Here is a 122094-nt window from a genome sequence, read left to right on the forward strand (position 1 = left end):
CCATGTCCACACCCGGGATCCAAACCGGTGAACTCTGGGCCACCGAAGCAGAACGTGTGAACTTAACCTCTGCACCACCAGGCTGGCCCCTGAGCATCATTTCTTTATGATCTCCAGTACGTATGCATTAAGCTGGGTTTTTCTCCTGTTAATCTGGTCTTGTAACAATTTTATTATTAGTCCAACCATCAGAACACAAGAAGGAAGGAAAGAGGATTTTCCCGACCCTCACAGATTCATTCATTTGAAGTTCTTAGTATAGCATCTGGCACACATTAAATTCTAAATAAATGAAAGCTACCTTTACTAACAGGGCTGTTATTATCACCGAAACCTGAGACAATCCTATTACTCAGTGGGTTAAGGGTGATAGAAAAAGCAATGCATTTGGATTTTGAAGATCCTGCTCCAGCCTCTGTGACCTTGGACAAGTCTTATCCTCATTCTGATGAACCTCATTTTCCTCACCTGTAAATCCCTCCCTTGTGAATTTCACAGCATTGCCCAAGAGATTTCATGAGCATTGACTATGTACACGGTAATCACAGTCCCAATGCTAAAACCAAAGAATGCGCGTTGCTATACCCTTCCTTAAATACACAATTGATTGGCAGTTCAGAGCCAGTGAGTAGCAGAGCCGGGATTCCACTCAGCTCTCTGACCTCCATGCCTGTCCTTTCCTTTCAGTCACAGTGTTCACAAGAGCAAATGAGAGCTAGAGGTGAAAATGCGCTGGAGAGCCCTAGAAAGCTAGAGTATTATCATCAGCATCATTACATTCCTTCCACAGAAAACGTCATTGAGAGGAGAGCAGGAGACTTTGGGTACTTTTTTTTTCTTTTAAATCCTCAAGATAATTGGTGAGAGTCTTAGGTTGATGTTATTGACCAAGAGATCTCCTACACTTCAAACAATAATGGGGTGAAGGTTGTAGAGACCCAGCCAACCCAGAACCAAACATCTGAACTGAAGAAGCTGATTAGAAAAGCTCTTTGAAGCTGTAGTTCATTTAGGGCACTATTTCTAAGAAGAAGAAGAAGAAGAAAAAAAAATCCCCAAACCTAGGAACTTAAGTGAGTATCAGACCTCTAGTCAATTCACCTGAGAGCTGGAAAGTTAGGAGAGAAAGTGCTCCAAATTTTTTTTTTTTTGAGGAAGATTAGCTCTGAGCTAACTATTGCCAATCCTCCTCTTTTTGCCGAGGAAGGCTGGCCCTGAGCTAACATCCATGCCCATCTTCCTCTACTTTCTATGTGGGACACCTACCACAGCATGGCTTGCCAAGCAGTGCCATGTCCGCACCTGGGATCTGAACCAGCGAACCCCGAGCCACCAAAGGGGAACGTGTGCACTTAACCGCTGCGCCACTGGGCTGGCCCCAAGTGCTCCAAATTTTTGACAGAGTGATCAGAAAGGTTGGCAAATGTTGTGTTAACTCTGGGTGACCATGCACCTAGCTATAAATTCTACTACTTTAGGTAAGAAAGACCACAGGAAGACTATTAGCAGTGCCTACCCGACTTTTGTGTCCTGGAAAGAGAGAGCCACAGGGAAACAGGACCATGTATGGGATCCTGCCTCAGCATGAATCACTTCTGGAGGTAACTCCCAGTGGATACTGTGAGCCTCTACAAGGCCAGCCTCCCACTCTATAAGGCCAGCTGCTCCTCCATCAGGGGGCACCCATTAGGTGGAGAGTGAATCCTGCGGGCATTAGGCCATTGCCACTTCTGCTGTGAAGTGAGTTCCTTAATAAGAGGCTATGCTGTGTGACATACCAAGACTGGGTGAAAAGCTTTCCATACGCCCATGGACTGGGGTGCTGGGAATTTTATTATTAGCTCCCAAAACTAATAAGGGCAGGAAAAGCAAACCCAAATAAAAAAATAAATGTAAAACACTTATGTGAGAAAAATCTACTTGCTGCGGATGGAGTTCATTACCCGCTGAGCAACAGGCAGGGGTTGGGCATGAGGGAAAGTGTTAGCTTCCTTCTCTAGGAGATGGAGTTGCATAGAAAGAGTGTTGACAAGACAATTATTGGGTTTCTTCAAGTCCTCTGAAACCTCCAGATAACTCCATCTTCTCGTTAAAAAAAACCTGGCGAAATTATGTAGTCAGTTGACATTGAAATTCAGCAACTCCCCAAATCTGAGTTTGGCTTCCAGCCATCTAAACCCATGGCCTCAATGAAAGATTTTTCACTTGGCTACAGAAAAGCCCTGAATTTCAATCTGTGCCTTGTAGCAAACATCTCAAGACTTGAGCTTGTCGTTCTCCCAATTTAAGACACCCAACGCCTCAGCAGCAGCCACCCTACTGGTTTCAATAGCTCTCCTCTCCCTTTTAGGTTGCCAAGAGTTTTGGCTTCAGCCCGTAAAATGTCCCAAGAGACCAAAAGGGATTATTTACTCAGCCACTGGTTTCCATGGGCTGCTAGTTCCCTTTCTGGAATGGGATCAGGATTCTCAGTGCCTTGTTCCTCCTCTCGGCTCAGTAACCATGGATCAGTTAGAGGAAAAGCTAAGCTCTCGATAAAAAGACAAACTACAGTGGCCTCTTTCCCACTGAAGTGAGGGGGCCAGGGGAGCAGGGCAGCTTTGCTCTTTTGTCATTCACTCCTCCGTGTCGTTGGCAGGGTTTTCATCTGCATAGATGGAGCTGGGCTGCCCTTGCCTCTGGGTACCAGTTGGTGAGAAAGGAGAAGAAAGTAGAGGAGGCTTGCTGTGTATCTTAGAACTCAGATCCAGAAATGGCATGCTTACATTCCACAGGGGAGAATTCAGACACACGGCCACCCTAACCACAAGGGAGGTTAGTAAAGATGGTCTGGGGGCAGTCATGCGCCTGGCAACGAGTCTACTTGTAAGCAAAAAGGAGGAGAAGGGTTTTGGTGAACAGCTAACAATCTCTGCCATACATCATTCCAAATAGCCCATATTTTTTGAGGGTTTGTATTAGTTTCCTAGAGCTGCCATGACAAAGTACCACAACTTGATGACTTAACAGAACAGAAATTTATTGTCTTAACAACAGAAATTTGTCGTCTCACATTCTGGAGAACTCTGAAATCAAGGTGTTGGCAGGGCCACTTCCAGGAGTTTCTTGGCTTGTAGATGCGTCACTCCAGTTCTCTGTCTTGATATGGCCTTCTCCCCATGTGTTTCCACATTGTCTTCCCTTTCTATGTGTCTGTCATATTGGATTAGGGCCCACCCTAATGACCTCATTTGAACTTGATTACCTCTGTTAAGACCCTATGTCCAAATAAGGACACATGTGGAGGTACTAGAGGTTAGGACTGAAACATATCTTTTTGGGGGGTAGGGGAGACAATTGTGGGGGACTGGAAATGTCCACCCCAAGATATGTCTCTTTGGCATGAGGATTATTTGGGGCTGGTTACTTTTAAAAACTGCAGACAGGAAAGAAACTCTGTAAAGTAGAAGTTACTTACCCTTTGTTAAGAGACATTTACATTTGTAAAGGAAATCTCCATCTGTAAAGGTGTCTCTCTCTCTCTGTACTAGGAAGAAGGGGGGATGACCTTATCTCTAGAAACTCTTAATCAATACCAAAGGCAAGGACTTAAATCTGCATAGTAACCTTGTTTACTGTGCTTTTTTGGTAACCTCCCATGATCTACTCCCCCCATCCCCAACATCCTCTTTTTGTCTTTAGCTGAGGGTAGTATTTAAGGGGGGAGCTTCCGCCATTTTGGCGAGTTGCTCAGTTTGCCTGAGCCTCTCCCATGTATACATGTTATAAAGCTTTGTTTAATTTTCTCCTGTTATTCTGTCTCATGGGAATTTAGTTCATCTTCCAGCCAGAAGGACCCAGAGCAGGTAGAGGAAATGTCTTCCTCCCCTACACAATTCAACCCATAACAGGGTCTATTGTCGGCAACCAACTCTTGGGCACCAATATCTACATTATTTGTAACAGAAACAAACAAAGAAATTGCAATGGAAGAATATTGGGTAGCTTCTGGAGTCAAAGGAGAACTTGAACAGTCAGGCTTTGGGAAAGATATAAATCAGGGCAGCCCCAGGCAAAAACTCATGGACATCTCCTTCAGGCCTTCTAGATGACTCAGCTCCATTGCCCTTCTGGTCAAATGTCCCTTCTCTCAAGACACAAATTCTTGGAAGAGTCAGTTGGGTCAGCGTGTGGCAGATTCAGGGCCGGTTTAGGGGCATGTGAGTGAGACCAGTGATGGACAGTCTTGCCAGGACCTCATGGGCTGTGGGAAGGGCAGTTCCTCAAAAGAAAGAGAGAGGCTGCTACCAAAAGATACGAGGAGGAATGTGTTGCAGAGACAAAACCACAGCTGTTTGCTACATATTGTAATTCATTTGAGAAAGATTTTCAGCTCAGGCAGTTATATTTCTAAATATTTTGGCACTTAAAAGAGCCATTTAGTCATCTGGAAAATGCAGAATCGTGGAAAAATTCAGTGTCATGTGGTGAAAAGAGCACTCAGAGGAAATCAAAAGAACAGGTTTTGTTTTTTTAAAAATATTTGCGGATGGTATAATTTTATCCTGAAAACTGAAGAGAGTTAACTGAAATGCTCTTGAAAACAACAGGAATTTCAACCAAGTGTCAAGTTACTCACTGGAAATAATAATAGTGTAATATAAATCAATTAGAGAAAAAGTGTAACAGAACCAAAAATGTTATTCGAATTAGCTACCAAGGCAATTTGTAAAGGAAAAACTCGGCAAAATGCAAAGGGTCTCTATTAAGAAAAAACATCAGATTCTCCTTGGAGGCATAAAAAATGAAGGATGGGAAAATTTGAGATTATAAAGATGTCATTTCTCACTAAGTTGATTTATTCAGTGCAAAAATCTCAGCCAAAAAAAAAATCACCTCAGCCAATCAAAATCTTAAGTTTTTTAAACTTGAAAGTATCAGTCTAAAATTCATAGGAAAAGTCCCTGTCCTTGTAAAGAAATGGAAAGATATTTCACGTAAATGGATTGGAAGAATAAACATAGTTAAAATGTCCATACTACCTGAAGCAATCTACAGATTCAAGGCAATCCCAATGACATTCTTCATGGAAATAGAACAAAGAATCCTAAAATCCACATGGGGCAACAAAAGACCCCAAATAGCTAAAGCAATCCTGAGAAAGAAGAACAAAGCTGGAGGCATCACAATCCCTGACTTCAAAACATCTACAAAGCTATAGTAATGAAAACAGCATGGTACTGGTACAAAAACAGCCACACAGATCAATGGAACAGAATTCAAAGCCCAGAAATAAAACCACACATCTATAGACAGCTGATCTTCAACAAAGGAGCTAAGAACACACAATGAAGAAAGGAAAGTCTCTTCAATAAATGGTGTTGGGAAAACAGGATAGCCACGTGCAAAAGAATGAAAGTAGACCAATACTTTTTCCCATACACAAAAATGGATTAAAGACTTGAAGGTAAGACACGACACCATAAAACTCCCAGAAGAAAACATAGGGAGTACACTCTTTGACACTGGTCTCAGAAGGATCTTTTTGACTGCCATGTCTACTTGGCCAAGGGAAATAAAAGAAAAAATTAAAAAATGGGACTTCGGGGCCGGCCCCATAGCTGAGTGGTTAAGTTTGCGCCCTCCACTGCAGCAGCCCAGGGTTTCGCCGGTTCGGATCCTGGGCACGAACACGGCACCGCTCATCAGGCCATGCTGAGGTGGCATCCTGCATGCTACAACTAGAAGGACCCACAACTAAAAAAAATGTATACAACTATGTACTGGGGAGGTTTGGGGAGAAAAAGCAGAAAGAAAAAAAAAGAAGAAGATTGGCAATGGTTGTTAGCTCAGGCGCAAATCTTTAAAAAAAAAAAAAGGGACTTCATATCTGACAAGGGGTTAATCTCCATAACATATGAAGAACTCATACAACTCAACAACGAAAAACCAAACAACCCAATCAAAAAATGGGCAGAGGATATGAACAGACATTTTTCCAAAGAAAATATACAGATGGCCAATAGGCACATGAAAAGATGTCCAACATCATTAGTCATTAGGGAAATGCAAACCAAAACTACAATGAGATATCACCTTATACCTGTTGGAATGGCTATAATTATCAAGATAAAAAAACAACAAATGTCAGAGAGGATGTGGAGAAAAGGAAACGTTCATTCACTGCTGGTGGGAATGCAAACTGGTACAGCCACTGTGGAAAACAGTATGGAGATTTGTCAAAAAATTAAAAATAGAAATACATTCAACCCAGCTATCCCCCTAATGGGTATTTATCCAAAGAACTTGAAATCAACAATTCAAAGGGACTTTTGCACCCCTACGTTCATTGCAGCGTTATTCACAATAGCCAAGATGTGGAAGCAACCCAAGCACCCACCTACTGATGAATAGATAAAGAAGATGTGGTGTTTACATATACGATGGAATACTACTCAGCCAGAAAAAAGACAAAATTGTCCCATTTGCAACAACATGGATGGACCTTGAAGATACTATGTTAAGCAAAATAAGCCAGACAGAGAAAGATAAACACTGTATGATTTCACTCATATGTGGAAGATAGACAAACACATGGACAAAGAGAACAGATTAGTGGTTACCAGAGGGGAAGGGGGTTTGGGGGTGAGTATAGGGGGTAAAGAGGAACATAAAAATGGTGACTGACAAATAATAATGTACAACTGAAATTTCACAATGTTATGAACTCTTATGACCTCAATAAAAAATAAAATAAAGACTGTCCTGTCCTTGGATGTCAGGACTTCATAGCCAACAAACATCCTCCCAAGGGGACAGGGCCCAGGTTTTGATTCTGCCTCTGCCACTTAATCATCAGTGGGACCTTGGGCACATAATGTAACCTTTTTGGGCCTTAGTTTCCTCATCTGTGAAGTGGGATCATGATACCTTCCTGCTTCAAGAACTGTAGTAAGGATCACGTGAAAGAAAGTATTTGAAAGTGTTTTATAAACTGTATGGCACTCTTCGTGTTATAGCTAAGTTTTTTTTAATCCCCCAGTGTTGCCAGGTAATTGCGACAATCACAATGAGAAAGGCTCGTTGCTCTTATTTTGCAAAAAGGCAAATATCTTTTCTCTTATTAAGCTCAGTTATATGATGATTCGTAAATACTTGATTCGGGTGGAGGAGAGAGAAAAGCTAACGTGAACTGCTTGCTGCACTCGCGGGGGCAGTCGTTCACTGGGCCACTCACCTGTCATGTGTCCCAGCAAGATGCCTATGCCTCCCAAGCCCCCCTCTACTCCACCTCTCCACTCCGAGTTCTCATTGCCACCCTGAGTTCTCATTGCCCATGGATAGAACGAGAGGTTTTGGTCTTCACGGAGTTTGAGAGCAAAAGCTTTGGAGCCTTTACAGATCTCAGTTGGAACCCTGTTGCCAGCATTTACGTTGGATCACTCATCCTTGCTTTTCCTGGGCTTCAAAATCTGATGAGGATGATAGTATCTACCTCATCAAGAAGATTCAAGGATTAAATGTGGTAATAAATACAAAGTGCCTGGAGCGTAGTAAACACTCAGTAAATAGCTGTTATATTTACCATAATAATAATTGTTATGACTAATAATTATTAATATATGAATTAATATATTACTATCGTTAATGTTATTATTATTACTTCCAAGGGCCTTTGTAGCTCTGCAATTCTAAGATAACATGTCAGAGAAAAGCTAAACCAGGGAGAAAACAGAAAAGATTCCCTTAATAGGACTTGAGTCAGTATTGCAAGTGGGACATTTTTCTGGAGATGGCCCGTGTGTTCACAGGGCGTTATTTAACCTTGGTGACTCACAACCGTAGCTCAGCTGGGCCCTGCCTCTTCTGGAAAATGGGGGAGAGAGGAGGGCAGAGCTGGATGGTGCTGGACGGGGGAAAGCCCTGGCCTGGGAGGCTGCCGCTGACGGCCTCACAGAGTCTAGTCCAAGGGTTTTTAACTCTTATAAAATATATATCGAACTGAGGGGTTTTCTTTTTCTGCAAATAATTTTCGAGGTAGGCACCACTAGTGATCAATCCAAAGCTATGCCTCTCTCCTTCCTTGAGGGCAGAATCCTGATACGGTTCAGGACCAGGGAGCTGTGAGCTCGAGGAGAGAATGATGCAGCCTCAGCGTGAGGAGTAGGAGGAAGGCTGATCACTCTTGACAGTGATTGGTTTAGGAATGGTCATGTGACACAATTCTGGCCAATGAGATCTCAGGGGATGCCTACTCGGGGACTTCCCGGAAAATTTTCATCATTCTTAATAAAAAGGACGTCTTACACTTTTGGAGGGAGTGCAAAGTACGGTGCAACCCCTATGGAGGACATATTAGTTTCCTGTGGCTACTGTAGCAAATTACCACAAACTTAATGACAAAGCAATACAAATTATTCTCTAAAAGTTCTGGAGGTCAGGAATCTCCCTGGGCTGAAACCAAGGTGTTGGCAGGGCTGTGCTCCTTCTGGAGGCTCCAGGGGAGAATCTGTATCCTTGTTTTTTCCACCTTCTAAAGCTTCCTTTCTTGTGTTCCTTGGCACAGGGCTCCTTCCTCCATCTTAAGGTCAGTAATGCAGCATCTTCAAATCTCTCTCTGTCTTCACGTTGGCGTCTCCACAGTAAAATCTCCCTCTGCCTCCCTTTTATAAGGACACTTATGACTGTGTTTAAGGTTTACCTGAATAATCCAGGAAACTCTCCCTACCTCGAGAGTCTTGCTCAATCACATTTGAAGAATCCCTTTTGTGGTATAAGGTAGCTTCCACAGGTTCCAGAAAGTAGGACCTGGACATCTGTGAGGACCATTAATCATTCTACCACAGAGGATTTTGGCACTAACTAGCAAAATTACCCATGCATTTATTTATTTATTTATTTATTTAAAGTCAGGCTTATTGAGATAGAATTTATGTATAGTAAAATTCATTGTTTTTTTAAGTGTACCATTCTATGAGTTTTGACAAACACATATAGTGGTGTAATTACCCCCAGTCAAGATGTACAACAGTTCCCTCCCCTCCAAGAAATTCCTTCATGCTGCCGCCATGGTCAAGCCATCCCCTTGCCTCAGCCCCTAGCAACCGCTGATCTAGTCACTGTCGCTACAGTATTGCCTTTTAGAGAATGTCATATAAACAGAATCATGGAGTATCTAGCTTTTAAAATGTGGCTTCTTTCTCTTAAAATAATGCGTTTGAAATTCACCCACGTTGCAGTGTATCAGTGGCTTATTCCTTTTTATTGCTACTGGGTAGCATTTGACTGCAGAAACGTATCACAGTTTACCTATCAGTTGATGGATGCTTGAGTTGCTTCTAATTTTTGGCAATTATGAATAAAACCTCTATAAATGTTCAGGCACAGGCAAGTTTTGCGTGAACATACATTTTCATTTCTCTTAAGTGAATATTCAGGAAGGGGATTGCTGGGTTGTATTGTGAATTGTAAACGTATACTACACTTTATAAGGGACGGCCAAACCGTTTCCGAAGTGGCTGTACCATTTTGTATTCCCACTAATAGTGTATGAGTTCCGGTTGCTTCACATTCTCGTCTGTATCTGGTATTGTCATTTTTTCTCTCTTAATTTTAGCCTTTCTGATAAGTGTGCAGTGATGCAGCAATTCCACTTCTAGAAATCTATCACAGGGATAGAGTGGTAAAAACGTGAAATACGTACGTACAGGGCTATTCAGGGGAGCTCTGTAATCACATGAGACTGGAAACAGCCCAATGTCCATCAACAGAAGAGTAATTGAATAAACGATGGTACATCCCCCAAATGGAGTATTATGCAGCTGTAGCAAGGAATAAGAAATATCTTTACTTCTATGGTGTGCTCTCCAGGATATATTTTTAAGTAAAAAGAGAAATACAAGGGAAAAATGTGTAACGTATGTAATCGTTTATATACAAATAAAAGAAGAAGCTATAAAAATTTAGTAAAATATTACTATAGCTAAAGGGAGGGAACAGAGAAGAAAGCATATGGATAGGGGCAGGCCTGGTGGTGCAGTGGTTAAATGTGGACGTTCTGCTTCTCTGCAGCCCGGGGTTCACCGGTTCAGATCCCGGGTGTGCACGTGGCACTGCTTGGCAAGCCATGCTCTGGTAGGCATCCCACATATAAAGTGGAGGAAGATGAGCATGGATGTTAGCTCAGGGCCAGCATTCCTCAGCAAAAAGAGGAGGATTGGCAGTAGTTAGCTCAGGGCTAATCTTCCTCAAAAAAAAAAAAAAAAAAAGGGAAAGGATCTGGACAGAATCTAGACTTTAAAAAATATACCTGGGGCTTGCCCCATGGCTGAGTGGTTAAGTTCACGCACTCCGCTTCGGCAGCCCAGGGTTTCTCCAGTTCGAATCCTGGGCACACACATGCCACCACTCATCAGGCCATGCTGAGGTGGCATCTCATATGCCACAACTAGAAGGACCCATGACTAAAAATACACAGCTATATACTGGGGGGCTTTGGGAGAAAAAGGAAAAATAAAAACCTTAAAAAAAACACCTTGTTTTGTATATTTAACTTTGGAACCGTGTATTTTATATAATTACAAACAAAATTAAATAAAAAAGCAATCCTAGAAATTGAAAGTAAAATGAAGTAAAAATGACCATAACTGTGCATTCAGTGGATGACACAGCCACACAGAGGAGACTTGGAGTGACTTTTAATCACCATCATTCGACTCTACAGCCTCAGAGAGATACAGCCAAAGACAAGAAGAGCTGTGTATTGTGGGATAAAAACAAGAAATTGTGTTGGTTCCTGGAGAATTGAGATATTAGGCAAAGAGATACAGACGTAGAACTGATGAGCTTGAATGAAAAATATAGTTCTCCATTTCAATTGGAATTATCAGTATGAATGCATTCTACCCTTCCTCTTTATAAAACATGTATTTCCTAGAGATGCCCACTAAAAAGAATTCAAAGTCAAGGAAACTGTAAACAGAAAAACACATTTTTAAGACAATCAGGGAAAAGTGAGCCCTTATTGCAGATTCGATGACACTAGAAAACGACTGTCAATATTTTTAGCTGTGATCATGATATGGTGGAGATTTTGTCTTTTTAAAAGAGAACTTATATTTTTTAGAGATAGATTTTGAAATATTTACAGAAGAAATAATGCAATGTCTAGGGTTTGCTTCCAATAATCTGAGGGGAGGAGAAAGGTTTGTGAAAGTATATGTGATACAGGGTGACTGTATAGTGATAGCTGTGAAAGCTGGGTGACAGGAAAGCCACACTTACGGGACCTAATGGCAGCCTGTATCAAGGTGGTATATGCTTCTTGACAATTCATGTTCTTACAGACTACCACCCGTTTTTTTTAACAGATTTTTTTTTTTTTTAGTGAGGAAGATTTGGCCCTGAGCTAACCTCTGTGCCAATCTTCTTCTATTTTGTGGATGGGACACCACCACAACATGGCTCGATGAGCAGTGTGTAGGTCCGCGCCCAGGATCAGAACTGGTGAACACTGGGTGGCCGATGCTGGGCATGCGTACTTAACCACTATGCCACCAGGCCAGCCCCAGACTACCCATTCAAACCACCTAAGGTTGCAGTTACAACAAGAATCTGTCATCTGAATATTAACAGTAATGCGGCATTTGTCTTGATATTCTAAGATCACAGTGGTCTCCTGCTTTAAGTGTATCTAAAATTCTTTTATCCATTCATTCACTGCTATGTGATCCAGACCCAGATGAGCCCCTGGGGCCAGAGCTTGCACGGATCTATAAAACAGAGATATGTACAACAGGCTATCTTGAGAATGGACTTGGAAGGATGCCACGTGATACTACCTTAAAGTCAGAATAACCTGCATTATAACTGAAATAAACTTTCAATCACTGGCCATTATGCTATTCTTTCTATGATTAAATGATTAATTTTTTTTCATAATAAAAAAGGGTGTTTTTTAAAAAAAGTGTGTGAAAAAGATTTGGATATTATGTGAGGATGTGATGCTTGGAGCTGCTGCAGCCACCTTGTAACCATGAGAGCTCAAGACTGAGGTCAGAAGCATCCAAATTGATACATATTTCATTTGTATAAATTCAAATTTGTTCAACTGACTAATTAGACAGCTAGTTAATGAGAACATAAGGCAGTTTTTGATCAATAAATATTGAAATTGGGGTTTCTCAATGTGCATTCATGAGAGTTCTTTCGTTGCAACTAATAGAAGCCTTAGCTTAGCTCCAGTAAAATTTGAGATTTATTACGGACATTCAGGGCAATCTCATGGAGTTCTAGGAAATGGCACTGAGACCTGTGAGGAACATAGTTCAAAATGTAAATTCTGTCAACATTCTTTCTCCATCTTTCCTTTCCACGGCTCAGCATAATTATGCCCATCCATCACCAGCTTCCTTCATTTTCCAGTCCACATCACAGCAAACACGCACATTCTCAGTTTCTGGTTTTACATGCCCAAATTCAGCCATCCAGATAGAGACCAATTTTTTTTCCCCTGGACCTGGTTCCAAAAATTCTGGAAGCAAGGATTGATTGGTCCAGGAGGTGGGATTGTCCTATCCAAAGGGAAGAGCCTGTGTCTAGGTCAGTCATGGCCAGGGTTCAAGACATGTGCAAAATGGCTGCTCCTGTGGTTCCTGTGGCGTTCCTGTGAACGGAGGGATGGGAAGAACAATTGCCCGAGATGTGAGGGTGGGAAGCAACTGGGCAGACAGGCAATAGATATCCAGCAGAGTCAGGCCAGATCATGAAGTTTAGAACGGGTACAGAGACTGGTGAGAATGATGACGTGGACGGGTTTTGCTTTGGTCGACTAGGGATGGCAAAGGAGCAGTGCAGAAGACACACATGGGAAAAGGACACAAGTGAGGAGACTCGGCTCCCTGCTGCTGCTGGGTCCTCACAGAGCCAAGCTCGAGTCCAGTGGTCAGTGCAGTCCCCAAGGAGTCAGGAACCAGCAGGCCAGCGGTGCTCAGGCCATGGCACTGGGGGAGAAGCTATGCTCAAGGCTCCATTTACACTCACATAAAGGAACCCCTGCCACATTGTTGACCCACATTTGTCCCACATTGTTCTATTTCTTACCACGCCATCAGGCCTAAACGGGCCCCACCTGGTCAACCAGACACGTGCAATGTGGCAACTGTAGCCTTCCATCTGTGTAGCTTCTAACTTCCTTCTGCCTCCTATTTTGGTCACATAGTAGTAAGAAAATCCCGATTCACACAGATAAGTAGTGGCGAGCTGAAGCAGTTTTTCATCACTCCCGTTGTAACGTCAGGCTCAAGCTGCTTTCCAATTAAACTGATCCAGAAGCTTGAGAAGGAAGTGAATAAAAAAATTCTAATTCGAGTTCAAATCATTAATAATAGCCAGTGGTTGTGGATATTCCTTATTTTTCATTAAAATCAGGAGGAAAGAGCACCCAAGATTTAAAAGAAGTACAAAAAGTGTCTAAAATAGAATGAGGTTATTAAATTTACTCACTTGTTACACTGTGATTCTAATGAACCCCAATGTCAGCCCCCCTTGACTCATAAGATTCTGGCAATGAGTTACTGATAAAATATAACTAAAGGGCCGGCCCGGTGGTGCAGCACTTAAGTTCACACATTCTGCTTTGGCAGCCTGGGGTTCGCCGGTTAGGATCCCGGGTGTGGACATGGCACTGCTTGGCAAAGCTGTGCTGTGGTAGGCGTCCCACATGTAGGGTGGAGGAGGATGGGCATGGATGTTAGCTCAGGGCCAGTCTTCCTCAGCAAAGAGAGGAGGATTGGCGGCAGTGTTAGCTCAGGGCTAATCTTCATCAAAAAAAAAAAAAAAATATATATATATATATATATATATAACTAAAGCTACCTCACCACCCCCCACTCCGAAGCCCTGCAAGTGAGTCCTGACCAGTGAAGGTGGTCGACTAAGACCGCAGTCTTCAGTTAGTTAGGAGAATAAATAGTACACAGTGGTCAATTAATAATAACTAATTTTGGATAGAAATGAATAAAGTGCTTCCACATTCTTTTCTTTATTTGACCCCTAATAGGTCTGTGAGTTAAGTAGGACAGATGTTATTTTGTAAAGGAGGAGACTGAGTCTCGGAGAAATGCCGTAGCCTGTCTGAGTTAGTCAGTGATAAATAGAGGAGAAAACAAGCATTATGACTTCAAGCCATTGGTTCTTTCCTTAAACCAAGCTTCCTTCCTTTCTTCCTTCCTTTCTTCCTTCCTTCCTTCCTTCCTTCCTTCCTTCTCCCTCCTTTCTTTTTCTCTCCCTCCCTCTTTCCCACCCTCCCTCCTTACATCCTTCCCTAAGCATTTGTTGATCCCTACTGGGGGTCCGTCCCCAGGCTTGGAACTGGGGATTCAAAGATAACTAAGACATGGTTACCACCTTGAAGAAATACAGCAGGGGAGACAGATGTATCCAGAGCTAAACATGGACACAATGTGGAGGCATCACAGAGGGAGGGAGGACCTTGAAGGGTGAGTAGCATCACCAAGGAGAGATAATGGAGATGGGAAGGGCATCCTGGGCAGAGCGAACAGAGTGAGCAAATGCTTGAAAAGATATGAAAGCATAAATTGCTGGTAGGGAGGGTGTGGGGAGAAGTCCTGGTGTCTAGGAAAGAACGAGAGCAGATGAAGCTGGTCCTAGATCAAAGAAGGCCTTGAAGGCCATACTAAGAAGCTTGGAAGGTGATGGGGGCCATAGAAGAGTTTTAAGCAGGGAAATGGTAGCATCATATGTTTGTAAGAAAGATCATTTGGAGGGCATCTTGTGAATGATTAGACTGACTCACTGGAAGCGCTGAGACCAGTTAAGAGGCTATTGCAACAGTCCAGACCAAAGATGACAAGGTAAGATCTGGGGCAATGAGATGGTGAGGGGGGAGGAGCTATTTCACAAGACATTTAGGAGCTAAAACTGACAATGGAGGTACATGCGGGGTGATGTACAGGGAGATGGGAGAGGACAACCATGACGTGGCTCCTATTTTAATTCCTCCCCAAATAATGTGTCCTTGTCCTCTGTTCTTTTCAGAGGATGTATATTTATGTTTATATATTATCTCTCTCCGAAGCTACTTTCTCAAGAAGAGTTCCCCCTCTTCCTGATTTTAGTGGGTAGCAATTACTTTTTCTTCTCAGCCCCTGTTTTGTGGCGCCTGGTTCCTCTGTAAAGAAGGTCATGGTGAGAAATAGCCATGCATGCGCCTGGGGACTTTCCACCCTGGTCCCCTGTGATTCAGCCAAGTGGGCGCATGAAGGAGCTGGGCCGATCAGTCCTTCTCCGGGTCTTGAAATCGGGTCAAAGAATATGACTGTTTCTCTTTGGAAAAGAGTTGGAAATTAGGTAACTGTTGGCTGATGGGTGAAGGGGCTGTTTTCCAAGAAATAGAAAAATCTTGTTTTTAGTGAGTGAGAATAATGAAGCATGTGCTCAGAGGGAAACAGAGATGAAAGAAGTAAAGAGGGCTGTGTGTGGTCCCCACAGCACTTGGGGGCCTGATTGCCCCTCATCCTGAGGCCAGGACGTTTCCACCTGTGGGTTCTCTTTAGCTTTAGTGAGCTCCAGCTGATGTTGTTTGCACCCAAGAGAACTTTAATACTTTTGTCTACAGACGCCATTGCAAAACTCGCACAGCAATGATTGCATCTTCTAAAAGTGCCTTTGTGTTTGTGCAATTTACTCTCTAAATACTTCCTTTTTTTTTTCTTCACTCTTGTTTGTTTTTCAGAGTAAACTTTTTAATTGAAGTATAACATACACATAGCTGATGTTCATTTTTAAAAGACCCATTCACAATTTTTTTTTGAGCAATATTAGCCCTGAGCCAACATCTGTGCCCACCTTCCTCCACTTTACATGTGGGAGGCCACCACAGCGCGGCTTGGTAAGTGGTGCATAGGTCCGTGACCAGGATCCGAACCAGCAAACCCCGGGCTGCTGAAGAGGAGCATGTGAAGCCAACCACTGCGCCACTGGGCCAACCCCACAATTATTTTTTAATTCATTATCTAAAATTAAATATCAGATAAACTGATTGGTTCTCCCCCAAATGTTTACTGAAATATATGCCCACGTTGGTAGAAAATGAGGAGATGAATAAGATGTAGTCTGTATCAGCCAGAGTTCACAACCTATTGGGAGTGGGTGGATGGATGTAGAGAAAGACATACAATTAAATTATTATCTGAAAAATTCTAAAGTCAAAGCATTTATTCAACAAATATTTATTTAGTGCCCACTTTGTGCCAGGCACCGTGAAAGATGCCGGGAAGTCAGTCCCACAGACCCTACGTGCTAATGGAGATAAAGAAAAAGAAACATGGCAGAACTGAAAAGGGTCAATCAAGTTCACCTCAAGGGACCAAGAATGGAGAAGGTGACATTTGAGCTGGACTTAAAAGGAGAAGTAGAATTTTGGCAGATGGGGAAGATAGAAAAAGGACATTTTATGTTCAGGAAACAGCATGAGCAAAAATACGAGGTTGTGAAGGTTCAAGGACGTGCTTGGGGAGCTGGGAGAAGACCCTGTGACCAGAGGTGGATTTTGAGTTGGGAAGAGGGGAGTGGCAGGAGATGAAGCTGGAGGGGATCCTGGAAACAGATCACAAAGGGTCTTGAATGCTGTGTATGGCAGAGATGTTTACTGCTCACCAAATATCCATCTACTCCTCGCATTTCCTAGTCTTCTTGCACTTGGAGGGAACCACGTGACCAGTTTCACCAATGGGCTGTAAACGGAAGTCACACATGTCAGTTCTGGGCTAAAGTATAAAAAAGCAAGTCCTCCCCCAGTTTGCCTGCTTCACCACAGTGACCAAGAAGGTCATGTGTTCCGAGTGGTGCAGCTCCACAGTCGTGGCCCCTCCATCAGTCTGGGCCCATGAGTGATTATGTGGAGCACATGCACGGGTTATGTACCATGAGCAAGAAACAAACTTTAGTTGTGTTAAGCCATTAGGATTTGGGGGTTAATTTGTTACTGCAGCATGACTTAGCCTATCCTGACTGATACACTAGACTGAGAAATTTGGAATTTACCCTAGAGGTGGAGAGTAGCCCTTGAAAGTTTTTAAGCAAGTGAGTAACATTTTCAGATTTTCCAGACACTGCCATCTAGGTTGTCTCTATCCATGTGAAACAGTGTTTTTAACCACTGTCCTATCTCAGGAGGGTTTGAACTTGTCACTTGAGTTCCCACTTTTCTCCTTTCCCTTCCCCCACCAAGTACAGATGACCAGAGCTTTCCTGTCACCACTCTACTGAGTCCAGGGCTCCATTCCCTTGCTTTGGGCTTATAGGTTTTGTTCTGGGGCATTCTGTAGGTATCTGTCACCTGGAGTAAAAGGGCAGGTTCCTGTTGAGCTTGTGTGGGATGGTTGGGCATCTCTCCAGCTGGGCAGGCATCCAGTGAGTTATGGATGCTGATGGAGTGACCTATTCGCTAGCTGCCCACAGAGGAACAATGTGCATGGGCCAGTTTGGTGCAGGCAACAGGAGGTTCTCTCTGGTCACAGCTGAGCAATTTGTGATAGTGACTCAGCCTTCGCCCTGCTCCTTGCTCAGTGTTCTTGAAGCCTTCTTTTCTAGCTCCATTTACCCGGCTCACTTAAGCTTCAAGTCCTCCTCCTTTTCGGTAAACTGCCCCAGATCAGCTCCCAGGCCAGTGGGGTCCTCGTGGTGACCCTCCCTGTCACTTTCTCCTCCTCCTCCTGTCCTCTGATCTCCTCAAGTTTGGGGAAATTCTTTCCTTCTCCTTTTCTGGCCTCCTCAATAGTACTTCCTCCTTTCTCTGTTCTAGTACCTCTGGTCTTCTCTAGTTCCTCAACAGAAGACTTGGTCATCTACTCAATCTAGAGTCTGGATGATCAGCCATTGACACAAACGAACCAAAAAAGAAAAAGAAAAGATTTCCCTTCTCTGAAGGGCAGGGAGGGCTCAACATTCAGACTGCATGATAATTGAGGGAAAATAATTGTGGTAAGTAGACAAAGAAAGGGAGGCAACTACAAAATGTTTGGTATTAAAACAGTTTGAGCCTTCACATCCTGCCACACAAGATTCGGCTCCAAAGTAAGAGTCACTTGGTCTAGAGGTCTCCAACTTCATACCATTGATGGGGGCCGTCTCAGCCCTGGAGGTCCATTCTTATTTCTTATTCTTATTTAGTCCTTTCTCTTTCCTTTTCTCTCCCTCCAGTTCCCACTGCCCCAAACTTGTGTCTCTTGGGTCCACTCCAGAGGGTAAAAAATCACTTAAAATCAGAACTACCTCTTCACCCGAAGAGGTCATCTTTTACTTTCCAATAGTTTTAACCTTTCTCCTCCAGACCAGGCCCTGGGCTTCAGCTTTGCACAACCAACAGGCCCTTAGGAGGTTTTTTCCACAAGATGAGAGCAATTTTCTCCATAAGATGAATTCCTCTGCCCTCCTTTTAGCAACAAGCACATATAGCAATATTTTTGTGTCTCCACAACATGTATTTTCTTTCTACTATTGCTATTATTTTGAATAGATGATATATTTGCATGGCTGAAAATTCAAAGGCAGCAAAGGGTATACACAGAAAAATCTCCTTTATGCTCTGTCCACCAGCTACCGCACCCTCCTCAGAGGGGACCAGTTTCTGAGGTATCCTTCCAAAGTATTTTACACAAGTGCAAGCACACACATGGATCTATTGTTTCCCCTCTTTTTTAGTCTTCACACACATGCTAGGATTCTGCATGCAGTGATTTGCATCTTGCTTTTTTTCACTAAAAATACAGCTATAGTTTGGAAATGCCCCCATTTTACTACATAGAGCATCATCAATCTATAGTATTCCAGTGTATGTACATTACATAGTTTATTTCAATAATCCCCTATTGATGGACATTGAGATGATTTCTAATTTTTTGCTACTACAAGCATTGCTACCCTGATAACTTTGTAGATGTGCCGTTTTGCCCATTTTTGAGTACTTTTGCAGAAAAATATTCCTGGAGGTGGAATTGATGGATCAATTCTAAATTGTCCTTCTTTGAGCTTGTACCAAGTTACACTCTCGCTATCCATTAAGAGATTCTATCCATCGGATGTTAGCTCAGGGCCAGTCTTCCTCAGCAAAAAAAAAAGAGGAAGATTGGCAGCAGATGTTAGTTCAGGGCTAATCTTCCTCAAAAAAAAAAAAAAGAGAGAGAGAGAGACTCTATTTTCCCACAGAGTGCTCTACATGCATTTTTAGGAAAATCCTTCTGGGGCCATGTGGAAATTGGATTGGAGAGAGAGGACCCAAAAGTACCTGTGAGGGAGATGGTATGTTCTAGGTAAAGTAGGGTGGAGGAGATTCACTCTCTTTGGCGGTCAGAGAAGGCTTTCTGAAGATGAGGCTCTTGAACTGGGTCTTGAAGAATCAGCTCACCAGGCAGAGAGCGGAAAAGGCTGTGTGGCTGTGCTGGCTCTTCCTGGGAGTTTAATCTGGAGAGATAACTTTCAGGGGAAGAAAAAGTTGTATGCCTGAGGATGTACCTTGCAGAATGACCTATAAGAGTAAGGAATGGGCAGTCATTTGGTGAGAGTTAAGTAATGATGATACATGGACTCTATGAAAAAGCAAAGTATGCCAACAACAACAGCAATACTAACAATAATAATATCAGCGCCTGTTTCTTAAGAGCTACTATGTGTCAGGCACTGGATTCAATATTACACGTGCATTTAAAAATCTTTTTTTTTTTATTTTTGGGGAAGATTAGTCCTGAGCTAACATCTGCTGCCAATCCTCCTCTTTTTTGCTGAGGAAGACTGGCCCTGAGCAAACATCTGTGCCCATCTTCCTCTACTTTATATGTGGGACACCTGCCACAACATGGCTTGACAAGCGGTGCCATGTCCGCACCTGGGATCCGAACTGGTGAACCCTGGGCCACCAAAGCGGGATGTGCAAACTTAACTGCTGTGCCACTGGGCAGGCCCCTACATATGCATTTTTTAAACCCATTTAATCCTTATACCAACTCTCTGCACGAGGCACCATTATTTCCAATTTACAGATGAGAAAACTGAGGTGAAAGATGACATGTAACTTGCCAAAGGCAACATAACAAGGAAGTGGCAGAGCCAGCATTCCGAAAGGTGTGTGTGACCCCACAGCCTGCTCTCTCACCCATTAGAACAGCCTCCTTCCATTAGCTTGCCGAACTCTCCAGAGCTCTAGGTGAGGGATCGTCAGAGATGAAGTGATTACAGGAGAAAAAAACGAAAGCTCAGGAGACTGTATGACTTTTTCAGAGGAAATGCAAATAATATACTGCAACATGGAAAAATGTTTGCTAAACAATATAGTGAGGTAAGAAAAGTTGTGTGTATGATTTTTTTTTTTAAAGATTTTATTTTTCCTTTTTTCTCCCAAAGCCCTCCGGTAAATAGTTGTGTATATTTTTAGTTGTGGGTCCTTCCGGTTGTGGCATGCAGGATGCCGCCCCAGCATGGCCTGACGAGCGGTGTCATGTCCCTGCCCAGGATTCGAACCAGTGAAACCCTGGACCGCCGAAGCAGAGCGTGGGAACTTAACCACTCCGCCACGGGGCCGGCCCCTGTGTATGATTTTAAATGTGATGATCACAACAATGTAAAAATAGAAATACTGTGGTATTTCTGTGCTGACTACTCATCCAGAATATTCTAGGCAGTCCTGGGTTTAAAGTTTCTGATTGTCACCAATCCTCTATCAGGTGCTATGCTCTGTCTTTAGGAAAGTTGGGGAAATATGCCTACTTTACTTAAAACTAAAGACAATGTTGAAGACTTTTAAGTAGTTACTGTATTTTTAACACCATGAGCCTTTAAATATGCATATATATTTTGGAACAAACACTGTGATATTGTGATATAATAAGAAATATATATTTTGGTCTTCATGCCCAGCTCCTGGCCAGAGCTCCTAAAACTTCTGTAATTTCCTAAGTGATAAACCTGCTAGGAGCATCTTTTGTTCTCCTATTTGGTCTTTGACCCCAATTCCTGACCCAGAGCTCCTAAATCCCTTGGAATTGCCTGGGTGATAGGTGTGTCGATTGCTCTAATGAGGAGACTCTTGGTGGGCTTCTGGATGGGGGCTGGCCCCCTGAAAGACCAACCCTTGATCAGAAGCTTGACACTACTCTCAGCCCCACTCCCCCGTCCTCCGGGAAGGGGAGAAGGGCTGGAGTCGGAGTTAATAATTGATCATGCCTACATGATGAACCGCCATAGAAATCCCTGATCTGTGGGGCTCAGAGAGCTACGGTTTGCTGAACACATGGAGGTGCTGGGAGGGTGGTGCACCTGGAGAGGGCGTGGATGCTCTGCGTCCCTTCCTCCACCCCTTGCCCTAGGCATCTCTTCCCTCTGGTTGTTCCTGAGTTGTATCTTTTACAATAAACTGGTAACCTAGTAAGTAAATTGTTTCCCTGAGTTTTGTGAGCCATTCTAACAAATTATTAGGCCCCAGGAGAGGATCATGGGAACCCTTGATTTAGAGCTGGTATCTGAAGGGGGGTAGGGGCAGTCTTGTGGGACTGAGTCCTTAACCTGTGAGATCTGATGCCAACCCCAGGTAGATGATGTCGGAATTGAATGGAATTGTAGGACACCCAGCTGATGTCACAGAATTGGTTGGTGTGGGAAAAACTCCACACATTTGGTGTCAGAAGTGAAGTTCTGTGTAAATAGAGAAGAAACAGTAGTTTCCCCTTTATACACACACACACACACACACACACACACACACAGCCAGTGTTGTTACAGTGACTCAAACTTTTTTAAAATATAAAATTTGGAAAAACTAAGGGGTGACATTTGATACAAATCCAGAAGGCTAAGGAAGCAGACATTTTGAGAGGATATCTTAGTCTTACTAATTAATGTAAATTGATATCAATGTCTCGCCTATTCATTAAAAGGCTACTCCAGTCATTGGATTTCTGTGGGGATTGTTTTTTAAAGGTTAGCCTTGACCAACTCCATCATAATTTTTTTTCCAGCAGTACCAATGAACCGAATCAGCATAGCAGGGTTATATTTATTTCAAACAGAGAAAGGAGCAGCTATCAATTGGTTGTTTCAGAAAAGTTATTTGTAATTCCTTTATTTGATCACTTGTTCATCCTGCCTTCATGTTAGTCCTTCTCCTTATTCATTTCATTTCATTGCATTTGTTCATTCATTCATTCCACGTTTACTAGTCTCCTATTGTATGCCAAGTTCTATACTGGGTTCTGCAAGCATAATAGTGAACAAGACTTGGTTCCTGCCCGCAAGGGGTTCACTGATAGAGCTAGAAACAGAAACAGATGATCATAACATGGTGTGATAAGTGCCTTTTCAATTCAATTTGGTTAGTGCGTATCGAGGGTCTGCCCTGTCCAGGGTGTTGTGCTGGGTACTTTCAGGGGCAGCAGAGAATGAGATATCTGGCTCTGCCCTTGGGGACCTGACAGTCTAGTGGGGGAGCCAGTAAATGAACTAGTAACTAAATCATCACAAATAACCATCGTTGATGAGGGAATTAAGTAGGGTTCTGGGATGAAGAATCACCAGATGGGGGAACCTGTTTCAGCAGAATGGTCCAAGAAGTGCTATGATGGAGGCATCGCAGGGGATTGTGGGAATATTGAGGGGCAGCTAATAAAATATGCCCTGGAGGAGTCAGGGAAGGCTTTGCCAAGGAGGGTCCCTCCCGACTGAGTCCAAAAAGATAGGGGAGAGTTAAACAGGGGGCAAATGTCAAGATGGGCAAACCCAAGAGAGAGAACTGGGGTACAAGGGCGTGGAGGTGTCAAGATGACAGAAAGCAGGGTCTGCTGGGAGGTCAGCAGGTGATTCAGTGGCAGAGGGGTACGGGATGAAGGAAGGAGCCGATGAGATGCAGCTGGGGAGATCAAGCAAGGCCAGATCATGTGTGGTCACCAATGCGCGGCTAAAGAAACTTGGAATTTGTCTGAATGGTGACAAAATGGAGAGCTTACCAGCCCATGGCCTTCAGCACATAAGGTCCCCATAGTTTTTCACGGGTCCCATAAAACCAGACTGTATCGATTGTATTTTATGTCATGACTCAGTTGTATTCTTTAACAGAGCTGTCACAGGTTGCCTGCTGAAGATGTAACTGTTTTTCTTTTTCAGCTCTACGGAAAGGTGAACTTAAAAGTCCTCTTGGGGTAATTCATCTTTAACTGCCTAAAGGTTGCTCCCTCATCCCTGGAGGGGGACATGTAGGGCACCTGGAGACAAAAGAGAGGGAGGTTTGGAGTCCCCAAGGGCAGATATGCAGACAAATTTTGGTATGAAGCTCCTGGCAGGCTGGGACCTTGGAGAATAGCTGTGTGAGCTAGCATGGGGTCTGGGCTAAGCAGGGAGGGAGCCGGACCCCTGGAGACCCCTGGAGCCTGCCCAGGGACCTGGATCTATAGGGTTGTCATCACCCAGATCTAAAGTCAAGGTCAAAAACAAGACTGTGCACCAGGGAGAAAGCGAAACTCCAGACTGTCTGCTTGGCAACACTGGTGGGCTGACCCCCTCCCTGCGGGGGCTGCTTCAGCCTTGGAGTTTGGGCAACATTCAGGAGGAGAAGGAAGATCCATAAGGGAAACACGGTGCTTCTTGTTAATCAGGGACTGGGTTTCTCAAGATGGTAGGTTTTGACCTAAAAAAAAAAAAAAGAACTGAAGTGATTGCCTTTGCGCCGTGAGTTTTTGAAGACGTTCTTACAAATTGCAGATGTAAAATAAGACAAGCTGGAGTGACTCGACCTACAGCCGAACGTTCTGAAGGACAGTTTACTAGATCTTATGAGACAGGCGCCCTCTGCTCTCCTTGGGACAGCGCAGCAGAAACGGAAGCTGGAAAGACTCCTGGCTTGATGAGCCAGGTATAACCTCTCGTGGAGGTAGTTACTTCGATTGTCCCAGTTTGCAGGTGAGACAACGGAGGCTGAGAGGAGTGACTTGCCCAGATCACTCTGCAGGAAAAGAGGCAGGACAGGGAGTAGACTCAAGCGTCCTGATTTCCCGGGCAAGGCTGTTTGGACTCCACAAAGTGCTGCTGCTGCTGGAACAGTGGTGGGAAAGGAGAAACAGGAGAAGGAGGAAGAGGGGGAAAAAAAGAAAAAGAGAAGCACAGAGAATAGGGGGAAGGGAAAGGAGAAGGAAAGCGGAGGAGGGAGATGCGCATTTGGCTAAAACCTTAATCCAATCAGCTGTTATGAGTGGTTTTTTTTTTGGTCTCTTCAAATTCCAAAAAAGGTAATGCTTTGCTAGCCTGATCATGTTTCCACTACAACTTGCAGCCCAAGATGCAGCATAGCAGTTGAAAAGCCCATTGTTCCGTGTTGTGATAATGTAAGTCTCTGTAAAATGGTGCAGTCCAGTGTACGGAGTACTGCCCCCTCCCACCCCACTGGTGACCCGAGGGGACAGCTGAATGCCTTCTGCTCCGCTGAGCCCAGAAGAGTGGGGCCGGGCTTTCAGAGACAGCTGGGCTGATTCATCTAGAACAAAAGCCAGCTCTTCCTGCTAAATCCCCGTCAGACACAGGGTGTGAGGCCAGCCGGCCCCTGTGCCCCTTCTCGGAAACTTCTTCTTGATCCTGCTCCAACAGTGTCAGTCTCCTGCATGAGAGCCTTGACAGCTTCCCACTGCCCCATCCCTTCAGCCTGGCATGCTCTCAGCTCCATCCAGAGACTGTGGCTTTGGAGGGAAATCTGGGTTCTTGTCCCAGTCTTGCCATTTCCCAGCTGTGCAATGTAAACAAGTGCCTTCATCTCCCTAAGCCTCAGTTTCTCCATCTGTGAACTGGGTGTGAGAGTTGTTCCAATCTGAGATATTTGTTGTCTGATTTGAAGGAGATGATGCCCTGAGCAGGCACCTATGCATATTGTTGTCCTGTGGCTGTCTTGTTGTCCTCTTGCTGTCTGGCTCCATCTTCCGTAACTCAGTCCATAGAACCTGCATTCCAGACATGCTGGCACACGCTCGCTCATCTTAAACACCTCCATGCCTTTAACTATAGGGTTCCCATAATGACAGCAGCTGTTTACAGAGCCCTTTCTATGTTCCAGGACTTGTAGCAAGTAGTTGACACGGATAATTTCATTTCATTTTCCCACAACTCTTTGAGGTGGACACAGTTATCGGATGAACCAACTGAGGCACAGACAGGTCTCCTCCAAGGCCTGGCTCATCTCCTTCTTTGTGGTTTTCTTGGACCCTGTCTGTGTCCCAAGCCTCTCATCCCGTCTCCACCCCTAGCTTCCTCTTAGTTCCCATAACCCACTACTGCAATTGTCTTTCCTCGGCCACAGGCCCTGCAAAGATTGAGTCTCTGTCTGATTCATCTCCATGCCCTTAGCCCCCAGCACAGGGCTTGGCACACAGCTGGTGCTCAGAAAAGCAGTAAGTAGGGGCCGGCCCGGTGGCGCAAAGGTTAAGTTCACACATTCCGCTTCTCAGCGGCCTGGGGTTCGCGGGTTCGGATCCCGGGTGCGGACATGGCACTGCTTGTCACACCATGCTGAGGTAGGCGTCCCACATATAAAGTAGAGGAAGATGGGCACGGATGTTAGCTCAGGGCCAGTCTTCCTCAGCAAAAAGAGGAAGACTGGCAGTAATTAGCTCAGGGCTAATCTTCCAAAAAAAAAAAAGAGCAAGAAAAGCAGTAAGTAAATAACAAGTGAGGAAAAGACAGAAAACATGAACTTCTTATGTGGGAACAGAATAAAAGACTACAAAAATAGCATTGCCTCAAAGATCTTTTTGGTGTGTGTGTATTTAAGGGGTTTTATGAATTACTTTGCATTTCTAAAGCACAGCCGTTTACAAGCTTTCTTAAATTAGGTCTACATTTCTTCAACAACTCCAACTACCTTCCATATAAAGAAACAGTGAGTTGTCACAAATCATTATATGAAGTGTCCAGGGAAGGGCCTAACATCAGGCCTTAACATCGTCAAGATGAAATTAAATAATTCCTGATCCTGAATAGGATCCTGCCCCCGACCTGCCCGTTGCCTGTCTTTCACCTCGGCTGTAGAAGGAACCCGGGCCTCGCACACAGACCTGGACTCAAAGCCTGGTTCTACCACTCACCCAGCTGCGGAAGCTTAAGCAGGTTACTCATCTTTTCTGAGACTGTTTATGTAATTGAAAAATTGAAGAGTATACCTAACTTGGAGGTAGTTGTAAGGCTTAATGGAAATAATAAATTGAAAAACTAAAGCGGCCAGTAAGTACCCAGAAAGTGGTAGTTATAATTACTATTTTAGTTTTTGTTACTTTAAGTGCCACTGTCATAGGCTCAGTTGTGTCCCTGTGGACAGCAGTGACAGGCCTGGCAGAAGGAGGAAGGGCTTCTGGGTGCTGTTGCCATTTTCTTGGAAAACTTAACCTGGAGGGCTGAATGGAGGGGAGATCAGAATCAGTGACCCTCGCTGAACCTCATGCTGTTCAGCATCTTACTGGTGTATACGGGGCACAATTGTCAAATCGTGCCTGCTAGGGATCCAGCGATGTGGAAATACATAAACTGTGGGTTTTATGACTGAGCTGACAGTGATTGTATGGACCCCACACTCCTAAGTTCTCATTAAAATAACGGGGCAAACACTTTCCTGCCTAAGGCGTTCCAAAGACGTTAGGATTGGCAGCACTCGGAATTCAAAGTGCAACCCTCTCCTGAGTCCTTCTTGTTTTTTTTTTTTTTTGGAGGAAGATTAGCCCTGAGCTAACTGCTGCCAATCTGCCTCTTTTTGCTGAGGAAGCCTGGCCCCGAGCTAACATCCGTGCCCATCTTCCTCTACTTTATATGTGGAACGCCTACCACAGTATGGTGTTCCAAGCGGTGCCATGTCCTCACCCGGGATCCAAACCAGTGAACCCCAGGCCGCTGAAGCAGAACATGCACACTTAACCGCTGTGCCACCAGGCCAGCCCCTCCTGAGTCCTTCGGATGGGTCCCAACTCAGTCTATCTGACCAAACTCATCTCTTGTTTCTCTCATTTACTGATTAGTTAATCCAATAAAAATTTGCTAAGCATCTGCTCTGAGCCAGGCGCTATTTGACACTGGGGGTATTCTGGAAAACCAAGCAAACACACTTTCTCCTTCTACTGAGCTCCCAGGCAACGAGGGAGATATACACGTAAACAGGCAATCTCATTGCAGAGAGTTGACTGGAGAAACCCAGGGTATTGGGCAGTGATGTGTTGTAAATGTTAAGCAACAGGCACTGGGGCAGGGGTTGGGGTGGGGGGTTGGGGGGGAGGTGGGGGGTGCTGGGGGGGTGGCACGTTCAGGGAGAACAGAAACCCTGATTTATAGCCCTTGCTGATTTCCATGGTGTACATCCTCCCAGCATGGCTGATTTCAGATTACCGTATGATGTTGCTGAATGAGGAACTGGGAAGGGACGTGCAATAACACACAGTCGTGTAGCATTTCCACCATATAGATAAATAGCTAAAATAACCTTAAGAACATAAATAGTAAAGTAGAATAACGCGGAAGCAAGTTTTGAGAAGTTATTACCTTTATCTATAATTTATTTAATTATAAGTTTCTATAAATTGACTTTTATTGAAGGCTATGTTTAACAACTGGCTGTCAAAATTCCTGGAGATTTACCAAGCAGCTCCTGTGAGCTGGTTCAGGCTGCCTGTAGCACACCACTGAAGGGACCCAGGCTGAGCGAATAACAGACTCCTTCTCTTCTTCCAGGCTTGTCTTCCTCCAATCTCCATGTGCCCTTAGCAGCAGATGTGTCCCATTCCTCGCTACCATTCTTATTATTTCCAACCTTTAAAGGCCAACTGCGTCCTTTCGCCTAGTGAAGCTGTCTTCTCTGCCTGGCTCTCCCTCCCCATTTCTCGCCATCCACAGGTTACAGTGGGAGCAGCCAGGTTTGTGCCGTATCACCCCGACCCTCCGGCTAGAGTCAACCTGATGGGCATCTGACCCAAGTTAGCATATGGGCCACAGGCGAAGATTCCTGCTCACTGCTTGTAAAAGCCATTTTGTGAAAAGCAGAGATGTTTGTCCGATGTGAGGCAGGACAATGAAGCAGATGGGCAGAGATGAAAGATGAGGTGACAGGACTTTCCAGGTACCCTGTAGTATTCAGGCCTTGCTTCTGGTCTGACCTTGATGCCCAGCTGCATCCCTGCCCTAGGGTTCCTTGGGATATTCCAAGATCTCCTGAGAGCACTCCCTCAATTAATCTCTTGCACAAAATCCTGATCTTGGGCTCTGCTTCCATAAACTTTCTATAGGACATTCAATGCTCAATAAATACTTGTCCTAATAACTTCTGCAGCTAGCTCCAGGAGAGGTCTGCATCCAAATGAGTCCCATGCGTCCAGGCACCTGCCCTGGCCAGCCCAGTCTTCACCTCTCTGAGTTTCTCCACACTCATTGATTCACACCTGTCTAGTCATTTAAGGAAGGTCTCCCTGGCTATCTTTGTGGAAGATGGCCACCTCAAAATGGCAGCCTTGGCCTTTAGAGATGACTAGTCTTCGTAGGTCCAGTTGATTAACCACAATTGTCATATCGCAAACTCCAGTTCCAAATTCTGGAAGTCCAGCTTGGTTCTGGTGTTCACTCCGAATGTTGTCAACTGTGTTTGGGCTCAGGTGTGGGTGATAGTACTAACATGGGTACCACGCGAGGGCCCCCTCTGAGAGTGGGGAGAGGCATTCTCACAAGAGGGAGCAAGCATCTCCAAATTATCTACTGCATGGCCCAGATGTGGCCTTCATTTCCCTATCACCACTCCTGGGGAGGAGGTGGTCTTCTGGCTAAAGGATACCCAAAGTTCTTCCATGAGAGGAGATCCATATCAGCAAGAACAAGAAGACAGTCACTGTGAAGGTAAGGATCCAGGGCATAGAGGCCTTACTGATGCCTAGACGCCATGGGGAGAAGAGTACAAAAAGGAGTCTAGAAAGAAATAAGAATAAGACACCACGGCAGAGGGGCTTTCTAAGTATCCATGCAAGGCAGATGACCCTGATTGAAAGGTCAGGCCAAGATATATCCTGACCAGCTGTGAAACACATGTATTGATGCATGCAAAGCAAAGCACTAGGAATTTGCTTGGCCCTCCGATATGAGTACTGGTTATCATCTTTGTCATCATCATCATTATTTTAAATTATTTCTGGTGACAGCCTAGGCTTATGTGCTTCTCCAGTACCAACTGGAGCGATCACAGGGTTATGAGTGCAAGCCTCTGCTCTCTCTTGGCCTCAGTTTCCCCATTTCTAAAAAGAATGGTTGGACCAGATAGTCTCCAACGTTTCTTTCATTCCAATATGATAGTCTCCAGTTCTTTGGAGACACAGATTCAGAGGTTTACTTCTGTTCGCTGGGAGAAGTTGCTAGGGTTGGAAATGATACGTTAGATAATTCCAGGGCAAGTGTATGCTGGGGATTATAATCAAAGAGCTCAGAGCCAAATCGTCTGTGTTTCTGCTTTTCTCCCCACGTGCCCCACAATGGGCCACAGGCAGCCTCTGGGAAAAGCAGGGAGTGGAGAGAGAGGGTGTGAGCCTTCCAGGGGTGGGGGTGGGGGCAGCTTGCTTCAGTTCTCGGAGAAAGTGGAACTGGGCAGTTTCCCAAGCCAGGAAGGGAGACAGTGTATGATGTAGGACATTGAGCAAAGGGGACGGGGCCAGGGACTCAGGCATGTATGGTGTCACTGGTGAGAACTGCAAAGAGCCGCTTAACTCTCTGCACGCCTTGGCCTCCTCATACAACAACTGCATATGGTAATGGCTACCTGGGGGGATTCGGGTCCGGGGGTGAGGACGAAGTCGGTGGCACAAGGGAAGCCCAGAGCACAGCACAGGGTGTTCAAGAATCGCTTCCTGTAATTACAAGTGTTGTACAAAGCGAGGGGGGCAAGAAGCTGGGATTCCCGGGCCCCGCGGCTTCTCTGGCTGCTACTCAGTGGAAAAAACAGGAAAAACCAGGAAGTGAGTGCTGTGCTCTTGCTTCTCTGCTACTTAAACAACACCAGCGTTTCCTGCTCTGAGGCCCAGCACCGGGAATTAGTGACTTGCTACATTTTACCTGGTGCTGGAGGGAGATTCATCCAGCTGAACACGGGGCTCCTGCCAGCACCTAGGCTGGGAATGGAGTTCTCCATCACGTGGTCCAGTCTCCTGTTGCATGAGTCCTCCCAACTTGGAGCCAGCGCAACTGCAAGAGGCCTGGGACCCCATCTTTGCACCCAGACAGTCGGGGGGCTGCCTTATCCTCTGCGCCATCATAAATGGATATTTCTCAAATGCATGTGAAATGCTGTTGAGATATATAAAATATTACATTTGTTAAAGAGTGACTTTGCACTCCTCTTTTTGACAATGTGGATTTTCTCAATCGCCTAAAATGCTATCTGCCGTCACATGGACAAGAACTTCCACTCGTGGAGAACCCACAGTACCTGCCATTGTCCTGAGTCTTTCTCTCACTGAGTCTTCCCAACAGCTCCTGGAAGAGGCAATTATTGTGCCCATTTTACAGAGGAGGAAACTGAGACTTTGTTACGTTAAGCCACTTGCCCAAAGTGACAGGAATAGAAAGTGTCAGGAGTTCCAACAGAGGCCGTCGGACTCCAAAATCCCAGCTTAATGTTCTAATTTAAGGACAGGGATGCGCTTTAGTGTTTCTTGTTTTTCCATTCTGAATGAAGCTGGGATTCCTCCTCCTTCACTCCCTTCGAGGGTCTAGCTGCTGCTCGCACGCCTCCCCTGCTTTTGCCGGAGCCCATTTCACCCTCCGAGGGCTTTGCCTTTTGAAGTCGGACCTCGCCGGCGCTGAAATCTGCTCCCGCTGATTCCAGTTGTGCACGGCACGCTGCCCGCCCCACGGAGCTCCGTGGCCCCAGCCCAGCCCAGGCGATCTCCTAGGTGTCCTCCGCCTCCCGCCTCCCCCCGACCCCCAGGCTCCTGCAGATCTCCCCTTCGTGCTCCGGGCCTCAGTTTCCTCCCCTGTAAAGCAAGGAGCTTGATGCCTTCCTTGGGCACGCAGTGAGGGGTTTGGTAAAGTGACACACCGTGCGCTCGCGGAACGCTAGCCTGGAGCCGGAGGCGCCATCCTCCCTGCGGTCCCAGTCAGGGGCCGGCGCTCCTCCCCACCCACCCCCGGCCCGGCCGCCCCGCCCCGAGGGCGGCTCCCGCCCGCGCCCTGCCCACCCCGGCCGAGCGACCGCAGCGCCCCGGCCCCGCCGCCCGGAACCAGCTGAGCACAGCTGGACCCAGCAGCCGCCGTCGCCAGCGCCTCTGCAGCAGGTAGGGCAGGGGGGCGGCCGCCGCCTCGGACCTCTGGGGATCCCGGGCGTCTGGGTCTTTCTTCTCCCTCCCCTCCTGGTCCGAGCTTGCCCGCGCCTGGAGCTCGTCCCGGCAGCGGGGGCATCGCTGGAGAAGGGCTTCCTCCCTCATCTTGCTCGTCTTCCAGGGGACCAAGGAGGGTTGGACTGGGGGGGCGGGGGGGGCTAGGACAGGAGAGGAAGGGGGCTGGGCCTCCACCCACAGGCCCCACGGTGCTGCAAGCACCTGAGCTAACCCCGCCCCCGCCCCTCGACCCGAGGCACTGGGCCCGGGGTCACCTGGGAGGCGTCAGGCACCAGTGTGTCTGACCCAGGCTTGCAGGTGGCCTCCCGCCCGTGGTCTGGGCCGTGGCTCGGCTCGGGACTCTGCTCAAGGGATCCTTGACTCCAGGTAGTAATTACTTTGCCTGCTCTCCCCAGGCGATGAGGAGCCGCCCACCTCCTTCCTCTTTCTGGGCCCAGGACTGTTAGAAAGTTCCTCCTTGTTCTGCCCTGGAATCTGCTTGCATTGGCTACCTGCAGGTGCTGTCTCCTCCTGGCCCGCAGTGTGTGCTCCCTTCCCCGACTCACGGGGAAGCTTCTCCGGAGTTGAAGACAGTGATTGGAACTTCCCTTTCTCCCTGGGCCCCCAACTCTTCTCTGTCTACCCTCCCCCCAAGCTGATTACAACGATGTCCCCCTGGTCCAGTGCAGGCTGGCCGCTCTGTGCAGAGGCCAAGGGCAGGCCGCAGTCCTTGGAATTCTGAAGGAGCTGTTGGGTGGGCAGGAGACATCTTTTGTAGCCAGCCCTTCATCGGCCCAGACATCCACCCTTTATCCCGCCCCCCCTACCTTCCTCAGAGCAGAGAGGGGATCTTTAAAACACCCAGAACTCTAAAAAGCCAAAGGCATCCAGGGCTGGTCTGGGGGTGACGCAGGGCTGGTCTGGGGGTGACGCAGGGCTGGTCTGGGGGTGATGCGGGCCTGGTGGAAGGTGAGCCCTTTGGGGAGGTGCCTCCTGCTTTTGTTTGGCCTCTGGGGACTTTTCAAAGACTTAGTCCTGCACGTCCTGTTCTCCCAGGACCACATTTCTGACCAGGGTGCCAGGACCTCTTTCTGCGCTTAACTGGACAGTGACCATCGCTTGCTGGGGTCTCGCCCCAGCCCCATTCCACGGATGAGAGAACTGAAGGGCCCCGAGAGTTCATGACTGGCTCACAGTCACATAGTGAGGAAGGCTCCAGACTGGGACCCAGTTCCAGTCGGCCGTTAGCTGACTCCTTGTAGCTGGTGGGACCTTAGACTCTTTTTTTTTGAGTGTTCCTTTCACTAAGAAACAGACTCCCCTCCTCCCCCCCAACACACACACACACACACACACACACATGCTCTTGGGCTGGTTGGTGTTTCTTGGGGATGTTAAGGGGAGGAGGCTTGGAATGGAGGAGTAAGGATGGGAATGGAGAGACAGCATCCAGCTCCCTTGAAACTCCATTTTCCTTTCTGGGGCCTTAGCTATTTATAAATGCAGGAAAATTGTAAACAGACGGGGGAGCTAGAGTTGGCACCCGGGTAAGTTACACAGCAGCAAAGAGGGTTTCCGTATGAATCAGGGAAGGGAAACTTACTCCAGAATTTTCCATAGTCTTTTTTATTTTATTTTTATTTTTTATTTATTTATTTTTTTTAAAGATTTTTAATTTTTTTTCCTTTTTTTTCCCTCCCCAAAGCCCCCTAGTACATAGTTGTATATTCTTCGTTGTGGGTCCTTCTAGTTGTGGCATGTGGGATGCTGCCTCAGCGTGGTTTGATGAGCAGTGCCATGTCCGCGCCCAGGATTCGCACCAACAAAACACTGGGCCGCCTGCAGCAGAGCGTGCGAACTTAACCACTCCACCACAGGGCCAGCCCCTCCATAGTCTTTTTTATTATGGACTAACATGGACCTGAGAAAGCAGGCAGGTCCGGGAGGGAGGGCTGCAGGGTTTGCCTTCCATGACATTTCCTTGCTTCCCTCCTTCCTTGATGCAGAGCTATTCTGGACCTGTGTTCTGTGTCTTGCCCTGTGAGGGCCCAAGAGCCCCGAGGAGGACAAAGCTCTTTGTCCTCAAGATGCTTCCCATCTGTAGTGGTTGACATAATCATGCGATATGGAGAGTTACTTCAGCCTATGGAGGGATGTCTAGGTGTGTCTGGGCAACCCAGGCCTCAGAAATGAGTAATAGTTTCCCAAGAGATAAAGTGATTGGAGAAAAAACATTCTAAGAAGCAGAAATAGCTTGTGCAAAGGCACTGAGGTTTTCTGAGCAATCCACATGGCTAGAATAGAGATTGAAGGAGATCAAGGGTGGAGTGGTGGGGGTTGAGACTGTAAGTAAAGATGGAACTAGATTATAAACTAAAAGTTTAGACTTTATCCTGAAGGCAGTGAGGAGCTGAGAAAGCTTTTTGCCAGAACAATGATAAAAACTCTCATCAATCTGGTGGCTCATGTAGGAGATGCATTAGAGGGGGCTAAACTGGAGGCGAGGGACCGCGAGGAGGCTGTTATATGGTCAAGTGAAAGAGAGTGCAGATCTGAACCAGGGCAGTGGCCAAGGGATGGATCAGAGTGGCAGATTCTGGAAGCCCAGCTCAGGGACCTGACAACCTGCTATAAATTTCATGTAAAAGCAGACAATAGGCTTATAGCAAAAAAAAAAAAAATACATTGTTAAAGATTCAAACACAGAGAAGAGTATAGAGTAACCTTCACGTCCCCAAACCCTCTTTAACCTGTGAATAGCCCTGCGTGCGTTCTGTTCCGCCAAGCTCTTACAAGCCAGAGCTATAGATTGGATGGATGCCTTCTCACTTCTCAGCCATCCAGGGCTGGCAGGTCACTCCTCCTACTCCGTGTGGGTAGTTTGGGTCTTTCATGAGAAGTTGCCGGGTCCGAGAGACCAGGTCAATGGTCTGTAGTCCTCTGCTGAAGCACTGGTCTCTGATTTTCTTCAAGAAAACTTCACAGCCTATGTCTACGGTCTCTGAGAGTGTCTGTTTGCGAGTTAGAGACCACAGGACTGAGAGAGGTTAGAAGCACTGACTTGCGAGTGGAACTGCAGTCTTTGCTCTTCGGAGTGACTGTGGGCAAGCCCTGGCTCTCTGGGTCTCAGTTTCCTCATCTGTAGAATGGGAGGATGTTGGTCTGTATGATAATAATAAAAGCCACCTTTTCGTATACCAAGCGTGGGAATATTAGGTACTTCGTTGATTCCTCACAGCCGTTCCTCTGAGGTGCTATTATCTGCTTTTGTCCATGAGGCTAAAAGAGGCTAAATAATGTGCCTCGAGTTGTGGGGCTATTAGGTGATGGTGCCAGGATTCTGGATGTGTGACTATAGAGCAGTAGCTCTTAATCGCCGCCCTAGACATTCTCCGGAAGGTTCCGTCTAGCCCTGACATGAGAAGTGGTGGGGGAGTTTTGCTGTGGCTGTGATGAGGGATGTGAGTCAGTGTGCACAGCTTGGGGAGCTCAGCCCTGCAGCAGAGAGACCGGGAGGGCCCTCCCAGGGCCGTTTGTAAACTCATACTTTTCTATGCTATCAACAGGACTCCAGAGAGTGGGTCAGTCTCCCCTCTGTTTCAGGGAGTCAAGGCTCTGAGAAGACACAAGACTGGCCCGAGGTCACTTGATGGGTTGGGGGCCCAGCCAGGAGCAGTCTCTGCCTTCCACCATTTGAACTCATGTTCTGGAAACCTTTCTGGGGAGGCCAGAAAAAGTGACCGCCCCCCCCCCCTCCTGCCACCACTACCCCGCCATCATTCCCCTAGAAAATGCCTGCAGAAGCAGGGAAAAGCAGGTCCCAGGAGTTATGCATTTTTGTGGGGAGAGAAAGAAAGAGACCAGTGTTTAGGCAGCCGGGGGATGCTAAGTAAAAATATCTCCTCCCTTTCAACTGAGTGAGCGTGTGTCGTATTTCAGCCTGATGTGGTTTGTGAGTTTGGAGACCACAGGCAGGCTCAGCCCTGCTGCTCTCCGGCTTCGCCCCCGCCTCCCCTCCCCACCCTGCCATATGCCTGCTCTCCCTGCCCCGCCTGGGACCACATCAGCAATTTAAGGGCAAGCAGAGAAAAGCGGTGGGCGTGGTGGGCACAGTGGGCAGCAGAAGGCCTGGGCTCGGGTCTTGGTTTTGCCACTGACAAAGTATTGGGTGACTTGCCTAATGCATGCCTTTCTCTGGACCTCAGATTCCACCCTGCTCTAAGGGGTGGACAAGATAATGGCCTGATGGCCTCTGAGTCAGAGGGCTTGTGCTCAGCTCACGGACGTGGGACCTGCGCATCTGTGAGCACAAAGTGAGCCCATGGATGTGGGACCTGCGCATCTGTGAGCACAGAGTGAGCCCACAGCCGTGATCCGTGTACAAATTACTTGCGCCAGTGCCAGCCAGAGATTCAGCTACTGTTCACGAGTTTGGTCTTGGCTGACTGGATTGGTTGCCCCATTTTGCAGATAAGGAAGTTAAGGCCTAGGATTCAGTTATGTATCCTCTTCCCTGTGCTACATGCACTAACAATCATGGCCACCGTATGTAGCCTGCTTACTGTGTGTGTTCACCTTTTGTCTTCACTGTCTTGTTTAATCTCTTCACAGCCCTGTGGGGGAGGACATGTGGACTCAGTTTGATAGGTGAAGGGATTGAGACAGGCCTAGAGAGATGAAATGATGTACTTTCTCTTTGAGCCTCACAGTAGCCCTGAGGTTGTCATTATGGGCCCCGTTTAGAGATGAGGAAACTGAGGCCACGAAATGTGAGCTCTCCTGGCCAGGGGTCCCCAAGGGCCACATGGCCGGTAGGTTCCTTCCCAGGCCCCCCATCCAACTCCTTCCGGGTGCCTCACTTCTGCCTCCAAGGGAGCTTCTGCGCCTCTTGCACTCAGCGCTTGGACTAAGGGATAACAGTTTTCTTCCCGGGCTGTAACCCATCCCTGAAGTCTGCTCTTGCCAAGGGGGCTCCAGAAACGCTTTGAGCCGTGGAGCCCTTCAGGGAACTCCAGTGAAGGCGCCAGTGGGAGCGGATTCATTCATTCTGAGCTGGTTGAGCAAACAGTCTTAGTGCTTTCCAGCTTCAACAGGGGTATCACCTGGGTCTGGCTTATTTGCCAAACAAAGAGTATACAAACAGTGTCTGTGAGCCTTCAGGGTGGGGCAGGGCCTCTAATTTCCCTTTCATGGTTGTGGCTGGGCTGGGCCCTTGGTGGGTACTCAGTAAATACTAGATAATTTTGGGGGTGTGGCAAAGTGCTGTGGGTGGGATGCCCATGGAATATGAGGGACTTTTTCTCCCCTCATCCAAGGACCTTTTCTTCTTTTTTAAATTATAATAAATGCTCATAATAGGAAATTTAGAAAATAAAAAAAGTCTAAAAAAATATGAACTGTCCTCAACTCTGCCAATGCAAGATAATCACTGCGAACATTTGGGTGCATTTCCTTCCTGATATTTTCAGCACATTTTTTTACCCCCACATAATTGTGGTCGTACCACGTTTCTAATTTTCTATTCCGACTTGTTGTTTTTTTCAACATTATAAACCTGAATATTTTCTCATGTTATTAAGGACTCTAAATTTAGTTTTTAAAAGAGTTTTAAAAGTGTACTCTGCCTAAGTTTATTTTATGAACATTTATTTCTATTTAAAATCTTTCTTTCCAGTAGTCTGGGGGATTAAGGAAGTGAAATAGTGCATTTTATTCATAAAAAATAAGTTTTACTTTTTTTATTATGAAGACGACATAGGCCAACCTGATTTTTCATCGCTCTCTGTTGTTGTATCTAAGTGTGAATGTACTGTGGTTCACTTTCCTCTGTTATTAGGCATTTAGGCCGTTTATAAATAATGCTGCAATGAACATCTGGGGCATAAATTATTCTTCTTTCATTATTTCCTAGAATGAGAGCCCAAGAAATGGAGTTGCTGGGTCACAATGACACATTTGACAGCTTTTGCTCCATTTTGCCAAATTTGCTGCCCAGAAAGGTTGGATCGGTTCTTATTCCCACCAGCCATACTTGAGGGGGTGGCATTCTTTTTTTTTTTTTTTTTGAGGAAGATTAGCCCTGAGCTAACTGCTGCCAATCCTGCTCTTTTTGCTGAGGAAGACTGGCCCTGAGCTAACATCCGTGCCCATCTTCCTCTACGTTATATGCAGGACACCTGCTACAGCATGGCATGCCAAGCAGTGCCATGTCCGCACCTGGGATCCGAACCGGCAAACCCTGGGCCACTGAAGTGGAACGTGCACTTAACTGCTGTGCCACTGGGCTGGCTCCGGGGGCGGATTCTTAAGGGAGCCTGGGAAGCTGGTTATCAAAAGTCTAGCTGTCCTACGAGAAGGCTCAGGGACCATTTTCCTGAAACATCGTGCTTCATTCATTCATTCAGCAAGTACATTTGCACAGTTCAGCATCAGGAAAGGCTAACAGTTAGCATCCCAGGCTGAAGAGGCAGAGAGAAGCCGGTTCTCGTTCCCGTTTCTGCTTTGCATTTGCCGTAAAGCTCTGGGCTTATGCCAGGTCCCTGCTCTGCCTCCACGCTGAGGGCCAGAAGTCTTGACTTTATGTTCCCCGCCCAGAGACTTGGGTGTGAATGTGGTGACCCTCAGCGGAAGGCCCCTCTCCTGACTGCCTCCTCACCTCAAAACAGTTTCCAGACTCTGAGTTTTGCAGCTGGACCTCGGGAATTGCCTTCTTGGCTGGGGATAGTCTGCCCAGAGAGAGCAAGTGAATTTCCTAAAGCACACAGCAAGGCCTCCGATTGCTACTCCACCGCTTGTGAGATTTCAAAAGTGCTTATCTAAACCAAAGTGATTTCAGTTATTATGAAACCCAAGGCCTGGGAAGATGAAGGAACCTGGCTGTGGTCAGATCCCCAGTTTGTCCCGGCAGTGGGGTCTTGGGAAAGTCATTGCCCTTTCAAAACCCATTCCTCCCACTGTGAGATGGGGAATGGCGCCTTCTCTGAGCCTCTCTTATCTACTTCTCTGCCACTCTATGGTTTGATTTCCAGATCCAGTGGCAGATCTTGGTCTGTCCATTGTGCATCCTCAAGAGGTTAGACCCTTTCCTTCCTCAGGGTAAAGGCTGTGTTCACAATGTTGCAGTTGGACATAAAGGGTGTTCCAGAGCATCTCAAACTTATCCTGCACACGGATGAGCTGGAGATTTTGTTAAACTGCAGGTTCCGGTGCAGTCGGTCTGGGGTGGAGCCTGGGACTCTGCATTTCTAAGGAGCTCCCAGGTCGTGCAGATGTTGCTGGTCCAGGGACCACACTCTGGGTAGTAAGATTTTAAATCCTTTGCTAAGGGCCCAGACTAGAGCCCGGATCTCTTAATCTGAAGGTCTTATCTTTGAGGTTCTTTCTACCTATTGCATTTGCCTCCCTCTTCTCTAACCGAGGCAGAGTCGAACTATTTGATCCCCAGCTATGGGTTTCTAGAATCTCAACAGCCCTGGAAATATTTTGCTGCCTTTTTGCGGAGTGAGGTAGGGCCCCTGTTCATGGGAGTGACTCAGAAGGAAGCCATCTGAAGGGGCAGAAATACAGCTGAAGGACCTAACATTTCCACCAGCAGTTTTTCTAGTTAATTCTCTCTATAGACGGCAAACCAAAACCCCTGGGGAGGCCCCAGCCTGTTTTTGTATGCCTCTGAGCTACGAATGGTTTTTACATTTTAAAAGGTTGTTTAGAAAAACCCAAACCCAGGAGTCATCCCATGGCATAGTGGTTAAGTTTGCATGCTGTGCTTTGGAGGCCCGAGGTTTAGGGATTTGGATCCGGATAGTGGATCTACACACTGCTCGACAAGCTATGCTGTAGCAGCGTCCCATATACAAAGGAAGATTGGCACACATGTTAGCCCAGCAGTAATCTTCCTCAAGCAGAAAGAGGAAGATTGGCAACAGATGTTAGCTCAGGGCCAATCTTCCTCACCAGAAAAGAAAGAAAAAAACCCAAAACCAAGCAGGAAAGAATATGCAACAGAGAGGGTATGTGGCCTACAAAGCCTAAAATCTTTACTGTCTGGTTCTTTACACTGAAGGTTTGCTAACCCCTGATCTGGAAGAACCAGAATTTTATATTTTTCTCTAGTGAGCAAGAGGCCTGGCCTTATAGCTTGAAATTTACTGAGACCAAGATGCAGGGAAGGCAGCCTGACTTGGCAGGAACTGCCTAGATGTCTTAGCTGTGTGACCCAGAGCACATTACTTCACCTCTCTGAGCTTGTGTCCTTCCTTCACAAAATGGGGACAATGATACCTGCCTGGCAGATTTATTGTGAGGATGAGAGTATGTAGGTATGTAAAGAGTTTAACACTTGATAGATACTCAGAAAATGATGACTGTTGTCATTGAGGTGGCCATTTGAACCCTTCTGGCATTACCGAATGGATATCATGTTTCTCCCACCAAATCGGAAGGGCCTCCCTGTGAGCTGGGAGCAGTCTTTTAGGAGAAAAACACCTCTGCTCCAACCTCCCCCAACCCCACCCCCAGGGCAGAAAGGTCTTCTTCAGCCGCCTAGACAGATGGGGTTCCTGGTGGCTTGCACACTTTCACTGACGGTGAGCTCTCTACCCGAAGGCCGGCCTTTCCACCAATGGGCAGCCCTGACTATTAGAAAGTGCCTCCTCTCCCTGTGCTCTGAGATGTAATTTAGCACCTAGCGAGCCCTGGGCTGGGATCTGAGCGCTGGGAGGGACCACCTCTCTACGGCTCCATCTGGAGCATGTGGGTGATAGACTAGTCAGTGGTTTGTGGACCTTGTTTTTAAGCCACTGCAGCCTTAAGGTCCAAAATGAAAAACAGACCAACTTGGAGTTAGCTCGGTTTAATTCTAAACCCACCCGAGTCTGCAACTCTGAGGCTCCCAGCGTCCAAATCCTAGGAAAGCATGTAATGCTCATTTTGCCCATAGATGGCAGCACCTGTACTCTTAGCGTCTCTGTGTGAACATGTGCATGTGTGTGCGTTACGTGTTTACACATCTGTGCACACATGTGTACATGCACGTGTGCACACATGTGATTAGCTAGTTTCTTCCTTTGCTGATTCTTGAGCTGTGGTGGCCCCAGCCCCAGGCTCGGCTGGGCTGTGGGGTACACGGAAGCAGATCTTAGTCTAATGAGGAGGGGGCTGACTTGGAAACAGACCATTACAAGACAGTGTGACAAGGAAGACTAGAGGCCTCTGGGATCTCAGAGGAGACTTCCTGGAGGAAAGCTGGGACTTGATCGCGAGTGGGAGGAGAAAAGAACAACAGGGAGGAAAAGAGTCCCAGAACAGTGGAAACGCGGTACAGGATTTGCACGAGGAGTCCAGGAACAGAGTGCAGCTGTGTCTGGCTGAGCTTGGCGGGGTGTGGGTGGAAGATGGGAACGGATGAGAGCTGAGGCCCGAGGCGCCGGTGGGGGCAGATCCTGAAGGACTTGAAGAGTTTGTTGAGCATCCTGGACGGGATCTGGGGGCCGTAGGAGAGCCGAGGTGGAGGCTGAGCAGAGGAGTGACATGGTCTGGGCTTGCTCTGAGGAGGCTGCCCTGCAGGGGAGCAGCAGAGAGGAAGTGGGAGGACCAGTTAGAAAGCAGACAGCCCCCTGGGTGAGAGGTGATGGTGCCTGGACCAAGATGTTGGCAGAGGGGGTGGGGAGAAGTTATGCATTCCGGTGGAATGGGCAAGATGTAATGGTGTTGGGGGCGAGAGTAGCAGAGGAGGGGATACGGAGGTGGGTGGTACCCTGGGCTCTGGCCAGTGGATGGGGGATGGTGGTGCTCTTGCTGAGATGGCAAGCAGTGGGGGAGGAGCAGGTTACACTTGGGAACAAATGCATCACCAGTGAGGACGAGGGTGTGATCTGAAGGTTTGCAGAAGAGAAGGGGCCTGGATTTGAAAGGCTTCTCCTCACACAGAGTTAACAGCAACAATAAAACCCAACTCTGCTTTGATCTAGCCCGAGGAACCAGGAAGTTCCGTGGAACTTTCTGAGGAAGGCCCACAGGGGTGGCATTTAACAAGAGATCCTAGGGTCCAGATAAGCGCCCGACCTCCTTCCACATCCCCTTCTAGCCACGCGTGCCACTCACAATGCAGAAATCCAGCAGGAACGTCTGGGCCACTTGCTGTCAGCGGAGAACAGGGCTCATCTGTGTCTTAATCCCAGGAGCCTGCAGGGCCCCACTGCGTTTGGGATCTTGGCCTCTCCCCTTGGCTTAGAGAAGCTGGTTTGGGCAGAGAAATTTTCCAGTGGAGGCAGGAGCCAGCTTGCTCAGCGGCCCCCTGAACGTGGATGACTGACTCTGGGGCGTGAGGAAGGGGGTAATCCAGCTTGTACCTGAAAGGCAGAGGGGGCAGGGGCTGGAAGGCTGGGCTGCACAGTCCACTGTGGGCCGGGCATGGGCCGGCCCTTCCTTCGCTCATCTAGCACACTCCCACTGATCCCGCTGTTTGCCAGGTCGTATGCCAAAGCCTAAGCTTCAGTGGCAGAGTAGCCTAGTGGAGCTCATAGTCTGATGGGCGAGAAAGGCCCGTCACCAGATAATAAGAATATGGTCATCCCATAATAGAGCGATGCTTAGGCATAGAGATGGGAATATGGCAGGTAAACAGCTTGGGTCCCCAAACTGCACAAATACAGGATGGGAAAGATAATTTCCAGGAAAAGACTTAGAGATTTAATTAATAACCAGAGAAAACCAGATACGGCTGGAGAGTAAACAGTTTCTGCACTGTTCAAAACCCTTAGCATATTTTATCTCATTTCATCCTCAGAATGACCCTATGGGGTAGGTTCTAGCGTAATCCCTCTTTTACAGAGAAGGAAACTGAGACTCAGAGAGGTGAAGTAACGTGGTTAAGGAACACAGTTATTTAAATGAGGGGCCCTTTTGTCTAACTCCAGAATCCTGAATCACAGCTCTGAAGTTGACTGTAAGCTGAATTCAGTCACGCAATGGGGTTGCCTGAAATGCAAATGGGATTTTAGGTTGGATTAATAGAGGCATGATATCTAGAATGATGGAGGTGAGAGTTCCGTTTGCCCCACCCTGAATAGAGCTTGTCTGAATGCCTGATTCTAGGTTTTGTGCTGTCAGTAGGGACAGGGTTCATCTGGAGTAGATCAGAGAAGGGAGTGAGGGAACCAGACTCCTTGGTCTCAGGAAGAGCTGGAGGAAAGGGGTTGTACAACTTATGGAAGACTTGAGGGACCCAGGATCACAGTCTTCAAGTCTCCAAGGAGCCATTGGGAAATAGGGTAGCAGATCGGTTCTGGGTGACCCCAGAGGGTAGACCTCGGACCAACAGGAATAAGGCATAGGGAGAGAGATTTTAGCACATCCTACTGACAATTCTTTTAACCAGCCAAGCTCTCCAACAGAACGTCTTGCAGCCTTGGTGGGAAAGGGAGCGCCCTGTTGCTGGAGGTGTGCAAGTAGGGGCTCCGTGACCCTGGTCAGGAGGAGTGGAAGCATCAACTGGGGCTTTGACCAGACGACCTGGAGCCCCTGATGCTGAGCGTCTTGGTCCTTTATTTCCAGGTGGTGCTGACGCCCCCCCTTGGGCAGTGCTTCCGACTTGGTGTCCCAGCACCTCCCCGCGGAGCAGCCGTCTTCACCCTCACAGCCCTGCGAGGTAGGTAGAGCAGTGCAGACAGCTCAGCATCCTCCTGAACCCAGCCCTGACTGCCCAGGGGAGTCTGGAGGGGACTGTGGACGCAGCTGCTGGTCGCCACAGTGGATTCAAAGGGAGTCCCCGAGGTTTTTCTTGTAAGGCTCGGAGTACGTGTGTGCCCAGTGCCTCCTTTGCACCTTGCCCTCTCTTGAGAGGGAGGCGAGGCAGGGGTGATCCTGTGGGGAAGAGGCAGATCTGGGCTGCGTGCCAGGGCCTGGGCCCCACCCTGGCTGTGCTGCTTGCTCGCTGTGTGACTGTGGGAAAGTTGCTTTCCCTCTCAAGGCCTCTCTTAGCTCTTCTGTAGAAGGTGGATCCTCTTGAGGAGGAGGTGCAGGATTTCCCCCCGGAGGCTTTGGGGAGGTGAGAAAAACTGGGGTGGGGCTGCCAAGTCTCCAGGCTTGTTGACCATAGGAGGAGTATCTGAGCAGTGTGAGTCATGGGGCAGGTGGATGAGTCATACCCACCTGGGGACGGCTGGCAGGGTGGGGCCCACCTGACTATCAGATTCACAGGTGACCCGCTGCTGAAGTAGGCCAGGAGGTGCAGGGTGGAGCGCAGAGTCCTGGGCTGGAGGCAGGAGACCCAGTTCATCCGCCAGCTCAGGCCTCGGTTTCTCTGCCTGTAAAATGGGTGCATCGGTCTCCCCCACCCACCTAACGCGTTGTCGTGAAGACCGCATGGGCTCTGAAACAGGTAGGGTCACTGGGGAATAACCCAGCTTCCAACTCGGGAACAGAAGTGAATTTCTAATAGTGGTTGTGCGGAGAGCCTGGAAAACACCCCTCGGGCTCATGACCTCACCCGTGGTTGCCAAAAGGCGAAGGGGCTGAATGCCGGCAGGGCTCACTCATCCTCTGCGGCCCAGCTGGCTGCCAGGTGATGACACGGCAGCCGACCACAGTCAGAGCTGTTCCTCTTTCTCAAAGCTTAGGTGAAAGGGCCACCCAATGGTCCCCAGAATGCTTTGTTGTCAAAGCTGGGCATTCCCAGAAGGCCGGCTGGGTCCAGAGAGGCAACTTGTCCCACTTCGGCTGCAGCCTGAGGGTTCTGCTGACAAAGGGGCAGCCCCAATCTGCTCAGACAGGAGGGATGGGGGCCTCTGGCTCTGGTGCTCCTGCTTTTGAGACTAAGCCCTGGAAACTCCCAAAGCCCGTCTGTCTCAAAGTGATCTGTCATCAAATAGAGTGTTATGCTCCCTAATGCTTCTGCTACCGGTCACCCAGGGACCCATCTTCTGCTTTCCCTGCTTCTGCAGAAGTGAGGACCCAGCTGAGTACCTGCGAGCTGAGAGCTCTCCCTGTTTGCTCCCTTCCCTCCTCTCCCTGGACTGTGCCCGCCTCAGCCCCGCCTCTGCTGAACTTGGGTTCCAGCACGGGGGCCCCAGGGACCTCCTACTTGTCAAAATCCAGTGGCATTTCCTCAGATCTCTGTGTATCCCCTCTGGAGCATCCGATACCTTCTCCTTCTAGGAGCTCTCTCTCCTTTTTCTTCTGGGAGGCTGCCCCGTCCAGTTCATCTCCTGCTTCTCTGACCTGCCCAGTCTGGGCCCTGTTTTCCCACCTCAGACATTCTTCACCAGGATTTTGACCTCTTCTTGTCTTGACTTACATATATAGGTTCATTCACTCACTCATTCATGCATGCACGCATTCACTTGGCAGATATTTAGGCCCTCAACTGGGTGTTGGAGAATCAACAAACAACATTTTTCCATCCCTCGTGGGTCTTATAGTCTTGGATCTTACAGGCGGCCATTATGCGCATACCAGATTCCTTCTTCCTTCAGCTGTGATGGAAACAACCAAGAACATGAGAGCATATGGGATTGGGTGGCTGTGATGGGATCTTGTCTGGACAGATGAGCAAGGCCTTCCTGAAAAAGTGCAGATGGAAGAGTGAGTGGAAAGTGGCCGGGTGAGCTGGGAAGGGAGCCCCCAGGCACGCGGAACAGCATGAGGCTCTGAGGCAGGATGTTGCTTGTGGAATCTTTGAGGAACTGAAAGAAGGGAATGTGGTGGGGAGAGGCCTGGAGACAGGCAGAACCTCTGTCATGTGGACCTTTGGGGGCCTTGGTTAGAGTTTGGATTTCATTCTAGATCACTGGGGGACTAGTGGAAGTTTTAGAGGATGGGAGAGACTTGGCCACATTTAATTACTAGAACCTTTGGAAGAGATAGCCGCCAGTTCTGTCCTGATAAGCCCCGAGGGTGTAATTTTTGGTTCTTCCACACAGCGGCGTCCTGACGCTGTGCTCAGTACAAGGCTTCGGGTTGGGCAGTCTTGGGAAAGTGCACTTAGCAGCATTCTCTGGGCTCTTTGCATTTTTTCATTTACCTGGTCAACCCTTATCGAGCTTCTGCACTGGAGAGGGGAGGTGAACCAGACCTCGCTCCACCCTCAGAGATCCAGATTTGTGATGACCGATGCCTAGAGTGTGTTTCGATAAGTGCAGGGGCTCCAGGGGCGAGGGAGCGCTTTTCCTCCTTTGAGTCAAGCACTGGACTGAGAGGGGCATTGGGCATTCCAGGCAAGGGAGTCATGTGTGCAAAGGCTGGGCCACCTGGTGTAGCTACTGCACTTGGGGACCAGTGAGCCGCGTAGCTAAAGCAGGAGCGTGGGACTGAGGTGGAGAATGCCAGGAGATGCTGGGGAGAGTGGGGTTGGGAGAGCCCTGGAATGCCGGGTGGGTCTCCATCCTCTGGGTGCCGGGAGCCATGGACAGTTCTTGAGCCGAGGGGTGGCTTGAGCAAAGGGATTTCAGAACAATTAGTCGGTGGGAGGCTGAGGGGAGGGCAGATCAGAGGGGCAGCACTGTAAACTGGTTGGAGAGAGTGGGTAACACTGAGTGAAGCCTTGTCATTCCCACCTGCCTACACACACAGTAAAATACTCTGAGCCCCTTTCCGTCCTCTGCCCTTATTGGGTTATTCCCCTGTCGGCTGGTCTGCATGAGCCGCCCAGCGCTGTTTCACTGCCGCCCTGGGGTTTGGTTACATCCTGGGCCCCGGAGACAAACAGGTCTGAGCCTAAAGCATCGCTCTGGCCCTGTCTTGCTATGTGTCCCTCAACACATTCCTTAAGCCCTCTCAGCCTCAGTTTCCTCATCTGTGAAATGGGGGTGGTAATAGGGTTGTTGAGGATTAACTGATGGGGAAATAAAGTCCTGACATATGCCTGGTGCATAGGGATGGCTGCTTGTCTTTATTTCCCTTTGGTTGGTGATGGCCCAGGCCATGTTGTCATCTGCCCCTTGGGGAGGGCTTCTTATAGCCATAAATCTGTAATCTGGACTGGAAACAAGGTGTCCCCAGCAGCCCTGGGGGGAGGCCTCTACTGGGATGCCGAGAGGGTTGGAAATGCCTTTATATTTCCCCCACTGGGGTCTGGCACAGGGCTGGGCTCAGAACGCTGGACCAGGCCGTAATTGTCTTTTAGCCCCGGCACTCAGCACAAGGCTGGCCTATCTTGGTTCTCGTAAATACTACACAAAAAAAATTTAAATAAAGTCATTGACCTTGGGTATCATCCTCCCAGCACATTCATCTTATGGCTGAAGAATCTGGGGCCCAGAGAGGGACAGTGACTCATCCAAGGTCCCCCAACCCTTCAGTGGCAGGGCCTGGACCTGGCTCAAATATTTATTGCAATTCTAATTTTTTAAGTGTTGATAATTTAAAAATTCACAAGTCGACTGGGAGAGGGTAACAATGGAATGGGCATTTGGAGTAGAGGCTCCCCGTAGACGATTCTGGGAAGTGTCCTGGCTAGAGGGGCCCCAAGGGGATCATGCCAACCTCCCTCGTTTACATTTGGGGAAACTGAGGCCCAAAGAGAGGTAGTGGCTCTCTCAGGGTCCCCAGAGCGAGGGAAGCAGAAAAGTCGTCACGGGCCCACTTCCAGTAATCTGCAGGCGGTGGGCAGGCTCTTCCCCCTAGCTCAGGGACTCATGTTTAAGAAAGGGAATTAGAGCGTGAACAGTGGTTTCCTGGGGAAGTTTGGGCTGTTAATGGTGTCAAGGAGAAGGACCATTTCCGGAGCCATGCGTGCCCATGTGATGCCTGTGGAGCTGGGCCTGGCGCAGCTATTTCAGACTAAGCCACAGGGTCCTATTTATAGGCTGATGTGATTATGTTGATGTGGTCAGGACAGGCCCGCCTGCCTTCTGCCCAGCCTAGCTATGGCCGAGGAAGAGGCCCTCGGGGGCGATTCTGACCCGTGGGTGAGTAGTGAGGGATCTGGAGTAGTCCCTGAGGCCTGCTCAGAGGAGGGGCTCCAGGGAGGCCTCCCAGGAAGTCCCACTCCTGACTCCCAGTTCAGCTGCAGCCAGGCCCTCTGTAGAGATGAAACCAGCCCCGATCCTGTTCTCCCCCTGCTTGGAAATCCTCCACTGGCTCAGATCAGGCCAGGACTCTGCGGGCTCCTCCTTCCCCACCCCCACGTCGAGGTCTCAGCCCCAGGCATGCCTCTAGTGTTTGCATTTCCCTGTGCCAGCCACACCTCTGAGCCTTTGCTTTCGCTGTTCCCTCCACCTGACTTGCCGGTTCCCAGGTCCCCAAAGACAAACCTAAATGCTTCTCCTCTGTGGCTCGTCAGGCTCTGTTCTCTCTACTTGGTGCTCCCGCTTCCCAGAGCCACTTGAGTGATTCATGTGTGCTCCCCACTGGGCTGCAAAGTCCTGATACAGAGAAAGAAAGAAAGGAGAAAGGCATTTGTGGATGAGCACTTAACTGTGGCATTCACCTTCCATGTTTGATGCCATATCATCTGCGTGCCACTCTCTGCAGGAGGTATCTTTAAAAGGTGTGTGGGGTGAGAGTAAGACTTCAGAGTCAGAGAGCCCTGGATTCAGACTCCGCTCTGCACTTGCTAACTGTGTAACCTTGGGCTGAATCTCTCTGAGCCTCAGTTTTCTCATCTGCAAAATGGGGGTGATGCTAACTTTGGGTTTGGGGGAAGCATTGTCAACAAGACAAAGATTGTAGGTACTTCTTGTGTTGCCTGATCCATAAGCAGCTTCAATGTGCAGTAGTAGGTGTTATTTACAGGTGGAGAAACTGAGGCTCTTAGCAGAGAAGTGTCTCCTCTAGGGCCTCATGCAAGTCAGTGGCCAAGAGGAGAGACCTGTTCTTGGGGTCCTGGCCTCCAGCTCCACCCTGTGTTCTCCTTCCCTCCCTCTTAGCCCCCTGGGCCTCTTCTGTTCCCCAGATCAGGGGAAGCTTTGTTTGGGGATTGTTTTTCCTAAGAAGTTTCCTCTGTGGTGTCATTGGATGACTCAGAGCCCTGAGTCACTGGGGGAAGCCGGGGGCGGGCTGCGGAGCGAAGGAGGGGAGTGAGGAGGAGGGAAAGGAGAGAAGGGACAAGGAAGGAACCCCAATTCCAGTTCTGCCTCTCCCACTGCTTGATCAACCAGGCCTGACAGGTCCTCTCTCTCGCCTGGCCCCAGTTTTCCCAAGTGTGAGAAGAGATGTGGGGCTTTGACGAGTGGTTCCCAGGCCAGGCTGAGCCTCGGGATCCGGGGTTCCTGGGCCCCACCCTGATTATAGACCCAGAGGCATCTATGTTTCTGGAGCTCCCAGGTGATTTGCTGCACACCTGGGCTGCAGAGGAGTTTGGGACCCACAGGCTGAAGCCCCCCCGCCCCGGCTCAGCCTCTGCCTGACCATCTCAGCTGCCTCACGGAGAGTCACTTCTCTCGCTGAATGCTTTTGCAGAATGGTGCAGGGGAAGTGCACAGGCTGTTTTTTTTTAAACAGCTTTATTGAAGCACAGTTTATGAAAGTTGTCAAAGTAAATTAACATGCAATTTACATACATATAATTCACCTGTTTTAATTAATTTGCTAACTTTTAGTAAATTCACAGTTATGCCACTATCACCACAATCTAGTTTGAGAACATTTTTATCACCCTTGATCACCCCTAAGAGATGCCTGTGCCTGCTTGCCGGCAATCTCTGTACCCACCCCCCAGCCCACCACTGGTCTACTTTCTGTCTCTCTGAGTGCCGAGACCTGTGTGCACCTCCCAGGTTCACCCTTTCTGGCTGTGTGACCTCATGCAGATTACTGCCCTCTCTGAGCCCTGGATTTCTCCTCTGTAGGAGGGGGGATTTATATCCCCCTTGTAGCTCATTGTTTGAATTTCACTAATGTGATAGAGAATCTGATGCATAGTAGGACCTGGGGACTTGGGAGCCTGGCATGCAGTACACAGAACATAGTAGAGATGCCCAGGCACAATTATAACAGTACTAGCAGACATTTTATAGCACTCAGTCTGTGTCAGGCACTGGGCTAAGCACCTTAAATGCATGATCTCTTTTAATCCCTACGACAGCCCTATTACGTGAGTGCTAATATCATTCCATTTGATAGCCCAAGAAACTGAGGCACTGAGAAGGGAAGAAACTTTTGCCAGGTCGCCTAGGTGACCGTTGGTAGGGCTGGGAGTCTGTCCTGGAGCTTCCCTCCTTAACCATTACACTACAGATGGGAATCATGGAGCGAGGAGCACAGCTGGTGGACCCAGGGCAAGGTTTATGGCACACACTTCCAAGGGACAGGACCTTGTACGGTGGACATGGGATTTGAAAGATGGTACATAGTACAGAGTACGTCATACAACAGATGTGATGTGATGCATGGAGCATGATCTAAGGTGTAAGTGAGACTGGATGCAGTGCATGGAACATGGGTGCACACACGGGATGAGGCATGAGGACCCCAGGGTGTTCCAGTATGCGGCATGGAGAGCATGGTGTATGTGATGCTGGGCATGGCTCAAGGTATATGATGCAGCGCAAGGACGTGGTACCCAGGATGTAGAGCTTGAGATATGGCAGCGGGGCACAGAGGGCCCCTTTTTCATGTCAGTGCCTGGGGCCCCAGCAGGCAGTGGCAGGAGCCAATTTTCTCCTCTCACAAAGGCCTGTCCGTTTTTGTTCTTCTTCCTCCCTGTCTCTTTAGATGCCAAAGAGTGGGAGTGTCCCAGAGGAGTAGGGCCCAGAGCACCCCCCACCATCCCGCCAGCTCAGACAGGGGTCGAGACCTGGGGCCAAGTCCATGGCTCAGGACGAGCCTGCCAGGCCCCCAGGTCCCCTCTCTCACACGCAGCTGTGAGCATCTGAGCGTCGATGTTGGCTGGGCCCGAGCCGGGTAATTTTCCTCTCAGGGCCCTCCTCCCTGGCTGCCACTGCTGCCTGTGGGCGTGTCTGCGTTCTGCGGCTTAGGGCTGAGGAGCCGATGGCTACCAGCTGCGTCTGAGTGGAGGTAGGGGGAGAGGGCAGGGAGGAGGCAGCAGCTCGCACGCTAGCATTTCCTGAGCCCTCCCGGCACCTGGCACTCACTCCCTCATCTGGTGTCCTCTGTACGAGAACCCCATTAGCTTGATGAGGAGACTGAGGCTCAGAGAGGCAAAGAGTTTGCCCAAGGTCACACAGTCAGAGGCAGAGCTGAGGCTAGACCCCAGCTCTCCTGGAGGCGAGAAGGTGAGGACATACAGAGGCCAGGCTAGGTGGCACAGAGGGTGTTGTTGGGGGGTCAGTGGTGATGATGCTGAAAGAGCATGTGGCACCAGATCACAGAGGGCCTTCAGTGCCAAGCCTACGAGTCCTGACTTCTTTCAGTCTGCACCGGGGCCCGTGGAAGGGTCTTGAGGAGGAAATGATCAGTCTCTCTGGATAACGGGAGAGTCGAAGGCAGGGAGGAAGCATGCATTGGTTCCAGAGAAAAGATGGGGAGCCTGAAGCAGGATCAGGGCTGGGACATGGGGGCGGGAAGGAGTGTAAAGGAGGGAGTGTGGGGTTGGGCATCTCACCTCTGGCCTCAGCCCTTATGTACTGTCCTGGAGGGGTGACTCGTTAGGCCCTACCCCTAAGAGTGTCTCAGAAGCCCCCAGAGGGACAGGCACCTGGAAGATGCTGCTGGTGACTGGCCAGCTACGTGGATGGAGGCGAGACCGGGAGACGCCGGGGTAGGGACGATAGCGTCCGTCCCAGAGCCGTCCTGCGTGCCGGGCGTTGTGTTTCGGGCATCGGATCTTGTTTCATCCTTCCAGCTGGTTATGATTATTCTGAGCTGGGAGAAGAACAAAAGCATTCCAGTACCATACCTCCGCTCACAGTACTAAAGCGGGGAAAGAACTTAAAAAAATGGCTATTAAAATTAAAAGGATTAGTAACCATAAAAATATTTTTGAAGCTCTGCTAGCTCTATTATAGTTCAAAGTTTGAGATAAATTGCAAAGAATCTTTAATGATTCGGTAGCAATTGGTGTTTTTCCGTGACTGATTTTTACCAGCATCAGGTTCTAGTTAGCCTGTGAGATAGTCTGGCCCTTCTGTAGCTGAGGACACTGAGGCTCAGAGGTTGCGTCACTTGCCCAGGGTCACCCCCGTTGTAGGTGGCAGGGCTGGGATTGGACGGTGCCTCCAGAGCCCTTGTTCTTTTGGGTAGGGGCGGACTAGGCCAGGTTCAGAGGAGAGGGGAGGGTTGTCACTAGGAGAGACTCGTGGAGGGGGTGCGAGGCAAGGCGGGCTGTTTAGGTGCTGGCTTGAGGCCCTCTCCTGAGATGCCTCCCCATCCCTGGCACCAGGCACCACCCCGGGTCTCTGGGTCTTGGCTGGGACCCTCCAGCCCTCCCCTGCTTTGGATGCAAGGACACAGAGGTAGAGGGCAAGGGTGCTTTTGGGGGCCAGTGAGCTGGATGTTTGCAGGGCCTGGACACATGCTGGGGGTTCGTCTTTGGATGTTATGGGTATTGAGCACCTGCTGTGTGCCAAGCACGGGGCCAGGGGCTCCTTCACTCCTCCCAGACACCCCACAGGGTAGGAATGATCATCCCATTTTACAGAGGAGGAAATGGAAGCCCTGCGGAAGGGCCACTTGGCCAGTTCCCACACGCTCCCCCCTCTGCCTTGACATGATGGGGATTTGGGCTCTGTCCAAACTCACCCCAGATATTGCCATGTATTCTCTTGGGTGGAAGGTCATGCACTCTTCACCCTATTGGTCATTTTTGGCAACCTGAGCTCACGGAGGCTCTGCCCCTGCTCCTGGGTTCCCTCGTCTCTCCTGTGCCCTGTCCCTGCCCCCTTTGTGTTTCCCGGGAGTTCTGCTTGCAGGATGCAAACTAACACCCACATGGATGGTCTCAAGCTTCTTGCCGGAGCCTAGTACCGGGGCAGTCACGGCTGTAGCTGGCAGAGAAGGGCTTTAATTGGAGCCCGCAGCAGGAGGGACGTGTTACTATCTTCTGATGGCCTGTCGTCATTGTTCCCATCGTGATGATTATTGGCCTAGGGGGCTTCCACCATCCCTGGTGGATCCTGGTGAAGGATGAACTTGATCCTCAGGCAGGCAGGAAGCGACCTTGGCTAGATGCACAACCATTATTTGCCTTTTGCTGTTTCTTTCAGAACCCTAGAGTCCCAGGGCCCTGAAGGGTCCTCACAGATGGGCTGGTTCACTTGTCACCTGAATCCTCTTGGCTGGGTCACCGCTGGGCAGCTCATTCCCTCTCGGGAAGAGGGGGAAGGAAACTGGAGTTTTCGAACATCCATTTTATGTCAGGCGTGGTCCTGGGATCGTTCACATTTAGGGTCTCATTCAGTCCTCTCCACTCGCCTTCGAGAAAGGCGTTTTTATCCTGATTTTATACATAAGGCACTTGAGTCTCAGAGAGATAGAAACGTACCCAAGCCCCCACTGAACAGCAATCACAGCTTCGTGTATTTGCTCATACTCTGTGCCACGCACTCTGCTAAGCCCCAAACGTATCTTGCCTGATTAAATTCTCACAGCAACGCCAGGAAGAAGGTATTATAATCCCCATTTTACAGATGAGGAAATTGAGGCTCAGAGAGCAGAAGCGACTTGCTCAGAGCCGCACAGCTGGGAAGCGGTAGGTCAGGGATGTAAACCCAGCTTTTCCTGGCGTGGCTCTTTCCACAGTCGTGCACACTGTTTTCTTGGAAAGCCCTTCCTCTGTGAGGTGGGGAGCTGCCTCCCGTGGCTTCTGCTCGTTCTGGCTCTGGTTGGGGCATCCCAGGCCCTGCTTCCCTGGGAGGTTTGCAGACAGAGACCGTGTCCCCGTCTCCTACTGGTCCCACGGCCACAGCACCTATAGTCCGCGCCTCTTTGTCCTGTGGCTGATTTGTGTTTGCCCCTGGGCTCCCCTGTGGGTGGGCTCTGGGCCTAGGATGCAGTCGTTTGCAACTGTTTGCCGTCCCAGCTGCTGGCCTGCCAAGCCTGCCAGGGCCAGCTCCTCCCCCAAGGAAGGGGAGACAGACAGCGAAGTGGACCCTGGCAGGAAGGGCACCGGGCTCACCCCCGTAGCCAAATGTGGCTGCTTCCAGGGCACGGGCTCAGGAAGTGGCGGGACCGGGCCCCCTCTGAATGTCCTGTCCTGGCTCTCAGCGCTAGGTGGGGTTGCCTCTGGAAGCTGGGAAAGAGCCAGTGACTTTGGTCCCTGGGATAGTTGGCCTCTTGGAGGTGGCTTGAGCCAAGCCCCACTGGCCATCTCCCCGACAGCTGTCCACACCCAGGATGGACTGGGCCAAGGCAGAGGTCCAGCTGGCCCTTAAGGGAGCCCTGTTATGTCATGGGCTCAGGCCTCAGCTCTAGCCTGGGAGCCAAGACCTAGGTTCTAGGTCTGCTCTGCTATGTGAAGCACTAGGTGACTCTGAGAAGTCACACTCTTGTTCTTGGTATCATCGTCTCCAAAAAGGATGGCCTAATGAACGTTGCTGCTAATAAGTCCTACTCTGTGCCATGTAGTCCAGGAGTCTTGCTCCAGAGCTCCCAACCCGTCTGCAACTTGGCATCACTATCCCTATTTACAGATGACCTCAGGTTCAGAGAGGGAAAGTAACTTGCTCTAGGTCACACAGCCCAGACCTGAACTCAAGAATCTCCCTTTGGGGTCTGTAACCTCCTGCACCACCACACTGCTCTCACGTGGTCTACACATGCTGAGCAAAAGCCTCTGTGCAAAGAAACCAGATAGTTCAGGAAGAAAAGTGCTAACTTTTGGGAGCTCCTACTGTCTGTCAGGCCTTGGGCCTCCTCACTGCCCTGTAAGCTAGGTATCATTCTCCCCATTTTATAGCTAAGGAAACGGAGGCCCTGATCACAGGAGCTGAGTCTCCCAGATTCTAAAAGACATGCTCTTTCAGGCCCGCAGAGCTCCCTGGACCTCACCGAGGCCCTGTCCAGTTTCACTGGGTTTCGTAACCAGCTTCTCTGTTTACTGACCATTGTCCCAATTAACAAAATCCCGCCAGAGGAGTGGGTGTTCCCAGGAGGACCCAGAGAACAGCAGTGAGCCAGAAAGCAAAAGAGCTCTGACCGAGGGCTCCCCATGAGTGGCTGGCTGCCTGGGAGATCAAGAACAACAGTGTTCGGGTGAAGAGAAAAGAACAGGGTGGGGTCTTGCAGGCTGGCCAAGGCCTTTTGTACACTGTGGCCGGGGGTGGAGGGTGAGGCCTTCTTTTCTGGTCTCTGGTAGCCGCCCTGCCCTGGGAGGCCCAGAGAGACATGGAGACTAGCCTTAGACCATGAGGGAGCGGGGCTGGAGCTGTTATGGGACTCCTGGGTCCAACTACAGGGGACGGAGGTGGGCTGTACGGCTCCGTCCTGTGGCAGACACTGCAAAACTGCCTACTGTGTGCATGGCAATGGGCAGGACCAAGGAATACCTAGGGTCAGAGGTCAAGGGGATCTCTGAGGTCCAGAGAAGTGAGTGGTGGCAGAGCCAGGCTGCCTCCCAAGTCAAAAAAACCATGTCAGACCTGGGTGCCCATGAGTGGCACAGAATGCAGGTGCCACCATCCAGCCTCCACTCAGTGGCCGCAGGCTGGGGGTCTTCCTAGAACAAGCCTTTGTCCTGGGCGCTCACATCAGGTGTGTGAGGTGTGGTGGGGATGGGGCTGCCCCAGAGACTCCTGGCTGCCAGGCTTGGCTTGGGCTTGACTGGTTTAGCATCTGCAACCCTTTACCTGGAAAGGGCACTGTTGCTTCCTGCCCAGGCCGGCTGATGCCAGGAGGTCCTGCTTGATCTCCCTAGAGAAAGCTCGAGGCCTGGAGCCAGCCAGACTTGTGTTCGAATCTCAGCAATGCCTCTTTCCAGCCTCAGCAAGTGACTGAAACTCCCTGAGCCTCGGTTTCCCCATCTGTAAAATGGGAATTTTAATGCTTATTTCCCCTGCTTGCTGGAGGGAGTCTCAGTATTGGACCCCCCTTTTCTCCCCTCCCCCTCTTCTCCCAGAGATGTGTGGACTCAGAAGCAGGGTGGCATGCTACCACTGGTGATGGGCGTGCCTCCTTCTGCAGCTCAGGGGCTCTGGGCTGTCTGATTCAGAAGGACCTGTAGAGGTGACCTGCTCCAGTGCCCCTGTTTTACAGATGGGAACCCTGAGGCTCAGAGACATGTAGGTTCTGGATATGGTTGCACAGCCAGTATTTGGGAATGCTGGGGCTGGGAATGAGGCTTAGAGGCAGAGCACTGGGGCCTAACCCGTCTTTCACATATGGCGACTCTGAGGCCCAGACAGGGACAGTGACTTGCCTGAAGTCACCCAGGAAGTCAGTGGCCGGGCAGGCCTAGCACTGGGGCCTCTTGCTTTCTACCTAGGGGTTTTCTTTTGCATCCAAGTTCCCCTGCTCTGCTGAGCTCATACATCCTCTTCCAGACAGGGAGAAGCTAAGACCGTGTTGTCCCTTGTGGTCTGCAAACGTCACTGCCCTGTAGCGAGAGTTTCTGGGCTATGGGCTCCCCGAGGGCAGGGGCCAGGGCCTGGGCACCAGATCTCCAGTGCCGAGGACCAGGCTCCAGAGCTAGTGGCAGACAAAGCTGTAGGGCCTTTGTGATCATTAAGCTGGGGGCCACTGACCCTGTGCTGGTGGTCACTGACCCTGGGGCCGAGGCCAAACCACGCAACTGTTTGTTAATCACCAACTCTGCAGGTCGGGGCCACATTGCTCCAGAAGGGGCTGCTCAGCTGGGCCGGCTGCCGGCTTAGGATCACTCTGGGGGCTGGGAAGACAAGGAAATTTTTTCCGATTTGTTTAGATTTTCCAGTTATCTAAGGAGCAGGCATCACATTAAATATTATTATATTTTTTAATTTTATTTTATTTTTTATTATATTTTTAACTTTATATATAATTAAAGGTATTATTTCTAGGTCAGTGTTTAATTAAAAAAACCCGAAAAACTACATCGGATACATACTTGTAAATAGTTTCAAGCCCTACAGCAAGTTTTTTAAATTTTGACACTAGTATACTGAGGTATAATTTACATCCCAGAACAGTTCACCCATTGTAAACGTATAGTGCTATGCTTTTCTGTAGATTTTTCCGTTGTGCAACCATCACCATAATCCGGTGTTAGAATGTTTTCATCCCTCTAGAACAGTCCTTTGTGTTGACTTCAGTAATCTGGGCACTTCCTCCATCCTCAGTGTTTGAGAGTGAATTTCTCTCCCTTTGTCCCTTTCAAGCAAACTGCCTTGACAGTTGGGCGTTCATCCTCCTGAACTCTTTAAGGATGTATGCAAAAACACACTTTTATAAAAAAGAGGAGAGGACCGACACTATAGTTGTTGTAGAATTTGCTTTTTGCGCTTGGAGATCTCTCTGAGCTTCCGGAGTGCCTACTATGTGCCCGGCACAATAAATCTGGCCCATTGTTTTTTCACAGCTACAGAGTGGTCCATTGTATGGCAGCTCCGTAATTTATTTAACCAGGACAACTGGGTCCTTTCCAGTTTTCTTCAAACAATGCTTCAGTGAACATCCTTGCACGTATATTTTTGTGTTCCTCTGTAAGTAATGATGAAGGACGTGGAACTGTGGTTGCATTGTGTGTTTTGAATTTGGGTAGTCAAATTGCCATCCAGAGAGGTGAAACCGGTTTATGCTTCCATCGAGAGCGGGTGAGAACTGTGGGGTTTTTATAATCCTCCAAATGCCTCCGGAGAGGGAAGAGCTCTGTGAACTGAGGCCAGTGCTGGCCCACTGCAGGCTCTGCAGGCCCAAGCTTAGACATAGAGCCCTGAGAACTTGTGCATCTCTCGGTGGCCCCCCAGACACCGGGATATTCAGACCCTTAGTGTGACACACGGTCCCCTGTGACTCCTGCCACCCTCCCCAGCCTCATCTTCTCTTGCTCCCTGTGTTTCAGACCGGACCCCTCATTATTCACAGCATTCACTTGCCCTTTGCCCATGCTATTCCCCCCACGGAATGCCTTTTCTTCTCAATCTCCCTCCTCCTTGTCCTTCAAGGCACAGGGTCTCTTCTCTCTGTGTGTTCCCTTAGCCCTTTATCTGACCCACAATCCCCCTTAAGTGAGAGGAAGTTGTGTGTGGTGGAGGGCAAACTCCAGCCTGATTAGATAGAAGCTGGGCTCCAGGAGGAGCGAGGCTGGGGCGCTACAGCTTGTGGGGAAGGGGGACAGGATCTCCCATTTGCCTAGTTGCAGGCCAGGCCATTTGCACACGCACAGACTGATTTAATCCTTAGCAACTATATACCCATCTAGTAGACGAGGAGACTGAGGCATAGACAAAGAGAAACTTACACACAGCGGAGGCGGGACTCAAACCCAGGTCTCTAACTCCCCAATTCTCTTTCCTGTCACTGCACCCGGTTGTTGGGGACGGGGAGATCTGGGATGCAAAGAGAACTTGGAAACAGAGAAGCTGGGTCCTGCAGAGTGGTGGGAGGCAGGAGAGAGGGGTTGGCAGAGCTGGGAAGCTGACCTAGGTGAGCCTGAATAGCGTTTCTCCTACCTCGTGATGGGAAGGGAGCCTGGGAGTAGGGGAAGAGGCTTAAGTCCTTGTCGTAGATAAGACCTAAAACAGGAAAGAAGAAAACGAACCAAAAACCCTCAAAAAATAAAAAACAACGACTACAAGAAGCAACGAGAGCTTGTTATTTAAGACGTGAAGGAAAACCCTGAAATCATCAGCTAAGGAGGGAGAGAGAAGCAGTGGCCCCAGGGAGAAGCAAGTGGGGTTGAGAAGGAACAACTTTGTCCAAATCTGTGACTTCATTTTGATAAAAATAAACTTTTTAAAAATAAAAACTTTTCGAAAACAAGGAAAGAAAGGCAGTCTTGAGGGCAGTGGTGGGAGTGAGAAGTTAGCCGGCCCCTCTTGGAGTCTTGCTTGCTCTGGGCCCCATGAAGGGAAGCCCCCTGCTCTGCTGTCCTAGCTGGTGGCAGCCGCGTGCCCCCTAGCTGGGGGTTCCACCCAGACTGTCTGGGTTCAGATCCTGGCTGTACCATTTCCTAGTTGTGTGCACGTTGCTCCATCATTCTGCACTGTTTTCCCCTCTGTAAAATGGGGTTCTTAAGAGTACATACTCTCTAAATGTTATGATGTGTCAGCCTTCATAAGATGTGTGGAAAGCCTTTGATAACTGTTAATTCCTGTTATTTTTTGCTGGAGATGTTAGGTGCAGAGAGAAGAGGGGGCTTGTGTGGGTCACGCAGGAGGCTGAGCTGGCCTCCCTGCCTTTCGTGCGTGCGCCCATTTAGTGTGCACTGAGTTAGCGCCTGCTGTATGCCAGGCCCTGTGCTTGGTCTCCACCCCGGAGCTGGAGTGAAGGGGCGGCCGCGCCCAGTCGGGTCGATCCCGGTGGGAACCCCGATGTCTCCAAAATCCAAGCCAGATCCCCGCCCCTCCGGGGCTCGCGGGGGCCCAGCCCTGTCCCACGCCCTCCCTGCGGGGCGGTCCCCAGCTTGGGCGGGATGGGCGGGCGGCTACTTAAGGCCGGCGACCCGGAGGCCGGGGGTGCCGCCCGGGTCTCCTGCCGCCGTCGCCGCTATGGCTCCGCACCGCTCCGCGCCCGCGCTGCTCGGCGCGCTGGTCCTGGCGCTGTGCGCGCTGTCGCCGCCGGCCCGCGCGGCCACCGCGTCGCGGCGGGCGGCCCAGGCACGGGCGCCCCAGGGGCGGGCGTCCCCGACGCGGGTGAGTGCCCGGGGGGCCCGGGGGCTCCCGGAGTAACTCTCTATTGTAAGTTCTTGCAGATACAGCGCTAGGAAAAGGGGAGTAATTCAGGTCTAGAATGGAAAAACTGTTTTGTTGCTTTGTAAGTATGTCTTGCTGCTTCCGGGGGCCGCCCGTGGAGGGAGGTGGGATCCTCCGGGCCCTGGCTGTTTCCCTCCCTGGAGGCTAACCTCACCTTTTGGCCGGATTCTTACCCATCCCTGCTACCTGATTTCTCCTTTCCCTTGTCTAATTTCTCCTTCCCTCTGCCTGATTCCTCTCCTTCCCTCTTCTGAGTTCTTCCATTTCAGATTCCTTTCTCATCTGATTTCTCTCTTGCTCTCCGATATTTCCTCCCTCTTTTTTTGGTATGATCTCACCTCTGCCTGCTTAGCCTCAGGACTTATTTATCCCCCCACCCCTCCATGTTGTACCCGCGGGTTCTCCAGGACCAGTTCAACTGACCCCATCTCTCATCGACAGAGTGCTTAAGAATTGCCTTTCACAAAATTTGCAAAGTCTCCTAGCCAGAGCATGTGCAGAAGAGGAAATCTTGACCTGAAATGACCACAGAACCAAAGATTCTCCTCCAGACCCAAAGGACAGGGACATGACTGGAACTTACAAGTGGAACTCTTAGCAGAAGCCAGGGGCCCAGCATTCACAAAGATCTGGTGTTAAACTTCCTTCCCCACCTCGTCATCAATGTTTAGAACCCTGTCATAAAAGTTTAGAAGCCTGTCATAAATGCTTGAACCCCACCAATCAAGACCTCTCCCACCTTCGTTTCCATCTGCCAGCTGGTTCTCCATAACCTCTTAAATGTTGCCCCAGATCCTGAATGGCACCTCTGAGGGCACCTCTCCCCACCATCTCCTTGCAGATCAGTCTCAAAGAATAAAGTTGATTTCTCCCCCAAAAGCTGATGCTGTAATTAATTGGGTTTTTGAATGCACTTTGCGCAGAAGGTTTTGTGCGCAAAAGAATTGCACCCAATTTTGTGTGGTAACAATATCTCCTCTGCCTGGCTGGTTTCTCCTCCGCTCTCCTATTTCCCTTTTGTGTTTCTCCACCCCTCTGCCTGAGTTCTTCCCGTCTGACTTCTCCCGCCAGATTTATCCTCCGGCCCGAGGTGACCTGCGCCTGCTGATTTCTGCCTTCCAGCTCCGGGCTAACCATCCCGCTCTGCTCCATCTCTAGCCCCAGTGCATGTCTAAAGGCCTTTCCCCATCCTTGACCACCTCGTCTCCAACAGGCTCCTGCAGACCCTGGCTGCGTCCTCTCCGCCTTTTCCAAGAAATGGAATTGGGGGGGGGGGGCTGTTGGGGGGCAGGAGGGAGGAGGCAGACAGCGCAGGAGGCCACTTGGGCTCAGTCATCTAGGCCCTTCTTGGGGGTGTGATGGAGACATGGATGGGGCATGGGATATCTTCCCGCTTCCAAGAACAAACACAAATAAGCTGTGTGAACTTGGGCCAGGCCCCTCCCCTCTCTGGGCATCATTTTCCCTATCTGCAGGATGGGTTTGGATAATGAGCTTTCTGAGGACCCTTCTAGTTCTAACAGCCAGTGAGGATGCTGGAAGGGAACATGATGAGCCACTGGGGACCCTGATTTACCATTGCCATCTGAGGGGGTCTCCCCATGGTTCCAGACCTCAGGCTGTTGGAGCCTGGGGCAATTCCTCCTATGTCATTTCCTAGCTGGGGTCCTTGGCAGAGTCCCTTCAACTCTCTGTGCCATAGCTGTCCTATCTGATTGGCACTAAGAAGTGAAGGGAGGAGGGGTAGAACTCTGTCCCCCATCACCGGGAGCCGAGTAGGCGAGGCAGACGCTGGCCGAGGACAGGGTATTAGCCTAAACTCTGCCCTGCTTGCTCTCTCCTCCAGACAGGGTGGTAGAAGAGGGTAGACTTGCCTCAGGAGATGGAGAGAGTCAGAGGCTCAAGTGAGATGCTCTTGGTGCTGGAAACCCCCCTCCCTCATGCCCTGGGGTCTCTCCGCCAAGGCTCCTGCCCTGCTCAGCCTCCGCCCCGTCTCTTCCAGCCCAGCAGCATGGTGGTAGAGCACCCCGAGTTCCTCAAGGCGGGGAAGGAGCCCGGCCTGCAGATCTGGCGCGTGGAGAAGTTCGACCTGGTGCCCGTGCCCCCCAACCTTTACGGAGACTTCTTCACAGGCGACGCCTATGTCATCCTGAAGACTGTGCAGCTGAGGAACGGGAACCTGCAGTACGACCTCCACTACTGGCTGGGTGAGCCGGCCCTGCCCAGCCCCCTCCCCAGAAAGCACAGACCTCTGAGGTGTGGTCCCCAGGAAGCACCCATGGGCGCTAAGTGACTGTTGAGCATCAAGTATGTGCCAGGCCCTTGGCTAGTGGTTACGTGTCCCCAGACTTTAGAGCCGGCCTGCCTGAGTTCAGACTCCACTTCTGCTCTTTGGCAAGTCACTCTGTGCCTCTGTGAAGGGGACATGATAATAGCATCATCTCCCTCAAGGAGTGTTGTGAAGGCTAAGCAAGTTACTATGGCCCTCAGAGCTGAGGGCGACTTGGGGACCCTGGACCCCTCCACAGCTTCCCTGGCCCAGCTCCAGCCACACCCCAGTTGGCCCTTCAGAGTCTGGAGCCTGGAGTCCCTGCTCTGGCTCTGCTGTGTGACTCTGTACGTCCTGCCCCCTCACTGTGCCTCAGTTTCCTAATCTGTGAATTGAGCCTGTGCCCCTAGGCCTGCCTTCATGCTGGGGAGGGCAGAGAGTGAGTTCAGGCGATGAGTCAGGGAGGTGAGTGTAGGGGAATGTGTCAGAACTGGGAGGGCTCGTAGAGACCGTGGAGTCGGGCCCCCCAGCTCCCCCGTGGTACAGATGGATTCTCTGAGGCTCACAGAGGCAGGGGCTTGCCCAGCTTCTACAGCCAGGCCAGGGCAGTGCTGGGGACCCCGGACTCCTCCTCCACGGGAGGCTGGAACTCCCTTCGGGAAGCCAGGCTCATGCTGCTCTGACGTCCCCTAGGCAATGAGTGCAGCCAGGATGAGAGCGGAGCCGCCGCCATCTTCACCGTGCAGCTGGATGACTACCTGAACGGTCGGGCTGTGCAGCACCGCGAGGTCCAGGGCTTCGAGTCGGCCACCTTCCTTGGCTACTTCAAGTCTGGCCTCAAGTACAAGGTGGGTCCCAGGCGGTCAGGACAAATGCACCAATGGCAGGGCTCACTCAGGTCCACCCATCTTTCAGCCTTGTGGGGTAATGTAGGCAGACACGTCAGAACTCAGCCTTTGATTCCCAGACCCTTCCTAGCTGTGTGACCTTGGATAAATCACATTCCCTCTCTGAGCCTCTGGTTGCTTGTCTTAAAATAGAGAGAAGAAAATTCTCCATCACTCCACTGAGTTGTCTTCCTAGCCTCAGCAGCAAGGAGTGGGCCATGGGTGGAAACCCAGCCCCTCACCTGGGCTGGAGCCTAGTCCTCTTCCTATACCCCTTAGTTTTTAGTCCCTGCCAACAGACGGCCCCATTGTCGGTATTTGAAAGGGTACCTTTGGTCACGTTCCTCTTTCTGTTCGTTAGAATCCCCGTTGAACTTGAACTCAGAAGAGTCTGAGCCAACACAGAGCTCTCCCGGCAGCCGCCAGCCAGGTGGGACTGTGCAAAGCCAAGCCTGGAGCCCGGGGAGGCTGTGCCCTGATATCCTCTGTGACTTTTGGCAGGCCACTTGGCCTCCCTGAGCCTCCCTTTCCTCTCTGGTTACCCGAGAGCCAGTTGCACCTGCCCTTCAGGCCTGGGGAGAGGATTTGGTGAAGGGGTAGCTGGGAGCTGCCTTGCACCGGCCTTGGCATCTCGAAAGGGCTCCGGGAAAGCTGTCGTTTTGCAAAGCAGAGGTTCTCTTTGGTCAGGATAGGGAGGATACCACAAGCTTTGATGGCCAGGTAGGCCTTCATGTCAGAGTCCAGATCTCTTCTTTTAAGGGAAGGAAGGGAAGCTGAGGCACAGAGAGGTTAAGCAACTGGCCCAGTGTCATGCAGCAAGTCAGTCCCAGAGTCGGGACCAGAGCCCAGATCTCCCCACTCTCAGCATTCTTTCCACTACACCAAAGTGCCTCTCAAGAGCAGGGTTCTATGATAGGGGTTGAGTCTGTCTGTGCCAACGATGTGCTGTTTGACCTTAGAGAAGTCATTGTCCCTCTCTGGGCCTCAGGATCCTCTGTGTCAACAGGATAGTGACCCTGTCTGGCCAGGTGAGGCACGGGATTAGATAATGGGAAAGCACTAGTGAGCCTGAGATAGCAAAGAGCAGGGTGTGTCCTGGGAACAGGGCCTCAGCCGTGGGCTGGGTGGAGCTGGGCAGGATTCCTTGGAGCCTACACAGCGCCCCCTGTCTGCCAGTCCAGCCGGGTCCGCAGCTCCTCCTGCTGAGCTGCCCAGCTCCACCTTCCTACAGCCCCTTCAGGGGCCTTGGTACCTTGAAGAAGGAGAAGTGAGAAGGTTGGAACCCAAGCCGCTCACCTGGAGAAGGCCCAGGCCTTCTTGTAGCTCCTGGAGCAGGAAATGGAAAGAGCGCTTGACCAGGAGTCAGAGATTGAGGTTCAGATCCCAAGGTCCCCCCCACCCCCCAACAGCTGTGAGGCGCTGGGCCAGTCGTGCGCTCTGGGTGTGGGCTCTCATGCATTCCCCGTTCATCATTCATTCAGCAGACATTCATCCAGCCTCTGGAACAACAGGGCCTGCTTAGTGTCGCTGCTGTGTGGACAGCACCAACTTAACTTGTGGACAAATTAAGCAATTACGTGGCGGGTAGATGACGGGGCTGGGATTCAAACCCAGGTGTGAAGGGCCTGACACAGCTGGTTCAGAGTGGACACTTCAAGACTCCCTGGTCTCTGATCTTTGCTCAGATGGAGCCTAGGAATCCGCATGTTGAGCAAGCATCCCCTACCCTATGATGATTTTTCCCGGATGCTCTTGGACCACACTCTGAGGAATGCTCCGGGGTGGGGGGGGGGGGAGGTTCCCAACCCGGACCCAGATCTGGGACTTGAGTCCTGGCAGGCCTTGGATCCTGGTGGCAATGTGAGGTCCAAGGCTGGTCCTGTTTTCTACCTTCTGCAAGTCCTCCGGCTGCCCCCGCACTTGGCAGGCCCAGCCCTGGGTTCCTGGCCTGGCGCCCTCATCAATTATAGATCCCCAAGGAGCAGAGCTTGTTACGCAAGACTTGTTTCTGTGAAAGCCTGCTCCTCGGGGCCAATTCTGTCCTCGGGGTGTGAGAAGGGGCAGGGAGGGGACCGGAGCCTCTAGAAAGGGGTGTCACAGGGCCTGGCCCTTCTTGTTCTGTCACCCCTAAATCCTTAAAAGTCACTGCACTTTTCAGAATCCATTGATCCTTCCTCCATCTCCTCCCCTTTACTCCTCCTCCTCCCCTCCCTGCCCTCCACCCCCCCCCCACCTCCCCTCCTCCTCCACTCTCAGACAGAACCCTAGAGACCCCCTGGGGCCTGGTAATTTGAAACTCTTTCTTCAAACAGAATCTGGGCTGCGCTGAGTCCTAGAAGCCCCTGGCCCTGAGGAACACAATGGGGGAACCTACAGAATCACTCCCATTTCTTAGATAAGGAACCCTGAATTTAGAGCGTGGAGGGGACCAGCCCCAATCAATGCATTTTCTTTGTTTTATAAACAGTTTTAACATTTTTTAAAATGTAAATCTTTGTAGCTTTTTTCCCATCTTCTGACTACAAGAGTAATAGAAGCTTATTGTAAGACGTCAAACATTATAGAAATACAGGTTTTAGACAGTGAAAGTCCCCCATGATTCTCTCCTTGGAGATATATATCAAATGGTGGATAATTTTCCTCTCTCTAGATATGAACATATAGAGATGTATACTCATATATAGAACCGTCTCTATATATGAGATATATATAGATCTCATCACTTTGATTTGGAAACTGGCTTTTAAAACAATTTATCCTATGGAATTTTGTTCAAATAATTTGATGCCAATCTCTGCCCACCTAATGATTAGACCCTAGAAAGCAACACTCAATCCTAAAGATTATAGTAAAGTAACAAAAATTTCAAAACATTCCTGCCCCCTGTGCTTATCGATCCACTAATGTCTTCCACAGGCTTGCTTTTCTTTTTTTGTTAACTTATCTTCCCAAGTCTAACTTCCTAGATCGATAAGATTAGAGGAGTTAATTAATCAGGAAATGCATGGCCACGATTATTAGAAATCAAGTATTTTCTAAGTTTATATGCAGAGAATTTATTGGAACCAAGGTTTGTGACATAAAACAACCCTTTTCCGCATTTAAAAAAATGTTTATACTCTTTAGTAACAAATAAAAGGCATGCTTGAACAAGTAAAATAGTTTAGAGACATATAAAAAATGCAAAGGGTCTTTCTCTCCCCCCCTCTCCCCATTTCCTCGTCTCTGAGGAATCCACCTTTCGGAAAAGCTTTTCAGATCCACTGTCTCTTTCCCTCCAGCAGAATGAAGTCCCGGGTCAGGGCTGCCCACAGACTTAGGCAAGGCTGGGTCCCTGGAAGGGTGACACCCAGCACTGCCACCAACCAGCTGGGACCCTGCACACGGGGCTTAACCTCTTTGCGCCTCAGTTTCCACCTGTCAAGTGGGATAATGAGTCCCTACCTTGGGGTTTGTTGTGAGGACCACGTCCATAAAGCAGGGACCCCAGCTCCTGGCACAGGCTCAGCGAGTGCAGCCTCTGGGGTCAGTACCACGTGAGTGCAGGACGTTGCATCTTCTTCCAGATGCCCTTCCTTCCCTCCTCCCCAGCAGGAAGGCTCTGGAAGCAGGGCTGGAGGAAAGGCTCTGTGAAAGCCTGGGCAGCCCTGCTAAGCCCTTGGGGATGCTCTTGAAAGGCCTCATGCTGGTACCAAGAAGGGACACCAGGGGGCGCTCCACTCACAGCAGAAAAAAAGCATTTCTACTTGAACGACTTTGCTCTGAACCGTGTGGCTTGTTCCTGCCTTCCACGCTGGGTGGCCCTAGTCACTTTTGCTGTAAGAAAACCTGAAGAATGTGGGCCTTATGGAATCAGTCACACCATTTACTAGGTGTGAGATCTTGGGGAAGTCGCTTCACTTCTGGGCTTGACTTTCCTCAGCTGTAAGACCTGGAAGATGGGGATAACGCAGATGACACATATCATACAAAACGCCCAACACAGGGGGCAGTTTCCATTTTACAAACACTTCTGTGTTGCTTACTGTTTGTAGACATAACAGAATCCCGATTTAAACTTCGTCTCCTTACCCTCGTGGAGTCTGTGCTGTGAGAGTCAGACTAGGAGACCGCAAGTGAGACTGCAGAGACGGGCCTGGATGGGGAGGCCACATTTCGGGCCTGGGTGGAAGCCCTTCTGCCTCCACCTCTGTGATGCGTGGAGCAGGGAGACGAGTGCCAGATTGGGAGCAGGGGATAAGATTTCAAGCCCTGGCTTTGCCACCCACTTGCTGAGTGCCCTTGAGTAAGTCACCACACTTCTCTGGGCTTCATTTACCCATGGGTAAAATAGGAAGCTCCTAGGACCTTCTTTCTCAGCTCTGATTTGACATCCCAGGGCTGGTGAGCACCTGGGACTGGGGACTGCTCACGAGAAAGCTCGACTGCCTTTCCTTGGCTTTGTTCGGAGCTGAGGGCAGTTTGACAGCAGCAGGGAAGCCCTCCTGAGACCCCCTCCCTGGGACTGGGGGACGATTGCAGTGGGTGGCAGAGCAGAGGGTTATATCTCCATTTCAGAAAGGAGAGGCCTGAGGCTCAGAGAGGGGAAGACACTTACCCAACATCACCCAGCACTGTAGTGGCAGGGCAGGGACTTGAACCTGAGGTGGGTGCTCTGTCCCTTACCCACAGCTGCCTCTGAAGGCACCACTGGGTGGGACTTGCTGCTGTACCGTAGGAGGAGAGAGAGGGAGGGTGGGGGCTGGAGCAGTCTCCTAGAGAGCCCTGAAGGGTGAGAAAGCTTTGGATTGTCAGTTCTCAGTGTGGGTTTTGCAGCACACTGGAGCTTCAGGCAGGATGTGGTGGAGAAAAGCACTTCTCGATTCAATAAAGTAGGGAAAATGGTAGAGAAATGCTGTGTAAAACAAAGGCCAGCAGGTTCATTTCCCAGAGGACTTCCTGGAGCCTTTATCATGCTGGTGAGTGTCATGTAACAGTCGGGGGGGCAGGTGAGGAGCATTCCCTGTGCTTACCTGATCGTGGAACCCTATCCTTGCAGAATATCTCAGGGGACTGGGCTTCCTTAGAACATCCTTTGGGAAATGCTGGTTTTAAGAAAGGAAATTTGCAGCTCTTTGATCCAGGAAAGTAGCCCCAGGGGACTTTGTTAGTGGAGTATGAGATTCACAGGGTGGCAGCCAGGTGCAGTGGGTGGGGAATCTTCTGGAAGCTCACTCGTCCACAGGCCGGAAGTTTCTTCAACTCAACCCCGTCTGTTTCTCCCACATCTGCTTCTCTGGACCCTCTCCCTGGACTGACGCTGTCTCCTTGACCCAACAGAAAGGAGGCGTGGCATCAGGATTCAAGCATGTGGTGCCCAATGAGGTGGTGGTGCAGAGGCTCCTCCAGGTCAAAGGGCGGCGTGTGGTCCGTGCTACTGAGGTGCCCGTATCCTGGGAGAGCTTCAACAATGGCGACTGCTTCATCCTGGACCTGGGCAACGTGAGTCCTGCCCTGCCCTTTCCCAGGGACCACTGCGATGCTTCTGGCCTGGCCAGGCCTGACTCTGGGGAGGTGGACACACCCATGTGAACACATATGTGCAAAGACACGGGCAGGGCAAGCCACAGGGACAGCAGCCTCCAGGCGCACATGTGCTCTATGCATGAGTCAGACACACCTGCAAAGACTTAGATCCAGACGTGCCCAGCACTCGGACTCCCACAGAGTCAAACTCGCTGTAGACTCAAACCCATCAAACGCGTGCACACAGACCTCATGTACAGCGTACTCAGACTTTGATTGACGTACAGACTCCCTGACCTCTTGTGTTCGTATGCGCATCTTGTGTACCTTTTTACATATAGTCACTCACTTACAAATACATGGCAGGCATGTGCAGGAACTATAGGCTCCTGCCTACCAGGCATGGACCTGGCGCCATGATGAATACCTACATGCGTAGACTTGAGTGTGTTGTTCAAGGAGCCACATGTGTGTGTCATACGTGTTAGTGCACATGGACACTTGTATATAGCAAGGCATGTGGGATGGTTTCCTGGGCCCACCTTACAGATGTGTGATGCCTTGTACACATTCCTCACAAATCCATGTGCATTCCTACCACATGGCCACACATCCCACCCAAGCTCATGTGCCCATACACATGTGGTATAACGTCCATGCAAACACAGGCTCACAGTTATTCAGTGTAAGCTTTTCATTAAAGTATGATAGGTACATAGAGGAGCTTGTGAATCCTGAGTGCACAGCTGTATGGATTTCACAAAGTGAACGCAGGCGTGTCACCAACACCCGGATCAGTAGACAGACCATCACCAGCCCCTCCTGTCCTCTTCCAGTCCCCTCACCCACAAGGGTAGCCAGCATCCTGAGCTCTCAACGGCATCGTGTAGTTCTGCCTGTTTCTGAACCTCGTGCACATGGAATCATTCTTTTTTGTGTCTGACTTCTTTTGCTCAACATTCTGTTTCTGAGCTCCATCTGTATTGTTGCATTTAGTTGTAGATTGTTCATTCTCCTTGCTGGGTAAGATTCCATCGGCTAGCTCTGCCGCAATTCATTTATCCTTTCTGGTGTAGACGGACGCTTGGGGTGGTTTCTTGTTTGGGGCTGTTACAGTGGTGCTACTCTGAACGTCCCTGCACACATCTTTTGGGGGACACACGAGCGCACCTCTGTTGAGAATATTCCTAGGAAAGGGATTGCCGCGTCATAGGACATCGACATACAGTCATGTGTTGCGTAATGACGGGGATACGTTCTGAGAAGGGCATCATTAGGCGATTTCGTGCTTGTGCGAACATCGTAGAGCGTAAATACACAAACCTGGATGGTACAGCCTATGACACACCTAGGCTACATGGTACTAATCTTATGGGACCACCGTCACATACACGGTCGTTGTTGACCAAAGCATTGTTATGCGGTGCATGACCGTGCTGAGCTTTTAGCAGTTACAGCAAAGGGGCTGTCCCAATTTCTGCTCCCACCAGCAGGCAAACCTTTTTATGCACATTCTATGTGTAGTTGTATCTGTGAAAAACCACATATCCCAAGCCATGCCCTCACCTACCCTGGTGCACGCGGATCACACCCATGGTTCTTGGGTGTGCACATGTGCACGCTCCACTGGCCCTCACCTGGGCGAGCAGAGAACAGGTGAGCTTACATACACCCCAGTCTTCTCCTTGCCCTGTCACTGGGCGGGGCTTCTGTGAAGGTGGGGCACTGCCTTACGTGGAATCCCTGTCTTACAGAACATCTATCAGTGGTGCGGCTCCAAAAGCAACCGATTTGAGAGGCTGAAGGCCACGCAGGTGTCCAAGGGCATCCGGGACAACGAGCGGAGCGGCCGGGCCCAAGTGTCCGTGTTTGAGGAAGGCGCTGAGCCCGAGGCGATGCTCCAGGTACCCGCAGCCATGTCCCAGAGGTACAGGGTGGGGCCCAGCATGGGGCAGGATGCTCATTTCTTTCTTCCGTTCAGTAGACAATTTTGAGGTAAGCTTTTTTTCCGCACCTGGAGATCTTTAGAAAGTGGGGAGGAGCAGATTCCCTGACAACTCCCAGACTCCCCTGAGAAGTGGGGCTGGAATCTCAGGACGTGGTGCATGCTGGGGTTGTGAGGCACACCCTCCAACTGGGAGGGCCAGGTCCTCCAAAGGAGCTGAGGCGGAGGGTCTCGGCATCTCCTGAGGGCAAGCCTGGTGCTGGAGCCAGGTCAGAAAGAGACAACCAAGACCCAATCCCCTCTTTCCTCTCTGACCATTCCTGGTAGTTTATGGTGCATTTAGTCAACTGCATGATGTGACTGCCAGCCTTTGTGCATTGAGGACATATCAATAGAGGCACAGTTCACCAGGAAAAGGAGGAGACCATGAGCTCTGCTCCATGCCACTTGGTTCCGGCTTGCCTGGGGGCATTGAGTCCTGGTTTTTAGAAAGAACAGAAGGTGATTATTATTGGCAGAATCCTAGACACCAGCTGTGGCTTGGGAGGGGCAGGAGTTGGGGCTGTTGAGGCTGGAGGTAGTCCAGAATGGAGGAGAGAAAATAGGCTCTGAAGTCACAGGGATGTGGGTTCAAATTCTGACTTAGCCACTTCATAACTGTGCGGACAAGTTACTTCATCTCTGGACTTCAGTTTCCTCTTCTGTAAAATGAGAGTGTTCATCTTCACCTCTCATCATGGGTGTGAGGATTAAATGAGATCTTTTAAACGCATGTGGTAGAAGCGTTCAGTAGCTGTGTTTAATGTTCTCAGAAGGCCTAGGAGGAGGTGGTAGGGTAAGTATCTGAAGGACTGTCCTGCAGGCAGAGGAGCAGGGTGTTCTCGTGGAGCTGGAGACAGGAACACAGGGAGGGAGGCACTCGACAGGCAGATCTGGTTGAGCTCTGCACACAGGAGGCATGTGAAGAGATGCAGGACGTCTCTGGAGGGGCTCCTCCCCTCAGTGGAGGGTTGCCATGGGTGCCCATGTGGTCCTTGTTTGCCTGGGGAGGGAGCTCTCTCAGGAGCCCAGGCCCGTCCCTGAGGGAGGAGGCTGCGCGGAGCTCATGGCCACCCTTACTTCCATCTCTGCATCTCCTGCAGGTGCTGGGCCCCAAGCCAACTCTGCCCGAAGGGACCGAGGACACAGTCAAGGAGGATGCGGCCAACCGCAAGCTGGCCAAGCTCTACAAGGTGAGCCCCAGCTGCTCTGTCCCCTGGGTGTGGGGTCAGGACAGCGAGGCAGGAGACCTGGTCCTCCCGAGCTACTGCCCTGGGACCTTGACCGCGGGTTTAGGGGGCAGGGAGGAGGGGCGGGGCTCGGCTTCCTTACGTCTCCATCGGACACCCATCTCCTTCCTTTACCTTCTTGCACCCAGAGTAAGAGAATGTGATCAGCTGCAGGCACAGCTGCATCATGTTCGTCCGTGGTTCTTGGGCAGCACAGGCCCTCTCTCTGGGTCTCAGTTTCCCAGTCTGTAAGGTGGGGAGAAGGGCAGTAGGATCAATTTTGGAGGATTTCTGAGAGTCCACGGAGAAAACTGATGGAAAAGTGTCCTAGGAAAATACTTGGGGAGCTACTGCAGAGATGGGAGTAGGGGGGAGGCGGGTTATGGTCAATGGCTTTATTTATAATTTCTTCCTTGGGATTTTTAAAACTGAATTGAAGCTTATCTTGAGGGTCTTTGCTGAGCTCTGGGAGAGCCCGGCCTCGCCCCCGCTGCTCATGTTGTGCCCTCGGCTTATTTGCGGTAAAATAACAACAAAATAGGGGAGGGTGCAGCTTCCCAGCACGTCCAAAGAAAAACCACATGATTGATTTTTATTCTGATGTGAAAGGAGTACATGTTCATTGTAAAAAAAAATAGTGAGCAATACTCAAGAGTTTAAAAGGAAAATAAAAGTCAATGCAATTTCATTAGTTTAAGATACTATTAAGTACTATTTTTAAAATGAGTTTTCATTACAAAAGTAGCAATGCTCTATTAAAAATACCTCACCCCTTTCTGGGGGTTACCATGGTTACATGGTTACCATTTTGGTGAAGGAATGTTCTAGATTATATCTTTCTGTGTCTAACTATATACTTTTCCATCTCTGTTTGATATAAAGGGATCTAAACTCTTCATGCCTTTCTGTGGCCTTCTTTTTGTCTGCTCAATATGGTCAGGAATATCCTTGTATAATAAACAGCCACAGGACCCTTTTTAACAGCTGTATAGTATTCTATTCTATGAATGTAAGAATGTCAGCAGACCCCTCGTGATGGACATTAGGATGTTTCCACCTTTTCTGATTGCAAACAGTCCCTCTTTGTGCTCTTGTGCTAAGTATGGCATCAAGGCAAGTCCCCAGACATGAATTGCTGGGTCAAAGGCTGAATAATGAGTCTGTGATTGAAAATACTGGTTCTGGAGTCAGACGGCCTGGGTTCAAATCCCAGGTCTGGTACTTTCTATCTGTGCGGGTTACTTAACCCCTCTGTGCCTTGGTTTCCTTGTGAATAAAATGGGGATAATTCTAGAACTATCATGGTGTTGTTGCAAGGACTAAAGGAGTTGTATAATTATATGTTATTAAATTATATAAATTGCTTAGAACAGTGCCTGGCACATAGTAAGTATTCCATAAGTGTAGAACACTGATTATTTAAAGTTCTGGTATATGTTACTAAACTGCAGTCTGGAAGGACTCCCAAATTACTGTCCCCACCTAGTTTGTCAACACTAGATAGTGTCAATCTGAATTTTCACTAGTATGGCACACTTTTTTTTTTAATTCAATGAACTTTTTATTTTGGAGTGATTTTTAGGTTTACAGGAAAATTGCAAAGATAGTACAGAGGGTTCCCATACACCCCTCATCCAGCTTCTCCTCAACATGTTAATGTAACCAGGTACCTCTGTCAACACTAAGAAATTAATATTGGTTCAATGCTATTAAGTAAACCACAGATTTTATTCAAATATCCCCAGTTTTTCATTCCAAATTCCGATCCAGGATATCACATTGCATTTAGATTTATTTATTTATTTTTTGGTGAGGAGGATTGGCCCTGAGCTAACTTTTGTTGCCAATCTTCCTCTTTTTGCTTGAGGAAGATTGTCACTAAACTAACATCTATGCCAATTTTCCTCTATTTTTTCATATGTGGGATGCTGCCACAGCGTGGTTTGATGAGTGGTGTAGGTCTGTGCCCAGGATCTGAACCTGCCAACCCCGGGCTGCCACAGCAGAGCATATGAACTTAACTACTATGCCACGAGGCTGGCCTTGCATTTAGATCTTTTTACTTTTATTTTTATTTCCTTTTTTCCTTATTTTAACTGATGAGGTTGGTTATCTATCGCCTCATCCAACCGTACAGTTGGATGCCTATGCCACCCACGTTCCTGCATTTTATCCTCTCTCCCTTTCCGTGTGCAGTTTCCATGTTACTCCTGTGTGTGGGTCACAGACGTGGTGTAACAAAGTAGAGAGGGAGAAAGAAAATCTGCATGTGCCTCAGAGCTTGAGGGCACAAGTCCAGGTGTCACTCTGCAGTGATGTTTGGGGTCGGCGTCGGGACGTGGACCACCCCATGTGTTGCTTGGGGATGCTCTCTGGGCAGGCGGAGGTGGTGGAAGTCGCTCACGTGCTGGGCTCCCTCTCTCTCGTCCCCTCAGGTCTCCAATGGCGCGGGCCCCATGGTGGTCTCCCTTGTGGCTGATGAGAATCCCTTCGCCCAGGGGGCCTTGAGGTCAGAGGACTGCTTCATCCTGGACCACGGCAAAGATGGGAAAATCTTTGTCTGGAAAGGTACTGGGGACAGGGGAGGCGTTCTAACCAGCTCCAGGCGGCCTTGCAGGAACTCAGCTCTCGAGGGAGACTGGAGTGTGTGTTCCATTTTCCCTGGGGCAGTCGCAGGCTCCTGAATGGAAATCAGGAGTCCTGGGCTAAAGCAGTTGACTTGCTGTGTGATGTTAGGCACTTTACTTACCTCTCTGGACCTCAGATTTCCCATTTGGGCTAAAACTGGTGTTTCCCAAGTGTGTTATAAGACCAGTTCTCAGAGAGGTTAATTGACATCTTGTAAAAAATATGTAAAAAACATACAAATAAGTTTATGGGTTAAATAATTTTCACAAGTTTGTTTATTGCAGGACTTTTAAGAGCCTGTACCTTGCTAATGTGTGTTGGGGCTTTTCATGAAGGTGATCTGGTTTCTGTTTGTAGACGCTGTGCTAGGGGTCCGTGGAACTCTCTGGAATGTCTTGTGGGACTGATTGTGGGAGGCTCTTGAAAAAGGTTGGCCCAGATGTTTCTGAGAGGTCCTGAGATGTTCCGAGGGGATTCATCGGCGTCCTATTCTGATGTTCCACGTGTGATGCACGGGAAGAGCACAGAATGGGGAGGGAGGCAGTGGTGGATAGAGAATGGCAGAGAGAGAGAAGGAGTGAGAGACGGAGCATGTGTGGCTATAATAATAATTATTATTATTATTATCTGGGCCCCTCGGCCTTGGTGACAGGAAGTCTGGGCACTGAGGGCTGGCAGCAACTAGCCAGGGGCTGTCCAGGCATGAGGAGACTCTCACGGTTGGGGCAAACTTCAGACTGGAGTGGGAGGAGCCCCCCACTGTGGACAGAAGGCCTGGGGGAGGGGGGAGCATCTGGGGTGTAGGCTTCAGAGTCGATGGAGCAGAGGCTGAGTCCCAGCTTTCCCACTTGTCTCGGTCCAGTCACTTGACCTCTCTAAGACCCTGGTTTCCTTATATGTAAGTGGGGGCAAGATAATGCTCTTCATCACATAAGGTTGTTGTGTGGATTGAATGAAGTAATTTATGTATGGTTCTGAGCACAAAATGCATGCTCAGTGAATGGACCACAGTGGGTGCTGTGGTGCCTGTCATCAGCCAGGACCCCAGGCTGGCCCCTCAGGGGCTCCAGGAGCAGTCAGCTCTGGGGGTCTCTGGCCTGGGCTGTCCACAGTCAAAGAAGAATAGGGAGGGAGGCTCGGCTGCTGCTTTCCCTGGACCCTTGGGCTTTGGGGTGCAGCACTGACCCCAGGCCCCTCATCCTCCGTCGTCTGACAGGCAAGCAAGCCAACATGGAGGAGAGGAAGGCTGCCCTCAAAACAGCCTCCGACTTCATCTCCAAGATGGACTACCCCAAGCAGACCCAGGTGAGGCCTGGAGCCACGTAGGGCAGTGAGGATGGGTCCAATCTGGGTGGGATGGATGTCCTGCTTAGTGTGGTTTGGGTGTCTGAGGCTGACCTGAGGACCCCTGCTGGGCAGCCTCTGTCCTCAGGGTTACCCAAGTCCATGCTTCCCCTCCCCGTCCCCTCCCAGGTCTCCGTCCTTCCCGAGGGTGGTGAGACCCCGCTGTTCAAGCAGTTCTTCAAGAACTGGCGGGACCCGGACCAGACGGAAGGCCTGGGCTTGGCCTATCTCTCCAGCCACATCGCCCACGTGGAGCGCGTGCCTTTTGATGCCGCCACCCTGCACACCTCCACTGCCATGGCCGCCCAGCATGGCATGGATGACGACGGCACAGGCCAGAAACAGGTACCTGGGGGTTGGGGTGGGCGTGTTCAGCACCCTCCCCGCCTCCCTCCCAGGTACCTCTGACCCATGCGCTGCCTCCTGCTTCCCTGAGGATGGTTCTCTCTGAGGTTTGGAGCAGTTTGGGGAGATGAGATTCTTTTATCTTACTTGATTTTGACAACCAACATACCCTGAGTGCCCACTGTGTGCCAGACCTCATGCCAGATATCTTAAGACCCCACCCTGCCGGCAAGGAGTGCCTAGTCTGGGAGGGGAGGTGACCACAGCCACAGCCAATTGCTCCGACCTGTGTGGTCACTGGAAGATGGGAGGCAAGCACAGGGGTTATGGGAACACAGGAAGGACAGTTGGGGCAGGGTGGTTGTGGCAGTCTTTATAGAGATGGGGACTCTTAGTGAGGCTCAGAGTATGAATATGAGTTTGCTGCCAGAGAGGAAGAGCGGAGGGCATTCCAGGCAGAGAGCTGTCCCAGGATCCTGGTGCTGATGGCATCCTCACGGAGGAGCCTTGAATGCCATGTCCAAGGGTGTGGCCTTGATCCTGTAACCAGGGAGTGCTAGTGAGGTCTTTTTCCTTTTTCCTTAAAAGCAGAGATGTTCTGTGCTTTCAAAACTTGCTGTGAAAATGGATTAGAAGCACGAAAATGAAGGTAGAGTCCCCATGAGGAAGTTGTTATAATAACTTAGGGGAGAGAATTCAACCTTGAGACCAGGAAGGTCACAGTGGAGATGGAGAGGTGGGGCAGAGGGCCAGAGATATTTATGAGGTGAAGTCTGCTTTAGGCAAACATTAATTCCATTCCACATGACAGAAATAGCAAAAGTGTTAATTTCTATTTATAATTGTTTTTGTCATTGGTATTATTACTAATCATTCATTGATTACATCAGTGGGAGGGGAGGATGCAATGAAAATGTTGAGGGCAGGGCAGTGTGGAAAGAGCCCTGGCAGCCCAGCTGTGTGACCTTGCCTGAGTTGCTTAACCTCTTTGAGCCTCACTTCCCTCACTTGTAAGATGGTGTTTCATTTTACTCATCACCTTCAAGAATTTTCAAAGTCCAGATATTCTGGTTTTCCGTCTCCCGGCACTGGGAGGGCTCCGTGTATCCACAGCACCACCAGGTGGCGCTGCAGGGCCTTGTGTCCATTTGGAAAAGCCAGTCGCCGGAGCTCTGCAAAGAGATCTGCCAGCAGGGGTCATTTTGAGGTCACCTAGTGATGGCCCTGCCTCCGGACGTGATCTACAAAATGCAGACAATTCAATAATGATACAGATATGGTAATGTTAGGAATAACAATAATTCTAGTGAAAAAGGAGCTGCCTCCTACAGAGCTGTCCCCTGTGCCAGGCACTGGGCAAGATGCTCACGAGTAAACTCATTCGGTTCTCACAACAACGCTTCCAGGTAGGTCTTCTTATTATTCCCATTTTCCAGATGAGGAAACTGAGGCTTGTAGACGTTAAGCAAGTTGTCCAAGGTCGCACAACCTCTAAGGAGATGGAGCCTGATTCGAATCCAGGTCATATGTTGATTTGTGCCTCGAGCCGTCACTGAAAGCGCGTTCTAACCGCCCCCATGCAGCTCCCAGTCCCCATGCTGAGCTCTGAGCTCTCCAAGGAGGAAGTACGGGGCGGGGCAGGGTGGCAGGTTCCACAGCAGGAGACCTGGGTTTGAATCCTAGTGGCTCTGTGATTTGGGCAAATTATTTAACTTCAGTCTGAGCCCAAGTGGAGTCCCCTATCAAAAGCTTGTCCTGTTGTGTTGCCTTGACCCGCTGCGCTGCGGTCTCCCAGCTGGCCGGACTCAGGGAGTGGGCATGCCACACTGTGTCTGAGCCCGGCTTTGCTCCGGCAGATCTGGAGAGTCGAAGGGTCCAACAAAGTGCCCGTGGACCCCGCCACCTACGGGCAGTTCTACGGTGGGGACAGCTACATCATTCTGTACAACTACCGCCACGGCAGCCGTCAGGGACAGATCATCTACAACTGGTGAGGGTCTGGGGCCCTGTGCTGTGGGGTGGAGCATGGGGGGCACTGCCGGGCCCCGAGTAGGGCAGCCAGGGCGGCGGGTGTACACGGCTGAGGGATGCCGAGGGCGTGTGGGCCTGAGGTGGGACAGCCACACTCCGCTGGGAAGGTCTTATCCACAGGGCAACACCACTTGTCTTATTTCTCAAAACGACTTTTAAACTTAAAAACATTACCTGTCCATTGTAGGAGATGTGGTGAACAGGGAGAAGCAAATAGAAAATCTCTCCCGCAATTCCATGCCAAGTACTGTATGTGTGGATGTTCATCCTCCCACGGTTTTAAATTAAAAATAAAATATTAAATATATTATGCTAATATTAAAAATATCTTTTTTTTAAAAATAGATAATGCATTCACATAATTCAAAAATCTAAACAGAATAAAAAGGTATCTATTGAGAAATCTTATTCCCATCCATCCTTCTCTACCCTATTCTCCAACCGCCACCCCTCCATGGATAACCGCTTTCGTTAGTTTCTTGTATATCCTTCCGGTAATTCTTTATGCAAATACAGTTATATGTTGCTTAACATCTTTGATCGGTTCTGAGATGTGCACCGCTGGGTGATTTTGTCATTGTGCGAACATCATGGAGTGTACTTACACAAACCTAGATGGTATAGCCTACCACACACCTAGGCTGTATGGTACTAACCTTATGGGACCCCCGTTGTATATGTGGTCTGTCGTTGACTGAAGCGTTGTTATGCAGTACATGATTGCATGAGCAAAATGGCTATATATTCCTAGTTCTCTCTCTTCCTTACACAAAGGATAGCATTCTATGTATGTTGTCCTGCACTTTGTTTTTCTCACTTAACACTTCCTGGAGATCAAGCTACGGCAGTACATAGGGAACTTCCTTGCTCTTTTTTACAACCGCATAATATTCCACTGTGTGGCTTTCCCATAGTTTATTTAACAAATTCCCTGCTGATGCATACTTGGGTTGATTCCAGTCTTTTGCTATTACAAGCATTGCTGTGATGAGTAACCTTAAACAAATGTCATTTTGAATGTGTAGAGAAATGTCTGTAGGGTAAGTTCCCAGAAGTGGGATTGCTGGATCGAGGGGTGAATGTCCTTGCCATTTTGATAGATAGTGCCCAATTTGCCCAGATGGGGTTGGCAGCATTTCGCATTCCCACCAGCAACGAGTGGGAGTATCTGTTTGCCCACAGCCTCACCGGTGGATGGTATTGTCCAACTTTTGGATGTTTGTCAACCTTATAAAGTGGTGTGTCAGCATATTTTTAATTTGTATTTCTATTACTATTCGGTCTCAAACTTTTTGATGACTGGCTGTTGGATTTGTTTTCTTAAACGTTTTATTTTGAAATAACTTTAGCCTTGCTGAAAAGTTGGAAGTTGCAAAAATAGTACAGACATATAACCATTAACCCACAATCTGTAACTGTGTAACCCATACAACCCTTACACAGCTTCCTGTATGTTCCTATCTTACCTAACCTCAGTGCAATGCTGAGAACTGAGAAATTAACCTTGAAACAATACTGTTTACTCATCTATAGGCCTTGCTTGAATTTCACCATTTTCCTCACTAGTATTCTTTTTCTGGTCTAGGATTGAATCCAGGATCCTACATGGCATTTAATCATCGTGTCTCTGATCTGTGACAGTTCCTCAGTCTTTACCTTTCTTTCGCAACCTTGATACCTTACAAGAGTACTGGTCAGTTGTTTTGTAGAATGCCTCTCAATCTGACAACTTCAGACTTTTCCTTTCTTTTTTTTTTTTTTTTAAGGAAGATTAGCCCTGAGCTAACTGCTGCCAATCCTCCTCTTTTTGCTGAGGAAGACTGGCCCTGAGCTAACATCCGTGTCCATCTTCCTCTACTTTATATGTGGGATGCCTGCCACAGCACGGCTTGCCAAGCGGTGCCATGTCCGCACCCAGGATCCGAACCTGCAAACCCCCGGCCGCCAAAGCGGAATGTGCGATTAACCACTGAGCCACCGGGCCGACCCCAACAACTTCAGACTTTTAAAAGCAGGGGTTTTTTTGACCAGGCAATACATACACGTGGTACCAAATTCACAAGAAGACTATTTTTTTTAGTTAGCTGCACTGGCACATCAATTTGTCAGATTATTTGCTTATAAGGATAACACATGTTGGTTAAGGGAAATTTAGACAGTATCAGAAGGGGTGGGGCAGGAAGCCAACCGCCCCCCTAAATCTCCCACATGAGGACAATCACCACTGGCGTTTTCGTGGACATCCATGCAGACTTATCTGTGCATGTCCATGTGAGGCTAAAGTGACTGATGGCTTTTCCCACAAATGGGTTCACGTCGCACTTGTTCTTCCCTGACCTGCCTTTCTACCTTGAAAAAATGTCCTGGCCACCTTTGCACTTCAGATTCAAGTCTCAAAGCACTTTCTCTGACGGCTGCCCAGCAAGGGATGAGCCAGCCATCCCCCAAGGGGCACATTTAGGGTAGGGAAGTCCAGTGGTTGTGTTCAGATCTCCATGATAAGGCGACATGCTGAGCAGGGGCTGTGGCGTGTTGGCTTGGTTCCTGGCTCTGGTTCCTCCTGAGAGAATCTTTTCCTTCTCTGTGTCTTAGCTTTGTTACCTGTAGTCGAGAGATTACAGGGGTTGTCAGGCCCAGGGCAAAGGAGAGACTCGGGGCTCTGTGCAAACTTCCGTGTCGAGTATCATTTTCTCTTCCAGGCAGGGCGCCCAGTCCACCCAGGATGAGGTCGCTGCATCTGCCATCCTGACCACCCAGCTGGATGAGGAACTGGGAGGTACCCCTGTCCAGGTGAGCCCAGCCCATTGGCCCTCTGGACCACACCCTGGGCCTTGTTGAGCTGTTCACTCATCTATCTGACTGTCCATCCATCCATCCTCCAAACATTCATGCAGGGCTCCCCTGGGCCTGACCCTGCGTCTGCAGCCATGAGCACACAGATCCTGCCCCTGGCCTAGGCCCTTTACAGTCTAGCGGGGAGAAAGATGTTCAACAGACATGCGGGCGACTGGATGTATAGCCACACGCTGCCATGTGCCGTGAATGAAAATGATAAGAGGCCGTGGAGAGAGTAGCAGGAGAGCCGCAGGGCGGAATGGTTCAGAGGATGGACGTGGAGCCAGGCTACTTGGGTCTGAGTCCTGTCTTCACCTCTGGGCAACGTAGGCCATGTCACTGCACCTCTCTGTGCCTCTATGTTCTCAAACTGGGCATAACAACGGTACCTATCTCATAGGATTGCCATGAGGATGAAGAGTTAGCATTTGTAAAGCATTTAGAGCCGTGCTTGGCCCATAATAGGCCCCTTATACATATGTGTTAAGTATATGAACATATAGATCCCAGGTGAGATCTAATTGGATTAGACAAGGCCACTCCCCATGAGGAAGAGACTTTTCAGCTGAGACCTAACGGATGAATAGGAGTTGATCAGGCATATTCCAGGCAGAGGGTAGAGTATATGCAAAGGCCCTGAGGTGGGAGGAAGCATTGGGTATTAAAGCGAGGGGGAAAGTGTCATGATAGGAGTCTGGAGTGGTGCTCAGAGGGGCCAGACCACCCAGAAGTCATAGTGAGGATGTTGACCGTGATCCTGAGAACAAGGGGATACTGCTAAGTGGTAAATGTGATGTAAAGGGATTTATGGGTTTAAAGGAGGGATGCAGAGCCAGGTAGGGGAGAAAGACTGAATTCTGCTTCCTCTGTCCTACCCTGGGAGTGGACAGGGCTCTAGATTCGGATCCAGGGTTGGGGTCCTGAACTTTGACCGTGACAATGAGGTCCTCTGGGTGCCGAGTGGGATGATTACTGTCTTAGCTCATTTGATCCTGACAACAGCCTTGGGTGTAGCATTCTTGGCCTCATCCTACCGGGGAAGAACCTGAGAGGTTGAGGCATGTGCCCAAATTCTCACCGGCCGGGCGGAGCTGGGATCTGAGCTGTCACCCAGCAGTGGTGGGTCACACTGGAAGGGACCACAGTACTCTCAACACACATGTGAGATTGTCTTCTAGATTTAGCTAGCCAGGGCCACAGCCGGGATCTGAAATGAGGTGGGCACACGGGCAGGGGCAGGTGTGATACATCTTGGCAGAGACCTCCCTGCCCTGCTCCCTCCCGCCACCAAGCCCCTGACTACAGCCTGCATCTGGGGTGCACTGGCTGTGTAGAAGGCGTCTCACTGGATCTGGAAGGTTCTATTCTCACCACCCTGTGGGCTTTCATGCCTGGGGCTAATGTCACCAGCCTGGAAGAATGTCGGCGAACAATCCCTGTGATTCCATTTAAGGGAATTTTTGCAAATATGGACTCTCTTGGTTCTTGGACTAGATTCAGGGTCAGCAAGGCAGGTCCTCATGGGAGGGGAGTGTTGGAGGCGGTGCCCGGGGGACCTCAGGCAGTAGTGCTGTCTCCAGCTTTCCTGGAACTCCCGCTTGCCTGCCCAGCCCCTGTGAGCTGTGGGGCACGGTCCACCCATACACAGACACAGGCACGGTGGCCTTGTTTCGGGAAGGGGCCTGGGCCATGCTGGCTGGGATGGGGGGTGAGCCTGGTGCCACACAGAAAGACTGATGCTCCCACCCCCCTTTCCTGACCTGCCCTCCTGTCTCCCTGCCAGAGCCGTGTGGTCCAAGGCAAGGAGCCTGCCCATCTCATGAGTCTATTTGGCGGGAAGCCCATGATCGTCTACAAGGGTGGCACCTCCCGCGAGGGTGGGCAGACGACCCCCGCCAGTACTCGCCTCTTCCAGGTCCGGGCCAGCAGCTCTGGAGCCACCCGAGCCGTTGAGGTAATGCCCAGGCCCTGGACCCCAGGAGGGATCGGCCTCCCTGAAAGCTCCCAGATCAATGGGCAGATCCCTCGGCACAGGATTGGGGGTTAAGGGGTTAACCACAGGGTGGGTTAAAAACCAGCTTTTTGTACCTTCCTCCTCTTGCAGCAGGATTATATGAGCCTTCCCCTTGTTTTGTGGATGCCCAGTACCCCTTGCACACCTTCCATAATGGGCAGCTCTCTACCTCACATGTAGTCCCTTCTTCACAGTCTGGACACTGTTCCTGATTACGTTCCAGATGGCTACTCTCACTTTCATGGTGGAAAGTGCAGACCTGAACATAATCGTACAGGACAGTCTGAGCAGTTTGGAGGAGAATGGGACTGTCACCTCCTTTGTTCTGGGCACTCAACTTCTTTTAATGAGGCCCAGAATTCTGGAACTGTCTTGGCTAACAACAGTGCCTTAGTGACTCATGGGAGTCAACTAAGCCCCCCAGGTCCAAAGTCTGTGCCCTCAGCTCTGCTAGGGTATGCTCCTCCAAGTCCCCACCTCAGAGCTTGTCCTGCTGCAGCGTCTTCCAGGCTGTGGGGAGGGGGCCGAGGGCTTTTGGTCTGCTTCCTGATTAATCGAGCACTGCCCTCCCAGATAATCCCCAAGGCCGGCGCGCTGAACTCCAACGATGCCTTTGTCCTGAAAACTCCCTCGGCTGCCTACCTGTGGGTGGGTGCAGGAGCCAGCGAGGCGGAGAAGACGGGGGCCCAGGAGCTGCTCAGGGTGCTGCGGGCCCAACCTGTGCAGGTGGCAGAAGGCAGTGAGCCAGGTAGGGGCTGGGGCAGAGGGACCTGCTGCTCTCTGGGGACTGCAGCTGTTGGGTTCCCTCCCTTGCTGCTGTGTGGGGGCTCTCAATCCTCGCCCCTCCTCAGTGCCTGTCCTGAATGTGTGTTAGTAAAAGTGGGTTGGATGCAACCCACTTCTGGTGAGTGAGAGGGAGGCCTCCAGGAGTTAGAGAAAGGAGAGCTCTGTGGGGGCTGGGGCAGTCAGGGAAGGCTGCTGGAGGAGGTGTCACTCGCCAGGAAGCCTTGAAAGATTGTAGGCAGGAGTAACAGCCTCACAGGGCTGTGGTCTCGCCTAATCTTTCAAATCTCCATGGACAGAAATGCCACAAGCCTGCTCCGTTTGAAGAACATAGGTCAGGAGCATCATCCTTATGCCAGCCCTCAGTCTTTCTGCTCTTACTTTGAGCCCACACCCTCCTGTTAGATGCTTAGTAGAAATGGGGAGAAGTAGTTTAGTCTAGAGCAGCAATGCCCAATGGAACCTTCTAAGAGGATGGACCTATTCTCTATCAGCTGGGTCCAGTTTGATGGCCACTAGTCATGTGTGACTAATGAGCATGTGAGATGTGACTGGTGGGAATTAGTGAGAACGAGGAACTGAATTTTCATTGTATTTCACTTCAGTGCATTTAAATAGCCACACAGGGACAGAACAGCGATAGTGGAAAAAGTATGGGGGTTGGAGTCCGACAAGTTTTGCATCCTGGCTTTACCACTTACTGGCTGTGTGATATTGCGTGGGTTGCTTAACCTGTCTGAGCCCCAGTCGCCTCGTTTATTGAGTGGGGATAATTATCCCCATCTAACAGTGCTGTCGTCAGTCTCCAGCCAGAAGTAGTCCTGGCTGTGTGTCTACTGCCAACTCTGCCCTCTCTGGGCCTCCGTTTCATCACCTTCGAATCCCTCAGGCCCCTTCCCTCTTTGGCCTCCTGGGATTTTAAGATGGAGGCTGGGGATGGAGAGCAGTTGGTTACCCTAGGGCAGGGATTTTCCCAGGGTCTTGGAAGCCGTGCTAGGGAGGCGGCGGTGTCAATTGGCAACTGTGTGGCCTCCCCTCGCAGACAGCTTCTGGGAGGCCTTGGGTGGGAAGGCCACCTACCGCACGTCCCCGCGGCTGAAGGACAAGAAGATGGACGCCCACCCTCCTCGCCTCTTTGCCTGCTCCAACAAGATTGGACGTTTTGTGGTGAGACCCCGTCTCTGCTTTTCCCTCGGGAGGCATGTTCCCAGGAGCGGGGCCCATCAGCGGCGGGGCAGGGAGAAACGGTTGTGATGGCTCAGCACAGAGGGAGGAGGGCCCTGCATGCCGAGCCAGCTCTGAACACCAGGACTCCCTCATGGGGAAAGCAAGAGGAAGCCCAGCAGGGGAGGGAAGATGGCCTGCTGGTGCATTTTCATTAACCTCTCTGTTCCTTCCCAGATCGAAGAGGTCCCTGGCGAGTTCATGCAGGAAGACCTGGCCACTGATGACGTCATGCTCCTGGACACCTGGGACCAGGTGGGTAAAGGACAGAAGGTGAAGGCTGTCTGGGCCCGAGCGAGTGGGAGGTGCTAGACTTCCAGCTCTAGGACAGTTGCTGGAAGGACTTAAAAGAGGCCGTGCCAGGCGTTGCTAGAAAAGTCCACGAGCAGCTGCAAGTCACCTCTCCTTTCTGAGCCTCCGTTTCCTCATCTGCAAAATGGGAGTGATGGTACCTTACCTTGCATAATCCGGCAAGATGAGCTGTAGATAAAATCACCTTGCAAAACTGCAAAGCACCATCTTAATGCAAATCAGATGGCTGGCATTCTCTGCCAGGCCTTAGAGGAGTGTGAACTCTGTAAATCTGTTGGTAAAAAAAGTTGGACTTAGCAGCATCCCATACGCAGGCACAAATTGTCTGGGGTCACCTGGAGGTTTGGAAGTGCATCTCCTGTTTTAGAGGACTCTGGGCTCTCTCTGCTTCATCTCCTGGGGAAGGTGATCATGTAGGACTTGGCAGGGGAAATTGCCCTCCATTCATTCAACCAATATTAACTGAGCACTGCTTTGAGTCAGACACTGTTCTGGATGCTAGGGACCTGCCCCGACAGGACTTACATTCTTGTGGGGGTTGCAGTCAATGACCTTTGCTATCAAGTCGGCTTCTCCCAGAGTTGTCAGGGTTATAGGTAGCAGCCATGCAGGTATAACAGTCCCCTCCACCCACAGGACTGTTTCTTGGGATCCTCAGTTGGAACATTGGTACCAAGATGTTTGCAGCTTGAGCCATTCAGCTACTGTCATTGGTTGCTCCAATGGCTACTTAATCAGTTTCTTTATCTGTTTCTTCATTCACTCAGCCAACATTTATGAAGCGCTACCATCTCCCAGGCATAATGCTGGAAATCCTATGATGAGCAGAATAGACAACAGCACCCACTATGGAGGGACCGATTTACTAGGGAGCACATTTGTAAATGAGTGAGAGCAAGAAAGTCTGGGTTTTTATTGTCTAATACTATTTTATCAATGACAGGTGCTCTTTAAAATATTTTAGACAAACATAAAGATAGATGATATTTAAAAATCAGCTGAATAGATTTTTTGGTGTAACAAAACTTGTAATAAGACTCAAAATGGTGGTAGTGCTGATGAGTAGTTTTTATTCCAAGCCTTTGACCCATGTTGGCCCAGACACACAGAGACTGTCTGGCACATAGCAGACTCTCATAGCATATTTGTTTGATGAATAAACCAGTGGGCATATGTTTGGCCACTCATTTGTTGAACAAATAAATGCTTGGAAAGGGATAATTCATGAACTTTTAGAGAGGGATCTCAAACTCAGTGCCTGATGGCATCTGATTGTCAACGTTAACGAGTGAAGCAAGCTGGCATGGGGAGACATGAAGGAGTGGTGGAGCCTGAGGCAAACTGGACCTTCCCATCTAAAGGAGGCAGCCTCTGCTCAGCTTTATCCACGTGAAGGCGAAGGCTCACGGTTGCCAGATCCTCCAAGTTTTCAAGAGAAGTTGGAAGTCTAGATTTAATGTAGTTAGCTGGGGACTAAGTTTATCTAAAAAGATAGTGCAGACCCAGTGGGGTGGTGGGTGGGCAAGCAAGTATGTTTGTAGGTCACCAGTTTGCAGCCTCTGTTCCAAATCCTTCTAGCCGTCTTCTGTGGCCTCTGTCAGCTGAGATTTGTCCCGTCCAGCACCCAGAACCTCCCCCTTCTCACCAGCAGTGAGTTTGGTCAGTACCCCTCATGGACTTTTCATGTCACCTCTCACCTCCAGGTCTTTGTCTGGGTCGGAAAGGATTCTCAAGACGAGGAAAAGACGGAAGCCTTGACCTCTGGTGAGAACCCAAGTCTGCCTGTGGGTCTGTTTCATGTGGGGATGGGAGCAGCTTCCCCTACAGGTCTGGGAGTTCGTGACAGAGGGGTGGGGACTTCCTCATCCATGGTCAGCCCCTCGTGAACCCTGCCTCATGTGGTAAAAGAACAGCTCAGTTCCTTCAGAAAGCCTCACGGCATGCCAGGGAAAGGAAGGAACAGACAGAAGCTGCATCAAAACTCCAGAAGGCCCAAGGACCGAACTTGTCAGGGTTTAGATGTTGGGGAGCAGATCCCTGGTAGCTGAACAGATCTGATTTGGGAGCTGGGAACCCAAAAGCTGGTTCTTTAATATCTTCCAATAGGGGACAGCAGGAGAAAAATGATAGAAGCTTTGTGAAGCAGGATATGAAACTGTAACCCCCTTCCTTTCCTGGGTTCCTGGGCAGGGTGGGGGAGGAGTCATGTGGTGTCATTGCCCTTGAGGGATAGTGGTGTCCAGTGCAGGGATTGGGCAGTAGGAGCAGTAGGACAAAAACCGTCTTAGGCACCTCCTACCCTGAACTGCCACCTCCTGGTGAGGGGAGCACTAAGGATTCATGCGGTTTCCTCCTCCTGCACGTGTGTCTGCAGCTAAACGGTATATCGACACAGACCCAGCTCATCGCGATAGGCGCACCCCCATCACCGTCGTGAAGCAAGGCTTTGAGCCTCCGTCCTTCGTGGGCTGGTTCCTCGGCTGGGATGACAGCTACTGGTCTGTGGATCCCTTGGACAGGGCCTTGGCTGAGCTGGCTGCCTGAGGAAGGGCAGGCCCCACCCCTGTCACTGGTCAGTGCCTTGTAGAACTGTCCATCCCTCAAACAGACCTTAACGGCGAGCAGGTCCACTCTGGTCTGTGTGTGTGGTTTTTTTTTACAGTAGCCAAAAACAACCCTGCAAAAATTCAGGGTCCTTGCAAAATTGTCTCAAGTCTCTGTGCTTTTGGAAATTGAATTCAATAAAAGCTTTTTGAAGTGTGTCAGTGGCTCAGTGTGACCTGGTGATTATTCTGGGAGTGGCCAGGGAGGGGCCTCACACGCGCCTGTGAATGGCGGATGAGCTTCACTCACCCTGTGGGTTCATCCTGGTGCTTCAAGAAGCAGATGCCAAGATGAGATGAAATGTGCATAGATTGTACTAGGGGAACTCTCTGTGTGAAAGGAAATAGGGAGGGAACCGGGGAAGGCTGGAGAGCCATCAGACCAAGATGTAAGTGTTACCCCAAGTGAAGGAGAGAAGGAGAGAAGGTTGAGTGGAAGCATCTTAGACAGCCGTGCAGTCCAGAAGGTTCAGCAAAGCTTTGAGGGAGTTCCTGAGCCAAAGTAAAAAAATAAACTTTATTAATGGTATGGTCCCATTTTTGTTATTATTTTTTGTTGTGGTAAACTATACATAACATAATCGTTATCATTTTGACCATTTCTAAGCATACAATTCAGCGGCGTTAAATACATTTACTGTACAGTGTTGTGTAGCCATCCCCACTATCTATACCCGAACTTTTTTCATAATCTCCAACATAAACTCTATGCCCATTAAACAATAACTCCTTATTCCCCCCTCCCCTCTATTCCTGGTAATCTTTATTCTACCTTCCATCTCTATGAATTTGCCTGTTCTAGGTACCTCGTATAAGTGGAGTCATACAGTATTTGTCCTCTGTGTCTGGCTTATTTCACTTAGCATAGTGTTTTCAAGATTCACACATTTTCTGGCATATGTAAAAATTTCATTCCTTTTGGTGGCTGAATAGTATTCCATTGTATGTATCTACCACTTTTTGTTTATCCGTTCATCCATTGATGGACACTCAGGTCATTTCCACTTAGCTATTGTGAATAATGCTGCTGTGAACACTGGGGTACAAATATCTGTTCGATTCAAAGTGTTCTTGAGCCGGAGTAAAATCAGCCAACAAAGGAGTTGCCCGTCTCCCAGGAGCGGGTGCAGTGTCTTAGCTCCCCACTACACTCAGTCATCAGGAGACGTGGCCTTGGAGCACTTGTGGGGGTGGAGTTCAAAACCAGCAGCCGGGGCCCTTTGTCACTTACATTCCCTGTAGTAGAAAGGTGACAAGGTGCGTTCTCTATAGCCACCACACCCTGTAACATCTACCTAGACCTTTCATGCCTCCTCTGGTTTTCATGACTCATTCTTCTGCCCCTAAGCTGTTTGGAGAAATCTCTGCTGCTGCAGCTCCCATCACAAGAGTTGCCCCTGGATACTCACAACGTTTGCAGTCTTTAAGATGTAGGAGAGAGACTTCCTTTCTGCCCTACTTGGTCCCCTGGGCCCTGACTCTGCACATGCTCAGGGTGTCACAAAGTTTCTCTTAGACATTTCCATGAACTTCGCCTCTAAACCTTTTCTCCGTGGAGGCCCCAAACCAGCCTAAGGAGCTGCTGGTGGACAGACCCCATTCCCCCTCCTCTATCCTGGTCTTGTCTCACCATGTTTGTCCCCTTTTGTTCTGTGCCATCTCCCTTCACCCCATCCCCAGCCGAGTTATGGAGTGAAAACTCCCGTGTGTAGGACCGTAGAACAAAAACCAGTGTGAGGGTTTGTGTGGCAGAAAGGGTGTGTGTGTGTTTACACCGTAGTTTCCAAAGCTGGCTGATCACCCCAATTGCCCAGGGAGCTTTTTAAAAGCATAGATTCCCCAGGGGCCCCACCTCCAGAGGTTCTGATTCATCGCAGAAGTGAGGAGGGGAGTGGAGAAGGAATTTTCCAGGTAAAACATGGAGGGGGGGAGTCAAGACGTCTCAGGCAGAGTGTGCAGCGAGTAAAAGATGAGCTATGAGGGGGGATGTCGTGCTCAGGGGCAGACAACAGCCCCGTGTGGCTGGAGCAGAAGGTGAGGAGTGCTAGGCCTTGAATCTGAGAGGTGGGGAGGGCCCCAGTTCATAAAGGGCCTCCAATGCCATGCCTTCGAGTTTGGACTTGATCTTGTAAAGCCTGCCTTGCCTACCCGAAAGGCTTGCTTTCATGGCCAAAGCAATCCACTTGACAAATCGAAGTCCTGGAACGGCTACCACCTGGAGCTCCTAGGCCCTTCGTTAAAGGCAGGTGGAGGCCTTTCTGGACAAGGCCAGCTCACATCCTGGAAACCTGTGGGAGCCAAATCATGGGTAGACTTGCCCATGCTTTCTTTGTTTCAGTTTACTGGCATTCAAGGTGGTTTCTTGGCCAGTCTTGGTTTGTTGGTGGCTGTGGCCTCAGAGAGAGGTCTGCAATGCTCTGAGAAAAGAAGTTGCCTGAGACAACTGAGTTGCTCAGACTTCATATTTTTCTCTCAAAGGCAGAATGGCAAATCAGGAACACTATCACTTCAAACATGTATTTTCTCTTCCTAACAAGTTTTGAGACACCTTGGCTTTCATCATCTACGATGGAGAAATCACTGTGCAATGCCATGACAGGTGCCAAAGGGGTGTCTTTTGGAAAGAGAGTGGCCTGTGCTTGGATCCTGTGTCCTATCGTGGGCAATTCAGTTCAACAGATATTTATTGTGTGCTTTGTGTCAGGTGGTGTGCAAGGCACTAGAGATACAACACAATTTTCTAGGAGCCTCAATTTCCCCCAAATGGTAATAATATAGGTGGTACAATATAGTGGTTAAAATCTGGGCTTTGAATCCAGACCTGGATTCAAATTCTAGCTCCAGCTCTTATCAACAGTGTCGTCGATCTTACTGAAACTTTGTAGCTTCCTTAGCTCCAAAATGAGAATAAGAACAGTACCTACTCACTAAGATTTTAACCAGGATCAAGGGAGGTTATACTTAGCACAATGTCTGGCCCATAATAAGTGCTCAAAAGTGGTTAAAAAAAATCATTTTTTTCCTTTCTTTTGTAAAACTAAGGGCCCACAGCAGGACCTAGTAGATATCCATGGAGGTGAAGACCCACTGTCCTGTGGATCAGATAAGATGTTCGTGGGCTGTAAGCAATGGAAAACCAGCTCAAACCAAATTAAACCATAAGCACGCTTACGCACTCTCATAAGTGATAGTGCTGACTTTAGAGGGCCTTGTGGGTGACTAAACCCAATGAGTCTGTCTGGGCTTCCTGTTAATTCTCTTGGCTCTGGCATTCCTGTTCTACTAGTGAAATATCTGTAGGTGTTCTGGCTCTTACACCTATGCATGGCAATGCCCAGAGGAAAAGAGAAGGGATTATTTCCAGAAGTTTTCCCAGAAAGGGGAGGAGAAGGGGGAAACTGTCCCCCAGTCCATAGGAAACCTCTCCTCAGGTCTCAAGGGCCCATCTGGGGTCACATGACCATTCCTGACCGAATCATGGGCTCGGGGGATGGAATTATCTGTAGGCCAGTTAGGTTCATCCCAGGAGCGGGGGTTGAATTCCTCTTCCCTAGGTGAGAGCTCTAGGGAGAGGTACCCAAAGTCGTGGTTCCTAGGAAGGAGGAAGAGGGTAAATGGATGCTGGGTAGACAGCCATTTTGTTGGAGACTTTGTTGGGGTCCGTGCTGAAAACAATAATTAACAGTAATGGTTCCTTACAGTCTTGTGGCATCTAGAAATTCTCAGAGGGCTTAATTTCCAGCCTATTTTCTTCAGAATCTTCAAGGGAAGAGTCTCAGCCTCCATCACAATTACTAAGTTTCTAGAGCTTTCTAAAACTCAGTTTTGTCAGTGGTTTCAATTTCCTTTCACAACAAACTCGGCTATGGAGTGGATTGAAAAGTGCTGTATCCTATTAGCAAGTGTTTCTCCTTTAGGCAAATCCCAGCCTGATCTGAGCCCTGGAGCCGCCGAAGTTAGAAAAAATCTTAGAGATTACTCTAGTCCAATGATTCTTAAATCTTTGGACAGGCACGGAGTCGGGGTCAGCGTATCCCCTAAAGTTGTATGCAAATATGTGCTGTATAGCTTCCAACACATTTTCAAAAGGTCTGAGACCCACACAGGTGTACCCCAACTTATTTTACACGTGAGGAAAATGAGGCTCAGGGAGGGGTATGACGTATCTAAGGTCACGTTACAACTTCAGTGGTGTAGTGGGAAAGGCACGCAAGAGCAGTGATTTTAAAACTGGGATCTGTACAACTCTACAAGGTCTTCAGTGATTTTACAAATATTTTGATTCAAATTCCATTTTTAAAGTGGTAATAAATATCACAGCAACTTCAAACAAAATGGAGAAATTAATTGAAGGTAGAGCCTGATTTAAGACTGTAATTGTCTTTTAGAAGTCTGATTAATATTTTGTTTTTCAAAACAGGCTCATTGATTGATATTGTTATAAATGTGAACTTAAGAATTTATCCTGCTAAAAGACACTGTAAATCTTTTACTGGTGCAAAGTTTTCTTTGAAAAAAAGGGGATTTGCTGCTAAAAAGAAGTTTTGAGATCACCTGGTTCACCATTTACTAGCCGAGTGATCTTGGGAAGCCCTGGTGTTGCGAGGGTCAGAGAGAATGTAGTTTAAGGAGGCATGTAAGCTCAACGATCCTTGGAACCCGGGTTTCCTCCCACTCAGGCCAGGGTGTTATAACATATTGTGGTTACAAATACCAGATCTAAAACTTCGGCCTAGATCAGATGACCCAAAACTAAAGTTTAAGATCTACTTGGGTATGAATGCAGAGTTTCACTCATCAAATGAACCTTGACAGTCTTGAAAAGTTGTCATGAACACGTGACTGCTGGTCGTGGATGGTGGCAGTGGTGGCAGGCAGTGTCACATGAAGATATATTTAGACGCCTTAAGAGTCTTGGTGTTAGATCAGGGTTTGAATCCCAACTCTGCTCCTTACCAAGCATGTGACTTTGGCTAAGTTTAAACGTTGAGCCTCAGTGTCTTCATCTATAAAATGGGGGATAATAAAGCATCTCATCAAGCTGTTTGAGGATAAAATGATGGAATGCATTATAAGTATTTGAGCACAGAGCCAGGTGCCTGGTGCTCCACAATTAACTGCAGCTATTGATTCAAGAAGGTTGAAGGTTCTTCAAAGGTTGAATGCTACAGGTAACCCCATTGGTTTTATTTCATTTATTTCTAAGTAGGGGGTATGCCTGTGTGATTAGCTGGGTGACAGCAAGAAGTGGGTTCCTGTTCTGTTTGGAGTGACGCAAAGGGAAGTGAAACTAGCCAAGGATCAGGCGGTACATGGATCTCAAGCTCCCTAGGGAAGACGGGTGGGTAGGGGCACCAAAGGAGCCTAGACAGGAGAGATGGCAGACGGGCTACTGCAGCCTCTCCATCCCCTGGCCCATGAAGAGCACACAAGAAGCCAAGGCAGCCAGCCCAGGACTGGAGGACCAGATGCACCACTTCTGAAAAACCAAGTCCACATACCAAACGCAGGCAGAAACAGACTCTCACACACAAAAAATTAGTAAAAGGGCACACTTTATTATGTACAGCACCAGAAAGGGAGGCCACCTGGAAAAAACTCTTGCACTAACACTCTCATCCTAGAGCTCCTTCGATGCTTCCTCCCTCCCAAGCGACTTAATTCCAACTATTGGGCTATGAATCCACGAGGCAGAAAAGCGAAGACTGTTTGGTATCTGGAGACAGGGAAACTCAAGGGAGAGAAAGCATTGTGACTCTGAGTCTGAGAAGAGATTTTCAGTTAGGATAGATGGTCGTTTCCTAGTCCTCAGTGGTCAAGGGTAAGCCACCTCACAAAAGAGATAAAATCATTATTTTAAAATTCAAAATATAAATGCAACTTGAGTTCCAAGTCAAAATGCTCCATACACATCTAATAAACTCAGCTAGGAACCTGGATGCATGGTGGGTCAAGTCTTTCTGAAATAACCTTGGAAATGGGGTTTAAAGGTGGGGATACTTAGGCTGGGATGACAGTGATCCAGCTGAGGACAGATATGAAGGGTGACTCTAGGTAAGGAAGCCACTATTCTTAGACTTCTCTAGAGGAAGTGGTACAAATGTCACCAGCAGCTTTCCAGACCAACAGGGAGAATGCCGGGGGGCCCAGACTCATAGGCATTTGCAATACGGAAGATGCTTCCTAATATTACACATTAAGCAACTGGTTCAGAAGGGCTGACTGCTTCCTCTTTCAGCACTAATGTATATGATAGAAAAAGAAAGACTAGGCAAATATATCTATATAGATATGCTAAGTTTGACAGCATCTTCTCAAGCTCATTGGATATTATGTGCCCAATATATTGTGAATTCCTTATACTACTTTAATGAATGGGATTAGTAATCAAGGTATTTCACAGCGTACAATAGTTAAAAGCATGCAAACAGTAAAATATTATAGTTTTCTGAAGACAATTTTTAAAAAAGTATTAGTCCTTATGCTATTCAAATGGGAATGTACAAACAATTGCTTATAGAACTTAGAGAAAATTTTATTTAAAAAAATCAAAACTATTTAGAACTTGATATATGAAAATATGCAAAAGTGAGAAAAAAAAGCACTTTTGTGACAAGTATTTAGTTGGTTTGAAAGACCACAGAGGAATCATTTTCTGATAAAGAGGCTCAAATAAGTTTAAAAAACCCACATTATTTTAAAAGGACCTCTATAATAGTAGAATTAAAAGTCTTTCAAGGGTTAGGGTGATCATTTTCATTGATCTTGTCATTTCCTCCAGTGCTGACAGGTACTGGCAAGAAAATGCCGACCCTCAAGGGAGGATTATTTTGAAACATGGTTTGGGTTTAGAAAGTAAATGGATGTTAGGAAAATTTCCCTAATTAAGATTCCCCAGAAGTAAGGCACATATGGCCCAGAGAAGCTGGTTGTAGCCTAAGTCACTGTTTTCTGCAAAGTATTTGTCCAGCCAGGGTGTCAGGTGGTGGTTATAGCCTATTTTCTTGCCTTTAGTCTGGCTGCTGATAGAGGGAGTAGAACGACTCAATGAAAGTCAAAAGAAGAAGGATTTAACCTATTACATAATGATCTCAAAATATGAACTGTTAAATATTTTAAAGAGTAGGAGATTATCTGATATAAATTACAAATCTCTCTTGCACAGTATTTACAAGCTAACAATCTTCAGCTGTTGCTGTGATCACTGTACGTTCTAAGAACATCACTCTCAACATGTGGAAAAGGAAAAGGAGGGAGAATAGTCAAGTTCCCACCCTATTCTCTCCTTACGGGTTAAAGGCTGCTTTGGTCCCCCACTTCACCCTTGGAAGGGAAGAGCTCGCCTCTGCATTAGCCTCTGCGGCTCAATGTTTTGCCCCTATAATGCCTTGCAACATATCTACGGGCAGAGGGAAGACAATCGTCGAATTTTTCTCAGCAGCGATGGTGGTCAGCGTCTGAAGGTACCGGAGCTGAAGGGCGGCAGGAGATTCGGTGATGACCATGGAGGCTTCTTTCAGAGCCCTGGATGCATTCATCTCTCCCTCAGCTGCGATGACCTACGGAACAGTGGAAAGGAGGTCAAACTGCAGAAAATTGCAGGTGCCAAGCAACAATCTTCAAACTGGGGTATGTATACCTCGGGTGGTATACAGAACTTTCCAGGGAGTACGCCAGAAGTGTTTGAAGGAAATCAATTTCCAGACACTCAGTTTCTATATGTTCTTTTTCCTATAACTGATTTGCCTGAGTATGTTCCTGAGGTCAAGACAACTTCTTCTACTATAGCCCCCTCCCATTTTCCAGGGTACCAAACAAAGGGACAATTCAAAATACTGTGTACGGGTTGAGAAAGTGAATGACTCTAATGACTGGATACAAATCCTTTTGTAAGTCAGACAGATTTCCAATTCTTTGATTTCAAAGAAAGGAAAGAGGACCTTATTGAACTGAAGGCCAATAGATGATTAAAAATATTTTTTGATGAAAGACTGCCATATGATTTTTTAGCACATAAATTCAGAGGGAGTGCTAAGGACTGTATGACATTACTTTAAACAAAACTTCCCTTTCCATCAACTTATTTATGTAAATAAGGCTTCTTACTCCTTATTTCTGTAAAAATGAAAAATAAGAATAGAATCAATGCTGAATCTTGTCTCACTCTAGCAATAAGTAATAGCCATCTACAAATACATGAATTTATTCCTCATTCAGCTCACTAAGAGAAGCAATTCTACTAAAACTTTGTTTCTTTTTTAGGAGAAATTCTGAAACATTTAGAGCCGTGTTTGTAGTCACAGGACATTTTCAAAAACCTAATTTAACTTACATACTAAATGTGTTGCAGTAGAATAATAAAATAATTCATGACAAAATATATTACATTATATATTAGGAAAAGGATCTGTTGGGGCAGTGGAATAGATATACAAGTTCAAAGACAAAAAGGAACAATAAAAAATTCCTGACTGTTAAGAGCTTATTCACATAATTTTAAAGAGATGATGAAATCATTACGTTATTTAAATTTCACAGGATACAGTTAAAACAATGATGTTAACAGTTTTATTTTAAAATGTCAACATTTAGGGGCCGGCCCAGTGGCCAAGTGGTTAAGTCGGCGCGTTCTGCTTCAGCGGCCCAGGGTTTCGCCGGTTCAAATCCTGGGCGTGGACATGGCACCACTTATCAAATCATGCTGAGGTGGCATCCCACATGCCACAACTAGAAGGACTCACCACTAAGAATACACAACTATGTACCGGGGGGCTTTGGGGAGAAAAAGGAAAAATAAAATCTTCAAAAAAAAAAAAAAAATGAACATTTAAAACGTGCCAGGAATTATATGCTTGTCAAGTATATAAGTTCAAAATGAAAATTTTTACATGCTGATAAAATGTGTGATGGAACATACAGTTTTTCTGAATGCTTTTGGGGGTTGCATGGGCAAAAACCTTTGAAGATCATTGGAGTGGTGGGGAGAGCAGGGGCTTTGGAGTTAGACGGACTTGAGCTCAAATCCCAAACCTAACCCTTACTAGCTGAATATCCTCAGAAAGGTAGTTTAACATTCTGAGCCTCAGTTTCTTATGTTAAAATGCAACAGCCCCTATCTCACAGGACCACTGTGAGGAAGGCAGAGAAGGTATATTGTCAAATGCATAAATGGAGGCTCTTGAATAGGAATGGCAAGTGACAAGTCAAGGCCTGATTTCTCGATCCACCTATGCCTTAATTCATAAAAGATTCAGAAGCCAAATCAAGACAGTTACTTTTAATTCATAATCCTAGGAGAAGAGGTGTAAAGATATCATAATCATCAAGATTTAAAGTGCAGTTTCACTAGGTTGTTCTCACATGGATCTCAAAATATTAATGGTTCATAACAGTCCTGTGCATATTGGAATTGGAAGCAATTATGATCAGTGAAATTTCATTCACTTATACAGTAAACTTCAGGGGACTTCTGGGTGTCAAGCCCTGTGCAGGAGCTAGGGATGGAGTGGACTCCCTCTGTCGTTTGGACTAAGATGAGGAAGAACACTTCAGGCAGAACACATGAACAGGTACTAAGGTATGAAAAAGCTGGTGTATTCCAGAAAACTCTAAGTGGCTGAATACCGTGTGAGGAAAGGGGAAAAGTGGGAGTTGAACGGGGCCAGGGTCTGAAGGGCGGTGAAGGCCAGGGTATTTGATCTTCATTCTGTATGCGATGGGAAGCCACTGAATGGTTTTAAACAGATAACCTCATCAGATCTAGTTTAAGAAAACACCCTGACAGATGTCTGAGGATGGATGAGAAGAGACCGAGAGCTATGAGTGGGACAGCTTCAGAGTGACCGGTGCAATTCATTGGTAGTGGGGATGGAGGAGGAAATGGACTGGGGAGCTCTTCAGGAGGGAGAATCCACAGTTTGGAAGCTGACTGGGTATGTGGAGGAAAGCGGAACAGAGGCTGAGTCCCAGCTTTCTAAGTTTTGGTTGCCTGAGTACTGTCATTAGGTGAAACAAGGGATATAGGATATGGTATTCACTGAGAGAAGGGCTTAGTTTAGAGGCTAAAAACTTTAACTTGTCACGGCAAACCATTATGTCCTTCCGAGGTCTGTGAGAAGGGGCAAGTGCCAGATATACTCAAAGAGAATCATGCCACTGTACTCCAGGGCAAGCACTGTAGAGAATGCATAAACAAGCCCCTGCCACGGGAATGGCAGGCTCTGATTTCTCTCCATGTCACCTCAGATGTCCAGTTAGGTACTTTTGTTTTTGTCTGGACATGGACCAATGGCAAAGATATCTCATCTTCCACTACCGATCTATACACCGTCTCTTGGCTGGGAAGCCAGACCCACTGGGCTGGGCACACATTTTATTAATAGAAAAGCCACTCTGAGCGAGCTGCCAAAGACTTAAATGCAATACCGCTGGCTTTGTCTAAATACAGGCCAAGTAGGCACTGTGGATAGGATCTTAGAAAGCAAAGCAAGATATGTGTGGGTGTTTGGGGCTTTTGCCAAATGTGCAGTGATTACATGTCAATCAACACTTTATCTTTACAGACCATCATTTTAAATCTGGCATTTTCACGTATGTGAGATTGGTACTACTGTCTCCTTCTGTAGCCCAGGTGGGCTGGTCTGAGAGAAGGGCAGAGAAATGAATGCAAAACCCTACAATTTTGCACTCATTGATAGATGACCAGGTCCAGAAACATGAGCCTGAAAGCACATGCTGGGCATTTTTCTGAGAGTTATGTAAAAGGAAATAAGAGAGAATGCAAGTGCAAAACATATTACATTTCGAGTCATTAGGAGTTTGTCTAAAAACTTTAAAAAGAGGTTCAGCTAACATAATGTGAACTTGTGAGAGAACCGGTCCTCTTTAGTGACTGGCTCCTTTCTTTCAAATCGTGTTTGCAAGCAATTATTTGTTCATTCTCTTTGTGGTACAGTGTTTCTTCATATGAATACACCATACTTTATTTATCCATTCAACTAGAGATGGGCATTTGGGTAGTCTCCAGTTGGGGGCAATTACAAAGTGCTGCTGTGAACATTCTAGTACATGCTGTTGGGTAAATAAATGAGAGCCTTTCTGTTAGATACGCAGAGCCAGACAGTTTTCCATAGTGGTTGTACCAATTTATACTCTCACCAACAAAAGATGAGTTCCAGTTCCTCCCTCACCCACACTTGGTTCTTTTCTTTTCTTTTTTTCAAAGCCATTTTGGTGGATGTCTAGTGTGGCATCTGCTTGTGATCTGAATTTGCATTTCCCTGATGGCTAATTAACTTGAGGAACTATTCTCTGAAGTCTCTTAATCTACAGACTCTCCTACCCTTTCCCTTTGCAGTTTATTTGTTGAAGAAATTGTGACCCCTTTTTGCCATGAGAATTTGAACATACGGCCTTATGGTCAGGGTCATGTATTTTACGTAAGGGCTAGACTCCTTGTGATTCTGTGTGTCAATCCTAATCTTAAAGACAGTCAGTCACTGCCCGAGACTGCTTCCAGACAAAGCCTACAGCCCCGTCCATGTGGGAGCACAGTAATTCAGAATCCTAACCAGCTTCCTTTATCTCTCCTTATTGTTATTGAGGGAAGATAGGAACTCTTTCCTAACTGGGGAGAACACTTGTAGAAGAGGCTCAGTCCATTCTGGAAAGTCCTCAAGGAAGCAGGGAGGAATCAGTTACTTCACTTTTCTGGGCTTCAATTTTTTCACCTGAATAGTGGGATGGCAAATAAGTTTCATTTTTAGGGCCAATTCTAAGCAGTTGAGGGTGACCTGCAGTGCTCTAGGAAGGTTCTGAGGTCAAATCTAAGCTCAGTGGAAAACAGTGCTGTGGTAATCACTGGCATGGGAATAGGAGGGTGGCGTGGCAGCATCTGGGCCAGGTATTTGTCACCTTCAGAAGATAATCTCTAAGGACCGTTTGGGCTCTGATATTCTGTATAGTCTATGTATGATAAATTCTATTACTCGATGTGGTTTGGAAATGGGGCTTTTGGTTAATGACATATTCTAGGTAAAAGCAATTCTCAATTTGCAAAATAATTAGAGTACAGTAGGGCATATTTAATATCATTATCATAAATATAATTTAGCCTTCTAAATGTGATGATTTTGAGAGAAAGCACTTGAGGGTTCTGCAGTATCACCAGGTTATCATCATAAGCATCAATTATCACATTAGGAAAACTGAATAATTCTGACTAATAGAAAATTCTGGATGCAGCATTTCAAAAGAGCTACTATTCTATTTGGTGCTGGCTAAGAATATACTGACCAATTTGTGGCTTAAAGAGCATCCTAATAGAAGGGCAGGGTTCTGTGGTTACCCAATTATTACCACCTAACTACTATTTCCTAACAACAAAAAGGCTCCTTGTGTCTTGGAAGATCTGTCAAGACCACAGCAATCCCTCCTATGAAAACTATCCCTCTTCCTCCACCCACTCACAGGCAAGGGGCTGTGGGACATTTTTAGTATCTGACTTTGCCCTTTGACCAAAGTTGGACCAAAGAGACTCTCTCTGCTGTGAATTTGGAATCAGGGCTGGTCTGTCTCCTTTAGTGTTCAACTGGAGTCAGACATTCTCCCCCTCAAGGTATCTGCAGTGAGATGTGGCCCAGGAAATGGAATGACTAGCTCCTTTGAGTCTTGACTGTTTTCTGGTCCCTGGCTCCAACTCTGGTGAGGCTTGACTCTATTTCCTACCCTTGGGTTTGGTGAGATATGCCTGTAACCTTTTGTGTTATCATCTCAATAGATCTTTTCTAGGTTTGGTTAACAAATATTTCCTTAGCATCTCCCATAGAGGTCAAGTGCCTATGCAGTCTTAAGACACAGGCAGGGATGATGAAAAGAAAGGGGAAGAAAAGCAGACATCAAAGAAAGATAAGTGAGGGGCCAGCCCCGTGGCCGAGTGGTTAAGTTAGTGCGTTCTGCTTCGGCAGCTCAAGGTTTCACCAGTTCGGATCCTGGGCGCCGACATGGCACCGCTCATCAGGCCATTCTGAGGCGGCGTCCCACATAGCGCAACCAGAGGCACTCACAACTAGAATCTACGACCGTGTACTGGGAGGCTTTGGGGAGAAGAAGAAGAAGAAGAAAAAAAGAAAAGTGAAATAAAGGAAAGAGGAGAGAGAGGAAGAGGAAACAGTATGAAGATCCTGAGAAAAGAGAGAGAATGAAAGTGAGGATAAAAATAAGGAAAGAATGAATGGTGAGCAAGTAAAATGTCAACCTAGTCAAATAAAACCCAAATAAACCCTGAATGATAATAAGAGTGGTGGCCTCCGGGGGATATGATTTGAAGTGATGGGGTGGGCTTTCATCTTTACTAAATACTTCAGGATTATCTCAATTTTTAAGAACAAGCATGTTTTATTTTTTTGTAATCAAAAAGAAAACTCAATAAGAAAAACAAACTACAAAAAAAGAAGATACAAAAAGATTACCTTGGCTCGGGCCTCCCGGGATGCTTCTGCTTCTGCAGCCATAGCTCTCTGGAGCTGCACAGGGAGTTTCACATCCTTAATTTCCACACGCTCCACTTTTATTCCCCAGTCGTCAGTAGCGTCATCCAGGGTAGCCTGATAGGAAGAGAGAAGGCAAGCTAAAAACGTTCAGCCCAGCCCTGGGGCCTCAGGTAGTTGTCTTCATTGGGACTGGAGCAGATAAGGCACTGGGGCAGAGTTTAGCCAGATTAGTTACCCTGCGGTGGAAGGAATGCTCAAGCAGAGACTGGGTCACTGGGGAGCTGATCTTGATTGTGTTCCTAATGGTGGGGTTTCCTAAAAGGGCCAGATAGTAACTGTTTAGTTTCAGTCTCTGTGGCAACTATTTAATCCAGCCACTGTAGTTCAAAAGCAGTCACGCATAATACATCAACTGATGGGTGTGGCTGTATTCCAATAAAACTTTACTTATAAAAACAGGCGGCTAGCCGACTCCTGAGCTAACGTGACTTTGTGTGAGCCATATTACTTCTTTGTGCTTCAACTTCCTCCCTTTAACAATGGTAGGAATAAAATCATATTATCTATTTCATGATTGTTGAGGGAATCAAATAAGATCATAGATTTTACACACAATGAAGTCTCTACAAATAATAAGACTTCCAATTTATAGTACTTTACCTTTTTTGAACAAGTCAGGTTTAATCCATCATCTATTACTCAAGCAGGACTGGAAAGCATTAAGAGTTACAAGAGAAGTCACGGGACTCACAGAGAGAATAAAGCTTGAACAATACCTGCTCTATCTTGCTGAACGGCCTCTGAACTATTAGGTGACAAAAAAAGTTATTACTAATTCTGGAAAAAAAATATACACTGGAGGGAGTAAAAAAAATGCATGCACCTGAGTGTTACTAACCCATGAGCTATTGGTGTGAAAAATATCTCCTTCCATCAAGTTTGGGAAAACCTTTCTAGGAAGAAAAAGGGCCAGTGATTCCTCAACTTGAATCAAGAAAAAGTTCTCAACCATTAAGCCTTTGCTTCATGTTTCAGTTTCTGGTGAGTGACAGCATTAGTGCACTCCTCACCTGCATGTTGTGTGCAATTTCTTCTCTGTCAGAGAGGATCTGAGAAAGGTTCTTGGTGCCCAGGACATTCCTCAGAGTAGTTTGTGCCAACAGACGGGTGGCCGAGTCAGCGTTGGTGATATTTGCCACAGCCAGGGTTGCGTTCTGAACACGGTAATAGACCACGCCATCCACACTAACTGTCACTGAATCCTTAGTCAGGATCTATGGGATAAAGAAAGCAATTTTACATCTGTTAACCAACTGTTTCTTTAACATAACTGCAAGGAATGTCATTGTATAGAACATCTTAAAACACTAGCTGATTTTCTTTAGTAAGTGCTAGCGACTGAATGCTGGTGTCCCTCCAAAATTTGCTACGTTGAAACCTAATCCCCAACGTGTTGGTATTTGGAGGTGGGGCCTCTGAGGTGATTAGGTCATGAAAGTGGAACCCTCATGAATGGGACTAGTGCCCTTATAAAAAAGACCCCAGAGAGCTCCCTTGCCCCTTCTGCCACGTGAGGACACAGTGAAAAGATAGCGCCATACGAACAAGGAAGCAGGCCCTCACCAGACACTGAATCTGCTGGTGCCTTGATCTTGGACTTTTCTAGAGCTATGAGAAATAAATTTCTGTTGTTTGTAAGCCACCCAGTCTACGGTATCTTGTTATAACAACCCCAAAAAACTAAGACATTAAAGCATCAAAAAGTTAATTATGTCTTTAAAGTTTTAATAAAACATATTCATCTATTCATTAGTTCTACTAATTCATTCAATTATTCAACAAATATTGGTACTCAGGTACCAGGGATAAAGTTATGAAAAAACTTGTTCCTACTTTCAAAGAGGTTGGGGAATCAAAGGAGGCCTCAAGGGACAGAGGATGGGCAGTTGCAGGTGGCAGGGATGATACCTGAACTAAGTTTTGAAGGAAGAAATAAACATTTTCTGAGGGTGGAGTGAAAGAGTATTTAAGGCAGAGAGAATAACACGTGCAAAGGAACAGAGGTATGGGAAACCCTAGGTTCGATGAACTATCAGTAGCACAGTATCACTGGAAGAAACAGTGAATGGAGAATGTTTTTATAGGGTGAGGTCAGGGTAAAAATATATTTACAGCATGCTACACAAAAATACTTAACAGGACATAGTGAATCAATACTTCCCACCATTAGTTGGGTATACAAGTCCTTTGACATCTGGCCCTCTGGCCTCATTCCTCCCCACTCCCTGCGCACACTCTATACTAGATGATGCACCACGTTCCATGGCCCCAGGCCTTTATGCAGGCTGCCCCTCTGCTTGGATGTCCTCTCCTCTCTCTCCCTTACAACATCACCTTGGCGTATTCTCACTCATCATTCAAGACACAACCTAAGTGTCTTTTTCTCTGTAAAACTTCCCTGACTCGCTTGGCAGAGTTAAACACTCTTCTCTTTGTACCTTACTGCAGTGATGTTATTTATTTACATCATTACTTCTCTATTAACTAGGAATTTCTTGAGGGCAGTTTGTCTCTGTGTGTCTAGCACTGGCAGAGCACACGACACATAGCAGGTAGTCAATAAACGAGAGATGAACTGAAATGAAAGGTGGTCCTAGAATACAGTGATTGACGAAGAGTGCCCCCGTGAGTCAGGAGACGGGGAACTGTAGTTCCAGCTCCGCCTGCACCTCCCTCGGTGATCTCTAGCAAGGCTTTCAAACCGTTTGACTTAGAGATTCCTCATTTGAGAGAGGGGCTAATAAGACTGCCCAATTCTATGCAAATTTCTTTGAAGATCAATTAAGAAGAGGTTTGTGAATGAAGCCCTTTTGAAAGGGTAAAGAGCTATGTAAATAGAAAGTAAGAACAACAATGATATAACACAGCTGTTTAGTCCTGCCAGGCATCAACGCAGTAATCCTTTTTTAGTAATCTAAAGATACTTCTAACTTGGAAGAGAAGTAGGGGATTTGTAAATAAATCCACAGTATATTACCATCTTGTGTGAAAATTAATTTTTTCCCACGATGTGATGAGAAAATGTGTATCATTTCTAAACGAATTCTTGTGACTGTGACTGTGGCACAGCCAGAACTTTCCCAAGCTGCAGCCTCTCTGCCTACTGTTTATTGTAGACAAAGTGTTTATCTCCCTTCACAGTAACTTCACCGGGGATCAGAAAAAGGGCTGCTTGCCAAGTTCCAAACTGCTCTGCATTCAGCAGCTCGTAGGAGAGAAGGGAGCAGCTGGAAGGCAGAAGCTGACAGCAACCCTGCCAGATGCCTTCAATGTTGATAGAGAAAAATGTCAGAAGAATTCCCAGCTACCCGGAAAGGGGCTCCTTCTGAGAGTCAATCTTCTTGAAAGAAGGGAAAACATGCAGAGAATACAACGATGCTCTCAGTCTTGTTCTTGTGGGTAAGGATGACTTCTGGTGTCACCACATATGTGTGGATTATAAAGTCTGATCTCACCAACTACTTGGATCAGTACCAGCAAGGAATTCCTAAGCTGGTTTCTGGATTTTGTGACAAGAGAAGGCAACATGGCCAGGCTCCACCACCCTGCTGAGTACCTGGCCTTTGGCCAGGAAACACTGACAGTATTCTTCTGTCCCTCCCTTCATCAAGTTTTTAGGCTTTCTGCCTGCAATGGTTATTCTGCCTCCTTAGACGTGAGTACCAGAATGGCCATCATTTCAAGAACCACAATGGAGCTAGTGCAGAACGCAGTTGGCATGAAACTGGAAGAAACAGAATCCAAAGAGCTGCATTTTAGTCCTGGCTCTGTCACTGTAGTCTGGAGGAATTCCTTTGTCTCACTGTAACAAAGACTGCTAGGGATTCTGCTGTGAGTTTCCACTGTGATAATATTTGTGAAGTAGTTTGAAAAAGCATGAAATAATTACTAATATAAAACACATATGCTTTATCTAAAATGGCAAATGAGCAGTTTCTAATTCTTTGGCTTCTAACCAATTTATCTAGACTAAAATCAAGAACCTTAAGAAGAAAGAATATTGTACTAAACAGGATTTTCTATCAGAAACCCATAGAAGAGACATTTGGGAGTAAAAATGATGGCAACAACGATAACGCTATTATACTTACATTAACATTACACTACGTTTTGTAATAATAATAATAACAAGCACTTATATAGCACTTACTACTTATCAGCCACTATTGTAAGCACTTCACATACAGTATCTCCTCTAGTCCTCACAAGAACCTTATAAAGTAGGGCCTACTATTATAACCTCCATTTTATAGATGAGGAACCCAAAGCACAGAGAACCTAAAGAACTTGCTCAAGGTCACAGAGCTAGAAGATGGTGAAGGCAGACAGGCTCTAACCCTGTGCTCTAACCGCTATGCTAAACAGCCTTGCTTTGTCAAGCACTTTCACACCCGATATCTCAGTTATTCACAGCAAAAGACAACCTTACCTCCTGAGGAGGAATATCAAAGGAGATAGTTCTCATGTCCACTTTGATGAAGCTGTCAGTGCATGGCAGGATAAAAAACAAGCCTGTGACAAAGACAGGTAGAAGATTACAAAGAGACACCAGCACCTCATCAGTTTACCTCACCACTCAATTCTAATAGAATCAACCTGATCAATGGAAAGTCACCAGTTCATCTCAGTGAATGAGCACCAGCACCTCATCAGTTTACCTCACCACTCAATTCTAATAGAATCAACCTGATCAATGGAAAGTCACCAGTTCATCTCAGTGAATGAGCCAGAAGCCAGGAATGTTATCCTTGACTCCTCTTGCCCACATCCAACTGTCCCCACCAAGGCCTGTGGATTTCATTTCCTTACTTCACTGTTAATGTCACTCTTGTTTTTACTGAGACCTATGCAATTGCTTCCCAAGTCATCTTTCTATTTCTTCTAGTTTCTCCCCTACAATCCATTTTCTAAGCTGCAAGTAGAACCATCTTTCCTGAAACACAACCACTGAACAAGCTGAGCCATACAAGGCCCTGCACGACCTGCCCCAGCTTCCCTCTTCATCCGCTGCCCTCTCCTCGCCCTGTACTCTCGCTGGGCTGAGCTACCTGCAGTTCCTCGGGCCCGGGATGCTCCCCTCCACACTGCTTTATACACGTCGCTGTTTCTGCAGGAACACCTCCCGTCTGGCTAACACCTTTTCATGCTTCAAGACTCAGCCAACAGTCACCTCCAGAAAGCCTTGTCCTCATCCTAGTATTTCAGGTCAGTTACTCTTCTCTGGGTTTCCATAGCTATCTGTGATTACTTGGTCATAACACTTATCATAAGGGATTGTAACTATCTCTTTCCTTGTTGATGTCCCAACACCAGAAAGTAAGATCCTTGAGGGCACAGACTGTGTTTTAGACTCCACTGAAGTCCCAGAGTCTGGAACACCGTAGAAGCTTAATCCAAGTTTGCCAAAAATAATGACTGAAAGCCTTTGTTTTAGTACGAATTCTCAAGCTCAAACTTCCATAGCTGTAGCTATTCCTGGACTAAGATACTCTTATCAGCTCCAATGGGAAGGGGAGGGGAGAGCAGGGAAGGAAGGAAAGGGTGATTGCAGCGAGACCAGCCAGCACCACTGCTATAGTTATACAACTGCTGCTGCATGGACTCACTCTTCCAAGTCAACAGAGCAGAGACCCTCACAAGGGAAATCACATCAATAGGAAGAAAGCTTTCAGTCTCCACGCATACAATCCAAATCCTAGTACTGACCAGGTCCTTTGGCTCCTCCTTGTAAAATGCGACCCAATCTAAAGATGATGGCTCTTTCATATTCTTTTATGATCTATATTAAAAACACAAACAATAATTTAACATGAGTAGTACAAATATTTACATGCATACCTCTTTAAATATATTTTCTGCTCTAAACACGTTAGTTGCCTCTATTTTGTTTTCTTTCATATAATCCAGATAATATATATAAATAACATGTCCGCTGTTTAATTACCCCTGCCAAATATGATATTTATTTACTTTTTATTTTGCTGATTATAAAAGCAATAGATATTCATTGTAGAAAATTTGGAAAGTACAGAATAGCACACAGAAGCAAATCCATAACCTCACTCCTCAGCTGTTAACATTATTATTCAATTTCTCGGGCACTGTAAATAAAGAAAAAATAAAAGCTAACGTCCTCACAGTTTGTCTCCTGATTCCTTAAATTATAATAATAAACTTAACTGAAAATTCTTGGAGCATATTTTATCTTTTTAGGAATATGTAAATGATAGTCCTTTATCAAAGTATTAATAACTTCATAGAAAAAATAATCAGCATTTGGGGGGACTTACCATGTGCCAGGCATGGCAATAAGTACGTTTAAATACAGTAATTCTTTTAATCTTCACAATGGTCCTCTGAAGTAGGTGTTGTCATTTCCTCCCATTTTACAGATGAGGAAACATGGCAAAGGTCACACACTAAACAATGGAGCCAGCAGTCAAACCTCAGCATCTTGACTCTGGAGAACTTGTTCTTACAGGATCATCCCACGTCCCTGAGCCCAGAAACTTTTAGATGGTGATCCTTACTTTAACCCTACGGAAGGACTGACTGGACAATGGCTGAAAAGAAGTCTTAAGATTCCATTATAATAGGTGACTAGAGTGAATTTTCCAAAAGAAAGATGAAGGAAAAAGAACTATAGGCCAGTATGGTCTCTCTCTGTCTCTTTCACACACGCTCACACAAAGTAGGTTCATGTGGGTAGACGTGGCCCCTTTCCAGATGAGAATGAAATGTTCTTTACCTTTATGCACATCCATATTGACAATGGGAAAGTTATAAGTGTGAACAAGAATGAGACAGCCACCAAAATCCATCCACAAGGTCCAAGGCCCGTACTGGGGCTATCTGTGAAAACAAAAAATATACAGCTCTCATTATCATTACTAACACGTTCCTGCCATCTTCATCCTATTTACTGAACACCTATGCTTGGCGTTCTACTAGCTGTTTTATGTGCATTTACCCATCTAATCCTCATAACAACCCTGAAGTTTAAGTGCTACTTTCCCTAATGTACTTAACACAGTAACACAAGTATTTTCCACAGTAGTTTTTTTACCGTATCCAGTAAACATTTATGAAGCACCTAATATTTATTACGCCCTGGGCTTTGCATTGAAGTGGTAAAAGTGAATAAGACCCAATCCTAGCTATTGAGATGGTTAAAGTTTAGTGGGGAAGACAGACAAACATAACACTGGGTGGTAAGTGCCATACAGAGTATCTGTTAGAAAATTCTGAAAACACAGAACAAGGGTAACTCACACAGTTGGGATGGAGGTGACAGTAGAGTGGGGTGGGGAGGTGATGGTGGTGGTTGTCAGGGCTTCTTGCAGGATGTGAGGGTTAAGGAAAATACCAATGAAAAGGAAAGGGAAGGAAGGAACACGGCCTTCAAGCTGAGGGTATAGCATAATTAAAGTTTAATATGAGTATAAACTCATTTAGACCACCTTTTTAAAAGTAATAACCTGTAAAATATTTCACTAGGTAGATGCACCATAATTTACTATCAATTTCTTGATTATTAGATAGGTTGTTTATGATTTCTTACGATTATTAACAATGCTGTAATGAACATCTCTGTACATAGTTTTCCTCTCACATTTCTGTTTCCCTTTTCTGTACCACAAAATAGCATTTAGTCTGATTACAAAGGTAATTCATATCTCACTGCAAAAAACTTCAAAAAAGATAAAAAAGGAAAAAGTTACCCAATCCAGTGAAAATAAATATTCTTCCAAACTTTCTCCCTGGTCACATATATTTTTTATAAATAAATAAATAAAATGTGTAACCTATTTCTCTCCCCTCTAGCTTCTTTTTTTAGCCTTTGTTGCTATGCATTTGTGCTTTTTCTGTTTTAGTTTTAATTTTTAATCAGTTATAGTTGCATAAAGTTAAAAAAGTCAAATAGTTCTACAAGATTTATACAAAAAGAGAGCAATGCCCTCTCGTCTCTTCCAATTTCTCCTTCCTCAAAAGCGACTGCTCTTTTGGCTGACTATTTTGATATTCACCTACATGTTTCTAAATAATATGCTGGTTTTGTTACTTCTTGGTTTTTCAGTTTTGAGCACTATCTATTGACTTTTTACTATGGAAAAGGATTTTGGTTTCTCTGTTCCCTCCCTCTACCACATAAAATACCCATCCTTCCAATTATGTCATACCCTTGGTTAGATCAATATCAAATTTTACATTATCATGAATATGTAAATGCGATCCAAAGCTAAGCCATATGGTGAAGTATAATTAGTTTTCCTTTCCTGTACAACTTTTTGTTTTTTTCTGGAGTTCATGTCTTATTTCTTCCCTTTGTACTTCTCTTTGATTCAACCTCAAACCTTTCGTCAACTGTCTAAATCTCCCTTCAGAAGGGTCAACTGTTCTTTCAATTTCATCCTCTGAGAGTCTCTCTCAGAGCCGTGTCTGGACTCGTCCTCCCATCTGGTGCGCATGCCATCACTCTGTGACTGCCTTTCACTATCATCCTGGGAAGTTCCCTTCACTTCCTGTGTTGTGTTTCCCATTTTCTGTATCCAGTGTCTTCCTCATTTTTAGTTTGTTTTTCCTTTCTGTGGAGGACAGAGAGACTGCGTAGGCCAAGAGATACTATCACTTTCTTATCAACCACAGGCTTCTGCTGTATTTCCAGGAGCTGTTTCCATAATGGGAGGAGACTGGCAACAGGGGAAGAGGGTAACAGTATGTGCTAGTGCTCAGAAGAAAAGGCAGAGATGGCAGGGAGACAGGACTTTGAATAAACAGGAGGCCAAGAAACAAGAAGAGAATTAAGGCTGGGAGCATGAGAGGAAAGAGAGACACAAGCTGGCATCCAGGTCAAGTGCTCGAACACACAGGATGAAAAACCTGTGAAATACACATAAGTACGGTACTTTGGTTTTATATGACTTTGTAGTTTTCTGATCCTGCGTCATAGTGTGAAGTAAACGTCCTTATGCACACTCAAATAAAAGGGACCTAAGTTAATCCTGGAGGTTTCTAAGTTATAATTTTGGGGGGTACAGACATATATTTACTGAGAGAGTATTTCAAGCAAGGCCACAGTGCTGCTTGTAGAGAAGGCTCTATCAGGTATTATCAAAAGTGATAATAATCACAGCAGCCATTTTCAGGCGGTTTCTTATACCCCAGCCACCAGGTGAAGTTACTTTAGACGTGTATCTCATTTACCGATTACAAAGCCCTGTGACTTAAGTATTCTTAATTCCATTTCACCAATGAGGTAACTGAAGAAACGTTAACTATCTCAAGGTCACACAATGGAGGACCTGGGATTCAAATCTAAGTCATCTTACTCCAAAGCCCATGTTCTAAACCAACTTGCACTTTGACCCTTTGCCTCTGAATAAAAAAATTCTCATTAAAGAAGTTTTCATGTTTAGAGCACTTTCTCAAGACAGTCTTCAAACTGGGAAACCACGGTAGGAGTTCTGAGAATGAAATCTGATGTTCCTACAGAGGAAGCCCTCTTAATTCCAGCTGTAGCTATCTATAGCAAAAGGCAGTCTCAAGGCTCTCCGCCAGGCTCAGGTCTACGTCTTCAAAGTGAAATGGATTCCAAACAAGGAATAGATTGGCCACAAATACTTATCTGACAGCATTTGGTGCTTCGAAAATAGTGCTCCAAGTATCCCATATTCCAGGCAAAGTATATAGCTCTGTGTCCCGAACACATTAGACTATAAACTCCCTGAGGGCAGGGATATTTCTTATTTTTATATTCTCAATGTCTAACACAGCATCCTGCAGAGTGGGTATAAAATACTTCTTACCAAGCTTTCTGGCTAGATGTGTTTTTTCGTTTCTCTGAATCTTGATAACCTCTCTTATGGCACTTAAATATTTTGCCTAATACTTTAATTTTTTGCATATTTATATCCCTAATAAATTTCCTGAGAATAGGGAGTGTCTAAGTTTGGGTTTTAATTCTGTTTTAGTGATCTTTACCTCTTTCAATCTTAGTTTCCTCCCCTGTAATAAATATAGATAATGAAGAGTGCCCTTGAAGGATTGAAGTAGAGCTCAATAAATACAGATGATAGTTTTCTGTAATCCTCCCATTTTACTAGTGTTCAAATTTTCTCAATGAAAAATGAGAAAATAGGCAGTATTTACCCTTTTTGATAAAAGCCTCTTAAACGACTTAATTTTTCCCTCACTTCATGCCTCCTTCCTGCCAGGCTAGGCTTGGATATTCAAAGATTCTCAAAAAGCTCATTTATGAATTGAGTTATTAAATTATTGAATTATCATCTATATGAGGAAAAGCCAGAAAGCCCAGCCCAGTTTTCTTGTGTCAGTTTCCACTGTCACAACGCGTTTTTGAAAACTCCAGATGAGTATACAGGATTACAAATGAAGAAATTAAGTGGATGTTCTGGAAACTGGGCTTGGTCTTTCCCATTTCAAATGCTCAGCTAGAAATAATCAGATTGTATACACTGGGGAAATGGCACCATTTCATATTATTCTAGTGCCTTCAAAATGAAACTATCCCATTTTCAACCCTCAAAATTCTTCCCCACCTGGTTATAGCTAAAAAAGGTGCACAAATCACATTCCTCAGGGAGGTGAGGCTTAAACTCCACCAGGCTATAAATGAACCCCTAGTCACCTACCATTTAAGGGCAAACGGAAAAAGAAATTCACAGTCACTCCCCACAATTTCATGAAATGCATTTCCCTCAAGTTTCCCATTCATTATCTTTAAATCCTCCTTACCAACTTCATGAGGCAAATAACGAGCAATCAATCGGAATTCCTGAGATTCTTTGGTTGATATACTTGTTGATAGTTGGCTGGGTGAGAACACTCCTAAAGATCAGGGATCTCATGGTCCTTGGGGGTAAATACTACTTTCCCATGGTTTAGAGTACTTTTTTCTTTTACTACCAAACTCTTTCCTGAAAGCTGCATTAGAATAAATTTTTAACTAACCAAAGAAAGGTCTTTTTGGGTTTTTTTTTAAAGATTTTTTAATTTTTTCTTTTTCTCCCCAAAGTCCCCCCATACATAGTTGTATATTTTCTAGTTGTGGGTCCTTCTAGTTATGGCATGTGGGATGCCGCCTCAGCATGGCCTGATGAGCAGTGCCATGCCCGCACCCAGGATCCGAAATGGCTAAATCCTGGGCCACCGAAGCGGAGCACGCAAACTTAACCACTGGGCTACGGGGCCAGCCCCTAAAGAAGGGGTTTGAAAGTGAATCTAAGCCTATACTTTAACATTTTTTAATTGAACATTCAAATTGGGCTTACCTCCAGGAAACCCAAATTAATAAACCCAAAATTAATGTAAATTTTTAAATATATTGCCTTTCCTCCCCTTATTTTGAAAGTAAAATATTGTCATTATAAAAATTAGAAATTGGAGCTTAACAAACAGAAATAGAAAAATTTATCTATACTTTGATTATCTCTGGATGGTAATTATTTTCTGCCTTGCTAAATGTCCTTTAAACCTTTTCTAACCTACTTTTTTTCAAAAATGAAATAATGGTATACATAATGATTTTATGTATAAAATGCTTTTCCCTCCTATATTGTGAACATCTTTTCACGCCAGTACATATTCTTTATTATTAAAGGTTGAATAACATTCCATTGTTCCACATGATGAACATTAGGTTGTGTCCAATATTCTCAATTAGAAACTTCTGCACTGAATATACTTTCAGCAAAGTTTCCATGCATCCTTATTATGGAAACTACTTTTGCTGAAAAGGATGAAATTATACAATTCTTAAATTTCATTCTGGAGGTATCTTTTATTATTAATAATAATAACCATTTATTTAATGCCTATTACATGTCAGCCACAAGCTAGCTCCTTATATACATTATTTCTAATGTTTACAAAAATCTGTAAAGTAGGTATAAAACATTTCTCCTGGAGCCCCAAAGTAATAAAGCAAAAGACTTTCTGGGAAGAGACCAAAAAAACCACAAAACACAAAACAAATGAAAAAAACAAGTTGTACAGTAGTTTGTTGGGTTAGCTTCCAGAAAAGCAGTCAAATATTCTTTAACACAGGCATAATTTCAGAGCACTGTAGCTGTTAACGATCCCATATCCGTTGATTTACTTTAAAGTCTGTTGAACTTGGCACTATTAGATATCATGTGGAGTAATAAATTCCATTTGTCATTGAGACTTCATTCTAAAGTTTAAAAGATACTGGATTTCCTCTTCAGAGAAAGGCCAGAAACATGTCTCACACAATATCGAAAAATCTGACTCAGACATATGCATTACTACACACAAAAGGAAGAGGATGAGGCAAAGAATTATTGAAATACCTAAGTAGCAACATTTAAAGGACAATCTTTTCCTTCTTTCCCGGATGCAGGTGAAAGACTTTACGTGGTTAATTGCCAAGAACAGCGTTATTTGAGTGTGGAAAGATAGGACAGGTGGAATTTAGTCTCAAAAACACACGTTATTTTGTTTTAGCAGTACTTTTTGAGGGGCAACAATAGGTCAAAATGAAAGGTCTTGGCAATTTTTGACTTTTTCTTAAAAGCATCTATATTAAAGATATGTGTTCTTTTTGGTCATTATTATTCCTCAGCAGAGATTCTGTGTCAGGATTTGGCAAACTTTTCCTGTAAAGGGCCAGGGAACAAACATTTTAGGCTTTGGAGGCCAGAAAGTCTGTCGCAACTACTGACTACTATGCCACCATAGTGCAAAAGCAGCCACAGACAGCAATACAAGCAAGCATGGCTGTGTTCCAGTAAAACAATTTATGGACACTGGAATCTGATTTTCATGTAATTTTCATGTGTAACAAAATATTCTTCTTTTTAAAAAACCCATTTATAAATGTGAAAACTATTCTTAGCTTGTGGGCCATGCAAAAACAGGCAGTCAGCCAGATTTGGTTCATGGCCTGTACGACCAATTCCTGTTCTACGTCATACAACTATCTATTGGAGGAGGAGGACGTTATAAATTAAATAATAGATTTGCTCTTTCTCCAAGTTTTTCAAATAAGGGTACATTTCCCAGATTCCCAGTTTCTCTTTCCTTTGCTTGTTTTGAAACAAGGTCTTTATAAAACCTGCTAAGTAAAAATTTAAATTCACGGTGAAAACAGGCAAAGGGACAGACAAAATGTGAATATAAATACATCTTCAATTAATCAAAATTTTACCATAACTGAGTTTTTCGAATGACTGGAATTTTAGGGAAAAAGAGACAAAGAAAGAAGAAAATGGCAGGAGAAAAGGAAAATAAGAGAAATGGGGAAAAGGAGTAAGGAGGAGAGAGACAACAAAAATGAAGGCAGCATGCTACAGAGAGAAAGATTAACGAACAGGTAGAGGTGAGAGAGAGGCAGAGTTTAACACATAGTGGGGTCGCAAGAAATACACATTGAAAAAATGATAGTATTTACTTGGAGATCAGAACTTGCAGTTCATTTGGGCAGAGGCTTTCAAAGTGATCAAGCACACCCTATAGTCCATCTTTCAAATGATGATTTTAATTAGGCATGGTTTATAGTTCTTCGAATGCCCTTATTCTTAAACCTCTAGGAAAGAAATTATTCTCTGGGCCAGAGTGGCTACAGGCCAGATGGTATCTAGTTAAGAACCATGACTGGAGACTAACTTTTCCTCCCTGTTATTAACCATCTAGAGCTCTAAATACTAGACCAAAGCACTGATACTGATGAAGCATGATGTGACCTGAATCACAAAACTTACGTGTTTACCACAAGATATAAAGGAAGGGAAATGGACTAATCCTTTTAAGAAAGATTTTCAATCAATAAGACCTTTGCTTAGCTCAAAAAGAATATGAAAACTAAGTAAGTATAAATGTTTTATTTCCCAAGCATCTTGAGGATTTTCTGAAGCTTTTCTTCATTGAAATGTTTCTAGCCATAAAACGGGAGAAAAAAACAGGTGAGAGTACCACCAATAATATTACATTTGAACCCCTCAGTCTTAAATAGGCCCCCCTCTCCTAATCTTCTATAGCACTTCACCCCTCTAAACAACACTTTATCACACTCATAATGATCTTATTCAATGTCTGTCTTCTTCATGAGATTTTGGTCTTGTTAAAGCAGTAGAGCACAATGGCTTCAGGGGTGGCTCTGCCAATTATTAGCTGTGTGATTTGGGGAAATTACCTTAAATCTCTGTGCTTCAGTCTCCTTATCTAAAAATAGGGCTAATATGGGCTGGCCCAGTGGTGTTTAAGTTTGCACACTCTGCTTCTGTAGCCTGGGGTTCGCTGGTTCAGATGCCAGGCATGGACCTAGCACCGCTTATTAAGCCATGCTGTGGCGGGTGTCCCACATATAAAGCAGAGGAAGATGGGCACGGATGTTAGCTCAGGGCCACTCTTCCTCAGCAAAAAGAGGAGGGTTGGTGGCAGATGTCAGCTCAGGGATAATCTTCCTCAAAAAAAAAAAAAATTAAAATTAAAAAATAAATAAATAAAAATAGGGCTAATAAAAGTACCTCCTCAGACAGTTAGTGTGAAGAGTAGATGAGCTAATATGGAAGACACTTAGCACATAAGAGGTACTCAAAACACATTTGTTAAATATTTGGTGAACGACTTGAGTAATTCTGCCGTTTCTTTGGGGGGAAGAAAAAAACTGCCTATTACATAAGACAAACTGAAACTACATGTCAGCAGACAGGATCCAAGAAGACAGTTCACAATCATCCACTGTCCCAAAGCAGTTGCCACACTGCTTTCCTCAAATGTTTTCTTTTCTCTTTTAAAAATCAGACCTTTTCCACCCATGAGGTTAGAAAATTCAGGAAGGAGGAAGGATGGGCTGAACACGCCCCATGTCCGGAAAGATAGAAACAGTTATGTTCAGAAAAATTGGAGAGAAAAACAATTTCATAATGGTATTAAGTTAATTTAATTTAGACTAGGCCTGAAATATATTAAAAGAGAATAAAACCCTCCTACTTCTTCAGGGTTTTTTTCTTTTTTTTTCCAGCTCTTTCACTTGGACATCTTAAAAGTGCTTATACTTAAGTTTTTCTCATCAAAGTCTTTGGAGGATAACATGATTTTAATTAAAAAAGAAATGGGAAACAGAAGCAGAAGGAAACTAGATCATAAGGTTCCCAATCCTTCAACTGAAGCCAAATAGCTAAGCGGTGGCTAAGAGCTTGGGATTGTGGTGTCAGATTCCAATTCTACCATTAAATTTTCTCATCAGTAAAATGAGGGCAAAGAACAGTACTTATACCATATGAGAAAATACGTAAAATTCTTGACACTTAGGAAGTGTTCAATAAACCGTAGCCATTATCATCATGACTTTAAGATCATTATTGATATACTTCATAGGAATAAACTTTTTATTAGTGAATTGCCTCCTGGGACCTGCACACCACAGAGAAAATATTCAGACTAACAATCTGCTTGGGGTCTCTGTCTCTGGAGGAGAAACGACTACATCTGGGGAGGTAAGTCAGAGTTCTAAACTTTCTCGGACCCTCTTTCATACAACTTTTTGTTCATAAATTTTAACTTCTGGTATAATTACTAGGCTTTCTGAAGAGTCATTGTTAACTTTTTAATTCTTTGTTTTCCCCATTAAATAACATCTTAATAATTTAAAATTTCCAAAGTACATTCACATAAATTTTCTCAATGGATACTCAAAACCTTGGGACATAGATACTGCAGTAAGATTACGTGCGACATAAAGATGAGGAATTGATTCTGGAAGTTGAGAGACCTGTCCAAGGTGACCCAGGCAGTAAGTGATGGTACTGAGATCTCAGTTCAGACTTTGAATTCTAAATTCCACTCTCAGTCACTACACTATGCCATCTTATCATAAATGCACATTCACAATGGACAAGGTCGGTATAATTTTCATGGTCTGACACTTCAGGACAGACACTTTACTGCTTGTGTCTTCAAGGCTAACCTACTGAAACGTCAGGCCAAATGCCTGGGGTTCAAGTTTCTTTACTAGTCCCTGAGTACAGACAAAGATTCAAAAAGAATGGAGGAACAAGAGTGTGTCAATAGAAAACTGACACACACTTCCTTCTTTCTATGGATTGTGACCTCTCTCTCTCCACACTTTAACAAATAAAAGGAGATTCCTTATTAGGTACAATATATTATCTTGACAATTATAATCCCTTTATTGATAATATAAACCCAGACAAATACTCTATGTGTGGTAAGAACATGTATTTAATAAGGAACACAATGTTTACACCAGAAAATCAACAGTTTGGGTTATAACAAACTTAATAAAATAAACTGTAAATAGAAAAATGTCTCTACCAACAGAAGCCAAACATGTAACAACTTGATTTACTCCATGGGAATCTTTATCTCCCTCCTCTGCTTCCTTTTTCTTTCAACAAATATTTTTGCAAATGTGCTATGTACTTGATACTGAGCTTATTACAGTGAGGTAGGACATATCCCTGCTTTCTAAGCGCTCCTGGTCTATGAAACGTGATTTTAATTGATATTTACAATACTGCGTAGTAAACATTATGAGAGAAGTATGCAAAGGATGCCAGGCAGCCACAGATGAGAGGTGCTTACTTTTTTGTGGTTACAATAGTTTTGAGAAAAATGTTTTTCCACACCTTCCTGAAAAATAGGTTTTGAATCCAATTGCTATCACTGTAGCAACATTTAAAAAGTGTTTTTCTTCAAAGCTGACCAGGCAATCAGTGACTGTCTTTTACAGTGTAAAATTTACACCATTGGGTGGGACCAAGAACATATTTAATCATTAAAAAAACTAGATTTGGTGGTCATTTTGAGTTAATTTATGACCACTGATGGTTTAACTCAGATTAATTATTGAAGAAGTTACAAAGTTCTCTCCAGTCTGATCGGCTGTAACAACTGAAATAAACAAATCGGTCCCTTGGCTCTGCTTATTTTCAGGCATTCTCCCAAAGGGATTTGCTCTGTTGACATGGCTCTTAATTATAATAAAAAATCTCTTTGCAATCCACCTGCATTATTTCATTACAAAGCAAATGCACTGGCTTTAAGAAAAGCTGGTCTTGCCGTAGGTTTGGTCATATTTATGCTCCTAAGACTAATCATCAGCAAAAACCTACAGGGACAGAGTTTGGGGTTTCACATTCCACTGCTTTGCTCAGAAGCAGCCCTCTGGAGCGGTCTAATCCAAGAGGTCTTGATGGAAGCTAGGCTCCCCCAGGATTCTTTGTTTACTCTCTCACCTCTAGAGAAGTACTGATGTTGGACAAGGTCCTGTTTGGGTGTGCATTTTGGAGCTAGCTCAAGGATAGGGAAAACGGTTTGGAAAATGAGACAGCCCAAGTTTGAAGCCCAGCTCTGAATCACACACAGGTGCGTGCTGATTTTCCCACTCTGAGCCTGTTTCCTTGCTGTAAAATGGTGGATAACAACATTCTCCCTGTGGACCGTTAGGGGATTGCAAGTAGATACTGTTTGTAAAGCACTTAGATAGTGTTTGGCACATGGCAAGCACTTGAAAAATTCTATTTGATAAATTCTAGTAATGGCTTTCCTACCAATGTCCAGATCTCTAAGATTTACATTTTTAAAAGAAAGGTGACATAGACCAAGCAAAATTTTGTTTGTATGTACAATTTTCTGAGGACAGGTGCATAGCTTTCATTAGATTCTTAAAAGACTTCTGTCTAAAAAAAGTTCAGTGTAGAACCAAGAAAAAGAACTCAGAAGTGCAAAGTGGTCTGTGACCACGAAAAACAACTAAATGAACATCAAGTACAAAGATCATATTTATTCCCGGAGAACGTCTACAAACAAATTTCCCACTGCACTTTCACCAAACTTCTAACTCCGTCCTGCGAGTGCTTTCGTCTCCCACCAGGAGGTCAGGGTAGGAGGAAAGGATCCCACCTTCCTGCCCATCTAGGAAAAGACAGTTCACTAACAAAGAGGCGGCCTGCACAACTGTTACACGGCCAAGTTACAGTCAGCCCAACCCAGACGTAAAATATGGCTCCATTACTTATAAGCTGTGTGACGCGGAAGTAATTGAGCCTCTTGGAGCATCAGTTTCTTCAAGTGTATCCTCCCTGTTACACTCCTGATTTGGGACGATAACTCTCCAAGGTGCTTAGCAGAGAAAAGGGAGGGATGAAGATTTCCATTATTCTTTTGATGCTCCTGGGAAGGAACTAAAGACAAGGATCGCTGGGGAGGGGAAATGGGACTTACATGGGATGAGTGGACAAGGCTAGCTTTACAAATAATCAGAAGAGACGAGTCCAGTGTAGTGTTCTTGGTGGGCTGCTGGACAAGCCCACCCAGCCCCCTAAATTTCTTTCACTATGTCATCCTGTCTGAAATTCCACCCTTAGAAACAGTTCCTCTGGATCACTAAGAGCCCCTGGGAGGGGAATCGGCGCTCCTGAGAGGTTTATGCCTCTCTTTACGAACCTCCACCCTCCCCCTGAGGAGTTAGCCAATAAAGGTTCAAGGTGATGGCCCTCTCAAGGGTTCCAGTTCCTTCACAGGGGAACAAGATCCAGGCACTCACAGCTTCTGCCTTCAAGACTGGGGAGGCCCTGGCAGGGTGGGAGTGAGGGTGGGGGAACTTGGGGTTCCTTGTGAAGGACCAAAGCCCCGAAGCCAAGGTCCCTAGGACAAAGGGAATAAAGTGGAGGGGGCAGAATGGGGCAGAAATCGAAGCTGGAAAGAGAGGGGGAAGAATGCCAAAAAGAGGCTTTTTTCTTCCGCAAATACGGCCTACTGTGTGTCGGGAGCTGGGGGCCAAATCTCGCAGATCGGACTCGCATCTTACACAGGAAATTGGCCTGGGGTGGGGACGCAGGGGTTCTCTGCAGTTCCGGAGGAGGGGGCTCCCCCCGGGGGTGGGCAAAGGCTGGGTGGAGGCCGTGGCCTCCCCGGGGATGGGGCGGGCAGGAACGGGGAGTCGGGTGAAAACGCAGGCCCGGGCATGGGGCGCAGGTTTGAGCCCCGGCCTCGCCGCCGCTGGCCGCCCATCACTTCTGCATTTCCTCGCCCACGTGCATGACACGAGATAAGGACCGGGCAGCGCCGGCACGGGGCCTGGCATCTGGCAGCCGGGCGATAAGGCGGGTGTCTGCCGGGCTTGGGTGCTGGAGACACGCCCTGCGGAGCGCGCGGCCACCGGGTGCCGGGCACGGGCGTCACTCTGCACCCGGAACACCCCTCATCCGGACTCCCGGCCCAGGGGGCAGGGGGCGGCATTCTCGGCACACACGCGGGGAGTCCGCGCCGTGAGCAGCGGCCGCGCAGCTAAGCAGCAGCCGAGCCGGGCCTGGGACCTGGGGCGGGGGTCGATCCCGAGGGGAAGGGGAGGGGGCGGCGGGCCACCCCACGGGCCTCGCTAGGGTCGTGGGGCTCACCCTTGAAGGAGTCGGGGAGCCGCCGCGCCTGGGCGTCTGCCGTGTGCCGCTTCTCAGACATGCTGCCCGGGCCGGAGTCGCCGCGCTCGCGTCCTGGTCGCCGGAGCCAGAGCACGATCTGCCAAGAAAACCCTGAGCAGACCGGGGCCCCGAGCCCCAGGCTGCGGTCCCGCCCCCTCCCCGCGGCCCGGCCAATCGACGCCGAGTCCCGGGGAGGACACGCCCCCCCCCCGCGACCCCGCCCATCAGCCTGCCCTCCCCCCGCGACCGCTTCGCAGGCGCCTCCAGCTCCGTCCACCGCCTGAGGGAGGTGGGTTGACGGGCGTGGCCTGAGGGACCAGCGGCCCCTGAGGCGGGGTCCCGCCGGACTGGCAGCCCCGGAAGGGCAGAGTGGCGGCTGTAGAGCGTGGGGTCGCGACTGAAGATCTTGGGGAGGGGCTGAGGGGAAGGCCTGAGCAAAAGGTGCGAATAAGAAAAAGGCGCCCGTCTGGGCCAACGAATTAGAGAAAGAAAATGGCGCCCTCCCTCGGCGGGGCGGGCCCGAGTGGAGGGGAGGAGGCGGAGGGGCACCGGGGGCCGAGGTGAGAGCGCCGAGGCCGAGTTGAGAGGACCGGTGCGGGGAGGGCAAGGCCGAGGCGACCACCCTCGAGGCGAAGGGAGTGAACTCGAGCGAGGCCCGTTTGTTCAGACAGAATCCTTGGGGAGCACGTGGCGTCTGCCGGCGGCCTCGTTGCTGGGGTTCAGCGGGTCCTCGTGGAGCTCATGGGCCAGAGGAGGCGCGGGCCGCAGACAGGGAGACGCACCGAGTCATTTCCCGGGGCGAGGAGCGCGATGCAGGGACGGTCCAAAGAGAAGAGCAGAGGCCATCTCGGGGATTGCGGGGACGAGGGAACACCTCTGAAAGGGGTGGCATCAAGATGCGACCTCAAAGATGAAAAGGAGCCAGCCTTGGGAACGGGGACAGGCGGTGCGGGAGGTGGGAAAGGGTATCCCAGGAGGAGGGGAGAGGTGTTCCCAACCTCAAGCTTTTTGTTGGGATGTGTCAGCAACCTCACATTTGAAAACCATGCGATGTTTTATGCTCCATGACTTGTTTTAATCAAAAAGGTTCAAACTTCGTTAATCTACACAGGAAGGTGCACTTTCTAAAACATGTTATTTTGAAATATAGATTGACAGGAAGTTGCAAAGACAATGCAGAGAAGTCATGTGTACCCTCTACCCAGTTTCCCTCCCGAAAGGCACATCTTAACTGTAGTATCAGAGCCAGGATATGGACAGTGGCACAGGATGTGTATATAGTTCTGTGCCATTTTATCTCATGCATGGGTTCGTCTAACCACCACAATCGAGATACAGAGCTATTCCTTGATCACAAAGATCTCCCTTGCGAGGAGCACTCTTTTCTTCTTTTCAATGTACTCCATCTTTGGCTGTATTTGTGGTGTTTGGGTAATATGAAATGGCAGTCTTACACAGTGGTAACACGTGTTAAGGGAGCAGCTGATCATCTTTGCTTTGGGGTGCAGACTGTGGTGTGTGATAAAAGCCTGGTGCAGAGCTCTCAAGTTGATTCTCAGTCACAGATGGTGGAAAAATTGTTTATGTTTCTGTGGGTGGAGTACAGCCTGTGCAGTCACTTAGTTTAGAAGTCTCCTGGAGAAGATAAGGAGGAGAGTACAGTAATTTAGTGATCCTTCCTCTTTAAATTATCCTTGAAAAACTCCACAGCTTCATTTTTTCCATTCCAAAACGAATAAGCCCCAGAGGCATAACTTCCTGTTTGTGCTGTGGTTCCCAGGAAAGAAGAGCAAATGCGCAAGCAGCTAGTTAAACCCTTTAGTAGAGGACGGCTTGATTACAAATTGCATATTGAGAAAAAGTATTTAGCTTTAATTTTTGTTGGAAAAGGAAATGATATTTCGAAGTGAATTTAGTGTTTGTCCTCCTGCCTGGTACCTTTGCTCAAGCCAAAGGCAATCCCAATAACATCTCTTTTGGAGAATCAGAAAGGAGACTACTCCCTTTGGGACCAAGACGTGGTAAACACTTGTTGCCTCTGGTTTCAGATTGC

General features: G+C 47.5%; 2 protein-coding genes across 5 annotated transcripts; one reads left to right on the forward strand and one right to left on the reverse strand.

Moving 5' to 3' along the window:
* The first annotated feature begins 31250 nt into the window (after window positions 1-31250).
* Window positions 31251-87226, forward strand: GSN (gelsolin). 4 transcript variants are annotated; one of them, XM_046647008.1, is made up of 18 exons: window positions 31251-31310; window positions 42906-42999; window positions 61077-61281; window positions 62037-62191; window positions 67550-67711; window positions 69490-69639; window positions 70823-70912; window positions 73384-73516; window positions 74793-74881; window positions 75050-75265; window positions 77122-77255; window positions 79996-80086; window positions 81915-82085; window positions 82719-82893; window positions 83971-84095; window positions 84330-84407; window positions 86168-86228; window positions 86839-87226. In XM_046647008.1, exons 3-18 carry the CDS (start codon window positions 61086-61088, stop codon window positions 87006-87008), a joined length of 2196 nt encoding a protein of 731 aa, XP_046502964.1. In that variant the 5' UTR covers window positions 31251-31310; window positions 42906-42999; window positions 61077-61085; the 3' UTR covers window positions 87009-87226. The 4 variants fall into 4 exon arrangements, with proteins under 4 accessions (XP_046502964.1, XP_046502946.1, XP_046502938.1 ...); XM_046646990.1 differs by lacking the exons at window positions 31251-31310; window positions 42906-42999 and adding an exon at window positions 47201-47257; XM_046646982.1 differs by lacking the exons at window positions 31251-31310; window positions 42906-42999 and adding an exon at window positions 58679-59014.
* Window positions 87227-92605: 5379 nt separating this feature from the next.
* STOM (stomatin) lies at window positions 92606-120170 on the reverse strand. The gene is made up of 7 exons (XM_046672722.1): window positions 120021-120170; window positions 107366-107469; window positions 106324-106396; window positions 105047-105129; window positions 101628-101831; window positions 100537-100671; window positions 92606-94626 (listed from the first exon to the last, which is right to left on the reverse strand). Exons 1-7 carry the CDS (start codon window positions 120079-120081, stop codon window positions 94432-94434), a joined length of 855 nt encoding a protein of 284 aa, XP_046528678.1. The 5' UTR covers window positions 120082-120170; the 3' UTR covers window positions 92606-94431.
* Between the last annotated feature and the right edge of the window lie 1924 nt (window positions 120171-122094).

Source organism: Equus quagga, chromosome 1, assembly GCF_021613505.1.
Source record: "Equus quagga isolate Etosha38 chromosome 1, UCLA_HA_Equagga_1.0, whole genome shotgun sequence".
Classification (NCBI taxonomy): Eukaryota; Metazoa; Chordata; class Mammalia; order Perissodactyla; family Equidae; genus Equus; species Equus quagga.

Coding starts and splice junctions, on each gene's coding strand:
- STOM (XM_046672722.1), bottom strand. CDS start 120,081: ATGTCTGAGAAGCGGCACACGGCAGACGCCCAGGCGCGGCGGCTCCCC. Junction 107,470..120,020: donor GCTCCCCGACTCCTTCAAGG/GTGAGCCCCACG, acceptor TTGTTTTCACAG/ATAGCCCCAGTACGGGCCTT. Junction 100,672..101,627: donor AAATTGCACACAACATGCAG/GTGAGGAGTGCA, acceptor TCTTCCTATCAG/GCTACCCTGGATGACGCTAC.
- GSN (XM_046646982.1), top strand. CDS start 58,694: ATGTCTCCAAAATCCAAGCCAGATCCCCGCCCCTCCGGGGCTCGCGGG. Junction 77,256..79,995: donor GGACAGATCATCTACAACTG/GTGAGGGTCTGG, acceptor TTTCTCTTCCAG/GCAGGGCGCCCAGTCCACCC. Junction 84,408..86,167: donor TCCTGGACACCTGGGACCAG/GTGGGTAAAGGA, acceptor TCTCACCTCCAG/GTCTTTGTCTGGGTCGGAAA.